Genomic DNA, 141,776 nt, shown 5'->3' with positions numbered 1-141,776 from the left:
TAAAAAATAATAGTTATATTCATAAGGATGTGATCAATTGTTAACTCATTCCTTAATTGTTAACAACAACTAATTTAAGACTTTATGATTTTAGAGATCTAGAGGTTTATAATTTGTCATGCGTGATTTTGTTTTTTATTTTTAATATTAAAAATATAATAACAACTATCAAATTTAAGGTTTATGAGCTCAATGTCAATATAGTGTATGAAATATATCAACACGAAGACATGAGAATTTCATATTGACATTGTACAAGCATTATATTGACATATTATGCAAGCCGTATTGACATAAAATGCTTCTTCAAAAATGCAAAAATTCAAGAATTTTTTTTTTCAAATTTGTCTTCGAAACATGTGCACGTAGGATATCGTTGGAATTCTTATAAAAATATCTTTAATTTGATATATGTCGTGTGAAAAAATAAATTAAATTGAGATAGTTATATGCATTTAAAGTTTTGAGATATTTTTAAAAGTTAATTATAACTACTTTGTCGTTAATTGAAATAAATATCTTAATTGACATTTTTTGTTCATTGTATCGATACTCGAAATTGAATGATCTTAATCTTTGATTTGGAGATATAATGTCTATCATTTAGTTGTCATTAACAATTTATAATTAAGTTAGCAATATAACGCACCCCGATATTCATATTAGGTTTACAAAAAAATTGTGATAAGTCCAAAAAAAAAGTGACAAAACAAAATTCAATCCTTAATTTATAGTACGTAGTACAAAGCTATTATTATTATAATTTGGTTTTAATTACTACTTCATCACTATCCTCCATTAATTGGTACCAATTTTTTTTGGTCCATTTTCAATTAATTGACATCCTTACATTTTACTACTATTGGTAATGGACCTCACATTCCACTAATTCATTCAACTCATATTTTATTATACAAAATAGACATATAAAAGTAGGACCCACATTCCATAAACTTTCCATTCACTTGAGTACATTTCTTAAAATCTGTGTCAAGTCAAGTTTATTGCATTATAAAAGTAGGACTCATATTTTATTATGTTTAGTGAATCGAGAAACTGCCCATGGAACTCTATTTGCAGTTTATTGCATTATTGAATCAGCAAGTTTATGTTTCTAGGAAACAAAACAATAGTGAAACCTAAAAAAAAAGTTTATGTTTCTAGGAGTACATTGGTTTTGAGGAAGAGTAAACTACATAAATGGTACATGATCTTTCACTTTTGCACATAAATGGTACATGTTCTTTATTTTATATCGTTTTTGGTACCCCGTGACAAAAATAGCCCTAGGTACCAAACATTTGATTTTTTTGTTACGGGGGATATTTTTGAAAATTTCAATTAAATAGTGGAGTACCAAACATGTGATTTTTTTTATTCCTCTTATTTCTTTTTTTCTCCTTTGTTTATGTTTCCTCTTTCTTCTTCTTCTTCTTCTTCTTCTTATTCTTCTTCTTCTTCTTCTTCTTCTTCTTCTTCTTCTTCTTCTTCTTTCTTTTTAATGTTTTATACATACATTTAATTGCATTCAGAATATAAATCAAGAACAAAACACCTAATTAAATTAATTATATGATGTAATTAAGCTAATTAAATATTTTTTTATTAAATTATTTTATACTTATTTTAGGGTTGAAACACCTAACTTAAAATATTCAATTCTTTATATCATTATGAATACAATTCACAAATTTAAATTTTTATTAATACTATATTGATTAGTTATTAATTTAATATAAAATAATAATAATAATAATAATAATAATTATTATATAATATTATATGAATTATAACTAAAATAATTATACTATAATTATTTATTAATTACTATTTGTTAGTATTATAAAAATAATATTATTATAATAATTAAATATAATTATAATTATAATTATAGTTATAATTAAGTATATTTATATGATATTTAAAAATAAATAAATTATTAATTTATAATATCAAAATAATTATATTAATATTGATTAGTAATAATAGTATAAAGAGTGAGGAGAATGAGAAAATATATTATAATATCACTTTTGGTACTAATTTTGTATATGCCCAAATTATCCTTTATGACACAAATGGGAAAATGTATTTGTTTAGAGGGTATTTTAGAGTGAAAATTGGACCAGGTATAAAATGTGATTTATAGATACTAAAAACGATATAAATAAAAATCAGGTATAATTTATGTGCGAAAGTGAAAAATCAGGTACTACCATTTATAAAATTGTTAGGTGATATAGCACTGAGAGTTGTCTTTTTTTTCAATAATTCGTGGTCACCGTTTTCCCAAGCTGAACTTTTGAAGAAAAGTACAAGCCCGTAACTGAAGCAAAAGACATAAATTAAAAACAATAATTAAAAATTAATCCTAAGGACCCGTTTTATTGCTTTTTGTGTGAAAAGATGGATTGGATAAATTGCTTGGATAATTTTGGCTTTAACCAAGGTTTAAGCAATCCAACTATGGGAGTTTTATAGCAATTGAAAAAAATGGGTTGGGCTAAATATTTGGTTAACCCGTTTCGGTCGTTTGGGCTCGTTTGTGGACTGAGGATTAAGAAGTTGCATTTACCTTTTTATCCTCAAAATTGTGTGAACTGTCTTCTTCATTTCCCAAATGAAGAAAATCGAATTTAGCCCTAAATGAATCCCGCCACTCCAATTAATCTTCCCGCCTCAGACGTAACTCCATTATATAAGGAGTGGTCTTCACCCTAAATCAGACGACCGCCATCCACACACTTAGTCTCGCCGCAGTCCAAGACGAGTTCGAGCTAATCCTTCCCGTGCATTGAAACCAATGGCGAGCTCTCAACGATCCGTTGGAAGCATCTGGATGTCGTCAGAACCCCCTAATCTGCAGTACTGGTTTGTATCCCCTAATCTGCAACTCGCAGAACCCCCAATTGCGCCGGCTACAATGAATAGTCATACAAAAAGAAAATGCGATCAGTATGCAGCAATTAAATCGCCTCGTATGTCGTCAATTAAATCGCCCCAGTATGCAGCAATTAAATCGGCGGCTAGTATGAATGACCATACAAAATGAAATTGTATGATTATACCGAATGCTTACAAGTTGGTTCGTATGCAGCAATTAAATCGCCTCCTTACTCTCCAAGTTTGGATGTGGAAATTGCAGATTGGAGGGGCACGGTAGCCATTTTGCTCCTTAATCCAGATGGAGGCGGTGACTAGGGTTTATAATCCATAAGAAAGTGACGGACTATTTTTAGCCTTTTTTCCAACCCCAACAGGGAACAAAGCCGGGTCGAAAAGATTAAACCCGGATCATTAGGAAAACAGCACAAATGTATCAAACGCTGGATTGTGGTGGGCCCCTCATACCTTAACCTGGGTTTAGGCAGCAATAAAACGGGTCCTAATAGTTTTCCATCATACAGTAACAGGTGGTCCTTGTTAGAGCATCTCCAATGGAGGCTAGCCGATTCCCGACACTGGCCGGTCTGCTAGCCGAACCATTATAGGTGGCAAGCGGAAAAACGGCGAGAATTTCGTCGAGCGCTGGCCGAAAGGCGAGCGATCGGCCAATACTTTTTTTTTTCGAAACACTATATATACGCGATTTGCACGTCATTTTCATTCGCACTACTTGTTTTATCGAGTTTTCTCTCTCACTTAATTTCTGTACAAGAGCAATACAACAAAATGGAGAACAACAACGAGTCTACTCCAGTGACGAGCGGGTCTCAAACTTCCACGGTATCCATGGGAGGTGGATGGGGTCCGATGGCCGGGTACTACAATATGTACCCTTGGCAGCAGATGATGCCCGGGATGGCAGCCGGGGGTAGTATGCCGGGATGACAGGGGATGCAGGGCGGGCAAGGGGTACTGGTGATTACAGCTGCAGCAGCGGCGGTTCCCACGACGTCCCCGAGGATGTTCAGGAGTTCCCGTCCCCTATATCGTTTACTCGCCGCACTCACTCGGTTGGTCAAAGGCGGGAGCAACGGGTAGCGAGGGGGGTCGCCCAGGGGTCCCAGGAGGTCCAGTCGGCATCCCCCTGTTAGCAAGTCGCCAACCGAGCTCGCCTTCTTCGCGCGTCAACAAACGCGGGCTCAGATGCACAAGATCTTAGCTGAATGGAGGGTGTCAACTGACCCTGTGGAGAAGAGGTTTCTTCACTCAATGCTCGAGAGTATGCAGATCGATTTGGATGCCACCTCGGCACAGTTGGGGGGCTCAGACGCGACGGCCACGATGAGTGAGGCGGAGGCGGGGGCTCGTGTGTGGAAGAGGGTTTTTTTTTTTCAAATTAATGTACTTTTTTTAATTAATGTACTTTTTTTAATTTTACTATTATTATTGAATTTTCCTGTATCTGTGTCGTAAATTTAATTCTGTATTTTGTGTGATTGTTAATTATTTATTTTTTATAATTTTGTTTATTGTGGCTAACTTATTGCTAGTCTATTGCTTGTCCTAATGATGTGATAGGAGAAGTTTTTAGTACTGATAATGTGACAGACAGAAGGAGTTTGTAGCTAGCCTACGAGTCTATTACCATTGGAGATGCTCAGCGATAACCTCTTATTTACGTTAACTTTCAGACTCTAACTGCAGGGACGGTATCAATTGGACTTAATAATCATCAAAAACGAAATAGAGAGGCAGCCATAGCAGTGGAGCATGAAATGAAATCCCACTCTCCTTGGAGCACAGCCAGAAACCCAGTCAAATTCCGGATGTAAGATAGTGGCTCATCCCTCTCTCTCTCTCTATCCCTCTCTCAACATATGTTTTTCTAGATAACTTTAATTATCGATGCTCTCTATGAGCAGACCAACAGCAGATAACCTAGTCCCGATACGCCTGGACATTGAAATTGAAGGACAGAAATTTAGAGATGCTTTCATCTGGAACCCTTCTGGTAATTTTGAATACCTACACTCTAACTACAGTAAAACCCAACTCTAGGTTTACCAATTTTTGAGTTTGTTATTTCTTGGATATATTTTAGTTATAACTGCTCATTCACCATTGTTTGATCCGTTTTAATTTCTTCTTTCCATCCTGTAAAATTCATAGAATTCACAACATTATCTTCTAATTATTTCAATATTTAAAAAAAATTAGAAGCTGCAGATTGTCAGGAACATAAATCAGAAAATAAAATTCAGTCAGCTGTTCCCTTTCATTATTGCTTGTTGGCTGATATACAAGCTAGTAGAACCATTTCTCAGTTCCCTTCAATTTAATACTATACTGCAATTACTTGTTGAAACAATAGTCACTTGTTTAAGCTTTTAAACTTCTGGTAGTGATATACTCTCTATTCAAGGCAGGTTACTCAAATTATCCTAAGTTTATATTGGTTATTCTGACATTATATAATCTGAAAGCTTAGATTGTTTTTCCAATTGTAGATCCTGATTCTGAAGTAGTGGTGTTCGCAAAAAGAACAGTGAAAGACTTAAAGCTTCCTCCTGCTTTTGTCACTCAGATTGCTCAATCCATACAGGTATTGTATCATCTACCAATTCCTCGCACTATCCTGATTAGATACACAAGAGTGGGGATGAATGAGTTCCTTTGTGATACACTCAAACATTACTACGTGTTCACTTTTAAGAAATGGTAATTACAACATTAAATATGAAGACCACGGGCACCACACCACATTGGACTCGAACCTGATACTTTTGGCCTTACGAATACTAACGATGTCCTATTAATTAATCTCAATACACACGCACATCCAAGACCATGTCTTAGTTTCTGGTTTTGAGGATATCTATTCTTTAACCAGAATACGAGGATTCCTGTTCACAAATTAGTATTAAGTCCCTTGTAGATCCAAAGTGCTTTTTAAAAATTCATAGCAAGGACCGTGCATGTGTTTCAGTTTGTTCAAAAACCGTGTAGATTCAAAGTGCTTTTTTAAAATTGGCCTGGTGCTTAAGGTTCTTATACTATATTTTCTGCATGCTATGTCTAACTGTTTATGAAAATGCTTCTTGTTGTAGACACAGCTAGCTGAATTTCGCTCGTATGAAGGGCAAGATATGTATACTGGCGAGAAAGTTGTTCCTATCAAGGTTTGTCATTGCTGAGTTGCAGATTTTAGTTTCTAACCATGCTTCCATTGATTTTGTTTTCCTCTGTCCATGTACTTGCCCCAGCTTGATCTTCGTGTTAACAGTACTCTTATAAAAGATCATTTTTTATGGGTAAGAGCTGCAGATATTTACATTCTTTTCTTCATGTTTCAGCCAGAAAATAATTTTGAATTAATCCAAAACATTTTTTTTACATACGTATGTGCAAACATTTCAGGATTTGAACAACTTCGAGAGCAATCCTGAAGAATTTGCCAAAACTTTTTGCAAAGACATGGGCATTGAAGATCCTGAAGTTGGAGTAAGCACTAGCAATTTGCCTTTATTTATAATTTCAACAAACAATAATGATCCGCATTATCAAAATGAAAATCATGCACTTTGCGATCTAATTTAGTTTTATAGCATTGAGTTTAAAGTCTACAATGGTGCTATAATGGGAATGTTGAGGTAGTAATGTTAGGTGGTAAGGACCGTAAGGTTTGTCACAATTCCATGATCTTGCCCCTCTCTCTCCATTCTAGTACTTTTAAATTTTCAATACTTCCACTTTGGTTAAAAGAGCATTTTGCTGTGCATTATTTCATTGTTTTGTTCAGTTTTATTCACTTGGTTCATGTTTCTTCCTGAAACAACCATGCAAATTGTGTCCCATGAAAGACCAAACACTAGACGCGTAACCAAATTTTTTTTATCATTCATTAAGCATGAGTTCCGGAATAGAATTTAAAGCTGGGCTTTTTTGCATTTTTAGAAATTTCCAACCTCATTGTATTCTTCACATATCCACCTGATTACTTGGGTCAGAGTGCATTTATGAATGCTCTCATATTTTATGGTAAACAAAATGAAAAACGACCTTTGTCGATTAATCAAATATTGGAACATATTATTACTGCGAAGCACCAAGACAGAGAGATGGTAGCCAATATCATGAAGGAATACTGTGCCTTGCAGTATATTAATGTGACAGCATTAGGAAGCATGCATATTGCATACTATTAGGTCTGTGACTTGTGTTGCCTAACCTGCTCCTTTAGTTAACCTATTTTTTTATCAAATAAAAATAGTTCCATTCTGGATGGAATCAAACTGACAACTTGTGTCTATTACATAAAATTTGTGGACTTGCATAGCCCTTCTCCCTCCTTTTAATCAGGAACCTTTTTTTGGCAAAGGATGTCTCTTAATAATGTTACGATTCAACGTTCTGGTTTCGTGTGAACTTATTGGTAGAAATTTAAATTTTTCTTAGTTTTTCACTTATCATTTCTAAGATTTCTTTCATTTGTTTGTTTGTTTCAACATATTGTTAAGATGAGCTTGAAACCATTCATGCCCTTTATATTATGTCGAATGAGGTGCTCTATATGTCTGTGCGTGCTTTAAATGGAGCCTGATGTGCTGACCGTGATCTTGTACTACGTTTGGGATGTTTCTCATTTCCTTCAAATATGTGTAATCTTATGTTTAATTGTTTTTGCTTGCATTTTAATTATGAGCACTTCTATCAAAGCTTACTGTCCTGCATTCACTTTCTTCAGCCCGCAATTGCAATTGCCATACGAGAACAACTTTATGAGGTGAGTCGAATTTGTACATGGTTCTATTTTTGTAAATTATGTTACTTTCATGCTGATTCGTCAATCGCATACTGGTCTTATAATTGTAGCCTATTATTGTTTTAGATTGCTGTACAAAATGTGACTTCAGCCCGTGAAAGCAGAATAAACAAGAAAGGCCGCAGGGGGCTCGAACATAGCCAGGCCAGGTCTCTAGTTAGATTCAGCTTTTGTTATTTGTTTACGTTTTGCTCTATTTTGATACTAAAACCTTTTTTTGTGTTATTTCCCTTTCAGCAAGAACAGTGGGAATGCTGCGGACTTATTTAAGTTATTTGGCAGCAAGTTCAGTGTAGTCAGGTGAGCAATTACAAAATTGATACAGTATCCTTAATTTCATTCCAACAAAACCCCTAATTGAGTAATGATATTCAGAAAGAGGAAGGAGTGGGATGTATATGAACCAATGATCGATCTCTTATCAAACGAGGAGGTAGACGCCCTTAAAGCTAAAGAAGAAAGAAATGCTCGATGACTTGAAACAAACATAGGGTTGTTCGGTTGCTCAAGATTAAATTGTCCTGAGATTGAATTGATACGAGATTGCCCAAGATTAATTGAGTCATGTGTTATATTTTGTGGTTGCAGTAAATTGTGAACAAAGTAACCGGTGTTTAGGATTTGGGGAATACAATAATATTCCAATTTGTACTGATTTTATCAATTCTATCTCAACTTTGAAAATTTGTCATATGTTATTTAACCGTACATGTTCGGTAATCAATGGATTAATTAAATAGTATTAAATTCAATCTTCATTATGTGTGGACCTCTTGAGCTAACATTTATGATTATCCATTTAATTTATCCTTCAACTTTTTAAATCAACTTTGAGGGACTGATATGTGATCGGCGATCCTTGGACTACATCATCATCATGTTTTGGCTTCGTTGTTTGAGTGTTGATTGTTCTATTGAGTGAATTCTTGGTATTCTTCATGGTATTCTTCATACCATGTAAAACTCGTGTGTTTGAGTGATGCAAGGGCACGACTGAAAATCGATCTCACCATACCACCAAATTAGTGGGATATAGTATAGTTATCACTTATCATGAAGAGTCAGTTAGCTATTAAAGGATTGAGTTGGGTCATGCATAAAATACCGGTTCCCGTGCTAAAAATTTTTAATACCAAACAATGAGATAGCCCTAGAAAAAGCCCACTTTACACCAATTTACTTCGAATAAGCACATTCTTGACTTATTTTATTTATCAAAGAAAAATTGTCCTTCTAATTCTCTCAATTTAAGTGAAGCATGAAGTTCTATATAAAAGGAGAAGATCAAATACTTCATCTGTCCCACAAGAATATGCACTCTTTCTTTTCTAGTCTATCCCATAAAAACATGTACTTTCTAATTTTGGTAACTCTTTTCTCTCTAATGAGGTAAGACTCATTCTCCACTAACGCTACTTTTATTACTTAATCTCTCTACCTCTCTCTTACTTTACCAATTTTGCATTAAAACTCACGTCCAACCCAGAGTGCATATTTTTTATGGATGGATGGAGTAATAAAATCCACATTAAATTTTAAAGCTCCTATGATATAGGTCCCGACCATGCAACAATGACACCACCACTCCAAACGCCCATGATGCCCCAAACCACCACTGAGCCACCGCTAGCTACGGCCTAGCCTAGCCCGACCCAAGAGACGATTCCCAAGCCACACAAGGGTGCCCAGTTCACAACCGAATGAAAACTTCAAATAAGTTAGGAATTAATTAATATCTTTTACACTCACTACGTCCCAAAATAGATGTCACACTTTCATTTTTAGTTTGTTCCACAAAGGAAAGTGTATCATCTTAGCTGAGACAAAGAGAGTATTTGGATAAACATGGTTTTAGTTTTGATTATTAACTAAGATACTGAATAAATAATAAAAACAAAAAAAAGAAATAAATAAGTAATGAAAAGATCATATAAACAAGGACATCACATGGTAGTTATCAGGGGCAGTCGCAAAAAATTTGTTAAGTAGGGGCTATACTGGAATGATACTTCCTCTACCCTTCATGGTCTTGAGGGTATTTTTATCCCCAAAAAAATGAAATAGAGAAAAAGTAGCTTAAATGATATTAAGTCAAAGTTTATGGATAAAAAATGATAGTTTAGCAAGTTTGCGAACTAAAGAAAAGTTCCATCTTTAAATTTCAACAAGTAAACATATAGTAATTTATGAGGTATCAATTATCTGAAAAAGTTTTAATCTAAACAACTCAAACTCAAATAAATAAATTTCAATAAATAAAAAAATTCTATAAATTAAACTTTCTTATTATTAATTTCACCTAATAAAGTGAAAATATGAATAATTTTAAAAATACAAACTTTTGTATAGTTAAATTATAAAAAATAGACAGGAAAAAAAACTAAAAATACCCAGCAAAGTCAGCAACAGATAAGCTGAATAATCAATTCTGGAGTATTTGCATAGTTCTAGTCTAGGAAATTTTTAAATTAAAGATGAATTTATTTGGATTATAGTTCTAAGGGGATTGATCAGTTGCTAACTCATCATTTAATTGCTAACTACAACTAATTTCAGACAATATGATTTTAGTTATCTTGTGGTCTAAAATTTGCCACGTATAGTTTTCATTTTTATTAGTTAAATTGAAAAAGATAAAAAAATACCAATTTAGGGTTTTTGATGAGAATGTCAATATAGTGTTTCTCTCATGACTCACATTGTACCTTTTGAATAATGCATTCTCTCATGACTGCCTTGTTCACTGATTGAACGAGTTTTGTCTCCAAGGTGTCTCCTGGTCCGTTCTTGGATTTTCTCTTTGCTGGCTCTTTTGTTGTGAATGGAAAGATGCCTATTTTTCCATCAAATATGACATCTCCATCTTCTGCAAAGTATGGTCTACACTCTACACACAACACACATAAACATCACCTTTGTGATGAACCGCTTTGACTTACATGACCTATATGGTTCTTCCTCATCTGGCAGCAGGTAGTATCTATCCGTACTCTTAATCATGAAAAACCATTTTTCATCAATGTGCACTACATTGTGCATTGTGTGATATTTGACCATACCATTGTGCACCACAGGCAGAACATGAGTGAGACCCCATTTCATTATTGTTAACTTGTTTGAGGCAGTAAGTAGGGGCTTCACAACATTTGTGTGTAGCCTCAGATGATTTGCTTTCACCATCCTGCATACTGTACTCTTACTTAAATCAAGCTTGACAACCATTTTGCGGATGGTAGATCTTTCAAAGAATGAAAGAGCTCTTACCCTGTTTTCATCAAGCTGGATTTCATCCTTGCGCTTAAAGCCTTTAACACGATCTTTTATGCTCACAAGTACTCCACTCTGGATTTGTATTCTGGTCTCTGCCCAGATTCTATGCACTGTCTTCCTGCTCACTCCAAATTCCTTTGTTGCCTTGACAAAACCTCCATATGGTACTTTACCTAAATGGCTCGATTGTAGCAGACTTTGAGCTATCAGATTTTTGGTGTCCACTCCTATGATGCGCGAGTCTGTGTCTCCGGCAGCAAACTCCATAGCCCTATGATGAAAATTTTCTGAGGGCAATACTTCTAAAACTCTCATTTTGTTGTGTAGTAGTTAGCATTTCCCTCCTAAGTTCCCTCCAAAAATTTGCTTTAAGTATTGTGGGATTTGGGATTTCCCTCTAAAAAATTCTCAAATGTAATTTGATTAAACTCTCCTTGAGAATTTGTATTTTGTGGAGTTGTATGAAATAGGCAGTTTGTTTGTATTTTGAGAATTTTTGAGCAGCAGAATTTTGAGCTGGAGAATTGAGCAGCAAATTTAAATTTTGTGCAGATTATAACACTAATTACTATTAAAAAATTGAACAATTTTTTTAATTATACTCAAATTATCACTAATTCAAGATTTCCATAAAAATAGAAAAAAAAAGAAACAAGGTGAGACCCCTTTTCACTACCTACCTTCACTTAAATCAAAGTCAAATAACATTTTTTAAAACTCGTGTCAGATTAAACTGACCCGAATTATCTGGAACGGAGGGAGTAATATTATAGGGAGACCATTCAACCTTCGAATAGATTCTATTGCACAAAAGCCCGTGTATGACAAATGTATTATGTCGTTTAGGAATTGTCATGAAAATTTTGAAAGTCTAAAATGGAGATCTTTATTTTGAGCAGTTGTTTGGTTCGTTATTTTTCATTTCTTAGACAAGCAATTACGCAATAGAAATATGTTGTTTGGTTCGTTCCTTTTCATTTCTTAGACAAACAATTGCGCAATGGAAATATTCAACTATTTGTACTTAGATTTTATGAAAATCATATTGTCCATAATAGCTTATCAATATGTCACTAAAAGAGCGAGTTAGTAGAAACGAAAACTCAACTTCAAAATGTTTAGCTTCACCAAATTGAGCAAACTGCAAAAGAATAAACCAAAACAAATCACATTTTGTGAATTGTAGCTATATAGTACAGAAAAACTTTCAACACGTGATACATTACAATATGACATATCTTGCGAAAATTGGATCAACTCAAGTAAACACTAACAACTAATGCGCTCTTATTTCATTTTTGTTTGAGAAGATAACCCCAAAATGCAAGAGAGTAGACTCGAAGAGTCAATCCAGAAGCAGCAAAATAATTAAATGAGGATTTACTTGATTCCTACTATTTACCATCACGATACATCACGAATTCCTTTTCACGACATACGTATCATTATTAACAACCTCTGCAATTAAAAGAGTAAATTGATTAGATTATATACTATGAAAATTGCAATTAAAAGAGTAAATTTTAATAGTAGTATTAAAAAGAAAATAGTTCGACTTAACATAGCAGAAGCGTCAAGTCAATTGGGCTGAATTGAATTGGGTTAATCTAGCATTACTACACACACGCACGCACAAAATCCTCTTCCCTCACTCCTCTCCCATCTCTCTCCTCTCCTGCATGGCAATTCGGAAATCCAAATTTCACAATTAGGGCTCAGGGGGAGAAACATAATCGATCGCTGCTGCAAACCGCGTTGAGATGTAATTTTAGGGCTTTCAAGGCTTATACTCACGGGAATCGAGTTAATCGCCTACTTTTTTTTTAGGTTAAATCTAGAATCGGTGTTAGGGTTTTGTCGCGCATGAAGGGCCCATTGGATCGAACGAAGGTGGTGCTGCGGCACTTACCGCCGACGATTTCTCAGTCTAACCTTGTCGACCAAATTGATTCTCGCTTCTCCGGCCGCTACCGTTGGCTTGCTTTCCGCCCTGGAAAATCCAGGTAAGGTTTTACTTGCCTATATGCTCATGGGGAACGCGTTAATTCGACTTGCCTTTGCTTGGTTTTGATTAGTAATGTGTTTTGGCCTTGTTAGCTGTGTACGGACATTATGTGTGGAGGGTGGCTGTTAGTTATTCGCTACTTAGTTAAGAAGTAATGAGGTTGGGCATTTGACTGGATGGTGTGACACCTGCAAACTTTCTGGGTCAAGTGTAGGAACTTTAGAAATTGGTGTTTTAGGTATCAATCGTATATTGAGCAAGTGTCTAGTGTCATTCTGCAATGCAAGCTTTGTTTGGTTATTGAGGAAGTGGCCAGTTAAGAAGATCGATTAGCTATTCATGTTTATAGAACCTTAGTATCCTAGAAAAGTTGTAAGGCATTAATATTTTATCAGGTGCTAAATGGATATAACATGCATATATCTGTTTTACTTTTCAGTTTTGGTGGTTAGGGTTGTAAGTGCTAAAATTAGATTCCCATCTGCTCCTTGTTTAATACACTGACTTAGTGTTGATATTAGCATCATGTTGTTTTGGTGGTTAGGGTTGTAAGTGCTAAAATTAGATTCCCATCTGCTCCTTGTTTAATACACTGACTTAGTGTTGATATTAGCATCATGTTGTTTTGTTTTGGTTAAGCATGTTTTCCTCATTGATGATCTATAGGTTATTCCTAAAGAAAAGAATTTTTTTGTGTGTCTTGGTGTACTAAACTATTTTCTGTAAGGTTTATGTTTGTTTTCAAGTTTTAAATGTAAAATAAAATGGTTTTAAAATGACATGGAAACCTTGAAAATATCTAGATTAACTTGTCTGTGTGCTTTATGAATTATGAGGATTAAGTATCTTTTGGTTCTAGGACCATTTAGGATTCTTTGAATCAAGCTTAATCTGTTTTCTGTCTGTTTTGACTCTATTTAACATATGTGTTCTTTAAATGCTCTGAACTAAAGCTATCAGAAGAATTGTTGTTGACTGAGTAAAGTTGTTGGTGATCTAAAATAAAATGTGGAGAGTTCTGGAATAATTTGTTCTGCAGCTGTGTCAAATAACTGTGTTTTTCTTTTTTGGGGTGTTGTGTGTTGATGACAAATTGCTATATAGCTTTTGATGATCATTTAGATTTTTGGAATTTAGTGCTTGTTGGTGCATGCTTCTAGTGCTTCTGGGAAGTTAGTTGTCTGACTTGTTCACTGTTGAATATGGCTGCAACAAACGGTTTCATAGGAGTTAGGACTTAGGGTTCTGTGAGACTGCTGGCAATCTAAAAGTCATCACTTATTAGGTGCTTGTGATTCACATTCTATTTGGAAGTGGAGGGATCAGGGGTCTTAGGCTTGAAAAATCTTTTTCTTGCAATTTATGTTTGTCTCTTTAGTGACCTGACTTGGATTGGTATATAAAGAAAATTGTTAGATATGTAAGCTGGTTTTAGTCCTTGTTTTCATGAGCTAAGATGTCCCTGTAAAGCATTATTTCTGAAGGTTTACATTTCTCTCTGCAGCACAAAGCATCTAAAATACGCTAGAGCTTACATTGACTTTAACGAGTCAGATGATGTGATTGAGTTTGCCGAGGTTTTTAAGGGCCATGTCTTTGTCAATGAGAAAGGTAATGTTTAGAACATTAATTTATAGAAGGTGATCGGTTTTTTATTACCTAGGCTTTTCCTAGGTTCACTTCTATTTCTGTTTTTTGTAATGTTCAAGACCCTATTTATTATGCTCTCTTCACTATGAGAAACTACATAATTTTTTCTTCTGACCGGGTGGCCTTTTATCTTCCCTAGGTACACAGTTTAGAACAATTGTTGAGTATGCTCCTTCACAACGCATACCGAAACAGTGGTCCAAGAAGGATGGCCGTGAAGGGACTATATTGAAAGGTAATATGTCTTCTCATTGCATGTTAATCAATGCTGGCCAACTTTTGTTAAATTGTTGACATTGTGTAGATCCTGAATACTTGGAGTTCCTTGAATTTCTTGCAAAGCCTGTTGAGAATCTTCCCAGTGCAGAGATACAGTTGGAGAGGAAGGAAGCAGAACGAGCTGGTCAGACTTAATTAAATTTTATTTCATGTGGTGAACATAACGAGCTCATATATGATAAAAAAAATGAGCTGGTAATGTTTATATTCTACTGCGTGATTCGTTTAGCATTTTTTTTCTTTCAGGTGCTCCAAAGGATGCTCCTATAGTCACCCCGTTAATGGACTTTGTTCGTCAGAAAAGAGCTGCAAAGGGTGGAGGTCGGGTAGGTCTCATCACTTTTTGCTTGTGATTGACATTTCCTTCTCCATGTGAGACATAGTGAAGTAGATAGATTGGTTCTACGTAAATGAATTCTTCGCCACGTGCTTCAGTAATCTTGTTATCATTTCCTCAATCCTCATACTTCGTTTGCAGTGTGCAAGAAAAACATGTTTTTGGAGTGTGAATAGACCTTTGTCCACTCTTGCTTGTGAAGTTGTTTGGCTATTGTTAATTCCTGCTCTTTCTATCACGTTAATCTGTCTTTAGAGGATGGAAGAAGCATTAGCGAATGTTCTGACCGGCAGAAAATGAAAGTTACCTAGGCAAAGTTATCCTGAAGAATAGTTCCTACCATAATAAGTTGTTCATTTGATTTTGATGTCACAGAAACAGTGACAAGTAGGTTGTTACGATTTGGAGGTCTTATGCATCGGCTTGGACTCATATGTCCTTTTGTCGAAGGGTTTGGTGGTCAAATCAAAATGCTTGAATGTCTAGAGACATAAGTTGGTTAATTTGAATATAAGCATACATGCCTATTTCTGTTTTAAATACCATGTGCTTTCTATTTTATTACTCCCTCCGTTGCATAGTAGTAGAGTTATTTTGCCATTTCAGTACGTTCCATTGTAGTGGAGTCATATCTCTTTTTAGTAAAAGTCAACACGTTTCTTCTCACTTTTCCCTCTCTTACTTTATCCTCTCTACTTTTTCTTCTCTCCTACTTTATTATCTTTTTATTTAATACATTACACCTTTTTCTTAATCTCCGTGCCAAAAAGAAATGCCTCCACTACTATGGAACGGAGGGAGTATCATTCTTTAAATTGCTAGTACATTTTTTGAATAAAATGAGAAGCTAGATTGTGATAGCTTTGTTATATTATAATAGTTCCACTGAATCACTTATATCTCTCACCAGCAGCATTTTACTGAATTAATTTCTCAATTTTATCAGTTACGTTTAAATTTTGTTGTTGGTTGTATGTCCATTAACTTGTTTCTGTCACCACTCCTTGTAGTATTACTTTTCTGGGTATAATTTATATGTATCCCTGATTTGTCTTACAATTTGATAGAGGACTGTGATGAATGGAAAGCCAGCTAGAAGAGGTGGTGGAATGTCATCTAGGAATCCAGTCTCTGGTTCTTCGAAAAGAGGCTCTGAGAAGAGGGCATCTACTACTATGGTAAATTGATTTCTTATTTGTGCTTTAGACTGCTATTGTTTGTAGTGAGATTATGGATGGTTGTCACCCCCCCACACTGATGAATTTTTATAATGGACGTTGATCAGTTTTTTGGACTCTTCTAACTCTCTTGACATGGACTCTTCTAACTCTCTTGACATGTTACTTCTGCTCTCAGTATAGCATCAGATCAGCAACCCTGTTCTTGATGTTTTAGCACTATCGTCTCACTCTTTTATATTGTTAGCAGTATGTATTAAGGGACAGTTCCAAGATTATGGGCAACAAAGATAAATCAGCTTATTCATTGGTCCGTAAACTAGATGACCAACAGTTGAATGACAAATCTATCAGTTCAGCATCTATAGCAGGAAATGAAGCATTAGAAGGGGAAAATGGTATGTTTCTTATTGCTTGCCTTAGAAATTTCATTAATGATAGATAGTCCTCTGCTTTTGTGCTAGATTATCCAATGTCATTTTGGTTTTGAAATTTATGCTGTTTACCCTAGTGAGAGATTTCACTTTATCTATCTGACATGTGAGCTATTCTCTTGTTTTATTACATTTCAATCTAATGAGGGTGTAAGTTGTCTTTTACATTGGGGATTTCTTCATATGCATGTGAGGATGGTATAGATGTCTACAATATATGTAACCTATTTCTGCAGGAGGCTGTAGTTCAAATGGAACTACATTCTTTTTAATGGTACCCCGGCAAGGTTTGATTCCTCTGATTGTAATAATTGAGTCTATCATGATTATTATGGAAAGTCAATTGGCTAGCATTGAGTATTGAACTACAACTGGATACCGATCGTATGTGCAGATAATGAACCAATTCTAAATGTTACAGTATCCAATGCTTTTCTCTGGTATATTTAGAAGTATTGACTAATTCTTCCTCTTTGAGCATCACTAACTTTGATGGATCATGAAGGCTATAGGTTGTCTAGGATCTTGAGTAGGAAACGGTTCCTCTTTGGTATTTTGTGTGCTGTAGTCGATCATGAATGTTAATTTGCTTAAATTCATTTTAACACCTGTTTGATATCATTTTAGTTACTCAAATGTGTCAATAATAGCTGTTTGAATTCTACTTTTTCATTGGCACGTATTTTTAATGTGTTTCTTATTTTTCTAATTGTGTCTCTACTTGGTTGGCGGGTTTGATTGTTTGTAATGTTCTTGTGTGGTGCAATGTTATCAAATAGCGGATATGGCGACGCCATGACGCTATGGCATGGCGTTCAGTGGTGGAAACGCCATAGCACCATGTCGCTGCCATAGCAACGCCATATCCGACTTTTGACAACATTGCATGTGTACTGTATTTAGGAATGGGGCATTATGCAAGAAACATGGAGGTTAAAGTTGTATTTTATACTTTATTAATTGTTTAAAGTGTTTTAAATGTTATATTTTAATTATTTTCTAATTTCTGAATTATATATAAATATATAAGTATTATTTTATTTATTTAATTATTGACCGCCATATCCGCCATACTAATACACCATATCCCTGTGGCGGTTTTTAGGCGAACCGCCATAAGCCGCCATACAAGATTGATAACATTGGTGTGGTGAAAGTTGACCTGCATAGTAGTTCAAGTTACTGAATCTTTCAGACTATAAGAAAGATGATCTCTTTCCACATTTAACTTTATTTCTGTCCTTTTGTGTTTATCACCACCTCTTGCAGTTCCTTTATGTTATGCTATTTGATTTCTTTTAGGAGGTACAGGATCCACTGGTCTCGGGAAGAAAAAAATCCTACTTCTAAAAGGAAAAGAAAAGGAAATTCCTAATGTAAGTCTTCTTTGGTTTTGTATTATGGTTTGTGACTAGAGTACCTAGGAAGAGGAAATAAATATTCCTTGGAATGCATGTGCAGCATAGTAGTTCTTGCATGGGACATATTTGGAAGGTTTGAATGCGAAATGTTTCCCTTTTCAACCATGTGACCATATGAGTACCAACAGTTTTTGATTTCCTCAACCTCACTTTATACCATATGCTTGATACATGGAATTTTAAATACTGTTTGTTTCAAACTGGTCCCAGTGATTAATAATTTAATTTCACTGAGTTCTGATATAACCCCATCACAGGGGAGAAGATGAAACTGCTAGCTAAATTGGATTCATTGCCTTTGGCTTAATTTCTTATGATCTCTGCTGGGTTCTTTACTATACCTTGTTTGTGCCTTATTTTGCTAATGTGACAACATTAATGGATGGACTTATTCTGATCATTCTATAGTTTGTAGGTATTAAATCTAGGATCTAAGGCTCTATTAGTATCCACTTTCGTTAGTACTAGGATAATGGTATCATGTCAAGTGCCTTGCTATTATCTTCTCTCTATCAGTTCATCCAAATTAATCAAAATGAAACTTCTGTGTTCATCATCATGTTGCTGTTTTCATAAAAATTCTGTTATGCATAAAGTAGATGATTTTCTTGTTCTCATGACTCATGATTGGTTGGTTTCTGTTTATAAAGCACACTAATATGAATACACCATCAATCATGTTTACCATTACCACTATAAGAGAATCTGCCAAATGTTACTTTTTTGTCCTCTGGAGGTGAGCGTACATCTTGGATATCATGTTCTGGCCTTAGCATATCTGAGATAATAATGGATGAAAAACAATGATTTCACATGTAATCATGTATGTCTTTTGTAGGTTTCTGGCGGTCCGTTACTGCAACAGAATACAGTCTCTCCTGACAAAGCTGCTGCCCCAAAACATAATCAGCAGCGCGAAGCTAGTGGAAAGATAGCCAGGAGCATTCTTCTCAGCAGGGATACTCGTCAAAATCAACCATCTTTGGGATCACAATCAGAACTGCTTATCCAGTCTCCTAATCAGGAAAGAGGCAAGAAACCTCCTCGACCCCCAAGTCTGCAATCACTTCAGAAGGATACAAATGGGGTTCCTGAGGATAAGTTAGTCTCCAATGATTTGCATGCCAGCCCCACAGAGAAGCAGGAAAGGCGGGCAAGGAACAAGGATAGACCTGATCGTGGTGTTTGGACTCCACTTCGACGTTCGGATGGATTACATTCTAGCGATGACTCATTATCCTTGTCTGCTTCACAGATATCTGAAGCAGGGGGTTCTGCTGAAGGTATATAATAAGTGGAATTATTGGATAGGTTGTACATTTGTTCAAGTGATTATTATCTTTGCTGACATCACATTATCACATCTCTAAGACTTAATAATTTTAGATTTTCTTTAGGCGGCTTAATTTGCTAAGGCACTTTGCTCTCAATTTTATCTAATATAAGGTTTATATTATACAATTGTTTATGCCTTCATGAACTCATGTAGAATCAAAACAAGATATACTGGTCACACGTGGTGGTGGTCGGGGTAGGCGTTACTCATCTGACAATGGTGAGTGTTGAGTTTAAAAATTGGGGCAATGAGTGGATATATAATCTGTTGCATTTAAGTTGTAACTGATGGTTTAGGAAATACTGTAGGGTCTTATAGGCATGGGGTTCGACGTGCCTCAGCTTATAATGTGAAGGAAGCAGATGGCTCTTCTGCTGTAGAGGGGAAATCTTCAAAAAGGGGAGGTTCTTCTGGCTATGCTTCTCAAGAGGTTTGTAAATTGCTACACTTGAACAACTTTCAAACTCATAATTCAGTTGTATTGCTTGCTTATACATGTTCCCATAAAATTACAGAAACAAGTGTGGGTCCAAAAGTCCAGTTCAGCTACCTAGTTTGGTTGCATATGGTGAGTTTTGTTCTTAATTACTGCATTTCCCATTGATTTTGATTCTCGTCTCTTTTAGTACCTGTTCCAGATTACATAATAAGTAAGACCTTAAACTAGCTAGTGTTGGGTAGTGCAGGTTGTATCTAGTTTCATCAGAGAGAATCACCATCCAGTTTATTTCACAACTCATGGTTTTTGAAATTGGTTGTGCAGTGAAATGCTTTTGTGAATTGCCATATTGAAGCATAAATCAGGATGCCTGAGAGAATATCCTGCAAATGCAGTGTATGTGGAGACAGACGTGTTTTGCTTGGAAGACCATAGAGGCCTTCAGTTTTGCCTGAATGCTACAGATGGTGTATTTACTGCTTGGTGGATTAAGAAATTATAATCCTAAGTTGAAGATGGTCAGGGAAAAGAGCAAGAAGTTGCGAAGGTGAATATGTCAAACATATAACACCACAATATTGATCGGTGTCCCCTTTGGTAGGTTTATACTAATTGACAGGCTTTGCATCTCCAATTCTTGCCATTGATTCACTGGCTATCAGGGATGATTACTTCGTTCGCTGAACTGTAAATACAAATCTGAAGTGCAGTGTACTGCTACTGCTATATATATGTTTTGTCCAGCAGTCTTCTACCTGGGCTCAGTAAATTTATGATTATAGACCCTGGTTAGTACCGGGATTTACTGTATCCAGCTTTTGCTTAAACCCAGTTGTAAGTGGTTTTAGTTGTATGATACCCAACTAAACTTTGTGTGTATCTTGAGGAAAAGAGAATTGAGAATGACTGCCAGAGCTTGACAGTGTGATTTTAGCTCAATTGCTTGTTGATTTGAATGAGAAATAGAATGAGCATTTCATGGCATCTCATTTTTCTCAAATATCTTACTACTTCAAGACTTGCAGAGTATAAAGATGATTTTAAAGATGAGATGGTGGAGTTATATGATATAGTCGTCCCTGAAATGAGAATGAAATATTTTGTTACTTTCTCATTATTATCCTAGATATTGAATAAAATGTTTAAACATATGTGATTTCAAGTAAACTGACTGTCTTCTGATATACAATCCCATTAGTGTTATTTCCTATATTTATGAAAGGTTTACAACAATTGCCAAGTAGACTATAATTTTTTAGAGCATCTACAGTAGTCCGCCCGATGCATCGGGCGGGCTATCGTCCGCCACTGCCTTATGCATCGTCCGCGGACGATGTGACCCATTACACGCCTCGTCCGCGGTATCGTCTGCCCCATTGCGGGCGACGCGGACGATGTAACGCGTTTTCGTTTTTTTTATTTAATTTCTTCAAAATTCTATAAATATACCACACTTAACTCTTCTATTCTCTCTTCCTCTATTTTCATCACTTAATCATGAATCTGGGTGATTTCCCAAATCCGAATAGTCCCGACGTATTGTCGATGTTCGGCTGTGGTGAACGGTGGCCAGGTACAGATCCTGACGAATACCGGCCCTTCGACTCCAACATCCAGTACGATCTGGATTTCAGCACGAATTCGTATGGGCTGTCCGACATGGAGCCGTTTCCCACCCGCGCTCCCCCCCGTGCCCGCGCCCGCGCCCGCACCTCCCCCGCCGCCACCGCCTCCGCCTCCGCCCCCAAGGAGAGGAAGAAAAGGAACAGGCACAGAACCCAACACTGGGAGGACGAACTACAGCCCCGAGGAAAGCATTTTTTTGACGAAGTGTTGGGTTGATATTTCAGGGGACCAGTATTTGCCAACAACCAAAAGCAAATCGCGTACTGGGAGCGCATCGCTGAGTGCTACAACGAATCCAAGCCAGCGGCCGCGTACAAGCGCAATAGGGTGCAGCGCCGCAAGCACTGGGATCAGGTGAAGAAGCAGCTCAATTTGTTCTCGGCGGAGTATATGAAGTGCGTGAGGGAGCAGGGCAGCGGCGAGAGTTTCACCTATGTGTGAGATAAAGCGCTTGCGTCGTACATTTCACTGTACGACGAGTTCAAGCACTACGCCTCATGGCTCATTCTGAAGGACAAGCAGAAGTTCCAAGGAGGGATTATGCCCATATCGGCTGCGTCGAAGAGGACGAAGAACACCACTACTAGTGATTATACGAACAGCGACAGCGACAACAACGCACCTCCGATGGACCTCAACCAGTCGATGTACGAGGATGAGAGTTCGGGCACACCGATGTCCTCCCGGCGTCCCATTGGCAACAAGGCTGCCAAAGACAAGGGGAAGGGGAAGACGACGACCTCATAGAACCCGGCCACGACCTTGTCCCCTCCCCCGGCCCCGACTTCGGCTGCGGCACATGCCTACGGGGAATTGGTTAGGGTCTCCACGCAGAGGACGTTGTTGGACACGCACAACGCTCTCAGGCAGACCGACGACCCGGATGAAGCTCAATACCTCAAGAAGATGATCGAGGCTCTCCAGCGCCAATTGGGAATGCTTTAGACCAGCATTTTTATCTGTAGTGCACTTGTTTTTTATTTCCACTTTTGTAATTTGTTTTAATTAAGTAAATGTATGATTTGCCTTTAAATTGTGGTGCTTTTTTATTTATTTTGCTTGACATATTTGCAAACATAAAAATTAAATACAAAATAGAAGTAAAAACTATAGGGCGGACTATAGAGCATCCCACTGCAGGTGGAAGGGTATGAGAATAAAATGATGATGTGGCGGGGGATAGGGCGCCCCATTGTGGATGCTCTTAGAAGATAGTGTTCGGTTTCCTAGATAAAATAGTATTCAATCTCATTAACCAAACACACTACATATTTAATTTCGAAATACATTCTTGCAAACAAAACGACTCGAAGTGTTCAAAAATTAACACACCAAAGTTTTCTCCGGAGGAATGCTTTGTTTTCCTGCCATTGACTCCTTTTATGCTGTGGGGATTCTAATTTTCCGGGCGTCGGTGTGGATTTTAACAATCTTATTCCCACTTCACAAATAATATTCTGACGAAAAGGCCACGAATATATGGTTTGCCTTTCATGCTTGTTCTTCACTCAATTGAATGGAACTTGTTCAATTGGAATAACATTAATTTTTACTACTGTTATTTTAAGATAAATGAAATACAAATTCGAGAAAAGGAGTATCATAGTATGTATGGCGTTTAATTGTTTTGAATATAACTGAATATATAAAATGCGTATAAATAGAGGTGGGCTTCCCTCCTTCCATTCCTTTCCCTCCATAAAACGAGAAGAGAATGAGTTGGATTTGAGATTGAGAGTTGATCGAAAATGAGCTGTTACACCGACGGTGGTGAAGTGTTGGCGAGGCGCACAGCGTCATGCACATCGGCGCCTAGCTCTGCCCCAAGTTCGCCTCGGAGCAGGGTCAAATTCCTATGCAGCCACGGCGGCAAGATTCTCCCCCGTCCCTCCGATGGCCAGCTCAAGTATGCCGGCGGCGAAACCCGCGTCATTTCCGTTCCCAGAGATCTCTCTTTCAAAGGTATCATGCAATTCCTCATGAATGAAATTCATGTAGCGTAATGAATCTCTTTCAATATATAATGCATTATTATATTTGAGAATAACGATACTATTATTTGAATTTTGCATGATTTTACATGAGAAATGACAATGCATCGCACAATAATTTTCTGATCACAAAATTTGATTAAATTCTAATAATTGAACTTATTTATTTACAGAAGCAATGAAGCGATTGACCTACATGATGGAGGGGGAAATGGTGCTGAGGTACCAGCTAGCAATGGAGGATCTCGACGCCTTAGTGACGGTGAAATCAGACGACGATTTGGGGAACATGTTCGACGAAATGGAGAATTACCAAATGATGGGGTTTCCCAGAATGCGAACTTTCCTCTTCCCCGTCCACAACCACAAACCCAACAACAACAACAACAACAACAACAACAACAACAACAACATGGTTATGGACGACCAACTGCCGTTGGATCAGAGCTACATCTTTTCCATCAATGGCATCATCGCTCCCAGGCACCTCTCTAACTCTAGCAAGCGCCCCGGAGTCAGCTCCCTCGCCTCCTCCGGCTGCACTTCCCCCAGGTCTCCTGACAGCTACGCCGCTGAAGCTAATACATTTGGAAATATTCAGATGATCCAAAGCTCACCCAGCATATGCAACCTCCTCAACATCCCCCAACAGAACCATTACTCTTCTCCTCCTCCTACCCATCATCAGCACCAACTTCCTCCTCAATACTACCACACCTCGAGTTTTAGGTCTCCCAGCCCGATGAGGTCCGGAGCTGCTAGGCTCCAACAAGATAACTCCACTCCTCCAACGGCCTATTACAGTCCATCCAGAGATCCCAATCGAGGCGGAGGGAAAGAACATTGCAACAAATGCAAGTTCCAATGATCATTGTGGCCAGGGAACTCTTAACCCTTTCACTTTCATCTTATTTTCGAGCATCATATTCTTCTTGGCGTAGGAATAGTGAGCACTGAGCAGGGAGTGGCGTTGCTAACTTCTGTATTGTATAGACTCTACAACGTTATTTCACTAATATATTCACTTTTATTTATTTATTTTAGTGGAACAACACATTTTATACATTATACCGCTCTAAATGCATGATTCAAACAATAATTTGCAAGCCTTAAAACTTTGGACATCATTCTCTTCATCTGAAATACAGAATCTAGAATATCTTTCAAAAATCAGACACGTTGACAACTAAATATAGTCTACCAACTTATTCAAGCACAAGTCTTGATAGTCTAGGCATACCTTCAAGCAATCGAAGGTCCTATTGTTTTCTCAATTCCCCTTGTCCCAGCTACTTCTCTTGTATGTCCACAAAATTTGGTAAGAATATCTTATGCTCTCATTTGCTGTCTGTGAAATCTGCATCAATGACATCACCACCATCAGGTCGCTTCTCCGATGATTCTGAAGTAGCACCACCACCAGGGGTTGGACCTGCGCCAGGGTCTGCACCAGGTTGGTTGTACAGTGACTGGCCAATCTGCATGACTTCCTGATTTAGTGCAGTCATGGCATCCTTCATTGCTTGGGTTGATCCTCCAGAGATTGCATCCTTCAGTTCTCCAAGTTTGGCCTCGACCTTCTCTTTTACAGGGGGAGGAACTTTGTCACCAAGTTCCTTCAACTGCTTCTCCGTTTGGTAAACTACTGAGTCAGCCTGATTCTTAGTATCTATTGCATCTCTCTTCTCCTTGTCTTCACTTGCAAATTTTTCAGCTTCACTGACCATTCTCTCAACCTGTAGTTCATTCAGAAAAAATTAAATTAATTACCTAAAGGATAAGGGACTGAGAGACAATCCTCCTTGCAGAAATCGTTTAGTAACGACAGTTATCCTACTCCTAAAAAATGATTCGAATCTGTCTGTAAAACCCCATCCATTCAATCTAAAGATATACTGGCTCCAATGCAGTATGCATAAAGCTTCCTAAGCATATTATTTAGTAGAAGACATTATCAATAAAACTCACCTCATCACCAGGCAATGTGCTGGCGCCGGTAATTGTGATGTCTTGCTTCTTCCCAGTTCCCTTATCTATAGCAGTAACTGAGAGGATTCCATTTGCATCAATATCAAACTTGACCTCAATCTGTGGAACACCACGGGGAGCAGGTGGAATTCCATCAAGGCGAAAGCTGCCTAAAGATTTGTTGTCCCGAACAAACTCCCTTTCACCTTGAAGGACATTGATCTCAACACTGGTCTGACCATCAGCAGCAGTTGAGAATACTTCTGATTTAGAAGTGGGCAATGTGGTATTTCTGGGAATAATCTTTGTCATCACACCACCAAGTGTTTCCAGTCCCAAAGATAATGGTGATACATCCAAAAGGACAATATCGCTAACATCTCCCGCCAAAACACCAGCCTAAGCAGATAAAACAAGCAACAAAAGATGTTTAGACAACATTAACTTCAGGACAAGAAGTCACAACAAACCAGATCAGGATATTACCTGAACAGCAGCTCCAAGAGCTACCACTTCATCGGGATTCACAGTAACATTTGGGTCCTTTCCAGTCATCTTCTTAACAAGCTCCTGAACCGCTGGAATACGAGTGGAACCACCCACCAGAATTACCTCATCTATATCACTCAAGGAAAGCTTTGCGTCCCTCAATGAATTTTGAACTGGTGTTTTTAGCCTGGAAAGGGACATCATTACATCAAGAAGCTGCAAATAAAAGTATTAGAGTACAAATTGCACATATGTTCTAATGAACCAATGAAATAAGCTCACCTGTCAAGCAAATCTGAGCACAGTTCCTCAAACTTAGCTCGCGTAAGTGTGGTCTCAATATGTTTAGGGCCATCTGCAGTGGCAGTAATGAAAGGCAAACTGGCAAAAAAAAGGCAAACAAAACATCAGTACGTAGGCATTCAATACGTTGCAATAAGAATTTGGAAAAAATAGAAACTTGCCTAATGTTAGTTTGAGTCAAAGAGGAAAGTTCCATTTTGGCTTTCTCTGCAGTCTCCGTCAAACGCTGAAGGGCTTGTTTGTCCTTCAATAGATCTATCCCTTCATTCCTTTTGAAATCCGCAGCAAGCCAATCAACAACTCTCTGAGAAATAATAAAATGTAAATGACTTAAAAAAAGTCAAATGCCATAAAAAATACAAAAACACCATGCTGAACAACATGGAACAACACATATACAGTATGCATGAATTTATTTTTGTGTGTGAGAAAGAGAGATGGCTAGTTAAATTTAATGAATGATTAGGAGTACCGACCTTATCAAAGTCATCACCACCAAGATGAGTGTCTCCGGAAGTAGAAAGCACTTCAAACACACCATCACCAACCTCAAGGACTGAATCAGCAGGCAAATAAAAATTACTATTAGCCTTCTTGTAGAATGCTTGATTAAGATGTGTGTAAAATGTTGCGGAAAGAGTCTACCGCATCATCAATATAACTCCTCTTGTACTCTATTAGTTTTGTATTCTCGTTCATGTGCTCTTTACTTCTATCAGTAAACTAATATACCTCCAACTTCAGTAACCAAATATAATAGGTGGTAAAAGAATGCATCGAAGATGCCAGAACACTGACAGTTGCAAAAGATAAACCAAATTTACCCCATCATATTTTTACATCGCAGCTTAAGAATTTACCTTACTCATCACAAAGAGTAATCTGTAATCTTATTGCATTTGCCATGCTAATAGTAATTTCAAACATATAACAAGAACTTTTAAAATAGACACCAAAGCATAAGTAAAGAAGAAAGGACAAGAGTTTCAAAAGACGCGTAATTCTACCTGAATCACCAACAAAATCAAGAAAAAAGAAGAGAAAAGTAGTTTTTTAGAAAGAAAAAGCAAATGAATATACCTGAAACATCAAAAGTACCACCTCCTAGGTCAAAAACTAGAATAGTTTCATTGCTTTTCCTCTCGAAACCATAGGCCAATGATGCAGCAGTTGGTTCATTTATAATTCGGAGAACCTCCAATCCAGCAATGCGACCAGCATCCTTGGTTGCTGTCCTTTGAGAATCATTGAAGTAGGCAGGGACTGTAACTACTGCTTTGGTGACCTTGTCATTTAAGAACTTTGATGCATCATCAACAAGCTTCCTCAAAACCTAAAACCAGAAAGAGTGATTAAAGCAAATATAAAACACGAATCGACAAATTGTTATGAAATTATGAATGGTGGAACACAAAACCTGAGCGGATATTTCCTCAGCTGCAAATTGTTTTCCAATGGCAGGGCAGTCAAGCTTGACATTCCCGTTTTCATCCCTGACGACATTATACGAAACCTGCCTGGACTCGTCATCGACCTCGGACATCTTCCTCCCAATAAACCTCTTCACGGAGAAGAATGTATTCTCTGGATTCACCACGGCCTGCCTCTTCGCAATCTGGCCAACCAGCCTATCGCCATTTTTAGTGTAGGCGACGACAGAGGGCGTGGTGCGCTGGCCTTCGGCGTTGGTGACGATGGTAGGTTTTCCTCCCTCCATTGCCGCCACCGCGGAATTGGTGGTGCCGAGGTCAATTCCGACTACTTTCTCCGCCACCACACGGAAAGTAGAGGCGCGCCGATGCTTACTACTCTTGAGCTTCAATCCGGAGCTGGCGTTGAGCTTGGTGCCGAAAAATACGGTTCTATTGGGATGGGCTCTGGAGGATTTGACGGTTGTGAAGTGAGCCACGCCGCCGAGAGCGTTGATTTGAGCAGTTGAGGATGCCATTTTGTGGCAATTGGTGAGAATTCAGAATTGGGAGACTTGAAGATTTTGGAGAATGGAGATCAGATAAGAAGAGGGGAGGGGTTGGGGTTTATGGGGAAGCTGGAGACACGTGTACAATTCTAGAATCTTCGCCTCAATTTTTTCTCTTTTTACATTGGAGTACATTTTAATTTATATGACTTCATCAAGAGAAATCACTTCCATTTTTCCTATTTTGTTTATTCTACAAAAAGCAGTCTTACTCCATAGAGTATTTTGTAAAAAAAAATTCTCTGATTGGACTTTAATTTTAGTAATTTTAACAAAAAGAAATTTCTATATCTCCTATACTTTAATATTATAATATTAATATAAAATTCGTATCATCCATTATTAAGATAACTAATATCGAACGTAATAAAATTCGTATCATCCATTATTAAGATAACTAATATCAAACGGAAAGTGTATTATTCGTTTATTCAAATGAACATCACATTTACACTCATGTTCTCTAACTTGAGCCTTTTGTTTCTCCAATATAGATCTTAATCCAAAAATAATAAAATATAAAAGAGATAATTTAAGGTATTATTTTAATCCATTCAAGTCAAAACCATTTACTTTTTTCGTCCATAAAGCATGTGCATAGTTTTAATATACACGTTTTATCCGTTTATTCTACGTACATAAAGGCATTGTATGTGTCCACTCTTGTAAACTATTGATATAAACATTGATCAATTAATTTTAAAAGAAATGCCACCATTATCAGTCACCTCATAAAAACTTGTAAATCGACAACAATGGGGTGTCTCTAAAACATTTTCGCATTCATATCAGGAACACAACGTAGGAGTAATATGAATATGACATGAAAATGACCACGCTTCAAATCAGTATAACCTGCGTTATTTACTAAAGTAAATTTGTAATAGTCGAGAAAGTTGAGAACAAAACAAACTCCCACTGAAATTCCTTACAAAAACCGTGTCATATTTATCAATGTATCATCAACTACACCTCTTTACTTGTAGTAGTATAAATTCTGCAAAAAAAAGCTAATACCAGAACCGAGTAGAGTTTGGTACAAATCGACACTGCAATAGAACGGCGACACATTCGCAATGATCATACCACTTGATAATTTTCAGCAGAGAGTAGCATTCTCCGAGCAAACCTGGGAGGATTTCCCCCTTTCAGAGGTAAAACGCTAATCACCTGCAACAGATAATATACATACTCCATTCAGAAATAGGCACGTATATTTACTAGGATCATCTTATGATCATTACAGCTATAGCTCTTCTCTTTCATGAAAAATTCTCATCAACAGGTCTAAAAGATGTAGCGTGTGATGCAGAAGAGAACCTTTAGATCACTGAAAGTTCGGGTAGAAGTAAAGCGCACAGAAATTGGGAAAAGATCTGATGTATCGATTGCTGGAATTACGAACTCCATTGATCCACTGCAGGCACAATATTACATTAATAAGCCAAGTCAGAAACACTGCGGAATCAGATTGAAAACTAAGCAGAAAAAATTCACTGCCAATTAACCTGCGATTGGAGTTATCAATGAGTACAATAGACCATTCCAAAACTGACTTCCTGGCGTCGTACCTGCAATTGATACTTCAAACTGTTCACTCCTTACTTCATGTATTGAACAGGAAATTAATCAAATGAGCACCACCAATTAAAAGCCTTAGAATCAATAATCATCTCATTACAATTTCACACTAAACACTAAGAAGGCCACATGTGGACCAATTTGTTCGACTTTCTCTTCTCTATAAAAACGATTGATATAACCAATCGTTAAATCAGTAAGGTTCTTATACTTAACATCACTCAAAACAGCATCTCAAACTAAAAGGATATACCTAGCCACATTAGTAAAATAATTACAGGGACCAAACTCACAAACTCACACGACAAGGATCGATTTTGTTGCATCATGCAAAGCTCAATCATTTGTAATAATAAGCTAATACCAACAAGGATGGCTAGCCTCGGATACTCAAAGGTCTGGTTTTAGCCGGTTGTGCCTTGAGATGATCAAGTTGGCTTAGGTAGCCCTATCAGTCAGTGTGGCTTGCATTGAACATTAGATAAGCTTATCAAAATGAGCTTGTTTCACAAGCAGAACCACACATTGAAGGGGCAATAAATGGTGTTAAATTCCACCAATCATTAGATTTATTACGGATGCGTCTTTGAGAGACTATCTTACTTGCTCAAGCAATAATACCTCATACAACTGTATCTTAACTTCACAGATTAGAAACTCAAGCTTCTGAATTCTGATTTAGTAGTCAACTTTTAGATGTACGAGCCATATATGTTGAAAACAATACCAAACACAATAAAGAGTAGACAGTTTTCAGATGTATCAAGGATTCAAAGGCGTCACTAAGAAAATCCAATCCAAGACTTACAACTATTGCTAGTCAGGGCTCAGAAGAGATAGTAAGTGATAAAAAATAGAGGAAACATAATACTCCTTCCGTCCCCAAAAAATAGACAAACTTGTATATGACACAGGTTGTAATGTTTAAGTGGTAAAGTAAGAGAGAGATTGAAAAAAGTAAGAGAGAGATTGAAAAAGTAAGAGAGAGCGAAGGAAAAATTAGTGGAAGTAGTGTTAGTGGATTTGTGGGGTCTACATTATTAGTGGTGAGTAATTGGTTTAAAACTTTCCATATTTAGACTTTGTCTAATTTTGAGGGTTGGCCCAAAATGGTACAACTAGTCTACTTTTTGGGGACAGAGGGAGTATCTCTTATAACAATTTATCAAATGAAATGTTAATAGTAAACAATAAGATGAAGCCACACCTCCAATCCCCATCAATTTGTTGTACTCTTGGTGCCTCTCTAAGAGCTGGAAGAGGAATGGAGATCTCAACATTTTGTAGATCAAAAGTTGGAGCTTCATACTCCATATTCACATAGGTGTCATTCCCAGAAACAGAAGGCCAGCAGCTAACTGCAATGACAAAATAATTTCAAGCAGTAGACCATTTACAAGATGGTACATCTTTCTAATGTCTTTAATGCTTGGGTGATATACAAGAAAAGCTTACTTGACAATGGCACAAGTGACTCATCTGCACTTTGCATTCTCCATTTCAACAAACAAACACCTTCACTAGCCGGCCCAGAAGGGAATGGGCGGTTTGGGTCCCTAAGACCCAAAATATTTTCACCATTGTACAAATCCCTATTAATGTTGGGGTGGGTCTTAAATTTAACTCCAGGATTATCACCAGTCTCAATCTGAATCAACATCAGAAACAATACTCTCAGTCTCAGAAGCATTCAACATGAACAAAAACACTCTTTTCAGATCTGGATACAAGTGAATGTAGACTGAGGGAAGAAACGAGAACTGAGGTACCTGAACTTGGATGAATCCATCATCTTGAAGTATCTGGAGTGATAGCATACCCTGCAGATCAAAGTTTCCAATGCCACCATCCCGTTTCAATGTTACATTAAGCTTTTCTTCGAAACTTAATGTAACAGGGTCACTTGGCAGAGAAGCAGGTGCTCTGGACTGACCAACACTTGGTCTCACATCTTCAACAATCACTTCACCTTCAGCTTTAAGAGATTCCAAAAATTGGTTGGTTCTTTGTTTTGTCACAAGCTTCATACTAGAACCTTTTGGCGGAGCTGAAGCAGAGGATGATGGACGAACTAATCACAGAGATAAAGAAGCAAACGAATTAATGTAGCCTAAATTCAATAAATTTATCACTTAACCATCAGGTCAACCAGAGGATTCCAATAACTGTATTTACTTTTACAGGAGGCTGCAACTGTATGGTGTCTTCTATAGCTAAAATAACAGCAGAGTAACCATGAATACGAACTCACGAAACACATTACAAAGGATGAAGCAATCTTTAACCATTTGACTGTAAAATTGTCCCTAAAGTTATATCATCTTCATAAAACTTGTAGAGCATCATCATGATCCAGGTCAGTAGTTCCGATATCAAGTAGCTGCAAACATATATAAAGGGCATACCTTTGGACTTAGAGAAGGACTCCCCTTCGGTGCTTAATCCAAAGCTAGAAACACCTCCAAAACCACCACTGCTGCTAGATATGCCGGTGTCACTGCCAAAGCCCGTTCCAGAAGTCACTGATTGCAATGACGTAAATCCTCCCTTGTCACCTCTATTCTTCTCAATCTATATAGAATAGAACACGCAATAACTTAATCCATCCATGCTGACAAATAGATATTTTGAGCATCAATGTTGAATTTAAACCATTTACCTTGCTTTTGTCAATCTCACTGGCCTTCCGTTTCATGACATCCTTGGTTTCATTGATTTTACTTTGTAGGAGCAACTTGTGCTGTTTCTCTTCATGACTTTCCATTTCACAATACTGTTTGACTTGTGCAACTGTGACATGTTCCTTGTGTCCCAGCGAGATGACCTCATCAAACGCGAAAAGAATCTCAAAAGCTGTCTTGCCAATGCCTTCCTCATCTAGGGAATAGGAGTATTCAGGCACCTAAGATGGTTAAAGAAAGAACGGTACACTTTACAAAATACAATAATATCAAGAAGGTCAAAATTTTCTACAAATTTCTGGTGTTAGATATGATAATGACTTCAAGAGGGGAAGAAGAAAAACTATTGTTCTACAGAACTAAGACATATAGAAGATCAAGTAGAATACAGAGTATGCACAAACAAGCAAACTCAGAATTTAAGAACGTTAAATTCAAGCCAATAATAAAAAAAGGATACAAGTTTAGAAAGCAGCCTCAGTGTCTCCAAATCCTCGAGGATGTTGCTCTGCTTGTTTGTAACAAGAAGCAAATATAGGGTCTCTATTGGCTGATAAACATAACGGACATTCTCAGTCTCAACATAAGTATGTTGTTTCCCTGTTCCCACCAATTTGGGGAAAGCAGCAAGGTAGCCCTCGATTCGTATACGAGACATGTCAACAAACTCCCTCGAGACAAGTGCTGTAAAAGATACAAAATCACATCATTGAAACTTGCTCAGAGCACTTGCCAAAACTAATCAAAGGAATGGACATAAAAATCGACATCATAGAAAAATTGTTCAGAGCACTTGCCAAAACTAATCAGATGTAGACTAAATAAATTGAATAGATAGAAAGGCTGATCAGCAATAACTAAGATCAAATGTGAAAATATAAGCATTAGAAAAGGCATGTAACGAAAGTTGAACAGAAGGCACATGCACCATAAAGAAGACTTTTTAAACAAATGTGTAATTAAAGAAGGCAATGAATGGAAAATGTACATAGATTTAAAACAAAATGGGCAAAACCAAATGAAGCTAAGGCCAATACTGACATAGAAGAAGGAAATCTAGTATATCTAAATTAATCAGTACAGCCGTCAAGATAGTCAATCTCAATTAAAAATATATGACAAACTGCCCCAACTCCAAACGTAACAAAGGGCATAAAATAGCTCTGTAACCATGGGTACACAAACACAGTAGTTTAGATCCCAGAAATGGCAGCACTTTAGATTTTTTTAGAATTTACAGCTCATATAACAACTATATGCTCTTGACGTAGTCCGATAAAAATAATTCAAAATTAATGAAGCACTTATTCTACTTCCAAATTCTACGGGATCAAGAGCCTTATGTCAACTTTGACACAGCTAAAATTAACATTTTTATAATTCCTATGTCCTCATCGGCATGCTCCACAAAATTATTAAGTGAAGGGAATACATGAATGTGTTTGTAATCATGATTTAGTTGGCGTCTCAGGCTATGGTCATAGGCAAATTTATTTACTGAATTTATTTAGATATACAACATAGTATAAGTCAATATCTTCTACATGCTTCTTTTGCAGCTCAGATCATCTCATCCTCACCAACACTTAGGTCTAATTTGCTTATTAGGATAGTAAGAGAATGAGGTTAGTAGAATGTGAAAACAAGGGCATAATCAAAATATCATACATGCCTAACAGATTCTGCAACCAGAAAAATTAAATACTACTCCAGTGACTCCACCATACATGCCTAATCATATTCACAGTCACTTAATCATTCTTGAATATAATGTTCTAAAAGAGAACTTAGGAGACAGGCTGAGGTCATTTTAATGCTCACTTTGCAAAAACATTTTTCGTATATTCAACACACGGACATGAAATATCCATAACAACTAAAAGCATTTACCAAATATAACATCTTCTCAAATCAAAATTACAATTTCAAAATTAGGATAAGTAGTATAAGAAAATCAGGAGCCTACCTTTGCCAGATTTACTTATGATGGAAGCCGCAAGTACAACCTGCACCATAGAGATAAAAACGTCACAAAATAAGGGAAGCAGTTCAATAGGAGAATCAAAAAGAAAAAAATGTCATACAAAACGCACCATCTTGTTTTCTCAGTTCCCCACCGGACACAAACTAAATAAACGTCAAAGTAGCAACAGAAAGAACACCTACAAAGCAACAATAGAGCCTTTAAATTCGCAGAAGTAACGAAATCAATTGAATCTCACGAGTGAAAATAAATCACAGCACCCTAGCTACACAATCACAGGATGAATAAGGAGATCCAGATCCGGTCCAATGTAACCATCTAGGTTTCAATTTCGTAAAACGTACGGATACATGAAACCTAAGATTTATACAAAAGGAAATGTGACTTCCCTACAGATACCACGGGATCAGAATGCAGCAAAATAAATTAACAGAAACTAGCGCTAGTTTCGAGCAGATCAATCGAGTAACACTCTCCAGATCAAAAGTTGCGTTACCTGCAAATTCATCAATATCCAGAACAAGCGAGTAGCTGCAGAGTGCGATGAAGAAGTGAATTGATCGCGCGTATCTAGTTAGAGCATCTCCAGTAACGGCGTCAAAATCGCGACGCCGATTTTTCGCCTACGCCGGTTCTGACGCCGAACCATTGGAACCGGCGTCGGCGAAATCGGCGTCAAAATCGGCGCCGATTCGCGCGATGACGCCGGTTCCGACGCCGATCCTCACGGCGCCATTGTGGGTCCCGGATCGGCGTCAAACCGGCGTCAGATTTTATTTTTTATTTTTTTTTCTTTTGAAAACACTATATATACGCGCTTTGAACGTCATTTTCATTCGCACCACTTGTTTTAACGAGTACTCTATCTACCTTACTTTCTGTTCAAGATCAATAACGAGCAATGGAGAACAACTACGAAGGTACTCCAGTGACTCCCGGGGGATGGTCTCAGACTCCCCCGCCTCCCGGTGTAGGGTCTTAGACGGCCTAGACTCCCGGGGTAGGGTCCCATACTTCCCCGGCTCCGGGGGGAGGTGGTTGGCCTCCGATGACCGGGTACTACAACATGTACCCGTGGCAGCAGATGATGCCGGGGTGGGCACCCGGGATGCAGCCACCGGCGCAGCAGATGATTCCACCGGCGCAGCAGATGATTCCCCCGGCGCAGGGGACGCACGGGGGGGACAACGCCTATCGGCCGACTTTTGATTTTTCCACCGGTTCTTCGCACACATCGACCCCAACGGATGCACAGTATACGGAGACCTTCTCCTTAGCGGACTTGGGTTTTGATATGAACGAGGTTCCGGAAACTCTCATTCAAAGCCAGGGAGTAGGGCGGGGTAAGAAGAAGGGCAAGGCCAAGAAGGTCGGCGAGTCGTCGCAGCCGGAGGCGGAAATCCGGGGCCGGAGGAAGTGGACGGACGCGGAGAACGTTGCGGTTGCCAAGGCGTGGGTGAGTGTCTGCGACGATCCTCTCGTTTCGAACAACCAAAGGATCGTCAACTTGTGGGCCAAGGTAGCCGCAGCCTACAGGGCATTTTGCCCTGAAGGGAGACCGTGCACCGGGGAGGAGGTCCGGAAGTGCTGGGACCGAATCAGGTCTGGCGTCTCTCGATTTTCGGGTTTGTACGCCAACGCCCTCCGCATGCAGACCAGTGGCCAAACAGAGGAAGACTGCAGGAGGATTGCGGAGAGAGCCTACCCCGATCCGCAGAAGAAGTACTATGAGTTCACCTACTGGAACTGCTACGTTGTGCTCAACGAGTCGGAGAAATTCCGGGCAGGCGTCGACGCTGGCTGGCCGAAGAGGCAGAAACTGAACTATACCGGAGATTATAGCGGCAGCAGCGGTGGTTCGACAGACCTCCCCGAGACGGTCCAGGAGGTCCCGACTCCTCGTTCGTTCGGTCGCCGACCTCGCCCGGTTGGCCAAAGGCGGGCGCAACAGGTTGCGAGGGGGGCACCCCGAGTTCCCAGGGGGTCCATTCGACATCGCCCCTCGGCAGGTCTACCGAGGAGCTCAAATTCTTCGCGCGCCAACAAACGCGCGCTCAAATGGTGAAGACCTTAGCCGACTTCCAAGCGGCGGTGGACCCCGAGGTGAAGGATTTTCTTCGTGTATTGCTCCAGAGCCAGCGTGAAGAATTGGAGGCGATGAGGAAGGACACCGGCGGGAATAGCCGCGGCGTAGGTGGCGACGGAGGCGGCGGCGACGACGGTGAAGAAGCGCTGGGCGACGACGGAGACGAGGACGGCGGCGAGGAGTGATTTTGTTTTACTTTTTAAAATTAATGTACTTTTTAATTTTTGTACTTTTTTTAAATTATTGTACTTTTTTTTAAAATTAATGTACTTTTTAAGTTTTAATATTATTATTCGAATTTTCCGTATTTGTCTCGTAAATTAAATTCCGTATGTTGATACGAGTGTAAATTAAATTATATAATTATTATTAGTGATGTGGATAGGTAGTGTGAAGGCTATGTGAGGGCTATTTGATGTCCAGTTGATGTGGCAAGCTGATGTGGCAGGAGAATTGTAGTGCTGATGATGTGGCAGTGTGAAGGCTATGTGAGGGCTATTTGACGTCCAGTCTTACTGGAGATGCTCTTAGGCAATCCGCAGCCTTATCTCTCCTTTGACCGCATCATCTTAACTATTCATGGGTACTTTTCACTCTATATCTTGACTAAAAAACAACACTAACCCTTCATTTCTTAACCATCTCATCCCTTAACTATTCATTCAATTTATTTTTTATTTTATTTCCAATAAATTCAATTAATAAAAAACACACTACATTAAATAAAATAAAAATACAACTTAAAATTCAAAAATATAAAAAAACACAAAATTAAAATCCTAAAAAAATAAAAATTACATAATTTAAAATACAATTTTATAGAAATTAAAAAAACTACTCCGCCGGCGAATCATCCCCGAAGGCGGTGGCGGTGCACTCAAGCTACCTGGAGGCGGAATACCAATTTATCTTGCCATATACTCAATTCCAGCAAGATGGGCTTGATATTGTGGAGGCGTCATACGGGAAGTGTCCGCCATCGTGGCGGTCAAGTACATGGACAATAGGGTGTTCGAGCCCGAGACCGAGCCCGAGCCTGCCTGGCTTGATTCGCCTCTGCCCCTCCTCCCTCTAGCCGCCTTCGCCGCCTTGGTCACTTGCGGCCGATGGCGCCCACGGGAGTACCCCATGCATCGGTGGTCATGCCCTCAACCTCCTGTGAGGCAAACTATTGTGCGGCGCTGCCTGAACCGCCCTCACTATACGAGTATTGACCACCCGTCGTGTGCTTCGTACGTTTCGAGGTCGAGCCTGTGCTGGACTGGACACCGCCAGCCCACCTTTCCTCGTCTCTGACCACCTCCCAAACATCGACATGTTTGAATTCTTTGCCGTTGTCGTCAAAAAATACTCGCAAAGCCACTCTCAGAATGTCGGCTCCACTGGCTCCGTTTTGGTAATTCGTCGCTTCATTCTTGTTGATCCTGCAAAATTTTTTGACTTCTCCGCCGATGATGCGAAGCATATTTCCTATACTTTTCCCCCTAAACTACACACTTTTATGTTAATTATAACTCATCAAGTTGTATTTGTATTGAAGTTTAGGAGGGTTGGAAGCTGGAAGTTCGCCGGGTGAAATTGGCAAAGCATGCAGAGATCAGAAACTACGCCCGGTCGGGCGATTATGAGCTTCAAAACGCCCGGTCGGGCGAAACGCGTAAAAGCATGAGGAGAGTCCAGAAAGTTCGCCCGGTCGGGCGATTCTTCAAGACACAAAACGCCCGGTCGGGCGTTTCCCGCGAGCCATCCAGAAGCCTTCGCCCGGTCGGGCGATTATCCCTTCTAATTTCGCCCGGTCGGGCGTTTGGTGGTTCAACTGCATTTCAGCAGTTTTCTCGGCAGTTTTGCTGGGAAATAAAAAGAAAAAGGAAACGGATGGTGAGGGGGGACGGATACATAGAAAAAGACAGAGGGAGAGAAATGAGGAGAGGAAGAAGAGAAGGAAGGCATTCCGACCATTATTCCAACCATCAATTCCCGAATCCCGACTCCACTCGAAGAGAGCCACACACCTATGGTTTTGTTTCTACATTCTACTATGTGTATAGGCTAGACTCTCTTTGTTGCTCCAAGTTGTAATCTAGGCTTGTGCATTTGTTTTAACACCTTGAATCGTATGTTCGATACCAACAATGTGTTTGATAATTAAAATGCTACGTTTTTGGCTAATGATGTAGTGTTGTTAAATCTTAACTATCGTCTCTTTAACATAGCTTAGGATTGATCGTTTGTTGGTATGCTATCGATTTAGAACTGTTCAGGGGATAAATTGATAGTGGATTAAGTAAGTAATTATAGTAGACGACGTTTGTTCCCGCGCGTCTGCAGGAATTAAATGTCGTTGAAAGCTGGTTCATGGAACAAGTGTTCAACTGACTGTGAACTATACGTCGTAGACATGTTCAGTGCACGCGATTAGGTTGATAATTCTAATCCCGTCATATGGTTCGTTGTAATGGTGTGTAACAACGCAAGCTTAGAGAACAACTTGGAGTGACTTGTCTTCACGTGTTAAAAACCTCACTTTAGTAGCTTAAGTTAGTTAACCTTCTCAAAATCAAAACAAAATCTTTACATGCTTTGTGTAGTCCTATTAAGTGTAAGCAATCTCGCCTCCCTGTGGATCGACACTTGAAATACTACTACGATACTGTATTCTTGCAGTAGTGTAGTATTATTAGAGTTTAAATAATTGAACTTGATAATCTTTATACATTGTTTGAGAACTCTAAAATATCGCATCAGCCGACTCGGTCAAAATGACTGCGGAGCATCTTCAATGTGCGGCGGCGGGACCCCTTTGGCTTAATCTCGTTGTAGGCGTCGGTGACCTTTTCCCAAAAACACTTCCGGGTTTGTTGATTCCCGACGATGGGATCGTACGAGACGCTGACCCAGGCGTTGTACAGACCCATCGTGTCCTTGCGACTGTATGGATGACGGCCTACACCCTCCTCCTCCTCGGCCGCCTCCTCCTCTTCCTCCACGACGTCGAATGCGCGAGCCCTGGAGCTTCCACCGCCTCTTCCTCCTTCCGGATTGGGTTCATCCGGATAATCCTCCCTAATTTGGGATAATCCCTGCGAATACCTCGGAGGGGAGGGACGAGCGTATGCATCCACATCAAAATGGGGTGGTTGGTACGCCGTCGGCGTCGACAAGCGTTGGGTGTCCGGCGTCGACGAACTGGAACCGGAACCACCCAAGACATTGTACATGCCCCCAGTCGCCAAACGCATTTATGTCAAAGCCACCGGAGCCGCCAGAGTTTCCGTCGCTGGACATTTTGTGATGAAAATTGGAGATGTGAGATGAAAATTGGAGAGGAAATGGAGATGATTTGAGAAGAATAGATGTGTGTTTGTGTGTATAATGAGGATGAAAGATGAGTATTTATAGAATAAAAAAATAAAAAATAACCGTTGAACGGTCGTACGACCGTTTTTTAATTTGTAATTTTATTTTATTTTTTCTTATTAAAATCGATTTTTTTTTAAAAAATGATTTATTGCGTCAGCGTGACGACGCCCACTCGCGGGCCGGCGAGTGGGCGTCACGCCTAGCGCCAGCGCGCCACGTGGCGCTAACGAGACGCGTTGCGGATGGCCTTAGGCTGATTTGCGCTATTGACCACCCTTGAGAAATGCAATGCCTTCGCCAAAAGCACCCTTTAATTCAATATTGTAAATATCGGGCACATAAAGCTATCGGTTGATACTTTAATCAGTCGTACCGATCGGGCTACTTATTGAAACGAAAGTACTATTGCTGTTAACAACACGAAAAATACGCGAACTTGATTTACACGATTAAAAATGATATTACACGATTAAGATATGATATTACACAATTAAGATTTGAAATTACATAATCTGAGTTGGCACGACAGGATAACAACACGATAAATATACGAACTAGATTTACACGATTAAAAATGATATTACACTATTAAGATCTAATATTACACTGTTAAGATTTGATATTACACTATTAAACCTAATTTACAAAAGCCTATGATAAAACTAAGGTATAAAAAAATACTAGTATTATTTTTTTAACGGGTTACTCGAATCCTACTCAATACAACTCGAAATTATTAGATTCCTAATGGATTAATTCGATAAGGATACCAACCCAATACAACTTAACTCAAATCCATTAATTTTATGTGTATTCCTCTCGTGTTGAAAGTTGTCAACCCTATTACAAATAATTGATAAATTCATTTTTGGTATGCCACTTGATACAAATAGGGTCATACTCGATTGAAAAATAAGTGTATCTAAGAATTTCATATTGAAAATAATTGTTTACTTTTGTGTGCAATTTGACAGCGGTCAACTATCAGTTGTTTGGTTTATAGCATACATATTATTATTTAAATGAATACAAATTTAAAGGTTGTGATATGGTGGATTTACACCCGAAATCTCTGACCTTGTACACAAATTTTTATAAACTTTAACACATCATGAATGAGGTGTTTTGATGCAGTTTTAGAAGACGAGACTTGAAGGCTAAGCAAGTTATATTTTTTATTTTATTTATTTCCTAGTTAATAGAATTAGTAGATGGAAAAATATTAGGAGTAATTATTTTTCCTCCTAACAAATTAGGTTTTCCTTTTTCGCTTATTTTCCTTTTAGTTTTATTTTTCATAAATCATAAGTTTAGGATTTTCCTTTGCCTATATAAAGACCTTATTGTTGATATTAAATGACAGACTTTTGAATATATAATTTTACATTGAGTTTTTATACTCCGAAGTTCTCAATTGATTCGAGTCATTTATGTATAGGCAAAGGAAAATCCTAAACTGATGGAAAATAAAACTAAAGGGAAAATAACTAAAAGGAAAATAACAAAAAAGAAAAACCTAATTTGGTAGAAGGAAGTTTTTTTGCATCTACTAATTCTATTAACTAGGAAATAAATATAACTTGCTTAGCTTCCAAGTCTTGTCTTCTAGAACTGCATCATGTTTGAACCCTAAAGCGGACAATATCAAACTAATAATGTATTCGACAGTTCTAACACACAATTGTTTGGAATCCTAGGGTGTAGTGGTGTCATCTTTAATCTAAACAGAGACTACAATGTAAAGCGCGGCGACGATTAAGGGTCGCAGGTCCGCTTGAATTTCACATGATTTTAGAGATTAGACTTGTGTGATTTTGATCATATTTTGCGAAGAAATGACATGTTTATGTCTTTATCTTGAATTCTTGATGAGGTTGGCGTTTTGACTAATTTGGGAACAATGGGAAGGATGCGTAGAAAAAGAGTTTAAAACGGTAAAAATTGACGAAAAGCGGAGCTCGAGTTCAAGTAAGGAGAAACTGCACATACCAGTTGCTCGTTGGGTTCAATGCACTTGCGAACCCTACCGACTCATTGGTGAGCTTTTGTACTACAGAACATGTCCAAAGACTCGTTGGATTCAACGCACTAGCGAACCCAACTACTCCCTGGAAAGACACTTTAATCCAAAATACATCTAGCGACTCGCTGGAAAGACATAATTACATAACACATCTAGCGGCTTGTTGGGTTCAACACACTTGCGAACCCAACGACTCGATGAGAATCATAACTGATCATGCAATCCAGCCAACCCCCATACACATTCTTGCTGAACAGAGATAGCCAAAAAATTAACGCGTCTATATTGGGCGACGAGGAAGAGAAGTAGCTTTTAAAGGATATTGTATTAGATAAACTAAGTGCTAGATTGTTGGTAGATATTGAGTGTAAAATTAGGTTTAGAAAATAGTAAGAAATGAGTAATGTTCTAAAACTGAAAATTGATAAGTGGCAGGTCAAAAAGATAAAAGACCACATTTATCATGAATGTGTGGAAATAGGTATAGTTTTCTTTACTTGATCATGACAAGAACTTAAAGTTATTAATTCAATAGTATGTACGGAGTAATATTTTTTCAATAAAATTATTAATTTTTTTTAAATTGTCTCCAAACTTGACCGGGGGGTCCATTTACTGAAGATTGAAATGGTATGGGGGTTGAAATTGCAGAGTAAAAAATGAAAAAAAATGACTGATTAAAAATAGTAGTAGCTGCATAAATAGTTTAAGAGAAGACTTGTACGTAGTATATACCGACTACCATAAATTAGTGGGACCTCTGCCAATAGTTTTAGCATGATTAAAAGATGAAATCTTATTTGTGAAATGAAAATGAAGATAAAGAAATGAAAGTGAGCTGTTTGTGCTGGATTTTGTCTGGCATAATTGTGGGTAAGATCAGCTGTTTGTCTAGTAATTTTAAGACTAATAAAGTGCTAATATTTAATTACTTGCTGGAGAAATAGGAGGAAACTTCCGATACTACAGTTGCTGACTAATTGGATAACAGTTACGGTTAAGAAACTTTCTATACTTCATTCCATATCTATTCACATCTTCATTTTGATTTTTTATTCATAAACACGATTTCTTTTTTTTTTTTTCAGTAAGAATTACTTGTCACAGTAGTATGTCTATATTAAATAGAGCAAAATGCAAGGCTACACCAACTAGTTGTAGCACAGTTGGCAGCGTGGAGTTGTGGTGACCTTAAGGTCACACCCGCTGGGAGACTTTCGACCTTAATCTCCAAATCCGGTCGAGTATGATTAATCTGATTTTGCCAAAGACGGCCTCAGAAACCTATGTCAAATAAAAAAAAAGAAAGAAAATGAAAAACGAGCTGGAAAGGCTTTAATTTTAATTTATTCCATATTTTCTTAAGGTAATAAATCAGTACCCCTTCAATTTTCAAAATAAGTAAATCATTAACTACAATGTCTTGTTTAATCATGTTTTGGTATGATTTTAAGATCGATGGACTAGAATTTTTTAATAGTGGTACAAAATTTGAATAGTTATATAAGTACTACAATTTATATGTAATAGTAGTATTTTAAAATTTTAAATTAACTTATTTCTCTTATAACTATTATTAATTTTAAATTAAAATTCATATTCTCTACTATCAAAATTATTGATGGTAAGACGAAGTTTATCGGTTGGGGGAGGCCGACCTCCATGTCATTACCCAATTAAAAAAAATTGAAATTGAAGGTCTCTCCCTCTCTCTTCAACCTTGGTCTATCTCTCTCTTCAAACAGACCCAAAGGTCTCTCCTTCCCTTTCACCACTCAGCCAATGAGATTGTACCAAATGGCACAATTTCATTGGCTGATATTATTATTTTTAATAATTTATATATCCTTAATATATTATATTAAAAATTTATACCAAAATTCATAATTATTCTTCCTCTATAAATAGAGACCACATTTGCTATAGTTCTGCACACAAAAATATCATCTTTTCTTCTCCTATAATCCTTAGGCCATCCGCAATGGGGCGGACGATGGCACGCCCGATGACGCGCATCGTCCGCCCCATTGCGGGTGCGTGACATAGGCCGCGGACGATCGTCGCTCCCTATACTAAGGGCGCGGAGTATAGGATGGACGATGCCCATCGTCCGCGCCATCGTCCGCCCCATTGCGGCCTACGCGGACGATGGCCGCGGACGATAGGCCATCGTCCGCACCATCGTCCGGCCCACTGTGGGCTACGCGGACGATAGGCCATCGTCCGCACCATCGTCCGGCCCACTGTGGGCTACGCGGACGATCGACGCGGACGATGGCACGCGGTTTCGTTTTTTTATAAGTAGAGTTCATTTGTAATTTCATTTCACGATTTCAGTTTCGAAACTTATTATTACATTTACATAATTACTGCGAAATGGATTCAAGTCCCAATAGTCCTATGTTTAGCGGAGAGGCGCGTTGGCCGGGTACAGAACCCGATGAATATCGTTCGTTTGATGCCGACACCCAGTACGATCCCGATCCCGAACCCGCCGCGACCGCTTCCGCCCCAGCCAAAAAGAAGCGGAACCGGTAGCGGGCGCAGAAGTTGCCGCCTCCCGGAAATTGCGATGAGTACGCCCCCGGCCGTACGAACTACACCGACGACGAAACCCTCATTTTGGCCCGGTGTTGGGTAGAAATATCGGAAGACCCGATTTTCGCGAATAACCAGAGGCATGGCGCGTACTGGGAGCGCATCGTCGGCCTCTACAATGAGGCCAAGCCGCCGACCGAGTACAAGCGCAAACGGGAGCAACTCCGCAAGCACTGGGATCAAGTGAAGAAGCAAGTGAACTTGTACGCGGCGAGTTCGAGAAGTCCACGCGAGCACAGGGGAGCGGCGAGAGCTTGAGCGACGTGCGCGCTAAAGCGCTGTTGTCATACCGGTCGATGTACGGCGGCAGCGGCAATTACCCGGTTGACCTCAACCGGACGTACGTGGATGAAGGGAGTTCCGGCACACCGGTGTCCTTCCGGCGTCAAACCTGCGAAGGCCAAGGGGAAGGCGGCCGCGACCTCATTCTCGACCGCTGCAAACCCATCTCCGTTCCCGAAAACGCTCCCGACCCAGACGACCACCACTTTTGAGTAGTTGGCAACAGCGTCGATGGCGAGGACGTTATTGCAGACGCACAAGGCCCTCAAGAAGTGTACCGACCCCGACGAAGCCGAATATCTCCGGGCGTTAATTGATGAGCTGCGTCGGAAGTTGGGAATTGCACCGACTTAGTTGTTTTTTTTTGTAAGTTGAATGGTGTAACTTTTTTATTAATGCGTCGCCATTTGTTATTTAGACGTTTTTTATTTACTCGTTACTTGTTATTTGAAAACATTTAAATTAATTAAACAAAACAATAAAATGATGATGTGGCGCGCATTAGGGCGCCCCACTGCAGGTGGGGGGGAAGGAGGATAAAACTGATGACGTGGCGCGCCATAGGGCGCCCCACTGCTGATGCCCTTATTGTTTAATAGAATTTCATATTTTTTAGTTTTCCTTGTTGCTAGCTATGGAGGATGATGAGAATAATATATTATCCGATTCGCCAAATTTCTACCATTCCCAATAATAAGTATTCATGTAATAATAATAGTATTAAAAAATAATATAAAAATAAATATATAAGAGCACCCACAATGGGGCGCCCGATGGCGTCCATCGTCCTCGGGCGCGGACGATGGCACCATTGTGGGTGCCTGCCATCGGGAGCGCCCGAAGCCCATGCCCGATACATCGTCCGCGGCGTACAGCGCGGACGATGGCCATCGTCCGCGCCATTGTGGGCGCGGCGGACGATAGGCGCGGACGATGACATGCATTTTACTTAAAAAAATGCATTTGCCGGGGTTCGAACCCGGGTTATTGCTTGGAAGGCAATAATCATAACCATTGGGCTACACACACTAGTTGAGATATCTTGAAAACTAAATTGTTTTATACATTTATTAAGATGAAAATGTGATAAAAATTAATTTTTATAAAATGTATTAATTTTTATAAAATGTATGTAATTTTTATAACATGAATTTTTCTAATTTTAAATCCAATTACATTACTAATAATGTGACTCTACTCTTGACTAACTCATAAGCATATGAACATTAATTTTTATAAATGTATGAACATTAATTTCTATAAATGTATTAATTTTTATAAATGAAATGGAGTTTTTTCTCAATTTTTGTAGTTATTTAAATATTTAAATAAAAGAAAATGCATAGGGCGCGCTTTAGGGCGTCCCACTGCGGGTGGGGGGTAGGAGGATAAAACTGATGACGTGGCATGTCATAGGGCGCGCCTTAGGGCGCCCCACTGCTAATGGTCTAATAGTGTGGTTGGGTGGTCATTGATAAACCATGAAAATATGTGTGGTTGGATTGGATGAATATTAATGATGTGAAAGATGATATGGAAGAGATAGAAATGAATTAAATATTGAAAAAGTGAATGGTTGGGTTGGGTTGAGGTTGTTGATAAACATGGTCTAATATAAATGTAGATTACAAAATTTAAGAATGCGTGATTAGTGAGGTTGGTTTCAAAAGACAAATTTCATTTCCAATGAAAATAAGCCCGAGATTCTCCCAGGCTGGTCGTGGGTTCCATCGTCTCTGAATTATCCACAAATGGCTATCTTTGTCCCCTTTTTCAATGCTTGGTTTTATAATACTGCCGCAATTGTTGAAAAACCTCAATTAATATTCCCTATGTTTTGGTTAGGTTAGGTTAGGTTAGATTAGATTAAATTCAGCATCAATGAATCTAGTATTTAATATATAGATGTAATTTGATATTTAAGCTTTAGATAGTAATAAAAGATTAGTTTTAATTTTCTGAAACTAATATTGAAATAATTCGATATTACGTAATTTCAGTAAGTTAAACACACTCTCCCTCGCCCTTTTCGCCATTCATTTGAATATTATTTCCTACCATAATTTTAAAATTACTTTTACATGTTATGATGCAGATATTTTATTAATTAGAGATTCATTGAATGACAAATCTACGATAATAATAAATAACTTAACTTTGATTAAAATTTAATTTGCACACATACTTAAAAGTCTATTCAATAATTATGATCTGATTTTGCTAACGAAATTATCCTATCTATTGATTCTATTTAGAGGTGGCTAGATTGACCGACATTATTTACCAAAACGTCATTGTTATCCATATAAATTGTACATATAATTAATTGTATTCAACTTAAATATGACAACAACATCCTGCTGAAATACAGTCAACTTAGCAAAACTGCATTAAACTACAATATTAAACAAAATTTTAAGTTGATAAAAAAATGTAGTAAAATTTGATTAAAAATTCAATAATTTCGAGTTCTGCTCACTCCCATTTATAAAAAAACGTGATATTCTTTATGCAGAAAGGACAAAGAAGAGAACTATATATACTAGTAGTACTAATAATTTAAAGTGGAATTGTGCAAGTAAAATTGAAGTCATGTGTGAATATTAACAGAATCCGTAATCAACCGAACCTTACATATTTAGCTCATTCAATTTCATGTTTTGGTGATAATTCATTCCTAATTAAATAATGATAGCTGGATGTCGAAGGAACATTGCTCATTGTTGTACGGACATAGGACAACATCTGAAATAGACAAATAATTAAACTTTGAATTTAGACTAACAGACAAGACTATACTGATCAGCTTAATTAATTTGTTTCCCATGCCCCATTCAATGAATCTTGTCCCACAAATCAGTGTTACTCAAATTATGCTGCCAATTTCCAAAAGCTTCATTCTGTCAAACGACCAAAATACAATAGTTATATATAATTAGGGGTTCAATTCAATCTCTTCAATTTCAGTTTTAAGATTATTGATTCATGTTTATAATTATATTTGATTATTTACATTTAATTTATATTTTAAGTTAATAAATGATTGATCTGTGTTTATTATTCCAACACCCTTAACATAAATTCTCCGATTGGATTATGTCTTGCAACTACTCTTTCAATTGGATAATTTGAGATTAATGGGTTTTCGCTCTTTGTGGGGTTCTTCAATGATTTATTTTATAAAATTAAACATTTGTCACATATCCACCGTCAAAACTGGGTGATGTTCGGCCAGACCCACTTTTACTCCATGCTCTTAAGCAAGAGCACAACACCAACATCCGTGCTCTTCTATAAGGACGAGCTTAAGGGTCCCACCATTCTATTATTTAATTTAAATAAAAATATTTCCACAATATTAAAATGCATTAAAAATAACCAGAATAATATTATAAATTATAAAAAAAATTAAAATTACATAATTAAAATCCTAAAAATTAAAAAAACCCACTACTCGTGGTCGAATTTCACTCAAATGTGTTTGATTAGGTCTTCTTGTAGCTCAATAAAAAATGGATGATGAATGTGTGTATTTATAGATGATTTTGAGAATAAAAAAATAAAAAAATCAAAAAATTCTAAAAAACGGTAAAACGGCCATATTTTTGGGAATCAGAAAATATTTTTTTAAATTTTTTTGTATTATTTTCGATTTTTTTTAAAAAAATTGAATTTCCAACGTATAAATCCATTGGCCAATCAGAACGCGCTACGTCTCGGTGGCACGGACGTGCTCGATGCATCGAGCACCGCCGTGCCAGCGGCGGACAGCGGGTGCCGTGCCGCTGGCACGGACGGACGTCAATTCCTCACCGCTGCGGATGCTCTAATTCTTATGATTCGTTCATTACGACCCTAATAAAAAAAATATCCCCAAATAATCGTAATATTTTATATAATCATACGGAATTTTCAGACTAAAACACTCTCAGATCCTATAAGGATATTTTTTTATCATTCCGTTATATTGCTTATAATTGAATTTCTCTTAGAGCATCCACAGCGGAGAGCACACCGTCCGTCCGTCCGTGCCAGCGGCACGGCATCGCTGTCCGCCGCTGCGCACTTGCCGCTGGCATGGCGCTGCTCTTAGCTAAGAGCACGTCTGTGCCAGCGAGCAGGGCGACGTGTCGCGTTTCTATTGGCCGTTGGCATTTTTTTATTTCTTAAAAAATTGAAAATAATACCAAAAATTAAAAAAATATATTTTTGGATTCCCAAAAATATGCAGATTTTATTACCATTTTTTGAATTTTGTTTTTAAAAGTTTAATCTCAAAATCATCTATAAATACACACATTCATCATCCATTTGGGCGAAATTCAGCCACGAGTAGTGAGTTTTTTTTATGAATTTAATTATGTAATTTTTAATTTTTATTACTCTAATGAAGAAAATTTTAATTTTTAAGATTTTAATTATTTTGTAATTTGTAATATTATTTCGGTTATTTTAAATGTATTTTAATATTGTGGAAATGTTTTTATTTAAATTGAATAATAGAATGGTGAGACCCTTGAGCATGTCCTTGTGGAAGAGCACGGATATGAGTGTTGTGCTATTGTTTAAGAGCAGTGAGTAAAAGTGGGTCCGGGCTTATATTTGTGTTCGTTGGCAAGAGCACGGATGTGGATGCTCTGAGTTTGGTAGGAGTAATAAATAATTGAGCATTTGGCCGTTTAACTTAGTAGTACAAATTACAAACCACCAACTTTACACACTGCAGTTTCGTAGAACCAACCACTCTCCTAAAATTCATGCACCACCCCTTTCTCTCTCTACAATCTACAAATATATTGGTGAATAAACAGTCGAACACTCCCCATTTTATCTACACTCCAAAAGTACTCTGTGTTTCTCCCCAAAACAACTAGCCTAGGAGCTCTCACCTAAATTGAAAGCACTAATCAAAGCATGGAGTTATTAAACCGATGCTCCTCAGTTAGCTCTTCTTCCTCAGACTCCTCCTCGGATTCTCGAATCAAAGGCCCATGGAGCGCGGAGGAGGACAAGATCCTGACCCGCCTCGTGGACCGCTACGGCCCCAGAAACTGGTCCGTCATAAGCAGCTACATCAAGGGGCGCTCGCCCAAGTCCTGCCGCCTGCGCTGGTGCAACCAGCTCAGCCCCGCCGTCGAGCACCGCCCCTTCTCCGCCGCCGAGGACGACGCCATCCTCGCCGCCCAGCTCCACTACGGAAACCGATGGGCCACCATCGCGCGCATGCTCCCCGGCCGCACCGACAATGCCGTCAAGAACCACTGGAACTCCACCTTGAAGCGCCGCTTCCAAATGCAGCGGCGGCGGCGATGCCAGGAGGATCGGTCGCTGCTGGAGAGCGCGGGTGCTTCGGATGAGTGCGATCCGATGACGGAATTGTCTTTGGCGCCGCCTGGGACCGGGGGCGCGGTGGCGGCGGCGGATTTTCCTCCGGGGTTTTGGGGCGAGGTGAGGAATGTGATAGCGAGGGACTGCGTTACGACGTCGTTTCAGGATACTTCCTCTGGCTTTCGTTTGTGATAATTAATTAAATCATGTTTGTCGTCTAGCGCAGTTTAATTAAAGTTTATTAGCAAGTAAGTCCATATAGTTTTGTTATTAACAATTGATCACTCGAGTTTGGGAATGCTTAAGTGGGAAGACTGCAGTGCAAGCTCTTTTGATATCCTTTTCACGTGTAATCAGTGTTTTAAAAGTTGAATTGGTGAAATTATCGGTTTAATTGATTGGACGGATCTAATTATTAGTAGTTGAGTTATTATTAGTAAAAATTAGTGAATGACAAATAAAAAGCATATATAGTCTTGATATGAATAGTATTAAATACCTACAAAATTACAAATTAATGTAACAATAAATAACACACCAAAACTTTTATCATATATTTTAAATATAAATAAAAAATATTATATTCAATAATCATTATTTCCAACTTAGATATTAATTATAATGTATTTTATTAATATCATCATTATTATTACAATCATCATTTATTTATTTTTTGAAAATTGGAATCATGATAATGGCCTCTCTCTGTTTTCGAATTTAGCATATTAATATACTCCATTTATTATAAATTCGTGTGAACACAAGGTGGTTCAATTAGGTTTATTTCAATTCAATTTCCAAGATATCCTAAATATAAACCACGATTCGTTTTATTGATCAGGCAAAGTTTACACATGTTTATAGCATTTTTGTCAGAAAATAATGAAAATATAATTAAATGCAGGTATTTGTCACAATCACAAACTATTATGATATATAGTACTTTAGATATTTCTTAATTAATGTGACTATATATAACGATCTAAATTCATTAGAATCCTGTATAATTGAGCCCTCAGATTGTCTAGATCCAACGAATGAATCGAAATTTAGACGTATATCAAGAATGGAACCACAATTTATTTCTATTTAGAATCCAAGATTTATTTTGCTGCAGAGTTTATAAAATATAATTACTAATTAAAATTTCTATTAGGGTCCCCGAAAAAGGTCTACTGTAGTAAACTGAAACTGGAAGACTGAAATTTATACTCAAAATTGGAATAACTCCAAAACATTAAATTCGATTCTGGAAATTACTAGTCTTTATTACATAGCACTATATACCCATACCAAAGATATAGGGCACTCTTTTATTCTTACTATCACACAAATATATGCATATGCATATGCAAGTACAAATTATTGATTTCTTCTACGAATCACTATAGTTCATAGAAGTCAATTGCAAAATACGTGTATCTAATTGAACCAACGAGGAAGAGGTACAGCGACGAACTTCATCAACCCTTTGTTGCAATCGGCACTGCCGTCACCCTCTCCGCTTGCAAAATACTGAGGCCGCCACTGTGTTAGCTGGTACGAGAAGCCGGCGCTTTCTTCGACTTGGCTCGGGTTCGACAGAAGCTGAGCTCGGCTGAAATCGCACTGCACGTAGCTGTATAGATTCGGGAGCAAGTATACGCTATGTGACTCGCTCTCGTTGCTCGTATTCATCGCCACATGTTTGAACACTGATAAATTATCGTTACACATATTTCATTACGAAAAAAATTAATGATAAGTGCATAATTGAGTTATTGTGAAAACTATCTTTTCATACAAACTTATAAAACTATACTAAACGTGTGATTTCACATTTTTCATGAGAACATAAATTGAACGTATAAATTCATTGTATTCACGTAGAATATAATAAAAAAATCGTTGTCATGGAATTCGAACTATGATGTTGTATTCGTCAAACAAGAGGGTGCATCTATTATAAATATTCTTGGATGACAAAAAATAGTTAGAGAAAAAAAGTTTTTTATTTGAATATCTATATTGGAGGAAATAAGTGACGGGAACGTGAGTCTACTTTTATATAATGATTAATGTTGGATTACCTATAGTATCGTTGATGTAGAAGGTGCCGTGTTTGAGAGCCCAATCGGTGTAGTTGTAGCCGTAGCGCCACCCCTCAGAGCCTCCGACGACGACAGTGGCAGCTGAGCCACAACCAAACATGAATGAAGTTAGAAAGAGAACTGCAGCTAATGCAGAGTTTGAGGCCATCCCTTTTATTGTTCTTAGAATTATTTATGTATCAAAATTGTATCTGTTGTTGAATGAAATGGATGTGGCTAACAAAAGGGTTTATATAGGCGATTTATAAGTTGAAAAAACTGCATATCACTCCATGTTTGAATTTCGACATGACCAAAAATTCTATGGTATCCACATTCTACATACGAAGAAAATATTAGTACCAATTTATTTTGAAGTCAACTTCCAGAATGATTTGACTTAGCCTGTTTAATTTTGTTATGTTTTCTCAATTGTCTTGTTTTCTCAATAGAATCTTTATTTATATTTTCATGAAAAAACTTCATTGTAAATAATAAGAAATTATTTTATATATTTTTACTATTAAGATAGCTTCCACTATTTATAATGAAAATATAAATGGCATTGTATCATTATTTTTCAAAGCCTCTAAATAATGAAAATGAACATAGCATCTGAAACAACATCGTATAAGATTACAAACGATAAAAACACACAATAATATTATATTATGTTGGAAAGAGGAAGATGGCCGCCCAAATTAATCATAGGAGAGTTCCTAGAGCATTGAATAAGTGTAGAGTCCCTAGTGTTGTATGTTTTCAATTATCATATATTGGTGTAATTTACAAGACACTAATTTCCCTATAAATACTAGGGAAATTAGCAAGATCATACACAAGAAACATTCACAACAAGAAATACAATTTTCTCTACATTCTACCTCAATATGTCTATCCAATCTTTCTATATATATCTCGATTACCATATCTTTAAGAGATTCTATCTATCTCCTATAGCAAATGTGTCGATGTCGCAATATATGACATATCCAAACAACTAAGAAAAATGAAACCAAGACAACAAACAATACTAAATCATAATCCTAAATTGCGATAGTCGACTATTTTTGAGCATTCAAATACGACTTAGGTTACGCCAACTAGAAAATTTAAAGCGTTGTAACAACGTGTTGCATATCAGCTAGTGGAAGGAAAACTAACTGGGGATGAATATATGTAATGATGCTCTTTTAGTTGAAGAAAATTTACAATGATTATAATTTATTGGTGGACTTGTAATAATGCTCCATAAGTATCATTAAATCATGCTTTGCAGCCTCCTAGTCAGTAATAACAGCTGAAAATTAGCAATTTGGTATACTGCGGTCTACTAATGGCAATGTATTTTTCCATTTTGCTTTCCACCAAATTAATTTAGAGGAAAACTCAACATCGTTAAAGAGTCACGGTACATTCGCTATAATTAAAATTTATTATTCACAACTAATAAATTTTAATTAATGTGTATAGAGAACGGATAATTGAAAACGTTAATATGTTTGGGTGTACATGAAATTGGTGTTTGAAATCCCACATCGACTATGAGTAGAAACTAGATTCTTAAAGCATGTACTATAAAATAGGAGGTACGCAGATGTTAAAGCTCATACCTTTCTCGGTCTTTTGGCTAAGATCAAGTGTAGTATCTGTTCTTATCAGTTTAATATCTGATATATGGGTCATTGGCTCATACAATATTAAATTTATTTTTTGAGGGGGAAGGTTTGTTAAGTTAGCTTGCTACTTGAGCCTTCATGTGTCGCCTATGTGTTGCACTATTGCACGGGCCTGGTCACTCCACCAATAATAGTTCCAACTATTATATTCAGTGGGTATTTGTTTCGAATAATTTTTTTTAATGTTCTGGCTTGTATGAATGGTAGCATTTGGTTTGAATGTTTAGATAAAATTGAATTTTATGAATTCAAGCTGCCACTAAATCCTGATTTATTTGCCTTCGTCTTTCTAAAAATATTGGGTATGTTGTCAATTTCTGATTAACATGCAAGAATCTAGATGGAGTTTTGCAGCTGCTGATGCTGTAATAAAACATACTAGTAAGTACTACTAGTTTCTAACGATGATCGCTCAACTCCAGTGACAACAATCTCAGTTTGTTGGGTTTATCATTACTCCATATGATATTAGGCAGGTTTGCTGGATGAATCTCACTGCCATCACTCAATCGGATCGATATCTCTCGTTCGTTCATGCAGTTTCCTTGTTTCATGAAACACATAGAAATCAAAACTAACATGATCAGTGGCTCCTGTATCCACTATTCACGAATGAGTAGAAATTGCTGCTAAACATGATTCAACTACAAAGTCTTGTGCTTTGCCTTGTCTCTTGTCCTTCAAGAGACAACAATTAGACTTCCAGTGGCCTTTCTCACCACATCTACCTCTTTACCTTTAAATGATAATCACAATGGCTGGCTCTACCTCTTATTTTCTAGGCTATATTTAAATCCCACATCGAGTATGAATAGAAAACTAGATTCTAAAAGCATGTATAAAAAAGGAGGTAAGTAGAAATAGAAGCTCATACCTTTCTCGGCCTTTTGGCTAAGATCAAGTGTAGTATCTGTTCTTATCAGTTTAATATCTGATATGTGAGTCATTGACTCACACGATATTAAATTTATTTTTTAAGGGGGAAGGTTTGTTACAGTAGCTTGCTACTTGAGCCTTCTAGTGTCGCTCATGTGTTGCACTATTGCAAGGGCCTGGCACACCCCACCAATAATAGTTCAATTTTTATTCATGTGGTTTATGATTTGAAGATCAGTTCATTCTTTTTTATTTAAATGCTGTTTAGTTTCATGTTTCGATAAAATTGAGTTATATGTTAAAATCTCAATAGTGGGTATGTTGTCAATTCATAATAAAAATCTGTTTGGACAGGAGCAACTTAATTTCTGAATAACATATATATTTGGAACATATCAGCTGCTGATGCTGTAATAAAACATGTACTAGTTTCTAACCACACATGATAATGATCACTCAACTCCAGTGACAACAATCTCAGTTTCTTGGCTTTATCATTGCTTGCAAGGGATGAAGTCTGTGTGTCGTGAGACCCAGCGTATCGACGTTTTCTTCTTCACCATCCTTGAGACCCCATTCATACTTCTGCACCAATCTCCCTATGGCTGTGCAAGAAATCAGCATGGCTTGGAGAGCACCTGCACACTGCCTTTTCCCACCTCCAAATGCCATGGTCTTGAATAGATCGTTTGTGTCGTATTTCTCATCAAGAATTCTCTCCGGCTTCCACTCTTCAGGACTCTCCCAAGAATCTTTGTTCATGTTACATCCGTACAAATTTATAGCAATCTGCAGAAGAAGCCACCAAGTTCTTAAATCAAGATTGCAAAGAGTATAGATATATATACGAGACCAATTACCTCAGTTCCTGCTGGAATGTCGTAGCCTCCTATTTGAGTGTCTTCATGAACATACCTCAGAGGAACTATAGGAGCAGGGCTATGCTTTCGCAATGTTTCTTGGAAAACAGCAGACAGATAAGGAAGTTGGCTCAAGTTCGTCTCCATTACTTCCTCAGTTCCACAAACAGTTTGGATTTCCGCATAGAGACGAGCCTGTTGAATCAACAAGGATGCAATTGTAGGTAGCAAATAGAGACATTCACAGCAGTAGCAATGAGTAGCTATGTTAGATTACATAAAATGTGTTGTACCTGTCGTTGAGGATCTTTGGCGAGTTCATACAAGGCCCATTCAATCGCCACCAAAGTAGTGTCGGATGATTCAATTATGACTTCCCACAACAACATTAGAATTTGTTGTTCACTTAACGAGTTTCCTTCTACCAACAAGTAGTCCAGGTAACAGTTTTTTTCCTGACAATACATAAGATCGAGTATTCGATATTAGTAGAAATTTGTTCTTAAATAGAGCAAGCTCTATCTATGTATGTACCTTTCCACTAGAAATTCGTTTCTTCTGTTGGTTAATTAGAGCAGTCATCACAGCTTGCCTACGCATATGCATTTGCTGAATTTTCCTCTCGAAGCTTTTATTAGGAATCCATTGTAGATACGGGAAGAAGTCTCTCCAATCAACCTCAATGGCGCCTTTCATGGGGTCGACCACCAAGATTTCGTACATCTCTTTCTTTGAAAAAGTGGTCCCTAGCTCCTCCACATATACAGACTCCACATCATCACCAAGAGCCTGTAGACATCACAAAGGTTCCACCATTTTTAGTCTTAGTCGGATTTTAGATACAACAAGAGAGTGAATGTGAGTACCTCTTTCAGCGACAATCCAAAAAGCTCAGTGTGGAACACTTCCCTGAAATCTATGGCTTCAAGAGGCTTCTCTTTCTCATGAGCCTGGAACTTCTCTAAAACGTTCCCTAACAAGGTATCCCGGTGAATTTGGTGCCGCCTCTGAAATGATAGACGAAATTACACATTTAAGAATGTACTGTATATAGTGATTGAGCATCTTCAAGTTTAGTAAAGCAGCATGTATATATGTACCTGAGCATTGGTTCCCAAAGTGCTAGTGAGGACATGCCGTTTAACTGTTCTATGAAATTCACCGTAATCAGTCAACGCAACTATGCTTTTATCACAACCAAGGATCTTTATGGCATTAGACATCTTTCTTGTTGAGATCGATGAGTATCTTGTCACCATTGCCTATAGAAACCAAAACATAACTGAAAAATCCCACACAATATCTTATACAAAAAAAACAGCTCAGTCTAACTAACAAGTGGAATCTGTCTTGACATATCTGGCTTATTACAGAGATGCAAAAAGCAAACGCGACTCACCTCCTTGGCGACGTCACTGGAGTTGAGGACGACAAGTTTGGTGGAACCTGTTCTGATTGAATAAACAGGGCCATATTTCTCAGCCCATTTCGCGAAAGTCTTGTGTGGTTTCTTCTCCTTCATTTGTAGCAGGTTTCCTAACACAGGCAGCCCTGGTATCTCTGCATTATTTCCATCATACACATCAACATTTCTGTGTCTTGCCATGACCAATCTTGGCCTAATCCAACTTATTACAAAAGGATTTAATCAAACCATAGACTTTGCTAAACTTTAAGCCACTTGTTCATCACACACAATCAAGAAACAGCCAGAAGATTTCTGCATTTCTCACCCTAATCTTTCCACCAATTTTTATCAAGTTTAAATAAATCTTTGCATCTGATCAGCATTTCTATCAAAGTTGGAAATTTTTTCATAAATGTATCACCAAACAGTCCTATTCAATCAAATTTTAGTCAATCAATTCTACAAACATGTGAAATGCACATCCAGACACCTTCAATGGAAAAGAAACAAAGTTAGGAGAAGTAGAAGAATACCAGGTGGAGAAGGGAGGCCAGAAGTTGTCTTCTTGGAAGCATATGCATATCTACTGATGATAAAAATGAGAGTGGATAGCCCAACACCAACAATGGCAGCTGCTGTTTGAAACCACATTCCTTCAAAACTCAAAATCTCATCCATCTTCATCACTACTCTAGAAACCCAAGTTTTATCCAAAATGATTGCTTTTCATGGTCATGTCATATCACATAGTTTTATAGTGTTTTTGTGACATTCTCCATATATAAAAATGAACAAACAACATTATTACTACATCCCAATAAATATACATCAGATTAAATTGCCAAAATAATCAAGCCAAATTCTAGTCCGATCCACACACAATTTTAAAAAAAAGGATTAATTATATCAGAATTTTAACATTTTTCTCAATTCTACCGTGATAAAAAATTTCGGCATGATATTTGTCTGAATTTAGTCAAATTGACGCTTGCAAAGTGTTTGGTGATCGAGTGTATATATTCAAGTGAATAATGTGCGGCAATTCATTTAATACTCTTGTCATGTGAAATAGAGATGATAATTAATTATTAGGATTTTGGGGAAATATATATAATGGTCTCTTCAAAAGACTAAATGCATTGAGTGTACGTCTGAAAATGGAGAAACACATTCACATTCATGTTTGAATTCCACCAAAGTCCCAAATTTCGAATTATCGATAAAAAATAGTGGTTCGGGATTTTCGAAAAAAGCATAGAAAACAAGAAAAACTTTTGCGATAAAAAAAACATGATTGCAAAGTAGTTGTTTTCACTTTTGTCTTTAATGGATAACAGAAGATCCCTTTTTTTCATGGTCAAATATGCCGATTTCGATAGGCATGTGAGTTAAATTGGTCAACTGCTGAGCCAACTAGCTATTTATGCATTCAAATGAACAAATAAATTTTTAGCTAACTGGAGGAGCAAGACTTAGGACAATTAAATGCGGAGCTTAGACATTATTGCATTAGCGAGTCAGTAGATAGAGTTATGATTTTAGCATTGGGCTCAAAAAGAAATTGTTTGTTCCACCACCATTGTAAATTTGTTAAATAATTTTCCATGTTGGCATCACGCGGAAACAACTGTGGTATGACGATAAAGAGGCATGAATAGAGAGAGAGAAGCGAGAGAAACTATAGATACACACGACGGATGCTAGTAGAAGAATGATTAACATTGTAAGAGCAGAGACCATAAGTGAAGTGGCAATGACACCGTCAATAATATGTTACTAGAGAGACAACAAGATCAGATGTATATAAATAATTAAAGTGAAATAGAGTGATGCAAGAAAGACGATTACTACGAGGTGTCAAGAGATAGTGGAGGAATTCGAATTAGTTCACTCTTTGCAAAAAGGGAGACAATAGTAATACTCGAGATTAGAAAATCACAATAGCAAAAAACTAATATTAATAAATTACTATCAAACATAAAAAAATATTCATCAAAAATACCCTTATAGCTCGACCATTGGATGGCAGACACGCTCTACTTATTTATCATGGTGGCTGATTATAGTACATCTTGTCTTTTTGCTTCTATTTATGAAAGGAATCTATCTTTGCACTGATTCTATGCTAAATAATGAGTCTCAAAAAGGCCAAATATAATAATATGATATTCATAGTTTATCTTCATTGGAAAGAACTGACTTCAAGATTGTCGTTTATAATGGCAAATACTTCACCAAAAGATAACTGATAAATTAATCAATCCCTGATTTCGAAGTATCCAACTATTCATGTTTTACGTTTATATTTTCCTCTTCAAACTTTTAAATCACTTCTTCGTCTTCTTGATTTAAAAAATCCAATATTATATTGAATTTTTAACAACTTTCATTTTCAGCGAATTTTGATTTTGACTTGCAATCGCAAAATTATCTTCTTGTACATGGTAATTGGTAGGTTTAATTGGTTACAAATTCGCAACCTAGTAGCTAATTTTGGTTTTACATAAAATTTAAAATTGGTGTATAAATACAATGCATTTTGGAATTTCCCTCGATTTTATAAAATATAAGTTAAAGTTTGGGCCCACTCGATAAAAAAAATGCTAAAATTAATGTCAGAAACTACAATCAATCATTTTATTTATGTATGACTCATCTACCAACAATCTCAATCTCAATCTCGATCTCAATCTCATATTGTCAATTAAACTTTTCTTACCATCATAGACTTGTGAATTGCACATGTGGTCGGTCCAATTTGGGTTGACACAGAAACAAAGATTCCAGAGATTCTGGACTCTACAAAAATGCAAATTAACCAATGAGTAAGAATAGTTCAGCTATCCTCACCATTCAAAATTCAGCTACCATAATGTCTATATATAGGGGAGAGAGATTCTCAAACAGGCCGAGTTTTACCAAAAATTCTACAGCAGCAGCAGCAGCCTCAAATTGATGAAGTGAAACAACAAGACATGTATCATGACCCTCAATTAGACAGACGGTTTCTGGCAGGCAGCAAACAACTGCCAGCTAACGAAAGCCATCGCTAGTGAAGTGAACAGCTCGAAACCTACCACCTTCGGGAAGTGCCACCACAAGCCCAGTTTCAGATAACTGCAACACAGCATTTGATTCCCACTCAAAACTTCAAAACATGTCAACGCTGGATCGTCTAACAAGTGACATGTTTCCTAGAACAGCCAAAACGATAACGTATTCTAAGTGCAGTAATATACCTTGTAATAGATGGCATTGTCGCCATATATGATAGGAATCAAAGTCTTGGGCTTGTTTTTCCTGAGCCACATGAGAGAGCCTAATGCAGCTAGTGATATGCTCAACACCTGAAACGCAATTATCGAAATACATTCAAAGCATAACTCTTTTAGATTACACAAATGAGAATGAACATAGTTAATGCCATGATAAACTTGTATTACCAAATTAGCATTTGCTTCAAGACCCTGCAACATGTAATCCCACGTGAATTCTAATCCTCTGGCACCCACCCAAAGAGGTGCCAGCCTATGAAGGACAGAGTCAGCAAAAGCCCACCCTGGCAACAAAATAAACTGAGCGTTAAATGCCAAAGGGAAGCAAGCAAAGTAAAAAAAGCATTTTGCTGTAATCGACGACTGTTCTTTTCATTTCATCAACAAAATCCTTATTGAAAGGGCAAGCTAATAAAACAGCTGCTGAAATGCACTAACTTCAAATACGGAAAACAATTCTTCAGATAATGTGCATGACCAGCTTGTTCTGTGTATTATTAAAGTTCCCACAAACCAAGCTCAGGGTGTATGAGGTAGACAGTTAATTTTCATATAAGAAGAATGCGGAGAGAGGGAAGCAAAGTGGGTAAAGAGGTCTTGGCTGGAAGATATCAGCCAAACTATGTTCATTTATATCTATCAAATGCAAGGATTAGCAGCAGAAATGAATACTTTTTATAGCTTGAAAGCTCTTAAGGCCTACTATGGAGTTAAGACTCTTTGTAAGAATTCAATAATTATAGAAAGGAAATATCTCAAAACTATTCTTTCTTGCATTGCCTGGACCAAAGCAAGTTGAAGGACCGGAGTAGCCAAAATGTATGTTACCCTTCCAAACGATATTAATAAACGGGTGAGATCCAGTTTAATATACTATTAATTTATGATCTCTGATCAATGCTCCATTTGGCAAGCTGAGATGAAGAGATTCAATAGCACGGGCCAAAGGACAGTTTCCTTTCCCTATAAACTATTTAAATACCAGAAAATCGAGATGACTGATACATCATACATGATACTATCTTGTAAGAACTACAGCAAGCCTCCAGCAATCCAGGAGGCAGTGCGGGGGATCATAATAATGGTTAAGAGAGGAAATTAGCACTGCACTAACCAAGTCCAACAGCTTGGAATTTATGGTTTTGAGAAATATTCCTATGGGTTAACTGTGTCAAGGCATAGTAAAGCCCAGCAACATCTATGAATCCAATCAAAGCTTTAACCGTTTCCTGAAAGACAATGAACAACATAACTTAAAAATTGGAACAAATTAGAGTTCCTTAAACTTTTAAAGAAATGAATCATCTGCTGTCAAGATCAGTAATGTTCTTTTAACAGTTAAAGAGAATCAAACCGAGGCACTAAATCCTAAACCCTCGGTTATATATAAGCCATTCCCCAAAAAAGAAAATGAAGGCTACTAGATCAGTTTATCGCGCAAAGCGAGTGTTAATTGTGCAGGAATGCCGCTTGACCAAGGGCAACAAGGCCAAGCTGATCAAGCTCACAGGAGGCGAAAAAGGCCAAAACTGGGTGGGTTGATCAAGGTGGTGATCAAGCAGTTAGTCGGGGGACCCTTGCATTCTAGAAGGAGGACACGTGAGACTGATGCACTGGAAAGCGATCCTAAATTAGTTTTCAAGAACTACAGCTGTGAAACAGAAAGAGGACACGTATCGATGGATAAAACGCGCAAGGACGAAGCCGAATCCTCATTCGGTTATTGAAGAACCATTGCATTCTAGAAGGAGGGCACGTATCAATTGATGAGGCGCGCAATCCCAGCAAGGACGAATATTCGCTACCGAAGTCGTTATCCTAGCTGGAGGTTGTTGCGACGAGCCTATAAATAGAAGACGCAACACCATAATGAGAATCTTCTTCCGGTCCCTTAGTTTAGTTCTCGCCCAGCCCTTGACGAGGTTGAGTTTGCGTTGCTATCTTCGCAAAATCTTTGATAAACCGCCTTTAAAAGCCCGCATGACCCAAGAAGGCCCTGATCTCCTTTTGATTTGTTGGGTACCGGAGTTTTGCAATAACGGCCATATTAGCTTGATCAACCTCTATCCCTCTGCTTGACACCACGTGGCCCAGGACAATGCCTTCGGTGACCATGAAATGACACTTCTCAAAGTTCAAAACCAGGTCTTTTTGCCAGCACCTCTCCAACACTCTGTTTAGGCTATGTAGCCCTTGATCAAATGTGTCCCCATAGACGGTAAAATCGTCCATGAAGATCTCTATACAATCCTCCCACAAATCAGAGAAGATGCTCATCATGCATCTTTGAAAGGTGTCTGAGGCATTGCAGAGGCCAAATGATATTCTTCTGTAGGCGTAGGTGCTAAAGGGGCATGTGAAAGTAGTCTTTTCTTAATCCTCTGGATTCACTGCAATCTGAAAATAGCCACTGTATCCATCGAGGAAACTGAAGTATTGTTTCCCGGCTAACTTCTCAATCATCTGGTCAATGAATGGCAACTGGAAATGATCTTTCTTTGTGGCCGCGTTCAGCTTCCTGTAATCAATACACATCCTCCACCCAGTGACGGGTCGTGTTGGGATCAACTCATTCTTCTCGTTCTTTACCACCTAGATTTCGTCCTTCTTCGGCACCATATGAACTGGACTGACACTGACCCACCCAGTTGCTATCAGGAATGGAGTAGATAATTCGTATGGAGACCGGCTTGACTATCTCCTTGAGTACCTCTTCCCTCATGTTGGGGTTGAGTTTGCGTTGCTGGTCACGGTGTGGTTTAGCTCCTTCTTCCAACCCGATATGGTGCATGCATAAATCTGGGCTGATGCCCACAAGATCTGTCAACTTCCACCCGATGGCCTTCTGATTTCGCCTCAGTACTTCCAGCAATTTGTCTTCCTGCCCCTGGGTCAACTGACTGTTGATGATAACTGGCTTTGTTTCATCTTCCCCCAGATAGGCGTACTTCAAATGTGCTGGAAGGGGCTTCAATTCCTTTGCGGGGCATCGGCATTTCAGTAGGCAGAGGATTTTCTTCCGTTTCTCTTCTCAGTGGCTTGCCTTGATTAGGCAGCTTCTCGAGGCTACACACTTGAGCGATCCCGCTTGACCCAGCTGGTTGCGGTCGTTCGCAGAAATCCATCACCGCTTTCGCGATGGCTTGATCATCCATTTCACCGACGTCCATGGCTTCATACCTGTCGACGACTTCTCTCTCAACCTCTTCGTCCGCAGTGGATTCTGTGAACTGCCTTTGTAGGAACTCCTCCTCCAGATACTCCTGCACCAGCGGCTCGGTCACATCCACCGAATACACGTTTTCACTGTCTGCTGGCCTCTTCATTGCTTCGTCAATATTGAATGTAAACTGTTCTCCATTGAAATCCAAACTGATCGTCCCATTACGGACGTCGATTATAGTGCTGGCCGTAGACGGGAACGGTCTTCCCAATAGAACTCCGCTGGACTCCTTCGCTGCTGGCTCTGTCATCTTGATGACGAAGAAGTCGGCTGGGTACAGAAAATTGTTCACCTTCACTATTACATCTTCAAGAATTCCTTCAGGGTGAATGCAAGATCTGTCGGCTAGCTGTATCATGATGTCGGTGTCGACCAGCTTAGCCTCTCCCAGCTTTTTGTAGATAGCATACGGTAGAACATTGATGGATGCCCCTAAATCGCACATTGCGTGTTCCACTTGAATATCCCCAATTGAAATCGGGAGCGTGAACATCCCTGAGTCGGTTTTCTTTGATGGAAGATCGCTTCGCTGGATTACTGCAGAGACATTCTCTTCTGCGATCATTCTTCCTTCTTCATTAACCTTCCCCTCCAGGTAGTCCTTTATAAACTTGCTGATTGGGGGCATCTTTAATGCCGCAAAGAGTGGCACCTTGACTTCCACATCCTTGAACAGACTGGCCACATTGATCGTGGCGTCTCTCTTCCCGGTGACCATTCCACGATATGGGTAGGGCTTGACCTTCTCAGCTTCTTCTCCTTGACTTTCTCCTGAGGTCTCGTCGCCCATTTTCGCTTTCCCTTTGTCTCTTCCTTTGGCTTGATCATGGGGACTGGACTCTCCTTCTTCTTCTTGGCTTGGTCCAGGCATAGATACTGGGGGTACCACAGGTGAGCTGGGGTTCTGGTATACCTTCCCTGATCTCAGGGAGACTTCGCTTATATTCTCCCGCCAAGGCGATTGCACCGTGACAGGGATCTTCCCTTCGTTTCCTCTCAGCTCTCCCAGCAACATGGCGACTTGAGATAATTGCTTTGTAAGCATGTCCAGCGCTGCCCTCTGCTCCTTCTGAGCCTCCTGAATCTCACGCATCGCATCATTAGGATGGTGTGGAACCATCATTTCTCCCGGACCTTCATTGGGTTGCCGGTTATATCTTTGATTCGAAGGCCCTCCACCGTGGTTAGGCTGAGGGTAGTCGGATGTCCCATAGTGCTCTGGCTGATACTGTGGCTGATAATGCTGTTGATTTCCTTGGGAGTATTGTTGGTTCCACTGGTGCTGTTTGTTGCCTCTTTGATGCGGCGGGACATAGCTCACCACCTGATTATTGGGTTGCCTTGCGGTGTTGCTCGACTGGGGGCTTTGATGTTTGTAACCCCAGTTTCCTTCCTGTTGTCTGCCTGACCAGTTAGGCTGTCCTCCACTGGACCAGTTGCCCCGGTGACCGCTTGACCAATTGTCTTGTGGTCCGCCTGACCAGTTCGCTTGACCACCTTGCATCCTGTTTCCTCCATTATGTGGTCTCTCTTGATTTCGAGCGGGCCAATTGGACTGCCCCTCGGAGGGTTGTATTTGTTGTGTGGATGGTTGATGCGGTTGGCCTTGGCTCTGGTCACTCCACCTGAAATTGGGATGGTCTCTCCACGGAGCATCCCTTTGCTTTCCCTGGATCCAGTTGCCATTTAGGTTCAAATGGCCGACGGCATTCACCTGAGTTTGCGGCTCCACTTCAGGAGGAACTCGCAGTAATAGTAATGGTGCTCCTCCGGCGGTGGTGGCACATATGGTTTCTCCTTGGGAGCAGGAGGTGGAGGCGCTCTGGATTTCTCCATTGCCTCTAGCAGCTTCTTTTCCATCTGCTCGAATCGAGCCTCCAGCTTCTCGTCACTACGTGCCTCTGCTGCGTGCGCTGCTCCTCGTCTGTATTGGCCGCGAGAGGTCTCATACGATCTCTTTGCTTCGATTAGCCGTTTCAGAATACTCTTCGTTTGATTGAATGGAGTTTTTGAGAAATCCCCTTGGACTGCTAGGTTGAGATCGTTTTTGCTGTCCACCGTAAGTCCGCCATAGAAGGTTAAATTACACGAGTAAAAGTAGGTCTCAGCCTGATTAATAACATCCAATCCAGCTACCACAACCTAACTTTATAGAACATTAAAGGGGAAAGCAATAAATTGGGCAATATTATTGGCAATCCAGCAATCACTCCTACAATTCGAAGTCCTAGAGCGCTGATTGCATAATCTCCTACTATATTTACATTCTGAATGCAATTATGCAACCATTTACCGAATCCTAATCTCTCCACTTAAATAAAAAATGTCAAAACTATATCTTTATAGACTAGTAGAAGAACCAATAAACAAAATGAGGATAATAACGGCACGAGCTGAAGTTCCATGGTTAAAAAAGTCAGCAAATTTAGTAAAAGGGCAGCATTGATTGAAAGAGATCTGATGAAGAGAGTGAGAAGTAGTAAAAACAAGAATTGAGCTTACAAGGGAGTGGCGGAGTAGTAAACGGCGTGAGGGCCAAAAGTGAGAATCGCACAGTTGAAGAAGTGAAATACTGTCATGCTTTTCTCTGAAATTCCGCCAGAAAGATTGAAAGATCTTCAAAAAATACAGTCTCTTCGATGATCGATAATTAAGAAACGCCGGTGCACGTGCACCGAGAGAGAGAAGAGAGCTATAGTTTACACCGGATTATTTTGGACCAAATGATTCAATGGGCTTTCTAGAATAATAGGCCCAATTATATTCATAAAACCTTTTAATGGTCCATTACTGTTTAGATGGACCATATAGCCCAATTAAACATTGTTCGGTAATGGTCATTTGTTTTTCATGCACTTGCGTTTGCTTGATAATTTTGCTATTTTACTAAGTACTGATGCTCAGTAAATAAACAACAAATGAAATATCGAACATTTTTTTGTAGTGAGACACATCATGGAGTGAGTAACATTTTATCTTATTTAACGAGCAATTTGGTGATCGCTAATTCCCATGTACGCACGCAAATATTTTATGTAAATATTTAATAATTTCTTTGAAACCATAAATAGTCAATAAGTAGTTGCTAACCAAGTGATAGACTTGAACTAATTCAATTAATGAAACACTCTCACATCCACACGCAGCAGAGTTCGTATCTTTTCTAAAAAATTTCAACCGAAACTTCTTAAATATCTCTCATCGATCATAGCACGTATCCCTTATATACGCATATAATTAATTAATTATTTACTTCATATCACAATTACGAATTTATGTATTTGCCTTGCATTAATACGTGTAAGGTGCATACGGACGTATTCATACTTACAATTTCATAACTCTACTATTAAACATTAAAAGTTTGTAGAGTTGACTAGAGTAGCTTACCTAAATCGGTCAATAACTTATCACCCTTTTTTCAATTTCATTAAATTCTATTTTTGAAAGATATTCGATGATGAACTATACGACGAGATATTTATTCTCATGAATCGAAATTTATATACCAATTAGTATTATAATATAAATCACGCCACGTGACAATATGTCTGAACTACCGAATTCAATGGTCCAGAGTGATTCGAACTACACAAGTGTTTGGAAATGTTATTACCAATTCAAATCACAGACCATGAAATCGATGTTTTCCATATGTACAGATTAGAAAATAAGATCATGATCGTTCACAATCTAATTCACTTTGCCATTAAGATGAAACATTCACCAAATTATCACAAATTTGGAAAAGTGAGTGGGAGCTCATGTTACACTATACACCAGTGTAACCGGCCGAACCGGTAGGTAGTCCGGTCCGGTTTACCTATTTAGATCAGTGTGAGGTTGAGCCACCGAAAACCGTTTGAACCGGCCAGTTGGACCGGTCTGGCCGGAAACCGATTTTTGTGCTCAAAATTTTAAAAACTTGTTTTTGTAAAGGGCTTGAACTCATGACCCCCACTCCAATTAATAAGAGCTTAACCACTCCACCACAAGCCCCACATGGAAAAATAAGAACATTAAACAATGTTATACATATAATATTAATATTTTTATTTAAACCAACTAATAAATCATTTATTTTATATTTTTTAATGTAATTATTTATTATGATACATATAATTATCATCCTCTAAATTTTATCTATACTTTCCTAGTTACTATATTATTACTATAACGCTTAGTACTATCGTTATATTATACTCCATCGGTCTCATGTTACTTGCACTGTTGCTTTTCGGTTCGTCACAAACCCCTTACACTATTTATAGTTTAAGTTATATTTAATGCATTCAATTAATATGTTAGTTTAAGTTAAGAGCTCCTTTATTAAGTGATGTCTCAATACACTTAAAATTCTAATTTAATCACACTAAAAAATCAATCTCAAATTTACGGCCTAAAATGAAAAGTGCGAATAACATGGGACGGAGGGAGTAAGATTCGATTTTTTCAATATATTTATTTATTATAGTTTGTTATTTACTAAATATATATTTTTATAGCATATATTTAATTTATGTAGCCTAACTATTGATATTAAAGTATACTTTTGTTTAAACTAACTAATAATTTATATTCGATTATTCCACCACATACATTTTTTGTGAATTAATATAAATTTGATATATTTTTATATGTAAAATATTTATTTTTTATTCACACTAACTAACAATTTGTATATTTTATTATATTCACTAAATTTTAATGTTTTATATTTGTATATATACTAATTATTTGTAAGATTGAATGTTTTTGTGATACATTATTGATAATATTTTATTATTTATTATATTAGACACTATATTTTACATTATAAATTGAATTATACATATTTGTAACAGTAAAACGGTTCGACCAGTGATTAAACCGGTCCGACCGATTGAACCATGAACCAGTAGCTTCACCGGTTCACTTAACGCTCCGATTTTTAAAACATTGCTATACACTCCACACCTTCACCGAATTATCAAGACTACCACTATAAACCCTCCATTTTCCATCGCCGCCGCCGTCCGCCTCCACAGCCAGGCACTTCACCGGGCCCACGTGCCCCTCCAACACCGTCAGGTGCGTGTGCTCCACCCCCCTCTCCCTCCTCCACACGCATATCGTCTTATCGGCCGAGCCACTCAACACGAGGTCCCCGGCCGCCGCCAGGCACAGCACCGCCAGCTCGTGGCCCCTCAGAACCCCGCCGTGGGACAGATCCTCCTTCTCCACCTCCCAGAAGTTCACCACCCCGTCCGACGACCCGCAGTACACCACCGCTCCCCCTCCGCCTACGGCCAGCGCCGTCACGGCGCTGTCCTGCCGCAGCAGCGTCCGCCGCAGCCGGTGCCGCCCCGCCGCCTCCCTCCTCCACACCTTCACGGCGCCGTCCGCCGAGCCCGTGTACACCATCCCCCCGCCCCCCGCCGCCACGGCGTTGACGGCGTCGCCGTGCGCCGCCACGGACTCCACGCATTTCGAGTCTTGGATTCGCCACACTTTAATTGTCCCGTCCCACGAGGCCGAGTAGAGGAGGCCGCTCTCCTCGCACATGCTCAGCGAAGACACCGCGTCGGCGTGCTTGATCCACAGCGCCGCGCGGTTGCGCCTCGCCGCCACGGGGACGTAGTTCTTCGGCCGCATGGAGGCCTTAACCACGGCGAAGAACGAAGGCAGTGTCCCGATCTTCCTGTGGGTCCCGTTGCCCGCGTCGGTAATCGTCCAGACGCGGATCCTGCCGTCTTGGTGGCCGGTGAAGATTTTGTCGCCAGAGATGACGATGGCCTTGATGAAGCCGCTGCTGGACTTGAAGGAGCTGGATTCCTTCATGTCTCTCCACGTGTGGATGTTCTTGCTGTCGGAGCCGGTGTAGAGGAGGCCGTCGTTGGCCGCGAGGGAGCATATGTGGCCCTCCTTGCGGCGGAGGGTTCCGACGAGGGCGGCTGGCGGCGGCGGCGTGGAAATATTGGAGGAGGGCCATGGGAGTTTTGGGAGGGGCGAGGCGTGGTTCCATGGTGACATCATGAGTGGGGAGCTGTCGGCGCTGAGGCGGTCGAGGGCGTAGTCATCGCCGTCGCCGTCGCCGTCGCTGGAGGTGGAGGAGGAGGAGGACTTGTAATTGTCCATGTTTGCTAATAAGAGTGCTTGCCTTCCCATTGATTAAATCTCAAATTTTCACTCTTGAATTAGTCACTACTTGGAAAAATCAAACTAGTGTATAGAGAGGGAGGGGAGTGTGTTTGGAAAGAGTGGAGGGAGAATGGAGTATTTGTAGGGATTAAAAGCGGGAGAAGTAAGCAGTGGGGATATATGAGGCCAATAGCCTTTGGACGCATGTAAGGATTGGGGTCTGTTTGGTTAGATGTACCATGTATTAGAGGTGGGAGATTGATTAATTGTGATAAAAACTAGTGTTTGATATACTGTGTTTATAAGAGCACCCACAACCGTGCTCTTGCCAACGAGCACGGTTGTGACCCTTGATATACTGTGTTTAATTTTTAGGATTTTAATTATGTAATTTTTATTTTTTAGGATTTTAATTATGTCTTTTTTATTTTTTTGTAATGTGTAATATTATTTCGGTTTTTTAATGAATTTTAAAATTATGGAAATGTTTTTATTTAAATTGAATAATAGAATGGTGGGACCTTTGTGCTCGTCCTTGTGAAAGAGCACAGTTGTGGGTATTGTGCTCTTGCCTAAGAGCAGGCAGAAATAGTGGCGCCGGGCCCACAATCGTGCTCTTGCAACCGAAATAATATTACAAATTAAAAAAAAATAAAAAAGACATAATTAAAATCCTAAAAATTAAAAATTACATAATTAAAGCTAAAAATATCCTCGTGGAATACTATTCATCCGGCGGCACTACCCCCAATTGTTTTTGGAGGCCCAATATCATGGTCTCGTGCGATCGAAGTTGTGAGGGGGTCATAGTTGACCTATCGGCCATATTGAGTTGGGCCAAAACCGCCCACAACGAGTTGGTGGGGGTGGAGGTGGCATCGCCGGATAAAGTCGCGGCGCGACGGCGGTTGGCCGCCGCCTTCTTCCTTCCTTGCGGTCGGCGTTGGGAACCGCTCGGGCCGGCGTTGGGGCTACCCAAGTTAGCTCCCCCGAGTTGGTTAACCACGTTTTTGGAGCCGGCGTCAGATAGTGATACCGACCTTGACCGTTTGGAGGAGCCGCTAGAGGAGGATGTTACGCCTCCCCTATACTTCGGATGCGACCGCGTCTCCGGCCAAATGTTGAGGTACTTGCACGCCTTGTAGTTCATGGATTGGTAGGTCGACATGGCGGAACTGATGATGTCGACCTCGCTCTGGCCGCTCCCCGCCGACCGCTCTTCCTGGAGGTAATACCCCTGGAACTTTTGGAGATGAGAGAATGTAGATGAGAATGGAAATGCGAGAATGTAGATGAGAATTGTGTAGTGTGATGTGAATTTTTTGGTGTGAAAGTGGAGGTATTTATAGATTAAAATGTGTATTTTTGGGGGAAAAATATTTAAAAAAAAAATAAAAGTGGGTAGAAAACGGTAGAAAACGGATATATTTTTTTTGGGAAGTGGGAATTTTTTTTAATCAGTTTTTTTTAATTAAAAATCGATTTTTTTTAAAAAAAATTCAAATGCAACGGCTATGCCGTTGCCCAATCACGTCCGGCCACGTCAGCTGCTCGCTGGCACGGAAGTGCTCGATGCATCGAGCAGCGCCGCGCCAGCGGCAAGAGCGCAGAGGCGGACAGCGGTGCCGTGCCGCTGGCACGGACGGATGGACAACGTCCTGCTCACCGCTGCGGATGCTCTAAAGCTCGTGATTATTTTGTGGCTTGCGTTTATTTTATCTCGTTCCGATATTGGTTTTCACCATTTTATTCTCTTTTCACCATGCGCCACTGACATATCGATTTTTTTATTTATTCGGTTTACTATTTTTAATCATCTTTTAATCTTGTTTTTAGTCTTACACGCCAAATAACAACATAAAACCAATACTACTAATTTTAACTATATGTGGTTTTTATGGTATCCACAATGTTGAGATGAGCACAAAGAAGTTGAACACATACTCTATTCACGGTGTTTTCCAGCATTGTCCACAATCATTAAACACATATTCACGTACTTTGAGCACTACCCACAATTCTTGAATACTATAGTAATAAGTTAAAATAATTTCATATAGCGGACTCTAATTGAGCAACACAGTGTGGTGTGCTCTTGCACACGCCACATCGTACCAGCACGACTTGCCCAATGGTCCACAATGCTGGTATAACACACCGATACTTGGTCAAGAAGTGAATCTTACATGATAGTATAACATATGCTCTTGTGAGTACATAAATTTGCAACAAAATTAATAGCGAATCTTACTCGCCGGCACTTGGTCAAGAAAGGAATTGTGGGAATTGATTATTATCGGATCGTATATATTTTGGGTTGCAAATATTGGATTTTCGTGGGTTTGGTATAGTTGTAAGGTGTAGAAATCTTGCCAAGGCATAAGGGAATCGTGGCTGCGACATTTAAATATAACTGTATCTAATAGCTCTTTTGCAGGCGGACTAAATATTTGTCATCATTTATATTTTTTTGTCTCTAACAATAATGTTTATAAATAAGTCTCTTTCTTGGTTGTTCTGAATTCCATATTTTAACTTGCTACCACTACCTTTGACATCCCCACAATGCAATTGGTCTCAACCACACTCTAGTTAAATTATTAATTAGTTTTCCATATTCTGTTACAAGAAATTAAGTGTAAGTATGTTTGTGTATGCCAAGTGGTTATGTGACTTAATTAATTGTTTTTAAATAAAGCCAATATGTGAGTTATTAGTGGTCATCATTTTATTGATTTCACAAACAAATTTAAGATAGACTACTCGCCTCCTCCAGTAGTTAATAGTACTATTTATTTATGGAAAAAAAATCAAATTAAGATAAAAGTTTATTATATTATCAGCAAATAATAAATTAAGCTACCGATGACTATGTCTCATTTGAATCATTTCTCCCTATATCTAACCTATAATGTGATACAATAGTTGTGTTAAAAAAAAACATATACACTGCAACAAAAAAAATCGTTCAGAATATTTTTAATGCAAGTAAGGAAGTTAATTTATGTTTCTAAATATACCATCAACAATTTAAAAAGTCTCTTTATTGTTAGTGTCTAACTAAAATTAGATGACGCAAATAGAATCGTCCTAAAAAGCAAAAGATTAAGTTAATTTTCACACAACATAGCGCAAGAACTTTAACATGCTTTTGATTTTGAAGATTTCCTTTATAACATGGCTTTTGAAAATTCGGGCAATCTACAAAGTTTGTCACAGAATTAGAAAAAAAAACAACTAAGTTTGTCACAGAATTAGAAAAAAAACAACTGCAAAAAGAAAATCATGTTGCTTCCCATGCATATACCAATTCCTGTTTACAGTATTTGTAGAATATAATATAATTTTTAATTTTACCACAATGCATGTTATTTTGTACATCCCATGAGCTCCAACATGTGAATGTGATTAGATATTTCAAGATTTTATAAAATAGTAGTAGTAGAATATTTGAAAGTTTATAAATTATCAAAATGGATATTTGAACTCACATGCTAGACTGAGAATAAAATATTATTTTTACAAATCGATTAAAGAGGGATGAAATGTGAAGGATATATTTTTGAAATTACAAAATATAATTATTTTTAATTAAAAATCGATTGTTGCTCATAATATCATGAAAAAAATCAATAAATAGTGTATGATGAACTTTTTTTATTTTGAGAACTTAACGCTTTATCTTATTAATTATTTAGAAGCTTAGTTTGACAAACATATTCAGAAATCTAAAATATCTTGCAAGTTGTTTTGAGAAGTGTATAAGTTCAACTAATTAGAGGTTAGTTTGACAAAAGTTGTTGATGCCAATGGATGGTGAATAAAGAATGGAATTAAAACCTAATTATGAAGGGGTTGGATAAAGCTACATCACCGTGCGATCAATGGCAACTCAAAAGACTAAAATTTGGATCTGAGGTGGGATCAATCGATCCCGACCGTACTCAGATCCGTCACTGATCCAATGAACTAAATTTAATTTTTAAAATTTAGTTTTAGACGAATCACAAAATCTTGCCACTTTTTATGCATAGAGTAAGCGATAAGACATTGACGGCCCAAAACATTTCATTGTATAAATATATTTCCACAAAAATAGCATTTCTCCCACGCACGATGCCATAACAAGAAGCACATTATGCACCCTTTATATTAATCTTTTGTCAACTCCCTACCAAAATACCCCCTTCGTCCCGGACTACTCGCACATTTCCTTTTCGGCACGGAGATTAAGGAATGAGTGTATAGCAAAGTCAACAATTGCAGCTGTATGTGATAATTTTTACTAAAAATAGAAAGAGTGCAAATAACTTGGGACGCATAGAAAGGAAATACGTGCAAGTAGTCCGGGACGGAGGGAGTAGTAAATGCACAAAAATAAATACTAATATCTTGATCAACGGTTTCCTTAACCACCCATCACAACTCGACACGAATGGACAAAGGCAGGTAGGCACACATCTCTAGACATTCTCATAGGTTGCCACGCTGCCAAAATCCACAACTTCTCCATCCATTTAGGAAACTATGACTTCGTCTACTACAATGGGAATTCTCCACCCAATTTACATAACTTCATATTTCAGCATTTTAAGTAAGGATAAACATTTGGAATAATGCAATGCTTTACATGTGTTTTCCAAAGATTCGTTGAACATGTTATTGTTGAATGTGATTTCATTTATTGCATCTTTTGGAAGATGATTTAGTGATGAAGTGAATATTCATACGACATGTCATATCTTTAAAATCGCCAATATTGTATCAAGGGCATCTTTATAGTATCCCGAATCAGTATAGCTAGAACAAAAGGATCGAACACCCATATTCCAAGACCGTAACCATACTTATTTTTAAGACGGAAGTGTATTATATGTACACCAAAATAGCAATTAGCAAGTATGGGTTTTATAGTCAAACAAACAAAATGATTAAAAATGTGTTTATAGTGAAAGTAGTCACATATGAAAAAAAAAAAGCTTAAATTAATATGTAGGAACATTTGTGGATAATATTCTGTTGCCTAAAGATACATTTACTTCTACTATTACTACTATGTTGATAAAAAAAAAGGAATTATTGAGATTGGTTGTCGATATTTTATTAATACTATAAACCAATCAGTATTACAAAAATGGGCCCCACAGTATCTAAAGTTGCGTCTAGAATTATGTAGTATCAAATTTGGCTAGGATTTGTGATCCAATCGTTCAATATTGACACCTGGAGATGTTATTGATGAATACTTATATAATAATATTAATAATAATTAATAAATGAGACGATATCATCTTTATGCGTTATGGAAGCATGCATCTGTCTCATTACTAGTTACAATGCTACTAATAATACTGATGATTATGTTGATAGAATTATATTTACATCAACAGATCGATCATGAAATACAATAAATTATATATACTTTAACTTTTGTTGTTCTAGAACAAATAAACTTTTGCTAATTATGATAAAAGTACAAACAAGAATATAATTTTCGTTAATAGTACATTTTTTTTATTCTTCCAACCCTATATATAGAAATAATGCGTCAACGGTGGAGAGCCAATTTGTGGCGTCTGCTTTCGTAACTAAATTAGTACTACTATCATATCAGTAATTTGACATTAATATTGGTTTTTCTCTTTGCACATTTTTTTGGATTTGGAATATGCTTAGATGTTAGACGATGTGAAATTGTGAATGCAAAGTTTACAACTCTTTCGTTGATAATTTCTAAAAATCCATCTATGATATTAAAATTAAAGTCTTACATGAACATGTTTCAAATTTTATGTATTTTTACTATTATTGTTATCATTTTTATACAATCTATATTATTTGTTAAATAATTCATACCAACAATCTGGAAAAGGAGAAGGCTGAAATACTTGAGACTAATTGTATTGGATTCGAATTCACTATCACATACTCCCTCCGTCCCTCCTTAGAGGCGTTTCATTTTCAGCACTCGTTTTGAAAAAATGATAATAAATAATTAAAATAGAGAAAATGTAAAATAAGAAAAAGAATAATATAGTGAAGACTCTTAACTATATTATTCTCTTTTTTACTTTACTTTCTTTCCACTTTAACTATTTATTATAATTTTTCCAAAACGAGTGTTCAAAATGAAACGCCTCTACTACAGAGGGACGGAGGGAGTACTAATTTCTAAAATTATTATTGACAAAAAATATTTACTCATAAGCTCTAAATTGATTGAAAAAGGCCGACTAGGTAATGCCGTAATGGGCTTCATTTATACAGTTGCACTCTATATTAAAAATATATTTTGAACCCAGGACTTACTACAAAACCTTTTTAGCGACAAATTAGCGTTTTAGGAATTTTTCATAATATATTAATCTCTAATTGAAATATTATGTAAAAAATAATTTGATAACACTGGGTGACATATTATTAAGTAAGGGAAAAACTAATAGAAATTGAACCTAGTTATAAACATCTCCGATTTCATGTACTATTAATCAAGAAATACTCAATAAATTATGACTAAACTTGGAATTGCTTGATTTAAATTTTATTAATTCTAATCTAATTAATTTATTTAAAATCTATTGTTCTGGGCCATTTGGCCCGTTTTCAACTAATGGAGCCTTTATTGGGCCTAGTAGGTAACCGAACCTCTAATTCACTGTCTTCTTCCTTATATATCTGGCCGGCTTCATTATTTATTTCAAACAAATGTGTACTATAAATAATTCTAGAAGATCAGAGCTACGCTTCACTTCTAAAAAAATGAAACAAGCTTTCGCATCTCTGAAAGAAAAAGGAAAAGGAAAAGGAAAAGGAAAAGGAAAAGAAAGTAAAGTTAAAAAAAAAAAACAGAGAAAGAAATCAAAGATATATTTTTTTAGATTAAAATCAAAAGAAAATTAAAGTTCCCTAGTCCAGGGCATACTAAATTGGAAATATGAATTTATGTGTATAACTAATAATTTTTAAACAAGAGTAATTATATTATGAAAACTAAATTAGGGGTGAGGAATTATACCGAAATATTGTAATACCGGACTTACCGTACCGAAAAAATAATGAAAATACCGTTTTTTTGGTACACCGTAGTTTTCGGTACGGTATGATACGGTAACGAAAGATTTGGTACGGTAACGGTATTATATTTCCTATACCGCGGTATACCGAATCTTCGGTATACCTGTGTATACCGGCATATCGAATCGTCGATATATACTCCATATATACACATATATATATATATATATATATATTTTATGTTATATTTATACTAAAATTTTAAAATATAATTCTCTATTATACAAAAATAAAAATAGAATTGTTTTTTTAAATATTTGAGTATAATAGATTTTTTTCCGGTATAATAGGTATAACGGTATGCCGTATCGCAGTTCGGTATAACGCAAAAGTACGGTATACCGAAATGCGGTACGGTATACTGAAAACACAGTATGGTAATGGTATAAAAAACTACCTTACCGAGTTTTCGGTATACCGAAAAATTCGGTACGGTATCGGTATGGTGTTTTGTCATACTGATACGAGCATATTTCTAAGGATTATCCACATATCTATATTATTTAGTTAGTTATTGATTTACCATATCTTTTCATATTTATTAGGATTATTTTCTTGTTCGTTAAGTTAGAGTATCCACTATTATAAATAGTGGACATTGTTATTCATATGAATCATTGGAGAAATATCAAATCAATTTATCTTTTATCGTTCTTTTATCTTTTCGTACTTTATTTTTCTGCAAGTTCATCTCGTCAAACCTTAATTGACCGAGAACCCTAGGCTGCTCGACGGGAGGATCCCGCGAACGAACCTAACCCTTCTTCGGGACCGATACGAGTACCCTCGTATCATCTGGTGCTTTCATTGAGAGAGCACCAATTGTTAAGGGAATTCTCCCTCAACAAGATATCGACGTCGCCAATTGTTAACGGTTTTCCCCCCTTAACACGATAGAGACGTCGACGAGTGATCGACGATGAGGAATAAAGATGGACGTCTCGAGCTCGCCCCGAGATCAGCTCCAAGAACTAAGGTTTTGCAAAATGGAAAATTAAAGGAGACGAAAAAGATAGGAAAAAATATGTATTTCATTGATTGATTGAGAAGGATACAAATACTCCTATTTATAAGACTATCCTAATTTAATGAGCAAGAAAATAATGATATATGGGAAAATATGGGAAATAATATAGATATGTGGATAATCCTTAGAAATATGCTCGTATCACATACCGTAACTTTCGGTACGGTACGGTACGGTATACCGTACCGAACCTCCCCTAGCAGCCATGGCCGGAATTTCAATCGCCCCGAATATCGACCGCCTTAAAAAATATTCAAGAAACCAGGTAATATCTGATCGGGTATCGGGCAATCAAATACTCAAAAATCTTAAAAATCCAATACATGTACTTGATACCCGAAAATCTAGTATTGTGTGTTCAATTACCCGATTTTTTAGATTTTGGATATCAGATATCTATTTTGACAACCCTTTCAGTTGGGGATCTCTCCTCCCTTAACCCCCTTATTATAGTGTGTATATAAAAATTGGCTATGTTAAATATTTATTTTTTATTTTTTATTTTCTATGGGAGCATATTGTCCCTATACAATTTAAGTATTACCACGTTGTATTGTGTTAGTATTAAAATTATTAAATGAGTTGTCATAGAATGATACCCCTAGTACAATTGAAAGAGTTGTACCGAAAATCAATAGATCCACACAACTCAGCACTACATTATATTAGGATTTATGGGCATAGATCTTGAGATACATGGGATTACATAAAAGGTTAAAAGTTATATTCAAATAAATGTACTCAAAATTGTACGACCTACCATCTACGTTTATAATCATCAAATCATGTCATGTTTTACCCATAATAAGATACTTTTTTCCTTTTCAATACGTTCTATATTTTGAAAAAAAAAATTCTCTCTATTAAGTCAGATCTATTCTCCACTAATAATACTTTAATTATTTTTTTATTTTATCTCTTTCTTAGCACTCAAGATATACACTTTCTACATTTGAAAACAAATTATTCTCTCCTTATTAAAGTATTCATCTATCTTTTTCTCTCAACGATATCTTAAGTGGTAGGAGTGAGTATTAAAACTTGTGTCCAATTCAAAGTATATATACTCCTATTGGAGAGAGTTACTTAGTAATTAAAAATTTGAAAATAGACACAGCTCCGCTTTCACTCTGTAATCTGTATATCAATTATCATCTAAAAAAAATAATTACGATTGTGTCGTTAACTTAAAATACCATCACTCGTGAGATTACTAAGATAATTAAGATACGAGTCACAATATTGTTTTCCTTACGAACAGATAACAATTAATAAAGCTTAATTCATCGGTAGTGATGTTCGTTTATGATTTTCTGGGTGCTATTGCAAGCAAGTCCTTCCATCCAGACCTAGTAATATGTGTCCGTTATTTTTATTTCGCTCCGCTCATCACAATATATCTCATTTACTTTCCACTATACTGACTAAATGAGTCATATATTCTACTAACACATGCTACTATTCCTTCCGTTCAATTTTACCTGAGGTGTTTCTTCATGGACACGTGATTTAAGAAAATTGTGTTTAATATATACAAGTGGGACCCTTATTCCACTAACTTTTTTCCATTCACTTTTCTTAACATTTCTTAAAACTCATGCCGCCCATAAATGAGACTCCTAATGGCGGACGGAGGGAGTATTCCTAAAGGAATGGAATCAAATATCGTGGTCTTTCCTTCACCCAGCTTCTGAGTACTTCTGCATCTTCTTCCAATCATCCAATTGCTCCAGGTATACCGTATACCCTCAGATGAGGGAACCAGTTTCGGCGCATTCCCTGTTTTTCCTCCATCTTGTAGTACTCGGCCTTGTCCTTGGCGTGCAACCTTTTCAGAACTCCATCGAAATCATCTTTGGAAATCCCACATTCCACTGGGCAAGGATCAAACGTCATGCACCCAACAACATCCCGTTGAGTGCAATATCCGCAGAACTTACATATATATTTGCATAGCTCCTTGTTTTACTTCTTACGGCAATCATCCACTGGCAATCAAACCTGTGTTCTTTGAACCAATGCTCTGTCACCTTCTTGGGAGATTTCAAGTTAGTTTTGCCACAGAGTTTATTACAACGATATGTTGAGATTTAGGTTTTTTCGTGGGGAAGCAAATCCTCTTAGGGATGAAGAGAACGGGGAAGACTGGGTTAATATTTTGAGATGAAAATTCAGCAAGGCCGCCGTATGGAAGGAGAAGGAGAAAAACAAGGAAGCCAAAAGCATATGAGAAACCCTATCAATCATCATCTTAAACCAAAATAGTTTTTGAATCAAGAAGACTTGCTATTTGAATAATCTGAACATATGTTTCACAAAAATGGTAATGGCCGCTTAGCAGAAGCCTTACAGAGTCCTGTAAAAGACTGAGGGAAGGGAACGACGGAGACTATAAATGAGAGTGATTTGGATAATGCTCTTTGACGATTCTATGTTTAATAATTATATTATGTTATATTATGTTGGATATATTTGTATTTAAGGAGTACTAAATTTGTTTGAAGATATATACTAACCGAATCAAGTTAAAAGGTATAGGGCACAATTCAAATTTTTTCCAAAATATGAATAAATGATATGCCTTTCTCTATACTATATGTAATAAATGCCATTTAAGAGATTGCCACTAGGGGTGGAGAATTATATCGAAATACTAGACTTACCGTACCAAAAATACCGATTTTTCGATATATCATAGTTTTTGGTACGGTATGATACCGTACCGAAAGATTCGGTACGGTAACAGTATTAGATTTCCTATACCGCGGTATCCCGGTATATACCGGCATACCGACGCTTCGGTATATCGATTGATTATTATATATATTTATGTTATATTTATACTAATATTTTAAAAGAATGACTGTATGAACAAGATTTGATTGTGATGAAGTTTAATTAATTGAACACTAGAATTATTTTTTTGAATATTTTGGGTATAATAGATTTTTTTCCAGTAAAACAGGTATAACGGTATGCCGTACCGCAGTTCGGTATACCGCAAAAGTACGATATACCGGAATGAGGTCCGGTATACCGAAAACACGGTAAGGTAACGGTATAAAAAACTACCTTACCGAATTTTCGGTATATCGAACTTTGGTATACCGAAAAATTCTGTACGGTATCGGTATGGTGTTTTGTCATACCGTAACTTTCGATACGGTATACGGTATGTCGTTCACAGTACAGTATACCGTACCGAACCACCCCTAAACTAAATACACTTAAAATATGAAAACCTTCCTCAATTTTTTTGGCCTTTATTTCTTTGATTAAATTTCGATGCATATAAAATTTAATTTTGGATGCATATAAATTAAAATTTTCTTCCATTAATTAATTAATATGCTAACAAAATTTAAATTATGGCCATACATTATTATTTGTGTAGGTTTTTCGTGAAATCAAAGATAAAGTATCATTTTAGTATATTAATTAATTATGACCACAATTGAAATTATCTAAGCATATTGATTAGTTAATATGTACTGAAAAACAAGTTTTCTTCCACCTTTAATATTTTTATATGTTATCAAAACTTTTGATGCATATAAAGTTTTTTTTTTCGTTGCATATTAAATGAAAGTGTTCTTCCACGTTTAATATTTTATATTCTTGCTTCGAAATTTTCTTTAATTATTTTCTATATGTTAGTGAAAAATTGTGTGTAATTAATTAATATGCTAACAAAGTTTTAATTATTTCCAGAAATATTAGGGAAAGTTTCCATATTTTAGATGGATTTAGTTTTCATATTACATACTCCCCCTGTTACAATTTTGGCATTGAGTATCTCCCTTAAATTAGTAGGAAATTATGTCTCCAAAATCACATAATTTCTTGGAAGAAAAAAGAGAAAGAAATGTAGTGCAACAAAAAAGCATGGTGAGTCACTAGAGCTATAGAAAGAATCCTTGAACCGACATGTGAGTGTGCATGAAATAATAAAGTAGCAAAAATGGAAAGAATCTCCCACCGACAACATCAATTATTTTAATCCTCACTTAGGCATATAAAAGGAGAAGAAATCCGAACCTTATCAGATATCAAAGTCCCTTTTAATTGCCACTTGCAATAAAGCAAACAAATATGAACTCCCAATTAGGTGAGAAGAAGAAAGAGGTGGAAGATGAACAAGAGGAAGACAGCGGCGCTATCAGCAGCCACTTGTATCTGAAGCCGGCCGGCACACTCGATAAAGCGGTGGTGCTCCGCCGTATCCGCCACCGTAAGCGCATGAACAAGCTCAAGTCCACTTTGCAAAGTCTTGTTGCTCCTCCTCCTGGTGGAAACCAGAGTTCAGTTCCTCGGATTAGATGGGTTGATGATGCTTTTGCTGCACCTTAATTACAGATTAATTAGCTAATTACACTATTGTTATTTTTCTAAGTGTGATGATGATGATGGTGATTTTCGTGTAAATCTGATGATAATGGAAGTGTAATAGTTTCATCAGTGTGTTTGTCTTTGTCCTTTCTTTTATGGATTTATTGCTTATTTGTTTTTAATCTGATTAGGCGATACAATTAAAATTTCTTAATTTGTTGGCCCCATCTTCCAATCATTATCTACAACCAACTCTGTTCTCGTCTGATACATATTATCAATATTTATGTTCGTTGTAACCAATTGATGCATAAGATTTTACTTATTGAGTTATTTCAACATTTTTTTTACCTAGAGTATATAAATGGAGGCTATCCTTGCCATTTCGAATAAGAACGTTCTCCATCCAGAAAATGACAGAATCCAGAGCTGAATTCCCCAATCATTCCACGGTGGTTTCATCATCGTAGATAAGTTTTCGATGTTTCAATTTAGTACATTGTATTGCTTTTTATTTGATTACGAGTAGCTAGATCTCTATGACATAACATACTTATTTCCTATATGCTGGGCTAATGTGGATGATTTAATGGTTCTTGCTTCACTTTCTAATTAAGTGATTGGTCATTCGTTAAATACTATTGACTTTTCTACTAGATTGTCGAGATAAATAGTCATGCAACTTGCTCTAACATTGCTACGAAATGTAAATTCCATTTTGCGTCGTCCAAATTCCATTTCCCCTACGACTAACTCAACGGCCAAAACCATTATAGACCAATAAAATTCTCCATAGAGATACAAAAATGGCTGTGTTACTGTGTCCGGCTCTAAATCCTTCTGGTCCCACACGTAAACCAAATTGGTCATCAAAAAACACATTTCTCCATGAGAAAAAGTGTGTTGCGAAAGGCAAAAAGGTCATCTTAGCTACCACATAGTGACAATTCCAGCTAATATGCAATGAACCTTCCTTCAATTCATGCTCCATCTATTTATACAACGTGAAAAATATCACAACCATAATTAAACATCAACAAACAACATTTTCCAAATGGCCTCAACTAGGCTGCTTAGATTGTCTAAGCCTTTAGGCTTTACTCATCATGAAACCCTTGTCTCAAATAGTGGAGATGTTTCGTCAAGGCGGCCCAAGACATTTATGTGTCTGAACATTTCTCCGGCCAGTGCCGGTGAGAGGAAGGCGGCTCCGGTGAAGGCGGCAGGCTGTAGCTCAATCTACGCCGTCGTTTCGGAGCTGAGGACGGAGAAAAGGATGGATTTGGAGCTCCTGTTTAGATATGTTGCTGATGCTTTCTCCTATTGGAGGAAGTTTGTTCTACAACAAAGGTCATGGGGATTGCATATACAGATGTTCCTTGAAAAGGTAGGATTTTTTATTTTAATTTGGTGGATTATTGATAGCAGAATTAATTGTGACTGCAGGCTATAGTCGACTGCCGATTCTTTGCATTGTTGGCGATTGGTGGATCTTTGATTTGTTCCCTACTATGTTTTTTGGAGGTAATGATGAATTTAAAATTATGAAATTCAGGATAATCATGATTGAATATAAATAAAATCTGATTGATTAATTGCAGGGGTGTTTTCTAGTAATAGGATCATATTTTCATGCACTTTTACGAATGTCGGAGCAAGCGCAAGTGGTCCACCAATTAATCGAAGCTATTGGTATGACTATGGCTTCTTTCCTCCAATTTTAATCTCTCAAGTGAAATCCTTTCTCAAAAATTATAGAAAAAAAGTTAAACAAACTCATTTAAATGACTCGTAACTATTCAGAGTTCTAAGTTGAACTCTTAACATTAGTTTAATGAAGTATTATTAGATTGCAAAAGTTTGATTCTTGTTGCAAATCTCCATGGCAGATATGTTCATCATGGGAACAGCAATGCTTGTTTTCGCAATGGCATTATACATTATGTTCGTTGGATCACCAGATTCTGCATTGTCCAAGAATTTCGAGCTCAAGGTAAAACCCATTCTTGACGAAAGCACAATCAATAAGCTTCATAACTGTTTTGAATGGCTTTCCATTGTTATGCCACATACCGTGTGTCATGAGTATCATCCTAAACATTACTCTCATTTGTGTGGTTTCAGAAGTGGATGGGGAGGGGATCTGCGATGGAAGCAAAGTCGAAAATCGGGCATGCTGTAATGCTGATTCTGCAAGTGCAAGTGCTGGATAAATTCAGGACCATAGGAGTGAGTAGTGGTATGGATCTTGCGTGCTTTGCTGGGGCAATATTTCTATCCTCGGCTGCAATATTCATCCTCTCTAGAATCTCTGACCCTGCCCACCTCCACAAACACTAAACACTAGTTCGAAACAGGCAAATTAGATTCTATATTCTTTGATTTGTAATGATTCATTAACGGGAAAATATCATTTTTATGAATATATATTCCGCCATTTCATTGATTACAACAGGAAATACACAAATTAGCTACTTGAAGAAATAGATTTACACTAAGCATGACGATCATGAATCAAGCGTGCAATCTCTAATACAACAGACAGATCGCGAGCATCCACCAAAATACAAGGAAGAGAGAAAAGGAAAATGAATATGACCAACAACTTTTTACAATCATAACACAAAAACTGAAATTCACTGGCCGCTCATCTACATAGATGCCAGTAGATCTCTCATTTCTGGAACGGGAGGGATGGACTCAGTTGGATAAATTTTAACGACGAGTTGGGCAAAGCTGTCGTACTTGTCAAGAAACTCTTTCTGCCATTAGTTTTAGATACATTAGTAAGATAGTAGAGATTACTAGTATATAACTAAAGAATATGACAAGGAGGAAAACCATGGAGCGCATAATTGGCCACTATCATTGCAACGGCAGTTTCAAGTTTTTAGGAGATTACTATATAACTAAAGAATACCTTGCACTTGTCCCATAGTGAAGGCAACAACTCCTCTGAGGTCAAATTCTTCTGTAATCGTTTATACATTGCACCAATGGATTTGTCAACCTACGTGTTATAAGTTATAACAATTTTTGTTATAGGAGATTGTTCTAGTCAGATGCCAAATCTCAAAGTCGGTAATCAGTCATACCCCAGATAGACTTGATTTCACAACTTTGCGCAAATCCATTTTTGACAATCCAAGCTGGAATGGTATCTGAAATTTTGTACCATCTCATGTTTAATCTCAGAATATATAGTACGAAAAGCTCTGGAGACTAAATGACTTAGAATGCTGAAGTTGACATGGCATCAATTAGAAACTGAAGCTAGTATGCATCATTCATGACTCATAAACAGCAAAATGATAAGATAGAGTTTGGAGGGAAAATTATAATCATTATCCCTACATAAGATTACAAGAAATGATGAAATATAGAGTGAAAAATGTCATGAATATGCTACTAACTAGGAGAAGACTTAAAAACTGGAGGTGGTGGAGAATATGAAGAAGATGATCAAGAAAAAAAGAATAATAAACTAAATTCTAGAATCAGTGAGCAGGGTTACCTCTTCTGGTGTAATTGTATACATTAAGTCCTCTATTCTGCGAGAAAACTGGAAAAGTCGTTCAAATTGCTGCATTGGAAACATTAAATAAATTATTTAATATGTAAAATATAGAGTGCTGGTAAAGAAAACTGGAAAAGCTCTTCAAATTCCATAAACTGACGAAAGCATCTTGTAAAGATCAGTCATATAGTTTTCTTATTCTTCTCTCTTTCATAGATATTTTCATTCAATATAGCACATCACACACATAATATCAGAGATAGGGACTTCCAATTAGTGTTTGAAAGCTGAAGTCTTATTGGCTAACTAAGCAAGAAAAGAAAAAAAAGAGTGGATAAGATGGAAAAAGGAGAGAACTGCAAGGCATCTTATAGGATGCTAATAGTATTATTATTTGTAAGAGCGAGGAACAGAGATAAGACCTTTTCACATGAAAGAGAATAACTTACATATAAGATAATTGTGTTTATAAAGCGTGTGCAGGCTTGTTCATATGCTTCACTTGCTTGGTGATAAAACTTTGCTAAAGTGGGCACTACATTGGCCAGGTCATACAAACTGCACAGTGTAAATAGCTTGTGAATAGCACAGTTCTTGATAGCATCCACAAAAAAAAACAAATATTAGGCATAAAACAATAGCAAATAGCATAATGTAGTTCAGAGAATGACTACAATCTGATATCAATACCTGTTCTGAAATGCTGCATAATTTTCTAAAAGCAAAATATCTGCATACTTTGGGTCTGATTGAGCAATTTTGTCCAATGTAACAAACATTACAGTTACCTGCAAAAATATGTTATACACAAATCAGAAATTTTCATTTCAGGAAATGTAATATTGATTTATTGAATATAGTAAAAGTATTAATGATCAAATCAGCTTACAACCACAAAATTGATTAAAAATTGAAAATTCATGATATCAATAATAATAACTAAAACAGATTAAGATGAGCTACTTCATGAAGCCTGAAACATGAATCTAGAAGAATTTGGCTCCAAAATCACTGACAGCTTCTACGTGTACACAATAATTCAAATAGAACTGTCACATCAGGCACATTCCAAAGATAAAAAAAGAAATCAGATGGTTTGTCAATTGCCATACTCTTCGATGATTCCCTTCTCAAAAGTATATACTCAAGGATGAATAAAGAGGTAACTGAATACTACAACTCCAGCAAAAATACTAACAATAAAATCAAATCATATATTTAAAGAAATTGATCTTAAGAGAAGCACTTACAAACTTTGTGTAAGCCCGATCAACCAAATCCCTTGATTGTCCTTGTATATATTGCTCCATACGTGTTGCAAGAGTAGCAAATCTATTACAAAACTAACAGTAAATTCATGGTTGATAATTGTCGACTGCCTAAGAAAGCCACAATAATACAAATGTAGGGACCTAAGTTCTCAAAAGGCACAAAAATACTTTTGTTGAAAATAAAATAAGAAAGTCAATTAAGACATTCAAGTTACATTTTTCTGAGCAAATTATACATCCAACCTTGAGTTGGTTGCAGTTATTCGTGAACATCGGTACATAATCTCATTTGAAGCCAGCCAACTTCACTTCTGCTGCCCATGCCTTTTAACTATGGAGACTATCAGTCAACCCCTAGCATCCATCCAATATTCTCGAAGTTGCTAAACTGGACTACTCTCAACATTGTGATATAAGCACATAGTGCTTAGTAGCTTAACTGAGTATGACAAAGGCATAATGCTGACCAGAAACCGCATCTTAAATAGCATCTAGTTAGATGCAGCTTGATACCTATAGAACTAGTCTAGTGGTTAAGCTATCTCTATTGCTTGATGTGGCTAAATAGTCCATATGATCTATTACTATGAAAGAAGCAATCTAAAGCAGATACTATGAGGACAAGAATGAGAGTGTCTTCTTACAATTAAAATGTCTTAGCTAGCAATTGCAAAGTTTTCAATTTTGTCCTCAGAAAGTATTATGGTCTTGGCCATCTTGGTCAAACAATCACTCACACGATAGAGGATGCAAAACAGGCACTACAGCTAACACAATACAAAATCCCATTATCAAGATAACAAATGGATTTTGTACCATTACCAAAACTTCAAAGACCTTCAGGTTGAGTTTACCTTGGTATATATGACAAAACTCCCACTTGTCGAACATTTCGCTCATTCCTCTCAATCTGGTGGCAAGCTTCATCCACAAACTGGAATACAGCGTACATGTTTAAGTGGATGAGAATAGCCAGTCAAAATTGTACCATTTCTATATTATAACAGTTCTATTATATAACTGTAGTTGACTTTATATATAACTAAGTTGAGGCCAGATTTTATAGCCAAAACCAATTATTGATACTCGTATTTCATATGCATATATCACAGTGCTGCTTTTAAAATACGATCTAAAAATCGTCATGAGACCTTCAAGATATGTCGGGATTTGACAATTTAAGCATATAGCCCAGAAAGCATAACCATGGAGTTTGATTACACTTCAAGTTGGATAGCATATATTCAACCATTTTTTCCCATCACCTGGGAAAACTCTCTCCCCCAAGATAGAATTCAGTGACCCTAAGCAGCTAATTTATTATTTTACGTTGCTATAGTACTTCAAGCTCATCGAGATATTGATAGAAATTAGAAGACCCTTTAACATATTTTTGAAAACTATACAGACCACACTCTGTACGTACCCCTTTGTTCTAATTCAGGAATTTGCTTCTCCTACTAAAACATAATGACTTACACGACTGAACTGTGTAGAAATTCTGTTTTCGAGGTCATCCAGCAAAATACGCACGAATCCTGCCGCATCAGCTTTTTGACCAGAAATATAGCGTTCTGTTGTACCATGCATAGATATACAACGAAGGGGGTCGATCTTGTATGCCCAGTCCACAACAGCATAGAAATCTTCCTAAAATTTAACAGGAAGAAAGAAAAGGTGAAGAAGAATATCCATAAGAAATCGGAACTTAAGCTATATATCAGAGAACTAAACTTGCAGATACAAATATAAAACACCTGTATCCCATCAAGCAAATCATGAAGTGATTCATTTAAAGCCTGCAGATCTGCAGACTTTTTACCTGCAAAAGTGTGAGTGGGTAATGTGTTGAACGTATCCCAATTGGCAGAAGAAAATATGAAGAGAAAATGAGAGAAGGAGATTACCTTCATTGTCATTATCATCAATGTCCATGATGCCCAAATCATCATCGTTTTCATCATCAGTGAGTACACTTTTGTTGCCATTGACAATGCCTCCAGGTGGAACAAGAGCTGGCACTTCAAAGCACATGAAGTGCGCGAAGAAAGAGCTCTAGAGTTCAACAGCAATAGAATATATAAGAAGTAATAATCATTCTAGAAAGAGAAAGCAGCAAAGGCAACACGAGACTGAAGTTTGAAGGAAGCTCATTATAACCTCATCCACTAGAAGAGGAATAAAAATGGTCAGCATTTTTGCATATGCCTCCGAAACTGTAGATGTGTCTGCACTACTAGCACTTTGATTAGATCCTGTGGAACCATCAAGCCACACCGTCGGATTCCGTGATGCCTTAGTACTAGCACGAAGTTCATTTGCAAACTCACGGGCCTGGAGTGGCAATCATAACTGATGTCTAAGGTAAAATGTATAAAAGCACATAAACGAAAAGCCTGATCATAATGTTAATTACAAATCATATTAAAACATAATGGAAAGATCAATAATATGCAACACAATGAAATTTGCTTGAGTCCTACAAGATAACACATCAGTTTCAACAGATTATAGAAACATATGATACAAATATGCATAGAATCACTCAGAACAATATCAAGCTAAATTTCATCAATATTATAATTCATCCAAAAAGAATCGCTCTGTTGACTTAACTGGAGAAGGTAACTTGGAAAATTATTTTCACTAGGAAACTTCCCTTTCTATTTGGACATCCATAAGAGAAGTATAATTTGGGACTAAGGAATTATTTACGTAAAGCATATTCTGATAATGAGATAATATCCAGTAAGACTGAAAGCAATTCATACATAAGACAATCATAATTCTATTGTAGAAAGCATAACAGTGGGGTCAAAGACCAAAACAACTGACAAAACCTTTCTAAACGACATGCAGCTGTAGATGCAAACACGATGATAAATTAGACAAGAAAATGAAGAACCGCTTAGCTGTATCCTGACCTCTCGACGTAGAAGCAAATTCAGAGAGCTGCAATAAGCTTTCCTTAGTGGACCCAAGCAATTCTTATCTAGAGTCTGCAAATGGAAAGGGGAGGAAGCAAGCAACAGAAGCCCCAAATTAAAGCATGGTATGAAGACATGGTGTAGCTCAATACTGTAAGCAACAACACCAACCATATGTTTCACTGTACCTTCAAGTGTTGCAAGAGGCGTGCATATGTTCTGCACTTGTATCTCAAATCAGCATGATCTGGCCTCTTCAGTTGTCCGCGCTGTTAATGACCAAGACAGCAGCAAAATTACAATCATTATTGCAGACCAATAATTATAATCAGCAGTAACATTACACGGAATACCTGAGAGAAGTAACTCTTATCACTTATCATGAAATCCACCAAACTAGTAAAATAGTTCCTCAGGAATTCAGATGCTCTTTTGACAAAATTATTTCTCAACTTGTCAAGTTCTGCCCGCTTCTCCCTAACCTGTTCACCACCATATCAAGTAAGAGAATTATCACAAAATTTTTAAACAAGACTAAGCTGTATCAGGTAACTATCCTTTTGCAGTTTCAATTCAGAAACTAATTGTTTCTCTTCAAGTACAGTACCAAGAAGAGAAACTTCATAAAGATCAGAATAACTCAAACTCCTTCTGAGTTTAATATATAATGTTATATTGTATGAATAACTACAGTCTGCAAACTTGACAAGAGAAGTCAGATTTTTCCAAAAACTATGGCCAGAAGAGAAACTTCATAAATCTGAGAACAATTCAAAACTCCTTCTAATTCTAATATATAGTATTTATAATGTTATATGATATGAATAACTACAGTGCAATTAACCTTGACCAGAAAAGTAAAAGATTCAAGGCATAAAGCTTACATACAGATCTCATGTTTGCATAGGTACGATCCAAGTGGGGACCTTCAAGGTTTCTTAATGCATTTGCTAGCCACTCACAAGCTTCTATGTTCTGAAGCATGCGAGCCTCATCGAAAGAGCCTCCTGTAAGGCATGTCGCATACTGCAATTGAAAGGAAAAACAATAAATTAAAAGCTTAAATCTCACATGTACGGACTTGAATGGGGGGAGCTATAGTAAACACGGTACACTTAATTCTAAAACAAAAGTTACATATCACAAACTAAGAAAAAAAATGAGTAATGACCTCAGATGGGATACGCAGTCTTTCAAGAAGCTTATCAAGTTCTTCAATCAGAGATTTATTATTTACTGACTGCATTTCCAGCTTATTATTTCGCGTTTCAATCTGCAGGCCACCAAGCATAAATATGTTAGCAAACTAGCGATAATGCACTTGTTTCCTACAAGAATTAGGAAAATGACTTAAATATAACACAGTTAATAAACCTATCAAAATACATGGATAGACTAGTTTTTTTTTTAAATTAACTCCTATATAAGGGAGGAAATTACAAATAAACTCCTATACTATAGATAGGAGGAAATTACAACTGATGTCAAGAGGGCTCGAACTCGGCACCTCATGCAATAATGTCTAAGCTCCTTGCCGCTAGGACAAAGGCTCTGGACACATGGATAGACTAGTTTAGATAAATGGTATGTGCTTGGAATCAAGTATAAGTGGCAAAATCTAACAGTGGCAATATATATAGTCAACATATATTTTTGTTCTAACCACATCTCTCTTTTCACAATTAGGAGCAAACATCAGCAGAAAAATAGGAGTCTGTGGTATACATAAGTAGGTTGATTAACAAACTTTTCATTATCTACGGCGTGTAGAGATCTTTACCGACTCTATGTCCTCCCTCATGTGGCGAAGTTTCAAATTGAAAATACCTAGCCATTCATCCATGTCTTCCACACAGCTATTAGCTGACTCAAGTCCCTGTAATACCTGCAGGAAACGAAAATATGACTTTATACATATTGCTACTGCAAAAAAGCATAACCAAATCTAACCAGGCACAGGACGAAAAGGGGCACCGCTGTGCAGACTTGCAGTGTTCCAGAAGTTTGAGTATATGGAAATTCCACAAAAACAGAATAGATGCCTCACATAACTGATAGGATCTCATAACTAACCTCATTTATTAAAGGTTCATTTTCTAAAATTGAATGCACATTTGCTGCTTCTAACGCTTGAAGCTCTCGTTTCAACCGCTCAGAAAATGCCTCGGCTTCACCAATCCCCATAACATAACTGCAGGTAAATGGTTTCCAAAACCCTTAGTTCTCGGTCAAACAACACAAAAACACAGAGAGAAAGCATACCAATAACCTTAGCTCTAAGACAGTGGAGAAAAAGGCATATGGGGACTGCTAGAATAACAGAAATAGTAAGACATATACTGAATCAACCCACATAACGTGTCTGAAAGCATGCAACAGGAGAATCGATGTTAATAGTATGCTAGCCCAATCCTTGAATATAAAAACACATATCATATGGTAGCTTTATTCAATAATGACAACATTCTTATGGCTTGGATTAGTGTACATGGTAGACCATATACTAAAAAGTTAACCATGTCAACAATGGCAAGTAGCAACAAATATTCCTATTTTCGTTGGTTACAAGCACACTGTAGTCCAGGACAAAGTACAAGGTGTCCTCTCAGTGAAAATATAGAGAGGAATCTATATATATTGATAGCAGAACGCTTGTACCTGAACAATCTCAGTTTAACCGCCGTCAATTAGCCCCACCAATTTTCATATGCATCTAAAGCTATTTTATAATTAGGTAAAACATATACCGTAAATGAGGAATTCAAGTAAAATAAAACATATAACCTCACCAGGAAAGATGAAGATTAGAGGAACCATATAAGAAGTAGAGTTAATGCCCCAACTAGAAAAGAACTTGTTCCTTCCTTCAATAATACCATCTTGGGTGGGAACTTGGGTTTCATGCAATTGCGATCATCTTAGGTGGGAAGAATACTCAAGGTTGTATATCTAAAGGAACTAGAAGAGCATTATCAATGGCCTCCTACCATGCCCTAGATCTATCTTAAGTTAGCCAAACCAACTTTCTGCAATTCAACTCACATTTGCATTCCCTAAAATCATTTATGTTTAAGGGGCTCTTTTCCTTAGAAATTGCAATCAGATGCGTCTAGTTCTTGCATCTTTTTGCATGACAAATACACGTTCACAAATCATATCTGGTAAAAAATGGATTTTCTCCTAAGACTGATTGTGATACCAAACACTGCATTGCAATAGTAGTTGTAACCAGTTTGAAGAGATCAGTGCTAGCCTGCTAGGAAGTATGCTTAGTTTCAAATAAAGTACATACCTTCCTAAAAGAGCCTCCATATCCTCTTCCTCCACTTGTGATACAAGTTCTCTTTCAACAGTCACTTTTGTGTCTCTTTCTACAACTGCAGCCACAATAGGCCCATCTTGAAGGATATCTGGTTGCTTAGAAATGGCAGGTGTATTTTCCTGTAAGAGATACAAAATAAACTCCAATTAAAAAAATTATAACTATTAGAATCCATAGTCTTTGTACAATATACACATCATATCAACAAGGCAGAAAATTAATGAATTGATGTATATACGAGTCTCTGTTATAATAGAAAGTAGCTATCTGTACAATATTACTTTAAGTACATCAGCCGAGTATTTATAAAGAGGTTCGTCCAGGCATGCATAGGTATCATGATATTCATAAAGCAACTTGGAAAGAAAATAGAACAATAAGCAATTCCAAAATGAAAAATCAGTTCACTTAATGGACTGTGAAAGGAAGAGAAGTATACATAATAGTAGTAATAATAAATAAATAAATAAATAAATAAATAAATAAATAAATAAATAAATAAATAATAATAAGGGATTGAAACAATAACGTTAAATAAATTTTGTGACTGTAATTGACAAAGTGATGGAAACATTAATAACCAAATTAAATCACCCTGCACCTTAGCCCAAAGAGCCATCTCCACAACGTCTATACCAACAACTTTAGGAAGACGACCCAACACATCCTTGCAGATATTTAAGATGCAAAGCAGTATACGGTTCCTACAACACCGATAGAATTGAAGTGGGGATCATCAGCAGAGGACGGAAAAGTAAGGCAGATTCATAACCAATAACCGGTTGAAGGGGTATACCTGTCATCAACATTGCGCATTGTCCACTGAGGTGGGGCAACACTCTGGCTTCTGAGGTTATCAAATCCCTTGAAAAACAATCTCAGCATTAATCACTTCCACAACATTTTGTTTCAGCATGGAATCATGGATCATGAATTTATGGAAGAAAATATGTTTGGCAAGGATGTATACAGAGACTAGGAAAAAAATACCAGCATAAAAGTACATCCAGTAGGATCATTTGTAACAACTTCCACTTTCGATAGATGCTTCAGCTTGTACAGTTTCGCAGGCTATACATCAATGGAAATAGAAATGTAAGCCAAAACATACTTCAAACTTTCAAAACAGTGATATCCCTGACATAATCGGAAAGCCATCAAATATGGTTAAATATGAAAATTTCGAAGTCAGTTTTCTACCCCAGTTGTTAATCTACACTTTGCTCATACTATTATAAGCTCGAGTTGTTAAAATTAAATCTCGGTATTCAAGAAGAAACCAACAGTTAATATAAACAAAGATAATTTACATCATAAAAAATTTAAAATAAAATTTGATACTTACTTCAAGAATATCTGCGGTGGAATACTTTAACACATGAAGAAAAACTGACGCTCTCTGGCCTTTTGCCTTTGCTGCAAGCAACATACGAAACAATTAGCAAAACATCACTAGACGAACATAAAGTGATCAATATTTAGCAAAGTTCGCATTCATATATGTCCATATACAAGTTCTGATGCTGACTAAAACTGACTATGAACTAAAATAAGCTGAACACAACTTATGCCAAACCTGGAAACCTAACAGGATGATCACGACATGAGACACGCTCAAACTCGGGTTTAGAAGAGTAAAGTGTCTTCAAGTAGCAACTATTTACCCTAAGAGCCTCGTTACCGATGCTCATAGCCAAATGTAGTCCGAGCCTTAGATTACTAACACACATGCACACCGAACAGGTAAATCGAGTATCTGTTCCAGTAAATCGTTCCCAGCAGTCCACCAATTCTCAAGTTGATTAGAATCATTGATTCAAGCAGCCGACATCTAGGTCCAAAATCATACTAAACCAAGTCCTCTAATTTTCTTAATAGTACAACGCTAATCATCTCAGCAAAAGCGAGTAAAATTAAGCGATAGAAGAATATGTGGAATTGAATCGAATAACCATACTCGAAATGGCGAGAACTCGAGGCTTGGCCATGTGATTGCGTCCTAATTTTCCGGATTTGGCCCAGATCCCTCTGCTCTTGGCCACCCTGATCGACATGATGATTTCCTGCTTGGTGTCCTCGATTGCCGCGGCGCAGGCTCTCCGCAGCTCCTCGTCGTCGGCGCTCGACTTCGCCATTGTTGCTCAGCTCCGGAGAGAGAATGATTTGGAAGCTGGGGCTTACGGTTATTGAGGAAAAGGTGAAAAGCAGATTATTGAGGAAACCAACAGCAATCAAAGTCAAATGAAGTCAAATAAATTACGGCACGGTAAGAAAGGTAAATAAAAAAATGGATTTAGTATATTGTTACGGTTTCATTTTGTAAATTAAATATTATGTGATTATTACATTATCTTTTTTTTTTTTGAGTGATCTTTAAATTAGGTTGTTGGGAAATGATATTTGCATATTTTAGGTCTCTAAACTTGAAAGATAGTTTTCTACTACACAATGGATGATAATAGTTTTTGATGAATCACCATACCCACTTCCAATTTCCTTACATAATATAAATTATTTATTACTATAAAACTTATTTGTTTTAATTTTTCACTAATTACCCCCATAAAACTCATAAATTTTGTTTATGTATATTTTTGTCTCTCCCTATATAAATTTCTGTCTCCGTTCCTGTTGCCATATTTTGAAATCATCAAAGAATAGTCTCATTAAAAAAAAATCAAATTTTGATAAATTTTCTCCTAATATATACGACTAAGATATCATTCACCCATCAATGGCGAATCTAGATGATAATATTTGAATTTTTTTCATAATTGTAGATTTGTAGCATTATAGAGACACATAGTACAAAATTACATGTTTATGCCCTAATGATGATAATATTTGAATTTTTTTCATAATTGTAGATTTGTAGCATTATAGAGACACATAGTACAAAATTACATGTTTATGCCCTAATGATGATAGTAACAGTGATAATAATTTTTAGATAGTTTCTGGTAACCAAATTCAATGTTTTGTTTGCAATGCGGTGTAGAAATATGCAATTTCATGGTGCTAAATAGGGGTGGTTCGGTACGGCATACCGTATTGTGAATGTCAAACTGTATATCGTACCGAAAGTTACGGTATGACAAAACATCATACCGATACTGTACAGAATTTTTCAGTATACCGGAGTTCGGTATACCGGAAAATTCGGTAAGGTAGTTTTTTATACCGTTACCATACCGCATTCCGGTATACCGTACTTTTACGGTATACCGAACTGCGGTACGGCATACCGTTATACCTGTTTTACCGAAAAAAATTTATTATACCCAAAATATTCAAAAAAACAATTCTAGTGTTCAACTACTTCAAAAAGTCTAAAACAATTAAACTTCATCACAATCAAATCTTGTTCATACAATCATTCTTTTTAAATATTACTATAAATATAACATAAATATATAATAATCAATCGGTATACCGAAGCGTCGGTATGCCGGTATATATCGGGATACCGCGGTATAGGAAATCTAATACCATTACCGTACCGAATCTTTTGGTACAGTATCATACCGTACCAAAAACTACGATATATCGAAAAATCGGCATTTTCGGTATTTTTTGGGACTGTAAGTTCGTTATTCCGTTATTTCGGTATATTTCCCCACCCTTAGTGACAATCTCTTAAATGACATTTATTACATGTAGTATAGAGAAAGACATGTCATTTATTCATATTTTGGAAAAATCTTGAATTGTGCCTATACCTTATAACTTGATTCGGTTAGTATATATCCTCAAATAAATTTAACACTCCTTAAATACAAATATATTCAACATAACATAGCATAATATAATTATTAAACAGAGAATCGTCAAAGAGCATTATCCAAATCACTCTCATTTGTAGTCTCCGTCGTTCACCTCCCTCGGTCTTTTACAGGACTCTGTAAAGCTTCTGCTAAGCGGACATTACCATTTTTGTGAAACATATGTTCAGATTATTCAAATAGCAAGTCTTCCTGATTCAGAAACTATTTTGGTTTAAGATGATGATTGATAGGGTTTCTTAGATGCTTTTGGCTTCCTTTGTTTTTCTTCTTCTCCTTCCATATGGCAGCCTTGCTGAAATTTCATCTCAAAATGTTAACCCAGTCTTCCCCGTTCTCTTCATCCCTGAGAGGATTTGCTTCCCCACGAAAAAACCTAAATCTTAACATATTGTTGTAATAAACTCTATGGAAAAACTAACTTGAAATCTCCCAAAAAGGTGACAGAGCATTGGTTCAAAGAACACAGGTTTGATTGCCCAGTGGATGATTGCCGTAAGAAGTAAAACAAGGAGCTATGCAAATATACATGTAAGTTATGCGGATATTGCACTCGACGGGATGTTGTTGGGTGCATGACGTTTGATCCTTGCCCAGTGGAATTTGGGATTTTCAAAGATGATTTCGATGAGGTTCTGAAAAGGTTGTACGCCAAGGACAAGGACGAGTACTACAAGATGAAGGAAAAACAGGGAATGCGCCGGAACTTGATCCCTCATCCGAGGGTATACCTGGAGCAATTGGGTGATTGGAAGAAGATGTAGAAATACTCAAAAGCTGGGTGAAGGAAAGGCCACGATATTGGATTCCATTCCTAAGGAATACTCCCTCCGTCCACCATTAGGAGTCTCATTTATGGGCGACACGGGTTTTAAGAAATGTTAAGAAAAGTGGATGGAAAAAACTTAGTGGAATAGGGGTCCCACTTGTATATATTAAACACAATTTTCTTAAATCACGTGTCCATGAAAAAACGTCTCAAGTAAAATTGAACGGAAGGAATAGTAGCATGTGTTAGTAGAATATATGACCAATTTAGTCAATATAGTGGAAAGTAAATGAGATATATTGTGATGAGCGAAGCGAAATAAAAATAACGGACACATATTACTAGGTCTGGATGGAAGGACTTGATTGCAATAGCACCCAGAAAATCATAAACGGACATCACTACCGATGAATTAAGCTTTATTAATTGTTATATGTTCGTAAGGAAAACAATATTGTGACCCGTATCTAAATTATCTTAGTAATCTCACGAGTGATGGTATTTTAAGTTAACGACACAATCGTAATTATCTTTTTTTAGATGATAATTGATATACAGATTACAGAGTGAAAGCGGAGCTCCTGCAAATTTGTCGGTTAAAGTAATGGTGACAAAAAAAATTGTTCACCAATACTTGCATCTTTGTTTTTTTTTGCTATGTTATTAACTTTTAGTACAACAATAGAAAATTTGATTTTGCATAACAGTCTCATCAGTGATCTTTATTTATGTCTATTTTCAAATTTTTAATTACTAAGTACTTCTCTCCAATAGGAGTATATATACTTTGAATTGGACACAAGTTTTAATACTCACTCCTACCAATTAAGATATCGTTGAGAGAAAAAGATAGATGAATATTTTAATAAGGAGAGAAGAATTTATTTCTAAATTTAGAAAGTGTATATCTTGAGTGCTAAGAAAGAGATAAAATAAAAAGTAATTAAAGTATTATTAGTGGAGAATAGATTCGCCTTAATAGAGAGAATTTTTTTTCCAAAATATGGAACGTATTGAAGAGGAAAAAGTATCTTATTATGGGTAAAACATGACATGATTTGATGATTATAAACGTAGATGGTAGGTCGTACAATTTTGAGTACATTTATTTGAATATAACAAATATCTCAAGATCTATGCCCATAAATCCTAATATAATGTAGTGCTGAGTAGGGTGGATCTATTGATTTTCGGTACAATTCTTTCAATTGTAGTAGGGGTATCATTCTATGACAACCCATTTAATGATTTTAATACAACACAATACAATGTGGTAATACTTAAATTGTATAGGGACAATATGCTCCTACAGAAAATAAAAAATAAAAAATAAAAAAAATAAATATTTAACATAGCCAATTTTTATATACACACTATAATAAGGGGGTTAAGGGAGGAGAGATCCCCAACCGAAAGGGTTGTCAAAATAGATATCCGATATCCAAAATCTAAAAAATCGGGTAATTGGACACACAATACTAGATTTTCGGGTATCAAGTACAGGTATTGGATTTTTAGGATTTTTGAGTATTTGGTTGCCCGATACCCGATCAGATATTACACGGTTTCCTGATTTTTTTTTCAAGGCGGTCGATATTCGGGGCGATTTGAATTTCGGCCATGGCTGCTAGGGGTGGTTTGGTACGGTATACCGTACCGTGAGTGTCATATCGTATACCGTACCGAAAATTACGGTATGACAAAACATCATACCGATACCGTACCGAATTTTTGGTGTAGTTTTTGATACCGTTACCATACCGTGTTTTCGGTATACCGTACCACATTTCGGTATACCGTACCGCATTTCGGTATACCGAACTGCGGTACGACATACCGTTATACCTGTTATAATGGAAAAAAAATCTATTATACTCAAATATTTAAAAAAACAATTCTATTTTTTATTTTTGTATAATAGAGAATTATATTTTTAAATTTTAGTATAAATATAACATAAAATATATATGTATATAGGGGAGCACTAGGGTGCCACCATAGTTAGAGAGACAATGTACCACCAATTACATCCTTTGGATCTCTATATAGACGCGTCAGATTGATTTGTTGAAATAGAGTTCGAATTGCATGTTAGCGTATTAAATATTGGTGGCTAAGGATATATTTGTCAATCCATATTAATTTGATTTGAATCAGTTATGGACATCCACTAATTCAGGGAACGTATTTTTTGTAAATCAAATTCTAAGAGCATCCGCAATGGCGGACTTCGCCGCAGAATTTCCACGGATATGCCGGAATTCCGTGGCGGACGTCCGTCATTAGGCACGAATGGCATGGATACGGAATTGAGCTGAGGATGTCGCAGGTCCGCCGCCTTCCGCGGAATTCCGAGCGGAATTCCGCAGGGACGTCCGCCATTGCGTCGACTCCCGCGGAATTCCGATTTATTTTTATTTTTTTATATCTATATATACGGCCCACGTTCGACTCCAAAACGATATTATTGAAGAAGTGTGACAGCATAGGGGTCGTCGTTGATGTAGTTTGTAATTATTGAAATGTATATTTTTATTTGGTGAAATGTACTTTTCTTTTTTTAATGGATTTTTCCCTATTCGTGTCGAAATTTTAATTCCTTAAATTCTTTACTTCCGGAAAGTGGTTAATTTATGAATTTGTGAATTTTTTTAATGTGGGAATTCCGTCGGGAATTCCACAGGGGAATTCCGTCATTGTGCAGTGGGAAGTCCTTATGACATGGCAGAGCAGTGAGAAGTCCTTATGACGTGGCAGTGGGAATTCTACGGGGAATTCCGCCAGGACATCCGCACCACGGCGACAGTGGTGCAGATGTCGGGCTTTCGCAGTGGTGCGGATGTCCCGGAGGAATTCCTCGCGGAATTCCCACTGCCACGTCATAAATGAGAAGAGACTCTCTCTCTCTCTCCACTCATCCATTACACTCCATTCCACCCATGAAGCCGATTTCGATACCAAAGGAAGACGCCAAGGTTGAAGATTAAAAGCAATTCTCCCACCGGATTCTCTGCAATTTCTCTTGAGGTTTGTAGGGTTTATAGGATTTTCACAATCACGCCTCCACTACTCTCATAAATCCTTATGTTCTTTCTGTTCCGATATATTTTCGTTCGATATCTGCGGTTTTTGGTGGAACGACCCCAATTTTCACTTCGTTGTTGAGGGTTTTATTGACATGGGTGGAGCATAGTTGCAAGTGTTTCCGATCTAGTTTTGCCAGGGAAAGAGCCGGCATATTTCTAATACAATTTTGTCATTCAGTTGTCACGATTTTTAGGACGATTTCGCCGTCACTGGGGCCTGGTTGTGCATCTCCATTCTGATTTTGGTGTTTTCATCCTTATTTTTTTGTTGTGGCTTTTTAGTGTATGTTATAATTGCTTGCTTTTTCCTTGGTAATTGCTTGATAATACTAGAAGTATTGCTTCTCTGTTTTTGTTGTCGAAAGATTGGGTGGCTATTTATTTTAACTACGTCGTTGAGTTGGTGCTATTTTTAGGTCGATTTTTGCCATTGCTGGGACTTGGTTCTGCATCCCCATCCTGATTTTGATATTTTGGTCCCAATGTTTTCGGTTGTGGAATTTTGCATGTCTGAAAAATTGTTCAATTAATGTGAGTTGCTTGTATTTCGTAATTGCTTGATAATCATGGAAGTGTTGTTGCTTTGATTTTTGGGTCGATTTTGTTAGGTAGCTTGTTTTATGTTTGAGCATTACTGATTTGCATATTACAATTAAAAAAATTGCTTGTTTCTTTATACTGATTTTGGATCCTATGCTTGATAATCATAGGATCCACATCTCACCCAAAATCTAACGGCTCAGATTGGTGGCACAATGTCACCCAAAATAGCGTTGTCATTTTAACATCTCCCTATGTATATATGGAGTATATATCGACGATTTGATATGCCGGTATACACCGGTATACCGCGGTATATGAAATCTAATACCGTTAACGTACCAAATCTTTCGGTACGGTATTATACAGTACCGAAAACTACGGTATACCGAAAAAAGGTATTTTCGGTATTTTTTCGGTACGGTAAGTACGATATTACGGTATTTCGGTATAATTTTCCACCGTAGTGGTAAACGTCTGTCTAAACGGACACGGCACCCAATTTGAATTTTGAAATCGTTAACAAATCAAGGTTGCCGGAGTAATTTGACTCTGTTCATCTTCTCTCACTCCCTTACCTTGAAAAAAAGAAACAAAAATCATCTTACACTAACTTCAAGTATGAGTTCAACAATCCACAAGTATAGCTTCATTGTCATGATCTATACATGGCTGTTTCTGTCGTCGAACAATTCCAACAACTTCTTCCGTCTTTCCCAAAAGCAGAAACGCTTCCCGCACTGTCTTGTCTCGCTTCTCAATGCAACTCTGGTGACACATTTTGATTATAGCATGTGGCAGATTGGTGAGACACGCTGCCAAAACATCTGCAATCATCACACATAATCTCTCCCACATTTCCTCACAGCTTTCCTCTTTACCAGATGACACCAAAATGGTTTCACAAATTCTGTACATTGAGTTTGCAGCCACAGCTCTTGCTTGGCAATTTAGAGTGTTTCCCATGTTGGAATCTTGCACTTCTTCACTCTTCAACTCCATCAAAATCTCTTCGGCTTTATGGGAGAGCTCTTGCAACACTAGCTCCCAGTTTCGGCACCGTTGAAATCCGCTTCTGAGATCGATCTTTGCCCACCTGGAGTAAACTAACAGCTCCACCCATGTAGCACTTGCAGCATTCCTAATGCTCGCATTCGTGTCTAATGCCTTTTCGACTATTTTTGCAAGAGAAAGGCCTTCACTCACACTGCTCAACAACTGCTTGCGTTGATGCTGGGAGATGTTGGGAAGGGCGAGTGCAATGCTTGTGAGAGTGACTACTTGTAGAGTCCAACAATCATGAGCTAAAACTAAGGTTGTAATTTGGCTAGTATTAGAGCTATCAGATGTGTGTAAAAGATTTATAAGGTTGGAGGGCTTCTTCTCTCTACCTATCTGAATCATGCCATCAGCCTCGCGGCACATGCTTCTCACGAACCTTGTCGGAAGCTCCACCTCGCCATCTAGTAACAGAACATAACTGCTTACGTAGTTCAGATCCATGTCATCACCACCCGGTGATGTATCATGATGGCGTCTTGCAAACTTGTTGATGTGAGAGAAGCAAAACACAAATGGACACACCATGAATCTAGAAATGAAGATGAGGGTTTTGCTTGCAAGTACAATAAAGCTCTGAACTCCAATGCACAGAGTTAGCACACACCATTTTGCATCAAGAAGGCATTTGCCCCATCTGTTTGGCCAAATTTTGATGCACGCGGAGCTGTTTCTGCAGTCATTAAGCGTCTGAATCCAGTAGCTTTCAACCATCCAAGTGTCGGAGTCGGAGTATGAGCAGCTAAACACAACAGTGAACCATCTCAACGTAGCCAGAATCACAGCCATCCCCAGCCCGATGGACTGAATATCTAGAATCCGCTTGGTGTAAACTCCATAGGGCGCGACTTACCCGGCTCATTCGTGCTTGTCCCATTAAGAACATGAACCAGAGTATCAATGATGTAAAAAAACGAGGTGATCACAGATGAAGCCACGCAAACACAAGAACGTGCTACCACAAACTGAGGGCAGCTGCTCTCTGCCATCACCCAATATTTCATCATCTCTCTTCTCTGATCCTCCATCTCGAAACCCTGCAGCACCAACTCCCCGTGATAGAGCCGTTTCAGCCTCCTCTTCATCTCCGACACGCTAACCGCCAGGGAGACTAGCATCGCAAGAGAAACTAACATCACAGCACAAAGGATCGTTACATGTACTAGGGAACGTTGCAGCTCGATGACTTGAATGGCCATATTAACCGTGACGGTGATCACGAGAATAGATAGGCCAGCCGCATTGGCCAGAAGCTCCTTGTCATTCATGGAGCCCAAAGAAGGCATGAGATTATTGAGAGCTGATGACATCAAGGACAAGCTGGTGAACTTTGCACTTGAATCTGTCTCGGAGTTGATCATGACGGTGTTGAGATCCATGGGCAGCTTCATCGCCACGGCTAATACAGTCAGAGAAGCGGCGTTGAGGGCTGTGTATTTGCAGGGGAACCACAGCTTCTTGCGCCGGAAGCCATTGAAAGCGTCGGCCGCCATTGCAAGAATGTACACTGCAGAAGCTGCGGCGATGTATAAGCCCACCCATGGCATCGCTGCATCTAGCTGCTGCTGCACTTTGCTATCGGGATCAGGATCAGGATCCATCAAGAAAATAATGTGCTCTTGTATAGTTGAATAATAGTAGTAATATGTAAACAAGTGTGTTGTGACAAGTGGTTTTCATGAGTTAATGAAAGGCGGACTTTGAACATAACCAAGTGGTTGGTTTTATCAAAGACTAGAAAGACAGTCCATACCATGTGTTAGCCAACATATTTGACTATCAAAACAGTCCTTATGTAATTGCTTACACTCCTTATCAAGGTGAGATGTTTTCCTAGTTTAGAGGTTACCAATAGAAGCTCTTTAATGTAGAAAGAGAATCTGTAATGTAAAAGTATCAACAACAATCATAACATAAGTCTTTGTGTTTACTCTATAGTTCATGTGTTTCTTTAACCTGGACATTGGTATCAGAGCAGGAAAGCCAAATCAAAACTGAACAAGCTCCAGCAATGGAGAACAAACAAATTGACCAGCCTGAAATTTTGATTGAGATTATGTCAAACTTAATACTGCAGTTAAAAAACAAATCGAATTAGAAATATTTTTTTAATATAGTTGAGGCATTAAAAAAGAAGTATAATGATCGAACTTGGTTGGTTGGATGGAGTATTTTATTCTCAAAGTTTCATAATAAAGTAAATATAAATAATTATAAAATAATATTTTTATTTACAAAATTGAATTAACAAGTAAATCAAGAAGAAAAGTTGAACTTACAAATTTAAATTGTCCGATGATAATTTTTCATGGATTTGGGAATAAGTTGAAGCTACTAAAAATCCTACTAACCTTTTGATCGACCTCAATTGTTTTCTTCTTTTTAGTTAATTAAGTATTTCTTCCGTCTCAATTCATTTTTTCTTTTTGGTTTGTCCCAAACAAAATAATTCATTACTAAAATCAGAAACACTTTTATTTCTATTTTGTTCTTTCTCTTTTACTTTACTCTCTACATTTAACACACAAAATAAAATTGCATAAAATCTCATACCGCCCCAAGGAAGGGATTATCTTCCTTGGGACGAATGGAATACTTATTACTCTCCATGTCCCATAAGAGTATGCACTATTTCCTTTTTAGTGCGTTCCACAAGAGCATGCACTTTATAATTCTAAAACGTTTCTCTCTATTGAGATGAAACTCATTCTACACCATTACCTTTTCCTTCTATCGATCTCTTACTTTACCAATTTTTCATTAAAATCTGTGTCCAACCAAAAATGCATACTCTTGTTGGACAGAGGAGTATGATTTATCATTTTATATCAATTAATGGATTTTTAGTAACTTGATTACCTTTTGGTCGTCGACCTCAATTGTTTTCTTCTTTTTTTGTAATTAATATTATGATTTATCATTTTATATCAATTTATGAATTTTTTTCTTGAATTAATTGTTTATAGGATAGATATATTTTAAAAAGAGATAAATTATTATGGAAAATTCAGTAGAATCAATGGGTACAACAATAAAAAAAACTATACATAACTTTTTAAAAACAACTTTTTATGGAATAATATTATAATCATCTTCTTTCTTCAGACGTCAGTCGGACTCTTTTTCTTCATTTTCTTCTGTAAAATTTTTATCCAGATTCAGTTCAGCTTTTTCTACTAATAAAGTTTAGTATTTGCAACTTCTCTTAACGGTATGCAAATATTTAAATGTATTTGGTTGGCTAACGGTCCCTTTAAGTTGCTCTAAAATCAAATGTGTACACATTTATGCGCAAAATATTTCTCTGTCAATAAATTAAATAGTTTTAATTGGCTAGTTATATTGAAGACACGAGGCTTTAGTCATATTTCAATAACAATATCATTTTTAGATATTGGCAATGAGATGGCTTAGTTTTATTATTTGTCACAATTAGGATCATCGCCAACTTTAATCAATTTAGCAAACTCCTGGTTGCAGATAAATTCTTGTTAGGTCGAGCATAATTTGAAAACCCAAATGTCAGACTTTGACACGCTAAGGAGAGGAACATTTTATGTACTCTTTCCAACCCAAATTAGCTGACTAGTTTCTTCGGACACGGTATTTATGAAATTGATGTTTAAGGGTTAAAGTAGAGAAGAATAATGTAGGAAATAATATTAAATTTTGTCAAAAAAAATAAGAAGAAACAATTCAATTAGCTTATGACGAATATGACTAACTAGACACTAGCTTACAATGAAGGAAGTACAATACTTCTAGTGGTCATCCTACATTTAAATTTTGGTGCACAAAAGATGTCAAAGTTAGTTATCTGAGTCTGTGATTGAAGACTTTCTGCAGTTTAATTTCCAAAAAATCAAATACGCTGTTGTTCTTTGAACAAAAGACTTGTGACAAGATTGTATAACGTCTGAAACAAATTACGAAACACAACTTTTTTCATTCAACTATATTAGTTTCTTGATGGATTCTGATTCCGACAACACAGTGCAGAAGCAGCTCGATGCAGCGATGCCATGGGTGGGCTTATATATCGCCGCAGCTTCTACAATATGCATCCTTGCAATGGTGGCGCAAGAAGCTATGGTTTCCCTGCAAATACACCTCTCTCAACGCCGCTTCTTTGACTCTATTAGCCGTGACAATAAAGCTGCCCATGGATCTCAACACCGTCATGATCAACTCCATCACAGATGCATATGCAAAGTACACCAGCTTGCTCTTCATGTCAGCAGCTCTCAACACTCTGATGCCTTCTCTGTTAGGGAGTTTAAACAAAACGTGAACAAATCGGATGTCCTGAAAGGCGTGAAACACTTTCAGATCAAATCAATTTGGCGGTTCTACCAATATTTGATCGGATACCATTCAAGTTTCGAAGATATTCGTATGTAGATTCTGTACAACTTTGAACCCAGAAATTGATCATAAGAAGAGGCTGAAAACGAAGAGTCGCGTCTCTTCGTTTTATAACTGTTTTTAACAGTTTTTGGCGGGAATAGGAAATTGCAAAATAGTCCTTCAACTTTCGAAAATTACGTTTCCGGATGAATTTTCTGTACAACAACTTTAATGGAAATAAAGGATTGTAGATATTCAGTCCATCGGGTTGTGCATGGCTGTGATTCTGGCTACGTTGAGATGGTTAGTCGCCATCGTGTTTCGTTGCTCATCAACCAACACGTGGATGATTGAAAGTTACTGGATTCAGACGCTCAACGACTGCAGAAACAGCTCCGCTGGCATCAAAATTGGGCCAAACAGATGGGGCAAATGTCTTCTTGATGCAAAATGGTGTGTGCTAGCTTTCTGCATTGGAGTTCAGTGTTTTATTGTTCTTGCAAGTAAAACCCTCATCTTCTTTGCTGGCTTCATGGTGGCTCCATTAGTATTGTGCTTCACTCACATCAACAAGTTTGCGAGAAGGCATCATGATACATCATCGGGTGGTGACGACATGGATCTGAACTACCTAAGCAGTTATGTTCTGTTACTAGACGGCGAGGTGAAACTGCCGACAAGCTTGGTGAGAAGCATGTGCCGCGAGGCTGATGGCATGATTAAGATAGGTAGAGAGAAGAAGCCCTCCAACCTTATAAATCTTCTAACAAAATCAGATAGCTCTAATACTAGCCAAATTACAACCTTAGTTTTAGCTCATGATTGTTGGACGCCGCAAGTGGTCACTCTCACAAGCATTGCACTCGCACTTCCCAACATCTCCCAGCATCAACGCAAGGAGTTGTTGAGCAGTGTGAGCGAAGGCCTTCCTCTTGCAAAAATAGTCGAAAAACTTTGGATACAAATGCAAAACTTAAGAGCATTAGGAAATCTGCAAGTGCTACTTGGGTGGACCTGCTAGTTTACTCCAAGTGGGTACAGATCGATCTCACAAGTGGTTTTTTATGGTGTAGAAACAGCAAGCAAATCTTGCAAGAGCTCTCCAATAAAGCCGAAGAGATCGTCATGGAGTTGAAGAGTGAATCACAAGATTCCAATATTTGAAATCTTCTAAACTTCACAGCAAGAGTTGTGGCTGCAAACTCCATGTACAGAATTTGTCAAACCATTTTGTTGTCCTATGGTAAAGAGGAAATCTGGGAGAGATTATGTGTTATGATCGCAGATGCTTTTTCTGCGTGTCTCGCCAATTTGCCACATGTTATAACCAAAATGTGTCACCAGAGTTGCATTGAAAAGAGAGACGACAACGTGCGCGAAGCGTTTCTGCTTTTGGGGAAGACGGAAGAAGTTGTTGGAATTGTTTGACAACAGAGACGGCTATGTATAGATCATGACAAGAAGCTTTGACGCTGTCAAGCATGAATGACTTGGCTGTAACTGTAGATTGTTGTGCATGCCACATACTCGAGCCGACAGTGCCATCGAAAATGAAATGGCATATTGAGGTATTCACATGTGAATTGTCCACATAATAAATGTGAGGTAAAAAGAGATCAACTTAAATGCCTAGTGAGTGATCACTAGTTAGTTTTAGGATATAATCTAACTACGGTTTTATTGATCTCCACTTTACGTATTAGGTACGCTTCAATAAATGAAACTTTTCATTAACATTTGTAAAATTTAACACTTTGTTGGTCCCCTAGCTTGCTTTGGGGAGGGGAGGGGAGGGGAGGGGAGGGGGGTGGTTCTCCCTAGAGAAAATGCCTCGAGTATATTGTAATTCTCTATTTATTTACCCACCAAAGCAAAACAATAAAATATTGTACTCCGTAGCCTTTTGTGTGCACAAAAGCATCACTTACACGTCCATTCTTGTCAAACCAGATGCACTTTCAATAAGTTGATTAAAAAATACCAACAAATGTTGGCAAGAATTGCTTATGAATTGAATTCTAAATTCCTAATCATATCCTATTTATAACATCAGAAAGTAGACTATCTTAGATATTGCAGTATCTTTGAGCTATACCATGAAAACAAAAATTAATGTTGTTCAACAGAAATAACATGCATTTCATACAGTTGAAGATACACATCAAGAGCAACAAGAAAAGATGATCAAGAACTCAAATCGAGCATAATGAAACAAAACAACATAAACAGAAACTTGGTCCAGAGCCTTTGTCCTAGCGGCAAGGAGCTTAGACATTATTGCATGAGGGGTCGAGTTCGAGCCCTTTTAATATCAGTTGTAATTTCCTCATATCTATAGTATAGGAGTTTATTTGTAATTTTCTCCCTTATATAGGAGTTAATTTTTTTTAAAAAAAAAACATAAACAGAAACTTGTGTAGGAAAGAACAAAGCTGATATAAACCAAGAGGCGTTTTTTCATGGACACGTGATTTAAGAAAATTGTGTTTAATATATACAAGTGGGACCTCTATTTCACTAACTTTTTTCCATTCACTTTTCTTAACATTTCTTAAAACTCGTGCCGCCCAAAAATGAGATTCCTAATGACGGACGGAGGGAGTATTGCTTAAGGAATGGAATCCAATATTGTGGCCTTTCCTTCACCCAGCTTCTGAGTACTTCTGCATCTTCTTCCAATCACCCAATTGCTCCAGGTATACTCTCAGATGAGGGATCCAGTTCCGGCGTGTTCCCTGTTTTTCCTCCATCTTGTAGTACTCGTCCTTGTCCTTGGCGTGCAACCTTTTCAGAACCTCATCGAAATCATCTTTGGAAACCTCAAGTTGCATTGGGCAAGGATCAAACGTCATGCACCCAACAACATCCTGTCGAGTGCAATATCCGCAGAACTTACATGTATATTTGCATAGCTCCTTGTTTTACTTCTTACGACAATCATCCACTGGGAAATCAAACCTATGTTCTTTGAACCAATGCTCTGTCACCTTCTTGGGAGATTTCAAGTTAGTTTTGCCACATAGTTTATTAGGTTTTTTCACGGGGAAGCAAATCCTCTCAGGGTTGAAGAGAACGGGGAAGACTAGGTTAAAATTTTGAGATGAAAATTCAGCAAGGCCGCCAATTGGAAGGAGAATGAGAAAAACAAAGGAAGCCAAAAGCATCTAAGAAACCCTATCAATCATCATCTTAAACCGAAATAGTTTCTGAATCAGGAAGACTTGCTATTTGAATAATCTGAACATATGTTTCACAAAAACGGTAATGGCCGCTTAGCAGAAGCTTTACAGAGTCCTGTAAAAGACCGAGGGAGGTGAACGACGGAGACTACAAATGAGAGTGATTTGGATAATGCTCTTTGACGGTTCTCTGTTTAATAATTATATTATGCTCTATTATGTTGGATATATTTGTATTTAAGGATTTGGATAATGCTCTTTGACGATTCTCTGTTTAATAATTATATTATGCTCTATTATGTTGGATATATTTGTATTTAAGGAGTACTAAATTTATTTGAGGATATATACTAACCGAATCAAGTTATAAGGTATAGGGCACAATTCAAAATTTTTCCAAAATATGAATAAATGACATGCCTTTCTCTATACTACATGTAATAAATGCCATTTAAGAGATTGTCACTAGGGGTGGGGAATTATACCAAAATACCGGACTTACCGTACCCGAAAAGTACCAAAAATACCGATTTTTCGATATATCATGGTTTTTGGTATGGTAACGGTATTAAATTTCCTATACCGCGGTATCCCGATATAAACCGGCATACCGACGCTTCGGTATACCGATTGATTATTATATATATTTATGTTATATTTATACTAATATTTAAAAAGAATGATTGTATGAACAAGATATGATTGTGATGAAGTTTAATTGTTTTGGACTTTTTGAAGTAGTTGAACACTAGAATTGTTTTTTTTAATATTTTGGATATAATAGATTTTTTTCCGGTAAAACAGGTATAACGGTATGTCATACCGCAGTTCGGTATACCGCAAAAGTACGGTATACTGAAAACACGGTATGGTAACGGTATCAAAAACTAGCTTACCGAATTTCCGGTATACCGAACTCCGGTATACCTAAAAATTCTGTACGGTATCGGTATGGTGTTTTGTCATACCGTAACTTTTGGTACGGTATACGGTATGGCATTCCCAGTACGGTATATCGTACCGAACCACCCCTAAGTACTATAAAATTCATGGGATTAGATATAATGGAAAAATAACTATAATGAAAATATTTAAATATTTTTAAAAATAAATTATAATTTAATTTCACTATCTTCTATTGTAGCCGATAATTAAATTGGAATAACATATTAAAACAATAGTAACACTTATGTAACTTAAATAAGATAGGAGTACAAGAATTACCGTGTATACTCTTATTCTGAGATGGATATATAGAAATAAAATAAAGTTGGATAAGCATGAAACAAAACTTGAGACCTTTGTTGAACGAATTAAAATAAAATAAATAAAGTTGGAAACTCAACTCATGCAAAAACAAAAAGTGAGACCTTAGTTGAACGAATCAAAAGTATAATAACCTAATTTAGTCAATAATCTGGTGATCTTTTTACATATAAACAAGACTAGCTACCCATTGCCATCTTTAACGTCCTCTAATTTTTATATATTTGTCTCCTCAAACCAATTAACACCATCTCTTCAATAGTTTCCCTCACAAATAATTAAATGGGGATTCATTGAAATGCGCGAATTTTTCAGTCCAACACTTGACCACCGATTATCTATTTGAGTATTAAAATGCAATGTTCAAACTTCAATATGATGACGTACTTCTTTGAAAGAAAACCGTTAGCCAAAAGTCAGCTGTACAAATATTTAAGCCTTTCCAAATAGCAAAATATGTTCTCTATACATAGATATATAACGCTTGAAAAGAAATTGTCTAACACAAATATTTCATTCAACTCATTAGTTTCTTGATGGATTACGATTCCGACAACACAGTGCAGAAGCAGCTAGATGCAGCGATGCCATGGGTGGGCTTATACATCGCCGCGGCTTCTGCACTGTGCATCCTTGCAATGGCGGTCGACGCTTTCAACAGCTTCCGGCGCAAGAAGCTATGGTTTCCCTGCAAATACACCTCTCTCAACGCCGCTTCTTTGACTCTACTAGCCGTGGCAATGAAGCTGCCCATGGATATCAACACCGTCATGACCAACTCCGAGACAGATACATCTGCAAAGTTCACAAGCTTGCTCTTCATGTTCACAGCTCTCAACACTGTGATGCCTTCTTTGGGATCCATGAACGACAAAGATCTGCTCACAAGTTGCGTCGGCCTAGCCCTTCTCGTGATCACCATCACGGCTAATATCGCCATTCATACCATCGAGGTACAACGTTTCCTATCATGAGCAATGATCCCTTCTGTTGCTATGTTAGTTTCTCTTGCAATGCTAGTTTGCCTGGCGCTTAGCGTGTCAGCGATGAAGAGGAGTCTGAAACAAAAGTACGAAGAGAAGCACAGAGAAGCTTTGGAGAAAGAAGAAGAATTGGTGGAGAGCTTCAAGATAGATGATCAGAGAAGGCAGATGATGAAATACTGGGTGATGGCAGAGAGCAGCTGCCCTCAGTTTGTGATAGCGCGTTCTTGTGTTTGCGCAGCTTCATCTATGATCACCTCATTTTTTGGCAGCATATATACTGTGGTTCATGTTCTTGACGGGACAAGCGCGAATGCGCCCGGTAAGACGTCCTATGGAGTTTACACCAAAAGGATTGTAGCAGTTCAGTCCCACGGAGTGGGGATAGCAGTGATTCTGGCTATGTTGAGATTGTTAGTCGCCCTCGTGTTTCGTTGCTCATCAACCAACACTTGGATGATTGAAAGTTACTGGATTCAGACGCTCAACGACTGCAGAAACAGCTCCGCAGGCATAAAAATTGAGCCAAACAGATGGGGCAAATGTCTTTTCAATGCAAAATGGTGTGTGCTAACTTTCTGCATTGGAGTTCAGAGATTTATTGTTCTTGCAAGCAAAACCCTCATCTTCTTTTCTGGCTTCATAGTGGCTCCATTAGTAATGTGCTTCACTCACATCAACAATTTTGCGAGGAGGCATCATGATACATCATCGGGTGGTGACGACATGGATCTGAACTACCTAAGCAGTTATGTTCTGTTACTAGACGGCGAGGTGGAGCTGCCGACAAGCTTGGTGAGAAGCATGTGCCGCGAGGCTGATGGCATGATTAAGATAGGTAGAGAGAAGAAGCCCTCCAACCTTATAAATCTTTTACAAAAATCTGATAGCTCTTATACTAGCCAAATCACAACCTTAGTTTTAGCTTATGATTGTTGGACTCTACAAGTAGTCACTCTCACAAGCATTGCACTCGCCCTTCCCAACATCTCCCAGCATCAACGCAAGCAGTTGTTGAGCAGTGTGAGCGAAGGCCTTTCTCTCACAACAACAGTCGAAAAAACTTTGGACACAAATGGAAAATTTAAGAGCATTAGGAATGCTGCAAGTTCTACTTGGGTGGAACTGCTAGTTTACTCCAAGTGGGCTGAGATCGATCTCAGAACTGGATTTCTATGGTGCAGAAACAGCAAGCAAGTCTTGCAAGAGCTCTCCGATAAAGCCGAAGAGATCGTTACGGAGTTGAAGAGTGAATCACAAGATTCCAATATGGGAAATCCTCTAAACTTCCCAGCAAGAGTTGTGGCTGCAAACTCCATGTACAGTATATGTCAAACCATTTTGTTGTCCTATGGTGAAGAGGAGAGTTGTGAGGAAATGTGGAAGAGATTATGTGTTATGATTGCAGATGTTTTGGTAGCGTGTCTCACCAATTTGCCACATGCTATAACCAAAATGTGTCACCAGAGTTGCATTGAAAAGAGAGACGAGACTGAGCGCGAAGCATTTCTGCTTTTGGGAAAGACAGAAGAAGTTGTTGGAATTGTTCGACGACAAAGACATTTATGTATTGATCATGACGAAGATGCTTTGACGATGCCAAGCATGAGTGAGTTGGCTGTAACAGTGGATTGTTGAGCATGCCCCATGCTCGAGCCGAATGTCTGGTGAGTGCTCACTAGTTAGTTTTTACTTTTTAGGATAGAATCTCACTAGGGTTTGGTTGATCTCCACTTTACATATCAGTACGCTTCAATGAACGAAACTTTACTTGCTTTCTTATTTTATTTTATTTTATTTTATTTGGGGGGGGGGGCGGTGTTCTCCTTAGTATATTGTGATTCTCTATTTACTTACCCACCACAATAGTTAAACATTTGGTGTAGCCTTTTGTGTGCACAAAAGCATCACTAACACATCCATTCTTATCAAACCAGATACACTTTCAATAAGTTCGATCAAAAAACTAACAAATCTTGGCAATAATTGCTTATGAATTGGATTCCCGAAAATATCCTCTTTATAACATCAGAAAGTAGACTATCTTAGAAATTGCAGCATCTTTGAGCTATACCATGGCAATAAAAATTAATGTTATTCAACCGAAATAACTTGCATTTCATACATCTGCAGATACACATCAAGAGCAACAAGAAATGATGATCAAGAACTCGAATCGAGTATACTGAAACAAAACAACCTAAACAAAAGCTGATATACACCAAGATTTCTGGCTTCCAGCCCTCAAATATTCTTCAAACAATATTACGCAGGGGAAAATATCTCCACACATATAGTGCAATAACATCACAAACAGAGTGGATATTGAGTGTGCAAGATGTTCCTGACCTTAACGCTTTGAGAACTGTGGGCGCTTTCTAGCTTTCCTTAGCCCAGGTTTCTTCCTCTCAACTACTCTGGAGTCCCGGGTGAGGAGGCCTTCCTGCTTCAGAGGCGATCTATGGCTGTTGCTGACCTTGAGCAAGGCCCGAGCAACGCCAAGACATATGGCTTGGGCCTGCCCAGATAGGCCGCCACCATGTGCTTTTACAAAGACATCGTAGCTACTCTCATATCCTAATGTCACCAGAGGAGTCTTGACATACTGCAGCCACAAAGGGTTGCCTTGAAGGTATTCCTGCACATATCATTATTCAATTTGTTTCAGCCAGCGCTATGCAAGAGATATTAATTATCAACATTGCCATTTAAAGCATACTGACTGCAGATGTGAAAGTTGCCTGCTCTGCTTTCAGCAATCTACACACCAATCTCATGTTTTTTCTATGAACATTGTGAATTGTGTATGCTAATAGGTATATATAACACCTTTGTGACCACTGATGCAGTTCTTCCATTGTTAAGAGTAAGAAATATACTGATACACCACCAACAGAACTTGTTATAAACTTATAATAGAAGTTGACATCCCCTAAATCATCAATTGTAGAAAATATTAACCTAATCTTTGGACGATAGTTATTTTCTTTCTCTGGAGCACAATTGGTAACCACAATTCGGAACTCATTGCATTAACTATATGGCTAAACGAAAAAAAAATGAAATTCATCAAAATTGATACGATTAAGGTTAAAAATTGGTGTTTTAATCACCTGAGCGTCGCGATAATTGATGATGATTTTGCCGGTGCCTTCCTGCAGAACAACCCTAGCAATAGCGCTCTTCCTGCGACCGGTGCCGATGATAGTCTGAGCGGCGAATCCACCAGGAAGCCTAGATTTCACCAGTTTCTCCAAATCCTGCTTCTCCACACCGGGTTCAGCGACGGCAGCGGAGGAGGCGACGATGAGGGTGGGGAATTTGGGGGCGGAAAATTTCAAGGAGATAGACTTTGGCGGAAGAGAAGTGGAAAGACCGGGCTTCTGAGATATTTGGGAGGAAAAGGATAGCGAAGACAAGGATGAGGTGATAGCGGAGATAGAGGTCGCCATTGCCATGGCCGTTACTGATTCAGAGCTGAAAGGATTGCTTTTGCTGATATGAGGGTGGAGTTGTGTGTTACGGATAACGGGGATGAATTGACCAACATGCCCTCCACTCTAGACATTACTCTATAGATTTTCAGATTCTAACTCGGGGCATCATCGACTAGTCCGGGATTTACTATGATCAAATATACCCGTGAGATGAATTCTAGTACTCCCTCGTTCCCTCGTAATTTGTCACCATTTGATCCGAGTTTTAAGAAATGTAATAGAAAGTGAGTTGAAAAAATTAATAGCATGTGGATCATACTTTTATATATTAGTTTTATAATAAATGTGAGTAAGAATGAGTTAGTAGAATATTGGGTCCACTAACAAAAATGATAAAAGTGAAAGGTGATAAATTTTTAGGGACGGACGGAAATAGAAATAAGTGACAAATTTTCAAGGACGGTGGGAGTACTATTTTATTAGTGAATGCCAAAATATGTGAATTATACTTCCTCCCTCAACTAATAGAGTCATTTTACTCTTTCTCCATATTATTTCTAATTATTTTTTCAAAATAAGTGTAGAAAATGAAAGAGTGAACTACATAAATGAATAGTACCTGATTTTTATTTTATATTGTTTTTAGTACCCCATGACAAAAATAACCGTAGGTACCAAACATGTGAATTTTTTGCTATGGAGGATATTTTTGGAATTTCAATTAAATACCAAACATGTGATTTTTTTTTCTTCCTTTCTTATTTCTTTTTTTCTTCTTTAGTTTCTTCTTCTTTCTTTTTTCTTCATTTTCTTCTTTCTTTTTAGTATTTTATCTTCCTTTCTTCTTTCTTTTTCTCCTTAGTTTATGTTTCCTCTTTTTTCTTTTCTCTTATTTTTCTTCTTTCTTTTTAGTGTTTTATACATACATCTAATTGCATATGTAAAATAAATCAAGAACAAAACACTTAATTAAATTAATTATTTAAAATAATTAAATTAATTGAATATATTTATTAAATTATTTTATACTCATTTTAGGGTTGCAACACCTAACTAAAAATACTCAACTCTTTATATTATTATGAATACAATTCACAATTTTAAACTTTAATTAAGACTACATTGTTTAATTATTAATTTAATATAAAATAACAATAATAATAATAATTATTATTATTATTATAATATTATATAATTCATAATTTAAATAATTATACTATAATTATTTATTAATTACTACTAGCTTTTAGTATTATAACAATAATAATATTATAAAAATTAAATATAATTATAAATATAATTATAATTGAGTATATTTGAATGGTATTAAAAAAATAAATTAACTATTAGTAATTTATAACATCAAAATAATAATGTTAATATTGACTAATAATAATAGTATAAAGAGTGAGGAGAATGGGAGAAGATATTATAATATCACATTTGGTACTTGTATTGTGTATGCCTAAAAGATTCTTTATGACACAAATGGAAAAATGTATTTGTTTAGATGACATTTTGAGGTAAAAATTGCATCAGGTACCAAAAATGTGATTTATAGATACCAAAAACGATATAAAATAAAGATCATGTATCATTTATGTGCGAAAGTGAAAGATCATGTACCATTTATATAGTCACTCAAAATGAAATGATTCTACTACTGTGAAATAGAAAGAGTAATAAATAAAATCAAAAATAAGAAATTGATAATAAAAATGTTTGTTTGTCCATGTGGTGAAGAGAATATGTTTAAAATTTAATTTTCTTTTGTGGCTCAAATTCGAATCATACTATCATCAAATGGTAGTTTATGATCTGATCTTAAGTATTGGCAACGTCATCGAATTGTGTTGTCTATTTCGCATGTAAAACAAGATACGTTTAAATCAAAAAATGAAATTTGAAAGAAATAAATATGCCACTGGATTTTTCTGTTTTTTTTTTAATTTATAAAAATAATTAAAAAAAAATTGTTGTAGTTTTCTCTAGAGGTGCCTGCCCACGGTTCAAAAATAAACTAGCAAACCAACAGTTACTAAACCACACTATAGAAAAAGTTATATAGATATCCATACCATAAGTGCAAAATCATTTCATCTCACCAGTCACCTCTATCTATACAATTTCTCCTTATTACACTCACTTTATACCTTTATAGAAACAGTAAGTAACGTGACATACAGTTAAATTTCGACGCTTTTCAAAAACTCAATAATTGGCAGTTATTCATAAGCCCCGAAATCCCTAACTGAGAGATGGCTCATAATTGGCACATTTTCGGAACGCCGGAGTCCCAAAGTAAGCGAAACTTCTCCGGCAGCCGCATTTCCACCGGCGGATGAGGTGGTTTCTGAAGGGTCCCTTTTTGGTGCAATGGTTTCTGCATCATTGGCTGCAGCAGCTTCTTTGAATTCTTGTTGGTACATTTCTTCCACCATTGGCTTCCACAGTCGAACCCTAGCATTTATAAACCAATTTGATACCTGCAAGAGAGAGAGAGAGAGAGAGGACACAATTAATTTTCTGCAACACTGAATTCAGGTTGCTCGTAATTTAATGCATAAAAACAAACTGGCTCATGCAAATGATCACTGGGATAAATATCTGACAATGTCTTTTTTCTTTTCTCTATATATGGAATTGACATTTTAACAGCCCCAAAATACAGTAAATAACACGTACATAAAATTTAATCAGCACTATTAATAATTACATTGGTCACATCGTCGTAATATAAACATTCAAGTGTTGGATAATTTAATCAGCACTAATAATAATACACGGCCAGAAAAATAATGGTTAAGGATGCCTTTTTATTTCGTATATTAGAGACTATTTTTTTTGTTGTTAATTCATCAGCACTTTAAAAAACGTCCTTATTGGTGATGTGCCAGACAAAAATAAAAACACATAGAAGTTAATAATACCAAAGACAACTTAATTCCGCCTTTTATTTATGCCACAAATTTAATTTAGTTTCTCATTATCCAAAATTTTGCGCATCAAAAGTTCTGGTGTCACTCAACCATAATGCATGTAAAAAAAATAAATACAAAGACAATTATGATCATGGCATGCAGATAGATAGATCAATTACTAAGTTTTTGCACTTATTAAATCCTAAAAAAAATTGTCATGAATAATTGATTATGCAATTTGAACTTGGCATGTGATATAGTAGTAGATGACATTCACACAAAACGAAGTAATTATGAGATATCCCTTTCAGCATATATGACCCATCGATTTTGATAAACACAAGTTTTGCAATGAGTACCTGATTTTTCGATAAACCTGTCTGTCTAGACAGCAAATGTTTGTCTGCTTCAGTTGGATACCTGTAAAAACATTCAAACCATCTTAGCCTTCACAAATCAAACTAAATTCACCAGAGAGAGAAGTGCGTTAGAGACATACGGATGGAGGAAATGCTCGAAGAGCCACGCCCTCAAAATGGTGACGGACCGGTCCGGCAGTCCCCGCTGCGGTCGCTGTCAAATGAAGAGGCAAAACGGCTAGTAGCCACATTCCAAGTACCAACTAATTGGTAATTGTTGTTGCATTTAATAGGTAGTATTTACCTAGACAAACAATAAATTAGTGGGAGTTTCTAAGAGTTGTAATATCCCTATAAAAGGGAATGTGCTACATCAAACAATTCATAACAGAAAATTACAAAACACTTGTCTTCTCTCTAGCCACCATGAATCTTCTTCTACTTATCGCCTCTCTCGATTACCATCTTTAAGATGGTATCAGAGCAGGTTAAAGTGGTGTGGGACTCAGAAAATTCTCATCACCGTCCCGGATATACCTTTCCCGGCCTTTTTTAAAACCTGCAAAAACCAGAAAATAGCCATGTCAGAATCTGACCCAGAAACTACAAACATCAACCAACCTTTGGTGAGTTTTCCAGGGGAATTTGCTGCCCAATTGGCTGAGTTCCTCAAACAGATCAATAAACCACCACCTCCTCCCTCAAACCAACCAGAATCATTGGGAGAGGTTCATGTCCAAAGTAAGCTCAATGGGGATAATTATCCCCTATGGAAAAACCTGATGGAACGAGCCATAGGAGGCAAGGGTCTGTTGTCTCACATAAATGGAGTAACCGACCCCCCTCCAGCCAATCATCCCAGTTACCCCAAATGGCAACAGAGAGATTACTGCTGCTATAACTGGATTATCAACAACGTCGAAGCAAGTCTCATCAATGAAGTTTCACAATACGCGACGGCCCGAGACCTATGGGAGGGTCTGGCTATCACGTACGCAAGCGGAGCCGATCCATTTCAAGTTTCAGACCTACACAGACAGGCATACAACATGAAGCAAGGAAACATGAGTCTCGAATGCCTGTGGAACAAGTTTCAAAGCCTCTGGATCTCTATCGATGAAAGGGATCCGAATCCTATGGATACCCCATCAACAATAGAGAAATATAACAAAATCATACAGAGACATAGGCTATATCAATTTCTATGGGCCCTAGACGACAGATACGATACCATAAAGAGGGAGATCTTAAACAAAGAGCCGGTACCCACAGTAAGAAACGCATATGCAATGGTTAGGCGTGAATCAGCCAATGAACGGGTTCTCAAACCCACAGGCGACTCACAAGAAACAGGAATCGGTGCCGGATTAGCAGCAATCGACCGGAGCAGACCACCGCCGCCCAAATTCCACCAAAACGCAGACAAGAGCAGATTAACATGCAACCACTGTGGAGGGAAGAAACATACCGCTGAAACATGCTTCCATCTCCACGGATTTCCCGATTGGTGGGAAGACATGAAGAAATCGAAACAGAATCGGAACCGAAATGGAGGAGGCAGGGCGACGGCGGCATCAGCAATCGGCGACCGAGCTACCAACGCCGTCAACATAGCGGGCAGCTCCAACAAGCCGAAACCGACGGGGATTAACCGTCCGACGAACAGCAACGGAAATAACGAAGAAACAGCAACGGCGTCAGCCGCGGTCGCTCGGGCTTGGACAGAAGGTAACCATACCACCGGCGGCCCCACCTTATCACCGATTGGAGACAAATCGGAGAAGGAACCAGGAAATCATAGAGATGGAAGAGAGAAATCGATAGTGTCGAGAGAGGGAGTGGAGACGGCGGGTTGTAGGGATTTAGAGAATTTTAGGGATTTAGGGTTCTCCAAATTCAAAATCGACCCCCAACCCTCTTATAAATCCTATTTTAAACCCCATTCCCATAAATCTACCCAAAACTACCCCAAAACTTCCAATATCTCCAGAAAATACCCCAAAACTTCAGTAAAACACCAAAATCACCCCGATTTTCCTAAACAATTGCAAAATACCCCGACACTTTTCCAGATTCCGAAATTACCCCGACCAAAACAAATGATCTTCTTTTTCAGCCTACTATTCCGTGCCACAACTCTTTTAAAGCCTTAGCCTTTACCTCATCCACCACTGTTGCAAAGAAATATAGTCAGTGGATTTTTGATTGTGGTGCTACCGATACAATCTCTTTTGATCCAACAGATTTCCTCCACATATCTAAGCCTACCAAAGCCTATGTTCAAACTGCCGGAGGGGATTTAGCTCGAGTAGAGGGGGCGGGTACCATTGATATTTCTCCAACTCTCCGGCTCTCTAACTGCCTCCTCGTTCCAACTTTCTCAAATAAGCTTTTATCCGTCAGTCATGTGACAAAGGAGCTAAATTGCAAGTTACTGATGCAACCTCGTTTTTGTATATTACAGGATACCAAGACGGGGACGATAGTTGGGCGTGGCACTGAACGAAGTGGACTGTACTATGTGGATGAGATAGCTCAACAAAGTACGGCATTACTGACTCATGGATCAACTACAAGGAAGACTTGGCTTTTACATCGTCGGTTAGGACATCCTTCTATAGGATATATGAAAATGTTGTTTCCTAAAATTGCTTCTAGCATGCACTCTCTTGATTGTGAAACTTGTCATCTAGCCAAAAGCCACCGTCACTCTTTTAAGCTTAATAATACTCGTGTGTCTACCCCGTTTTCCTTAATTCACTCGGATGTGTGGGGTCCTGCCCCAATCCATGGGGGTCAGGGCTTCCGATATTTTCTCCTGTTTATTGATGATTTTTCCCGTATGACTTGGGTATATTTCTTAAAACATAAATCTGAGGTTTTCGACAAATTCACCCAGTTTTACAGTATGGTCCAAACTCAGTATAAACAAAATATCCAGGTCCTACGGTCTGACAATGGGGGGGAATACATAAATGCCAACATGAAAGCTTTCTTTGTTGAAAAAGGCCTCATTCACCAAACTTCTTGTGCTTATACGCCTGAACAAAATGGGGTAGCAGAGCGAAAAAATAGGTACATTCTAGAAATCACCAGAGCTCTCCTCATCGAATCTAAAATACCCACACATTTTTGGCCAGAAGCTATAGCAACATCGGTGTATCTTATGAACCGTCTCCCCACAGGTATCCTCAATTTTAAAACTCCCGTCGATACATTTATCAACCATGAAGTCATACAAAAACCAACCCATCTCACTCTTGAACCAAAAGTCTTTGGTTGTACGGTTTTCGTCCACATTCCCAAACATGACCGTACCAAATTCTCTCCTTGTGCCGTTAAATGTGTTTTCCTTGGATATGGGGTTAATCAGAAAGGGTACCGCTGCTATGACCCTGTGACTAAACACATGTACACAACTATGAACTGTGACTTTGTGGAAACCGAATACTACTACAGCCAACCTAGCGGTCAGGGGGAGAATGAAACACATAGTCGAAATAGTGACCCACTAAATTGGCTGTATATCCCAACAGAATCAACCACCCATCAACCCAAATCTGTCCAAGGGGGAGATGAGTCAAGGGAAGGACCCAAACCTATCACAGAAGAAATTGTTGAAGAAAGTCATACCAACGAGCTATCACAGTCCACTAGTCAGTTCATGGAAGTCGAGGAGACCACCCAACCATCAACCTCGTCTGAAAATCCTGAGGTAAACAATTCTGAAACCAACACAGTTCCATTGGAAATCACTAACATTGACAGGATAAGCCGGGAAGGAGACACCGGGAGTGGAAACGACAATAACAAGCAGTATGATCTACCATACAGAAGTACAAGGGGAATTCCTCCCAAGAGATACTCTCCGGACTGGAAAGGGAGAAAAACAAGATATTCAGTGGCAAACATCGCTCAAGGACACCTCACTGAAATGGCCCGAGCATTCGAGGTAGCCCTATATGAAGAAGAAGAAATTCCCCAGTCTTTCCAAGAAGCAGTCAAGCACAAACATTGGAGGGAAGCCATGAAGAAGGAGGTTGATGCTCTGATCAAGAATGGAACATGGGAAAAGTGTACTCTTCCAGAGGGAAAAAAACCAGTCGGATGTAGGTGGGTTTTCACCATCAAAAGACGTGCAGATGGATCAATCGAGAGATACAAGGCGCGATTGGTGGCTAAAGGATACACTCAAGTTTATGGGATTGACTACGATGAAACTTTCTCCCCAGTTGCCAAGCTTGATACTATCCGAGCATTGTTGTCAGTTGCAGCTTGCAAGGATTGGTCACTACATCAGTTGGATGTGACTAATGCCTTTCTTCATGGAGAATTGGAAAAGGACAAGGAAGTCTATATGACAGTTCCGCCAGGATTTGATGGCGAGTTTGGTCCTGGACAGGTGTGCAGACTGAAGAAAACCTTGTACGGTTTGAAACAATCCCCGAGAATATGGTTTGGAAGGTTTTGCCAAGCAATGATCAAACATGGATTCAAACAGAGCCTTTCTGATCATACACTCTTCACGAAAAGGCGAGGGGATAAGGTTACCTGCCTTATCATCTATGTCGACGATATGATTATCACAGGAGATGATACAGAAGAAATCAATAACCTCAAGACCAATCTGTTCAAAGAGTTTGATATGAAAGATCTTGGCCCCCTGAAATACTTCTTGGGAATAGAAGTTTTGAGATCAGGGCATGGAATATTTCTAAGACAGAGAAAATATGTTCTCAATCTACTGGCAGAAACAAGCCTTTTAGACTGCAAACCGGCCGACACACCAATGGTGCCAAACCATGGGCTTAAAATTGTTGAAGGAGCTGAGTCTGCAGATCGAGAGAAATATCAAAGGCTAGTTGGAAAATTACTTTATCTCTCACATACCAGACCAGACATTGCTTATGCAGTTGGAGTTGTTAGTCAATTCATGCACCAACCCCAAGAAGAACATATGAATGCTGCCTTACGAATTGTGAGGTACCTCAAGGGAACATCAAACTTTGGAATATTCTTAAAAAGAGGGAAGGATCTTGAAGTGGATGGCTATACAGATGCTGATTGGGCAAGTAATCCTGTCGATAGAAAATCAACCGGCGGATACTTCACATTTATTGGAGGCAACCTGGTCACTTGGAGAAGTAAGAAGCAAAAAGTCGTTGCCCTATCAAGTGCTGAAGCAGAGTTCCGAGGAATTAAAAGTGGGCTCATGGAGATTATGTGGCTAAGAAGATTGCTTACGGAGATCGGTTTTTCCCCAAACCGTAAGAGTAGGCTATTCTGCGACAATAAAGCAGCAATCAGTATATCAGAAAATCCAGTACAACATGACAGAACCAAACATGTCGAGGTCGACCGCCACTTCATTAAAGAAAAACTGGAAGGAGGAATTATAGAGTTCCCGTTTGTTCCATCAGAAGAACAGTTGGCTGATATTCTAACTAAGGCAGTGAATCCAAAGAGTTTTAGAGAAGTATTGTCCAAGTTGAACATCGGAGATACCGTCGCTCAACTTGAGGGGGAGTGTCAAATGAAGAGGCAAAACGGCTAGTAGCCACATTCCAAGTACCAACTAATTGGTAATTGTTGTTGCATTTAATAGGTAGTATTTACCTAGACAAACAATAAATTAGTGGGAGTTTCTAAGAGTTGTAATATCCCTATAAAAGGGAATGTGCTACATCAAACAATTCATAACAGAAAATTACAAAACACTTGTCTTCTCTCTAGCCACCATGAATCTTCTTCTACTTATCGCCTCTCTCGATTACCATCTTTAAGAGTCGCCACGAGTCGTGATCCATCGTCCCCATCCCCATATGCTGCAGCTGAAGGGCTTTCTGGCGCCGATACTTCTGCTCCACTGCCTTCAGCCGCGGTGTCTCCCCCTTTGTGATCCCCACCTCCTTCTCACCCAGCGCCGTCAAGCATTCCTTCACCTCGCACTCCACCGCGTCCTTCATGCTCCGGAAGTGCTGCGACATCGCCCGCCGCGCTAGCCCCGTGTACGCCGCGGCTGCGCCTTCCCCCGCCACGGCGTCGAATGAGTTCACCATCGCCTGCATCTGCTCGCTGTATTTCATGTATCTCTCATCCACCTAACCCCAAAGTCATGTTTAATTTAGACAGGAGGAATGTCTGCTAAATAAAGCTGTTATTATGGCATTCATTGCATCTTATCACAAATGGGATTCAGTGTCAAATAATTAAGACAACGTAAAACAAATTAGATCACACGTGACCTTCTTCTTCCAATAATTCAAGGTTAATAAATAGAGGAGAGATGAAATGGTCCAATTTTTCAAGATAGATTAATTTTAATAATTTTGCCATAAAATTTTTTGTATGTGAATGTAAATAGTATAATCTGGTATGGAGGCATGTCCTTACTTCATTAGCAGGCCCGGATGAATTATGAGTAGGTTTTAAGAAATATAAAAGAAAGTTGGAGAAAAAAGATAGTGTAATGTGAGTTTCATTTTTATATATTAATTTTATAATCAAATGTGAGTGAGATTGAGTGAGTGAGATTAAGTGAGTGGAATGTGAGACCTATTACCTTTTATGGAAAATTCTAACTAAGACTCTTAATATGGGAAAAGATGAAAATAAAAAAAAAAACTGGAACAACTAAAGTGGGAAGGAGAGAGTAAAAATAAGGGAAAGTTGTTGAAAAATGTATGAAGTTTATACGAACCTTGGCTCGTCTCGTTATTTTAAAATTAGTCGAATGAATTTGTTCCTAATTATTTAATGATGAAATTTTTCAAGGAAACTATATTTGATATGACAGCGGTAAAATCATACGTGGACGTTATCATCAGTAAGTTCAATGATGTCGTTTATTCATAAATAAAAAGACATTGTTTCAAAAATATCAAAACATAAGTGATCGGACTTTTTCACCGTAGGATGATTCCAAACAAATACAAATAATTTTCAACTAATCTTTCTAACTACGGGACATAACCAAATTTTATGATTATATGCCAGTTATTATAAAAATAAATTAATCAAAACTCATACTACCTGCTAGAAATATGTAATCTTATTCAAATTACTAAAGTAAATTTCATGTACTTAACAGTTGCATAATTGTTGAGAGAGAGAGAGACAGACCTCATCGAGCATGGAGAGAAGCTTAATTTTTCTTCTTTGGTACTCAGTTCTCTCAGAAGGGGATAAGGAGTGGTGATTTGAAGAAGACACATCACCGCCGTTATCATCGGATGCCAAATTAGGGTTTCTGCCTTGTTTCTTCACAATCCGATTCTCTCTCCCATTCCCCACACTGCAGAATTCCATCAGCAATTCTTGCGCAGCCTTCGAATACAAAGAATTCCTGAGCAACGTCGTGCTTCTTGAAGATTCCACATACCCCAAATGAATCTGATTTTCGTGAGCCCCAAACATCATCGGATCTCCCAATGGATAAGAATTGCTTCCATGGAAGTATAATTCCCCGTTTCCCACATTCATTTTTTCGAATTTGTTGGCTTCCAAATTCCGCAAAGAGGAGAGAGACAAAGAGAGGCCTTGTCCCTCCGCCTCGTGGCCCCCACCGCCGATCCAACTCATCTGAGACGGCGGCGGCTGCATGTCGGAAACTGGATTAATAGGGCTGATTAAGTGAAACCCTTCTAGATTAGAGGGTTTAACTTGTGGATTCGTGAATGATAGCTGCATCAAATTTGATCAATTAAGAATTCAAGATATATATATGTATATGTATATGTATAGATATTTTTTATGATTAATTACATGAAATATATTGCAAATTCTCAACACTCACTTCATTATCAGCTAGAGCTGAGAGGTGGTGTTTGTGGCTGGGCTGGATCTGATCTTCCGTGGCTCCGCCGCCGCCGGGTTTCTGCCACGGACGGTTCATAATCTCTGTCAGCATCCCTCCGGCATCGAACACCGGCGGCGGCGGTGCCTCAAAGCCGCCGCCTTGCTCTCTCATCACCCACTCGTTCGCAGCCGCGGATCGTTCGTATGCATTTGGAAAGCTGTAGATACTTTGCTGGAAGCTTTGGGACATGAAGTTGTAGGAGAAAACCAAACCCTTTTTGTTTGAATTTTCAAGACTGATGTTTCTTAGTATTTCCCAATATCTTTCTAGCAAGAAAACAAGAGAAAGAGAAGACTAATCAGCACAAATTGAACACATGATCTTAATTTCTTTCTTAGTTTATCAAGAATCACTTATATGGAGTATTATTTTATTTTATTTTTTGGTACTAGAAATTAATCAAGTACCTTTGAAGGTTGGGACATGATTGAATCGAAGCGTGGAAACATCCCTTTCTGGTGAATTGATTTTGGTGCTGGGAATTGGAATCTTTGAGCAAGGGACAGTGTTATTGATGAGACAAGGGTAGAGAGAGAGAGAGAGTGAGAGGATAGAAAGAAAAAGGGTCACCCTCTTCTTCCTCACACACATGCCCACGGTTCGTAAACTGGCGGTTCCGATTCCGATTTCGAGAAATGTGGAACCGGAACCGAACCGTGAGGCTATTTCAAGGTTCTGGTTTCGGTTCGAAAACCGGCGGTTCCGGTTCTGGTTTCGGTTCAAAAACCGACGGTTCCGGTTCGAACCGCCGGTTTTCCGGTGGTTTTTTACGATTTTTCGCAGTTCCGAACCGCCGGTTTCCGGCGGTTTTTCGCGGTTACGGCTAAATTTCACGATTTTCCGACGGTTTTTCACGGTTCCGGTTTGGAACCGTCCAGAACCGGCGGTTCCAGCACGGTTTCAGTTCGTAAAATTTGAAACCGGAAGCGGCCCGCGGTTCAAAATATGGCGATTCCGGTTTAAGAAAAAAGTCACGGTTCTGGTTCGGAACCGGAACCGGCGGTTACGATTCCGCGGTTAACCGCCGAAACCGAAAACTTTGAGCATCTCTACTCACACTACTCTTCTACCTCGCTTTGCTTTCTATAAGTTTAATATACCTACAAAACACTTACTACCTCCGTCCACAAAAATAAACAAAGTTGTAAATTACGAATTTTAGTGCATAATTGGTAAAGTAAGAGGAAGAGATAGGGAAAAAGTGGTTGAAGCACTATTAGTGGATTATGGATCCATATAATTAGTAGAGTTAGTATTCCCTCCGTCTCATTCAAGATATCCACATTCTTGAATGGCACAAGATTTTAGGTTGAGTAATTGAGTGTGACAAAGTAGAGTGAAAATTTTAATTGAATATTTTAATGAAAAGGAAGAAGAGAGATTTATTTCCAAATATAAAAAGTGAACTTCTTGAACAGGATGGAGGGAGTAGTATTTAATACTTTCCATTTTTAGAATTGGTCTAGTCTGGAGGATAGTCTAAAATGGTAAAACTAAGTATATATTTTTATGAACGTAACTAGTAGTATCATGTGTACTTTTCTTTTCTTTTTTTCCTGCAAATTTTTATTAACTTAAAGTTGAGGTAGTGAAAGTTAAGCACATCACATGCATGAAAAAAGTGCTTTCGTAAACTTGCTTGCTAAACATAGTAGTATTATATTGTAGCACCCTAGCAACTAGTTGCTTTAACCGGTGACCTTATATAGTGGCTTTGAAAGATTTAACGTTTACAAATTGACAAAACTAAGGGTATGCAGCAACAAGGTAAGAGTACTTCACTGCTTGTCTAATTAGAGTTTTAAGTTTTGGTGTTCAATTTGTTAGTGCTCAATGGTCATGCATAATGCTTAATCACATAATTTTACCAAAAAAATTAGATTTTACCTGCAATTGTGCAGCGATCTCTCGAGAAAACTCATCTATAATATCTTCGCATCTTGACCTTGTAGTTTTGACGACGAATATCACTTTGATTTTGGACAATTTATTTACCCTGGTCACCACTATTAAAACAAGAAGAAGACATATTGATTTGGTAGTAGTAAATTAATTAAATAAGTATTCAGTAACTAGAATGTAATTCGCAAGAATAACATTTAAGCAAGTAGTGGAGAAAAACTAGATGTAGAGCATTTGAGACATTTTGAAGAGAATTTCTTGTCAGCACAAGCATGTGGTGGATAGAAATAAACAATGGAATTATTGAACCTCAAAAAAATAATGGAATTATTTGTAATATTGGATATATTAGTACAAATAGCAATTTGCAAAAAGCACAATTGACGTACCATAATGAATTGATGATAAAGATGTTACTCAACTATGACCTAAATTATTACCTTAAAAAGGGACTGAAATTATGACAAATTAAAAATTGCACTGAGTGTCATAGACTCATAGTAAGGGACACAAGGGCGATTTAAATTTTATTAAAACTAATTTTGCATTTGAGAATATTCAGGGATCCCGTGAGTTTTCAATAAAGGGATTCATTGTTAATTAATGCATTAACTTTTACTAATTTTACAACTGTATATGACTTAGATCTTTATAATGTTGTACTTTCTCTGTCCTATTATAAATAGTTGATACAATCTAAATAGGAGAACTCATCCCAAAATACAAGTATGTTAAAGAGAGAGAGTTTTTAAAAAGAAGGATATCTATTCATAATCATGCATAATTCGATAATAGTGCGACATACTTATAGAGTGATTATGGACCGTATGGGGTTCGAACCAACAAACAAAACTCGAAAATGGGCTTATATAACTATGCTTGACTCAGCAAATTTAATAAATTGCATATTGCAAAACTAAAAATATTAAGTCTCAAATTAAATGTAGTCTATCAGATGCTTGGGAGCGTTAACTTTGCAGTGCGACCGAGCGGAGGTTGCGTCGCGGTCAGAGCTGGTGGCGGTGATGTGGTGTGTGGGCTTGGGCTTGGGCTTGGGCATGCGGATGGCTGATCCGTGTCATAGATACTGACGACATTAATAGGAGCACAGCCTTATACCTAAATCAGAATGACAATAATCTACTCTACAAGAGTATACAGTTGTCCTTTTAGCAATAAGTACAGATTGACAATTGTTTCGCAGACAAAATATACACATTTTGTGGAATATGAAGTTTGTCCAAAATGAACTAATGGATGAATGAAGTTCTGCCATTTCCACAAAAGGGTGGAGACAGAGATATATATGTGCATTAAAAGCCATAAAGAGTTAAATCAAATTCTTCATGTAAAAAAAAAGAGAATTATTCCCTTCACAAATATATGAAACCATGTGCTATAATTTGCTACCTTATAGTTTCCTCTGTGCACTGTGGTACATGTAAATTTTGGACAGAGAGGAAATATTTTGTCTTTTTTTATGATTACAAGTTCATAATGGGACAGTACAATGTAGTAAAACATGAGTGGTGATTATTATATAGGTACCTTTCAAAGCCCAACATGGTTGAAACTTTAAGATGTGTTGATTGGTCGTGAAAAGATTGCTTTAAAAATACTTGCCCCTCTTATCCTCATTAAATGTTTCATATTTCCTTATTCGAACGTACCTCAATAAATATAGACTAAAGTCTCAAAATGATCCTTAACATATTGCATTTTTTTTTATTTTGGTCCAAAACATTATCTTTTGAATTATTCGGTCCCTCACATTTGAAATCGGATCACATTTGGTCCATTTTGGCCGGTTCCGTCAAATTTTTTACGGTTTTAATTATCGGGTCACAAATCCGTCACTAATCCGCCACTAATCGGGAGAAACTGATCCGTCACAAAATCCGTCACTAATCCGTCAATAATCCGTCACTAATTCTTTTAAATTGTTTTATCTCCTTATAAAATATTGTCTTTTGACAATATTTCATATGTAATTCTCATCATACTATATTCGTCTTAATTAGCCATTCCAATTGTTTATTTAAAATATCGTCTTTTACGTTTTAACTTATATGATTTCACTAAAGTAAATATTTATTTTGATGAAATAATATTGTTTTGAATATTGTCAAAAGATAATATTTTATAAGGAGATAAAACAATTTAAAAGAATTAGTGACGGATTAGTGAAGGATTTTGTGATAGATTAGTGAAGGATCAGTTTCTCCCAATTAGTGACGGATTTGTGACCCGGTAATTAAAACCGTCAAATATTTGACGGAACCGTCCAAAATGGACCAAATGTGATCCGATTTCAAATGTGAGGGACTGAATAATTCAAAAGATAATGTTTTGGACCAAAATAAAAAAATGCAATATGTTAAGGACCATTTTGGGACTTTGGTCATAAATGTATCATTTCACTTTTACCTTTTTTTGTAAGAGTGACCTCACATCCTATTAACTCATTTCTGGAAGAAATAGTCTGTAGATTTTTATTTACACCCAATATAACAAATGTTGAATAAATTTTGTGGGTAGAGATAGCAGAATTTATCATAAATTAAAATACATTGTTGGATAAAAATTGTAATCACAAATACATTGTTTTTGTACATTAAACAAATTTTGCCTATAATAATAATGTTTGTATGTCGATTCATGGACACTATTTGTAAATATTGATCATCAAGTCGTCTAGATAAATAAAAAAACAACGCTAGCATATTGCTAAATTAAGAAACAGATGATTATGATAATGATTTCCGAAGTATAAGGGGGATAAATAAAATAAAATAGAAAATACTAATGCGAGTACACGTCAATAGTGCTCATAATTGATGCATTAAAATACAGTCATGGAATAACCTACATAAATCTCATTTTAGTAAGAGTGGAAACCCTCCATTTTCATACTACAAGATTACATAAATTTCGAAGTACTCGAAAATGAATTGGCAAAAAAAGTGTTGGGATGGAATCAATTATTTTATCCGATGGAGTGAGTACTCCATTTTCTTTAATTTATTCTAAGGACTAGTTAACAAGTAAGAAAATTCAATATCACGATAAAATTAGGTGAATTTGTGTTTACACAAAAAATGAGAGCATCTAATAATTAATATGTGGGACAAGTTGCGAAGCAAGATGATGGATAGTAATAAGACGATGATGATAGGAAAAGGGGACCACGAAAAATGTGTTTATTTGGTATTTATTTGGAGGCATGAAATATGGGAAAATGGTCTTTGGTAGCTCTTAAAAGTGGGGGACTACCAAAACTAATAAGAGCAGCTGTTTGTGTGCCTACAGATATTGACAGCCACCAATATCTCCTTACCCTAATTATAATACTTGTATCAAATAATCAAATATTGAAATATATATTATATATAGGGTCATTTTAGGTTAAGATATTTTAGGTTAATTGAGAATTGAGATTTATTTTTAGCCATTCATCTACAAAATTTTTGAAATGTCAACTGCAAGTAGATTATGTCAACTAGGGGTATTATCATCATTTCATTTCTAAAATGGCGGAAAAATAAAAACGTCAATAGCTTTATATCAAATGTCAACAACTTATAGGAAAATGTCAACCGCATGTCAATAGACTGTATATAAAATGTCAACAGCTTGTCAACGACTTGTATAAAGTGTCAACAACTCAAAAACAATTATTATAATTAAAAAACAACTATTTTTTCTTATATTTTTTATTTGACACGAGTTCTGGAATCATGATTATACAATACATGTCAATAGTCTGCACATCAAATGTCAACAATTTATAGAAAAATGTCTAACATCTTGTCAAATCTCTTCCAGCACCTTCTCCGTCGCGTGAAAGCTCGCCACCAACATCAATATCTTCACCCCAATTTTGGCCGCCCCACCGCTCGACACATTCAACATCTTCTTCGCCACCGCCGCGATCCCCAATCCGTGCTCCGTGAAAGCCAGCCTTCCCTCCGCCAATTCGCACAGCAGCTTGATCAATTGCATGATCCTCTCGCATTTAGATATAACAAAACAGACTACATTCCCATCGCTTCTAGAAGACGAATTAAAGATATAGAAAAGGAAACAAATTCACTCACATCTCGAAGTCTCCGAACTTGTTTTCGAAGACCGGTCACCTCATCGTCGAAATCTGAATGCATCGGATCAATTCGCAACTGAATCTGATCGAAATTTCCGCCATACCCCACCGGCCGCGCGCTCAATCCATCTCTGTTGCAGTCCGCGATTAACCGATCAGACACAGATCGAAAATTGTGCAAGTTTAGCTTCAAATTACTATTGCATAGCTGTTAATCATTGAATGTAATGAGTGGATTACCTTGATCTGTATGGATCAGCCATCGGAGAAGACGATTGAGAAAAGAAAAGAATTTCCCAAATTTTCAGTTTATTCTGAATTACGCCGCAGCCACCTCCAACACAAGCTGAAGAACCCTAATTAAAACATGAATTATCATTCTGCCCTTTCATAATTAATTAATCTAAAATTAATTAATCTAAAAATATTTTTCATGGGGCAAATTCTGAACCACTCATTTAATAAAAATGAGTGGCTAATAATGCATCTCAATTCTCAATTAGGCTAAAAAATCTCAATTGATCACTACCATATATATATGAGTTCTGATTAATGTCGAACCCTTCCTGAAGACCGAACTAGAGACTAAATCTCATCTATCCATTAATCACATCTAATGGTTATTAATAATTTCTTTTTTTTTATTCAATTAAATTGGTAAAGGGTAGTTTAGGAATGTGCAGCGCTCATCCTTCCATCCCAAATCCAACCAACTTCTCTCTCATCGTCCCTGCCCCCAATGCCCCATTCTCTAAACCTACAGATGAGGCGCCACCACTTCATCTTCTCTATCTCTCTTTCTCTCCCTCATCGGTGCTTCTACGACCACCACTCCCTCCGCCTCGCTACTTCGCGCCGCAAGCCTGGCCGCCCTTGTTGTGGCGTGCGCCGACGCTCCTTCCGCCATGTCTCATCGGCTTTCCTTCCGTACAGCCTTGTCGCCCATGCCGCCGGCCTGTGCTGGCATTCCAAGGGCGAAAACCAGCGCGGCGGTCCGCCATCCGATCTACTAATCAACTCTCTGCTCTGCTCTAAGTAATCTCTCAAAGTCGAGCGGCGCTCCTCCCGTGCTCCGCTACTCGGCGGCGCCCGCTGCTTCTTCCCCACGGCTCAGTTGTCGGAAACGGAGGGAGCTGCCTGCTTCTCCATCCGAACGGCTGATGCGGAAACAGAGAGCTTGGATTTGATGATTGGACTGATTCTCGGGGTGGCATCGCGGCGGGTGGTCAACAAACAGATACCGGCGGCGAATGCTGCAGTTCCGGTAGTTTGATTTTGTCATCTCGGGGTAGAGAAACAGCTTTGAGAAAAATTTATCGTCATCCGGTTTGATTTTGAAGGATTTCTGGTAAAAATCGTCACTGTAGATTGAAGGAATTTCGGGGAGTGGAGAAGAACAGTTGGAGAACTGTGTTGTATGTATAGTTTGCGAAGAATTAATATTGTAATGAACTAAATAATGCATTTAATGAAGTTATAACCTCAAATAATGAAGTGATATGAGCATAATTGTATTATATGCATAGTTTGTGAAGAATTATAATTTTAATGAACTAAATAACGCACTTGATGAAGTAATAACATCAAGTAATGAAGTAATATGAATTGAACCGTGTTGTATGCATAGTTTGCGAAAAATTATATTTGTGATGAACTAAATAACGTACTTGATGAAGTTATAACCACATGTAATGAAGTAGTTAACCACTGAAATGAAGTATCAAAACTACTGGAATGAAGTAACAAATTACAAACAAATAAATGTATCATTATATTGTCAGAAAATAAATAAATGAAGTAATAAATTACAAACTAATAGATGAAGTGATGGAACTATCTGAATTAAGTAATAGCTTGGTTAAATGAATTAATATATAATGAATGAATAATATTAGAAATGAAAAGAACCAAATGACTATTAATATTGACGTATAACATATTGTACTAATAAATTGAAAAATACCAGTGCAGAATTTATTTCCAGTAAGTATTACTTCATTTTAGTAGGTGTTTACTTCATTCCAATAGGTTTATTACTTCAATCCAGTACATAATAAGTTGAAAATGAATATATTTTTACTTCATTCTAGTACGTTTATACTTCATTCAAGTAAGTGTATTACTTCATTCCATCTCTTACGTAATAAATTGGAAATTAACATATTTTTACTTTATTCCATTAGGTTTATTACTTCATTCAAATGTGTCATTACTTAATTCAAATAGGATTTTAGTTCATTCCAATAGGTTTTCACATGATTCAACACATGTTTCTTTCATTGAACAAGGTTTTTTACTTTATTCAAATAGTATTTTAGTTCATTCATGTAGTTATTTACTTCATTCCAGTTGTTTATTACTTCACTACACTTTGAATTTGAATTTATTTAAATTTTTGGCACACATTAAATCAAATAGACTATATGAAGTGTTTTATTAATGAAGTATTTATTCTTTATTATGATGTATTCGTATGCTAAGACTGAACCTGCCTATTAATCATTCTTTTTTTTTTCTTCAAAAATTAACTTCATATATTTATATCATATATATGAAGGAGGAAATTACAAATCAACTCCTATAACAAGGAGGAAAGACAAATTACGCCACCCAGGGTTCGAACTCGAGACCTCTAGGATGGACGCAGTATCCAGCACCCTTTACCGCTAGGCCAAGGGGCTTGGATCTATTAATCATTCTTGTATGTTCAATACTTCATTGCCGTAGTTTATTACTTCGTTCCACTAGTTTATTACTTCATTCCAGTAATTTATTAGTGTGCGTGAACTAAATTCGTTTGAATTTTCTCCAAAATAGCCAACTATTTCCATAGTAGGAGAAAGTTGGTAAATCGTCATCTGGTTTGATTTTGAAGGATTTCTGGTGGAAATCATCGCGGTAGATTGAAGGAATTTTTCAGAGTGGGGAAGAACGGATGGAGAACTGTGTTGTATATATAATTTGCGAAGAATTAATATTGTAGTGAACCAAATAACGCACTTGATGAAGTTATAACCTTAAGTAATGAAGTAATACGAACTGAACTGTGTTGTATGCGTAGTTTGCAAAGAATTAATATTGTAATGAACCAAGTAACGCACTTCAATAAAGTTATAACCACATGAAATGAAGTAATATGAACTGAATTATGTTTATGTATAAGTGCGCAGTTGGACTTGTACCTGTATTGACTAAATAACCTAATTGATGAAATTATAATCTCATTTAATAAGGTAGTGAACTGAAGTAATAACCCACCTGAAGTTCGATGAAGTAAAAAGCTATTGTGATGAAGTGATATACTTGTTAAATGAAGTAAATGCACGTACAAATGAAGTAGTGATTACTCTTCCTGATCTTCACTTGAATCCTTTATAGCATTGGTTTATAAACTTCATTTCGTAAATGATTTAGTTCATTTCGTCCGTTCATTACTTTGAGTCAACATAAAACAAGACAAGAACTATGGATAAATGATTGTCCAACATAACATTTATCACGATAATATTAACCATATACTATATATTTTGTTTGGAAAGAGATTGGAAGGTTAACAAATAATGAAACAAAATCCAAAAAAAGTACTTCGTTCGTAAAATTATTATGTGCTTTTGAAATGATATTTTATTTTACCTCCAAAAATTTAAACGATCACAAACTATACGAATACATCATAATAAATACCGAGGATGTGGAAATACCTTAATAATGCAGGCACATATAGTTATCTTTAAATGAATAGGTTCAGTATTAACATATGAATAAAACACTTCATACAGTCTATTCACTTTAAAGTTTGCAAAAAGTTTAAAAAAATTCAAATTCAAAGTGGAATGAAGTAATAAAGTGCCAAAATGAAGTAGTTAACTATTGGAATGAAGTATCAAACCTATTGGAATGAAGTAATACATTACAAACAAATAAATGTATCGCATCATTTTTAGAAAATCAATATGCTAACAAACGAATATCAATAAAGCAACTCATCACTTATATTTGCTTCTTCTTCTCATCTGTTTTGTCACAATTCCTTGAATCATGCCGACCAACCACGTGGCATTTGCCACATCTACGACCAAGCTTGGACAAATCCTTTATTTCTTCATTTGGCACATCTACGACCAGGCTTGGGCATATACTTTATTTGGCAAATAAAACAAGACACTGGTATAAAATTTAAAAACTAACTGTTGTTAGTAAAAAATCATAACAAACACAAATCATTCTGGTACGTAATAAATTGAAAATGAATAGATATTTACTTCATTCTAGTAGGATTTTACTTCATTCTAAAACATTATTACTTCATTGGACTACGGTTTTACTTCATTCCAGTATTTGATCAAATAAATGCTATATACATTCTAAAAACCAAGTTTCCCTGCGTTTTCACTGTCTATGAATTAATTAATAATGATCAGCTGATGTAGTTTTGTTTGAGCAAGCATATTCAAATCCACTAGTCGAGTCGACATGATCATCAAGCATAATAGATTCATTTTTACAAGAGCAAGCTTTCAAAAACAGTAGTCATGTTAGAAACCAAAAGCAAAGCTCACAAAGTGATGAAGCAAAAAACATGAATGATAAGCTATATCATCATCTTCACTCTCTGTGTCCACTTCATCTTCATTGAAATCATAAACATTAGAATTAATATTCAGCCATTTTTTTTATCGTACTGGAGGGCAAGAACAGCTGACATAAATAACAAAAAAACACACAACTTAATCATCAAACCTCTACATTCTTTGAAACATTTCTACGAACACATCAAAGGCACAATTCCAAGCAACCATCTCTTTCCTCAGATTGCCTTCCTCTTCTACTATGTCTCTTCATGCTCGGATCACAATTGAATGCCTATGAACTAATTGAATAGAATCGGAAAACAAATTAATCGGCGTGCCTTCATTCGATGAGTTGCTTGTTTCAGTTATTTTTGAATCTGTCAGATTTGAATTCGCTGCTGCAGTTGTTGAACTCGACGGCTGTAGTTGTCGAACTAAGGAAACTCGATTTGGAGTTTTGGAGATGGAGATGAATTCGCTGTTGTAGTTGTTGAACTCGGCGACTGTAGTTGTCGAACTCGCCGACTCAATTTGGAGATTTGAAGATGGAGATGAATCCATCCAAGCCCCTAGCTCAAGTGGTTGAGAAGGGTGGCAAGGATATGGCACTATCCTGGAGGTCTTGAGTTCGACTCCTGGATGGCGCGACTTTGGGATTAATTTCCATGTGGGCCTGTTCAAGGTTGTTTCCTTGGGGCATGGCAAGCTTTCGAGCTTGGACGCGTATGAGGGTGGCGGGTAGTCTACCAAGGCTGAACTCGTCGGAGGGAGTGCAGTCTACGAGCCAACATTGGCTAGTTCACGCCCGAACCCGTCGGAGGGAAGCTAAAGTATTCGAGCCACGAGGGGCTGTGGCTGGCTAGTTCGCTTGCCGAATGTATCTCGAACTCCTATGTATGAAAAAAAAAGATGGAGATGAATTCGCTGCTGTAGTTGTTGAACTCAGCAACTGTTGTTATCAAATTCGACAACTTGATTTGGAGATTTGAAGATGAGATGAATCAGCTCTCGATTTGGAGATTCTGGGGAGAAGAATAGACGTGAATGTGAATTAGAGTAAATTGTTTGGATGTGTTTAACCCTAAAATTTTTACCCCCAATGCAAAATGACGTAAATACCCCCGTGTTGAAGTAATTTGTGTACATAATGAACTGCGAAAATTAACACTACATTATTTCATCTAATCCATCAAATTTAAGATCTAAGGGCCCAAATTTGGTCTCTAGTTCAATCTTTAAAACTTGATTTGTGAATAATGGGACTATATATATATATATATATATATATATATATATATATATATATAGGGATGTATTCATTTCCTTTTCCTATATTTCCTCCTTTTTCCTTCTTAATATCAGTCATTAGATTAGAGAAATGGACGGTCAAGATCAACATTGGGTAATTAATCCCGTGTTGCATTATTTGTCCTATTTTGTGCATTATGAGGGTACAATAGTAATCTAATAATGTCTGGAAACCGCTACGAATAATGCACCACATGGTCACGAGTAATGCATATAATTGCCTATATAATGCACTATGTGAAATGCAATGCATACGAACAAGATGTGTTGTGTTATGATGTTTGACACACGTTTCTTGTTTCCCCTAAGGGTTTAATAAGCTTAGGGGCTAGGGTATAGTACGTAGACATGTATGTAATCTTCACATGGTAACGAGTAATGGATATATTTGACTATATAATGCACAATTTGTGAACTGCAATGCATACGAACAAGATGTGCTGTGTTATGATGTTTGACACACGTTTCTTGTTTCCCCTAAGGGTTTAATAAGCTTAGGGGCTAGGGTATAATACGTACGCATTAATAACAAATTATAAAACGATACGAATAATTCACCAAATTGTCACGAGTAATGGATGTTATTAACTATATAATGCACAATATGTGAACTGCAATGCATACGAATAAGATGTACCATGTTATGATGTTTGACACACGTTTCTTGTTTCCCCTAAGGGTTTAATAAGCTTAGGGGCTAGGGTATAGTACGTAGACATTACTAAATGCACGTATGTAATCTTCAATCCGTTGATTAACCCATATACACAATACCTCTAATAATGCATAATATACTGAGATAATGACAATTAACAGCTACATAATGCACTACCTAAACCAAATAATGCACATACGTATATTCCAATAACAACAATTTGTTAGTAATGTCTACGTACTATACCCTAGCCCCTAAGCTTATTAAACCCTTAGGGGAAACAAGAAACGTGTGTCAAACATCATAACATGGTACATCTTATTCGTATGCATTGCAGTTCACATATTGTGCATTATATAGTTAATAACATCCATTACTCGTGACAATTTGGTGAATTATTCATATCGTTTTATAATTTGTTATTAATGCTTACGTACTATACCCTAGCCCCTAAGCTTATTAAACCCTTAGGGGAAACAAGAAACGTGTGTCAAACATCATAACACAGCACATCTTGTTCGTATGCATTGCAGTTCACAAATTGTGCATTATATAGTCAATTATATCCATTACTCGTTACCATGTGAAGATTACATACGTGTCTACGTACTATACCCTAGCCCCTAAGCTTATTAAACCCTTAGGGGAAACAAGAAACGTGTGTCCAAACATCATAACATGGTACATCTTATTCGTATGCATTGCAGTTCACATATTGTGCATTATATAGTCAATTATATGCATTACTCGTGACCATGTGGTGCATTATTCGCAGATACCAAAATGTGGCAGTTACTTTTCCGTCAAATGTCAATAATAACCCTGTAATGCATACAACCACCTTCTATAATGCAACACGGAACCAGTTTTATAGAATCAATCTGATCCGTTGATGCCTTAGATCTAACGCGTAATATTAAGAAGGAAAAAGGATCTAAGATGTGAAAAGGAGAATAACGCTCCCCTATATATATATATATATATATATATATATTTCCATTATTCATAAATCTAGTCTTAAAGACCGAACTAGAGACCAAATGTCACACCTCAACCCCTCTGACGTATACTCTTTTAATAAATAAATCTCTTATCATAAAAGCAATCAATACACGTGTCTAATTCATAGAACACCCATATAATCAAATCACTCATTTTGTTTAACACCTAGCAAGGAAGCAAATAAAACATGTAAAATTAAAAGTGTGATTTATACACACCTTATCACGATAGGTAAATTTATTGAGCTCCTGATTCCAACTCTTGATTTATAACCCTCGATCCGAAACTTTTCGCTTTACTTTTATTTTTCCTCTGAACTTTTTCAAACCCTTTCTCTTTTTTTTTCAAAAGATAAACTATATAATATATATTTGTACATAAAAAAAGTACGTCGGCTACTTTGCCGACTCAAACAAATAAATGGAATGTAATTAATCCAAGGGGCATGTCCTAAGTACACATGGTGGTACGTGTCACCTACATCTCTAATTGTGAAGTGAAGATAAGTACAAAAATAAATTAAAAATTATGCAATAGATAAAGTATAAATATATAAATATTTATAAAGTACGTATATAAGTATTAGTACTATATGGTACACAAACACAAGCACACATATTTAAATAATTATGACATATATACACTAATTTAATTATACAGTATATACACATCCCTTTTAACAATTCTCGTAAATCAAAACTATCCATATATTCGACTATATTGAGTCGTCATAATAATAAATATATTCTCTATGACACACTTAATATCTATGTAGTAAAAATGACAATTTAATATGCAATGACAATATAATATGATAATATGCAAAATAATGCATGTTTCAGGTTAGGGATGTCACACCAAATTAGGGCCCTTAGATCTAGATTTTAATGGATGAGATGACATGATGTAGTGAAAATTTTCGCATTCATTAGGTAGCCAAATTACTTCAACCGAGGGTCATTTTTGTCAAATAATATTCATAGTTTATTACTTCATTCTAATAGGTTTATTATTTCATTCCATTACTTAATTACTTCATTATAGTAGTTAATTACTTCATTCCACTTTGAATATGAAATCATTTAAACTTTTTGCAAACTTTAAAGCAAATTGACTGTATGGAGTGTTTTAAAAATGAAGTATTTTTTTTCTTTATTATGATTTATTCGTATGTCAATGTTGATGAAGTTATAACCCCACTGATAAAGTTATAACCTCACTTAATAAGAGGGTGAACTGAAGTAATAACGCGCTTGAAGTTCAATGAAGTAAAAATCTATTTTGATGAAGTGATATACTTGTTGAATGATGTAAATGCACGTATGAATGAAGTAGTGATCA

General features: G+C 37.4%; 18 protein-coding genes and 2 non-coding genes across 25 annotated transcripts; 8 read left to right on the top strand and 12 right to left on the bottom strand.

The window, feature by feature from the left end:
• The first annotated feature begins 4,558 nt into the window (after positions 1-4,558).
• Positions 4,559-8,428, top strand: LOC121805109 (chromatin structure-remodeling complex protein BSH-like). Its single transcript, XM_042204896.1, has 10 exons — positions 4,559-4,714; positions 4,809-4,897; positions 5,394-5,488; positions 5,994-6,065; positions 6,150-6,197; positions 6,304-6,387; positions 7,631-7,669; positions 7,775-7,857; positions 7,946-8,008; positions 8,084-8,428. Exons 1-10 carry the CDS (start codon positions 4,662-4,664, stop codon positions 8,181-8,183), a joined length of 726 nt encoding a protein of 241 aa, XP_042060830.1. The 5' UTR covers positions 4,559-4,661; the 3' UTR covers positions 8,184-8,428.
• Positions 8,429-10,588: 2,160 nt separating this feature from the next.
• On the bottom strand, positions 10,589-11,245 carry LOC121804255. Its single transcript, XM_042203764.1, has one exon. The coding sequence runs from the start codon at positions 11,243-11,245 to the stop codon at positions 10,589-10,591; it is 657 nt and encodes a 218-aa protein (XP_042059698.1).
• A 1,331-nt stretch (positions 11,246-12,576) lies between these two features.
• Positions 12,577-21,041, top strand: LOC121805826 (regulator of nonsense transcripts UPF3-like). 5 transcript variants are annotated; one of them, XM_042205838.1, is made up of 14 exons: positions 12,577-12,740; positions 12,806-12,981; positions 14,488-14,594; positions 14,773-14,868; positions 14,938-15,036; positions 15,159-15,238; positions 16,317-16,427; positions 16,675-16,825; positions 18,164-18,237; positions 19,121-19,565; positions 19,772-19,837; positions 19,915-20,048; positions 20,134-20,186; positions 20,382-21,041. In XM_042205838.1, exons 2-13 carry the CDS (start codon positions 12,842-12,844, stop codon positions 20,170-20,172), a joined length of 1,542 nt encoding a protein of 513 aa, XP_042061772.1. In that variant the 5' UTR covers positions 12,577-12,740; positions 12,806-12,841; the 3' UTR covers positions 20,173-20,186; positions 20,382-21,041. The 5 variants fall into 5 exon arrangements, with proteins under 5 accessions (XP_042061772.1, XP_042061774.1, XP_042061771.1 ...); XM_042205840.1 differs by having other exon boundaries at positions 12,578-12,981; positions 19,927-20,048; XM_042205837.1 differs by having other exon boundaries at positions 12,578-12,981.
• A 2,328-nt stretch (positions 21,042-23,369) lies between these two features.
• Positions 23,370-24,907, top strand: LOC121805825 (myb-like protein Z). The gene is made up of 2 exons (XM_042205835.1): positions 23,370-23,645; positions 23,848-24,907. Exons 1-2 carry the CDS (start codon positions 23,432-23,434, stop codon positions 24,540-24,542), a joined length of 909 nt encoding a protein of 302 aa, XP_042061769.1. The 5' UTR covers positions 23,370-23,431; the 3' UTR covers positions 24,543-24,907.
• On the bottom strand, positions 24,682-28,449 carry LOC121805824 (stromal 70 kDa heat shock-related protein, chloroplastic). Its single transcript, XM_042205834.1, has 8 exons — positions 27,852-28,449; positions 27,515-27,767; positions 26,911-26,990; positions 26,596-26,738; positions 26,414-26,512; positions 26,129-26,318; positions 25,643-26,041; positions 24,682-25,410 (listed from the first exon to the last, which is right to left on the bottom strand). The coding sequence occupies exons 1-8, from the start codon at positions 28,380-28,382 to the stop codon at positions 25,012-25,014; spliced, it is 2,094 nt and encodes a 697-aa protein (XP_042061768.1). The 5' UTR covers positions 28,383-28,449; the 3' UTR covers positions 24,682-25,011.
• Positions 28,450-29,257: 808 nt separating this feature from the next.
• Positions 29,258-35,291, bottom strand: LOC121802270 (coatomer subunit delta-2-like). The gene is made up of 12 exons (XM_042201897.1): positions 35,155-35,291; positions 34,768-34,836; positions 34,641-34,680; positions 33,135-33,358; positions 32,653-32,895; positions 32,399-32,564; positions 31,763-32,064; positions 31,449-31,641; positions 31,201-31,351; positions 29,921-29,983; positions 29,733-29,829; positions 29,258-29,582 (listed from the first exon to the last, which is right to left on the bottom strand). Exons 2-12 carry the CDS (start codon positions 34,768-34,770, stop codon positions 29,493-29,495), a joined length of 1,572 nt encoding a protein of 523 aa, XP_042057831.1. The 5' UTR covers positions 34,771-34,836; positions 35,155-35,291; the 3' UTR covers positions 29,258-29,492.
• A 14,438-nt stretch (positions 35,292-49,729) lies between these two features.
• LOC121802879 (transcription factor MYB77-like) lies at positions 49,730-50,738 on the top strand. Its single transcript, XM_042202567.1, has one exon. It carries the CDS (start codon positions 49,922-49,924, stop codon positions 50,525-50,527), a length of 606 nt encoding a protein of 201 aa, XP_042058501.1. The 5' UTR covers positions 49,730-49,921; the 3' UTR covers positions 50,528-50,738.
• A 914-nt stretch (positions 50,739-51,652) lies between these two features.
• Positions 51,653-52,604, bottom strand: LOC121803625. The gene is made up of 2 exons (XM_042203256.1): positions 52,405-52,604; positions 51,653-52,029 (listed from the first exon to the last, which is right to left on the bottom strand). Exons 1-2 carry the CDS (start codon positions 52,571-52,573, stop codon positions 51,758-51,760), a joined length of 441 nt encoding a protein of 146 aa, XP_042059190.1. The 5' UTR covers positions 52,574-52,604; the 3' UTR covers positions 51,653-51,757.
• Positions 52,605-54,013: 1,409 nt separating this feature from the next.
• On the top strand, positions 54,014-54,208 carry LOC121806073. Its single transcript, XR_006051610.1, has one exon. It is a non-coding gene; the product is annotated as a U2 spliceosomal RNA (small nuclear RNA).
• Positions 54,209-54,953: 745 nt separating this feature from the next.
• LOC121806072 lies at positions 54,954-55,149 on the top strand. The gene has a single exon (XR_006051609.1). It is a non-coding gene; the product is annotated as a U2 spliceosomal RNA (small nuclear RNA).
• Positions 55,150-55,291: 142 nt separating this feature from the next.
• LOC121802241 (ent-kaurene oxidase-like) lies at positions 55,292-58,124 on the bottom strand. Its single transcript, XM_042201863.1, has 8 exons — positions 57,761-58,124; positions 57,219-57,379; positions 56,920-57,081; positions 56,686-56,826; positions 56,354-56,608; positions 56,113-56,274; positions 55,820-56,014; positions 55,292-55,748 (listed from the first exon to the last, which is right to left on the bottom strand). Exons 1-8 carry the CDS (start codon positions 57,909-57,911, stop codon positions 55,437-55,439), a joined length of 1,539 nt encoding a protein of 512 aa, XP_042057797.1. The 5' UTR covers positions 57,912-58,124; the 3' UTR covers positions 55,292-55,436.
• Positions 58,125-60,202: 2,078 nt separating this feature from the next.
• LOC121805820 (transmembrane protein 147-like) lies at positions 60,203-63,396 on the bottom strand. Its single transcript, XM_042205831.1, has 4 exons — positions 61,617-63,396; positions 60,671-60,786; positions 60,467-60,574; positions 60,203-60,344 (listed from the first exon to the last, which is right to left on the bottom strand). The coding sequence occupies exons 1-4, from the start codon at positions 61,750-61,752 to the stop codon at positions 60,261-60,263; spliced, it is 444 nt and encodes a 147-aa protein (XP_042061765.1). The 5' UTR covers positions 61,753-63,396; the 3' UTR covers positions 60,203-60,260.
• Positions 62,503-66,383, bottom strand: LOC121805819. Its single transcript, XM_042205830.1, has 2 exons — positions 66,228-66,383; positions 62,503-65,775 (listed from the first exon to the last, which is right to left on the bottom strand). Exon 2 carries the CDS (start codon positions 65,227-65,229, stop codon positions 63,427-63,429), a length of 1,803 nt encoding a protein of 600 aa, XP_042061764.1. The 5' UTR covers positions 65,230-65,775; positions 66,228-66,383; the 3' UTR covers positions 62,503-63,426.
• A 2,107-nt stretch (positions 66,384-68,490) lies between these two features.
• LOC121802704 (protein JINGUBANG-like) lies at positions 68,491-69,995 on the bottom strand. Its single transcript, XM_042202378.1, has one exon. It carries the CDS (start codon positions 69,870-69,872, stop codon positions 68,667-68,669), a length of 1,206 nt encoding a protein of 401 aa, XP_042058312.1. The 5' UTR covers positions 69,873-69,995; the 3' UTR covers positions 68,491-68,666.
• An 11,934-nt stretch (positions 69,996-81,929) lies between these two features.
• Positions 81,930-84,724, top strand: LOC121805818. Of its 2 annotated transcripts, XM_042205829.1 has the most exons (5): positions 81,930-83,625; positions 83,722-83,799; positions 83,877-83,967; positions 84,165-84,268; positions 84,400-84,724. In XM_042205829.1, the coding sequence occupies exons 3-5, from the start codon at positions 83,922-83,924 to the stop codon at positions 84,613-84,615; spliced, it is 366 nt and encodes a 121-aa protein (XP_042061763.1). In that variant the 5' UTR covers positions 81,930-83,625; positions 83,722-83,799; positions 83,877-83,921; the 3' UTR covers positions 84,616-84,724. The 2 variants fall into 2 exon arrangements, with proteins under 2 accessions (XP_042061763.1, XP_042061762.1); XM_042205828.1 differs by having other exon boundaries at positions 81,930-83,799.
• Positions 84,725-84,742: 18 nt separating this feature from the next.
• Positions 84,743-95,578, bottom strand: LOC121805817 (exocyst complex component SEC3A-like). Its single transcript, XM_042205827.1, has 25 exons — positions 95,270-95,578; positions 94,658-94,728; positions 94,303-94,383; positions 94,109-94,176; positions 93,914-94,016; positions 93,283-93,431; positions 92,064-92,181; positions 91,771-91,875; positions 91,162-91,263; positions 90,879-91,016; positions 90,344-90,472; positions 90,179-90,259; positions 89,988-90,062; positions 89,224-89,397; positions 88,971-89,118; positions 88,821-88,885; positions 88,543-88,713; positions 87,918-87,997; positions 87,043-87,124; positions 86,483-86,580; positions 86,242-86,350; positions 85,790-85,858; positions 85,371-85,436; positions 85,196-85,285; positions 84,743-85,037 (listed from the first exon to the last, which is right to left on the bottom strand). Exons 1-25 carry the CDS (start codon positions 95,445-95,447, stop codon positions 84,927-84,929), a joined length of 2,661 nt encoding a protein of 886 aa, XP_042061761.1. The 5' UTR covers positions 95,448-95,578; the 3' UTR covers positions 84,743-84,926.
• A 6,538-nt stretch (positions 95,579-102,116) lies between these two features.
• Positions 102,117-103,337, bottom strand: LOC121804254. Its single transcript, XM_042203763.1, has one exon. The coding sequence runs from the start codon at positions 103,335-103,337 to the stop codon at positions 102,117-102,119; it is 1,221 nt and encodes a 406-aa protein (XP_042059697.1).
• Positions 103,338-112,317: 8,980 nt separating this feature from the next.
• LOC121804252 lies at positions 112,318-113,961 on the top strand. The gene has a single exon (XM_042203762.1). It carries the CDS (start codon positions 112,318-112,320, stop codon positions 113,959-113,961), a length of 1,644 nt encoding a protein of 547 aa, XP_042059696.1.
• Positions 113,962-114,399: 438 nt separating this feature from the next.
• LOC121805920 (30S ribosomal protein S9, chloroplastic-like) lies at positions 114,400-115,816 on the bottom strand. The gene is made up of 2 exons (XM_042205961.1): positions 115,437-115,816; positions 114,400-114,961 (listed from the first exon to the last, which is right to left on the bottom strand). The coding sequence occupies exons 1-2, from the start codon at positions 115,779-115,781 to the stop codon at positions 114,674-114,676; spliced, it is 633 nt and encodes a 210-aa protein (XP_042061895.1). The 5' UTR covers positions 115,782-115,816; the 3' UTR covers positions 114,400-114,673.
• A 1,995-nt stretch (positions 115,817-117,811) lies between these two features.
• LOC121804251 (BEL1-like homeodomain protein 4) lies at positions 117,812-127,448 on the bottom strand. The gene is made up of 10 exons (XM_042203761.1): positions 127,306-127,448; positions 126,836-127,164; positions 126,163-126,723; positions 124,794-125,141; positions 120,267-120,793; positions 120,087-120,174; positions 119,564-119,599; positions 119,181-119,254; positions 119,041-119,101; positions 117,812-118,246 (listed from the first exon to the last, which is right to left on the bottom strand). Exons 2-10 carry the CDS (start codon positions 127,085-127,087, stop codon positions 117,986-117,988), a joined length of 2,208 nt encoding a protein of 735 aa, XP_042059695.1. The 5' UTR covers positions 127,088-127,164; positions 127,306-127,448; the 3' UTR covers positions 117,812-117,985.
• Positions 127,449-141,776: the final 14,328 nt, after the last annotated feature.

This window comes from Salvia splendens, chromosome 5, assembly GCF_004379255.2.
Source record: "Salvia splendens isolate huo1 chromosome 5, SspV2, whole genome shotgun sequence".
Taxonomy (NCBI): Eukaryota; Viridiplantae; Streptophyta; class Magnoliopsida; order Lamiales; family Lamiaceae; genus Salvia; species Salvia splendens.
Note: the sequence above shows the minus strand (reverse complement) of the source record. Positions and strands in the feature narration are given on the sequence as shown.

Bases quoted from the DNA above. Each gene is read 5' to 3' on its own strand.
- LOC121804252 (XM_042203762.1), top strand. From the start codon at position 112,318: ATGATCCCTTCTGTTGCTATGTTAGTTTCTCTTGCAATGCTAGTTTGC.
- LOC121805109 (XM_042204896.1), top strand. From the start codon at position 4,662: ATGAAATCCCACTCTCCTTGGAGCACAGCCAGAAACCCAGTCAAATTC. The intron at 5,489-5,993 runs GTATTGTATCAT...TTCTTGTTGTAG, and splicing joins AGATTGCTCAATCCATACAG to ACACAGCTAGCTGAATTTCG. The intron at 8,009-8,083 runs GTGAGCAATTAC...AATGATATTCAG, and splicing joins AGCAAGTTCAGTGTAGTCAG to AAAGAGGAAGGAGTGGGATG.
- LOC121804255 (XM_042203764.1), bottom strand. From the start codon at position 11,245: ATGGAGTTTGCTGCCGGAGACACAGACTCGCGCATCATAGGAGTGGAC.
- LOC121805825 (XM_042205835.1), top strand. From the start codon at position 23,432: ATGAGCTGTTACACCGACGGTGGTGAAGTGTTGGCGAGGCGCACAGCG. The intron at 23,646-23,847 runs GTATCATGCAAT...ATTTATTTACAG, and splicing joins CAGAGATCTCTCTTTCAAAG to AAGCAATGAAGCGATTGACC.
- LOC121804254 (XM_042203763.1), bottom strand. From the start codon at position 103,337: ATGGCTGTGATTCTGGCTACGTTGAGATGGTTCACTGTTGTGTTTAGC.
- LOC121803625 (XM_042203256.1), bottom strand. From the start codon at position 52,573: ATGGCCTCAAACTCTGCATTAGCTGCAGTTCTCTTTCTAACTTCATTC. The intron at 52,030-52,404 runs GTAATCCAACAT...ATAATTTATCAG, and splicing joins CTACATCAACGATACTATAG to TGTTCAAACATGTGGCGATG.
- LOC121805820 (XM_042205831.1), bottom strand. From the start codon at position 61,752: ATGTTGTTCATTGTCTTTCAGGAAACGGTTAAAGCTTTGATTGGATTC. The intron at 60,787-61,616 runs GTTAGTGCAGTG...TTTTGTTGCCAG, and splicing joins ATTCCAAGCTGTTGGACTTG to GGTGGGCTTTTGCTGACTCT. The intron at 60,345-60,466 runs GTATATTACTGC...GCTGTGTTGCAG, and splicing joins ACAATGCCATCTATTACAAG to TTATCTGAAACTGGGCTTGT.
- LOC121802270 (XM_042201897.1), bottom strand. The intron at 32,065-32,398 runs GTATGCCCTTTA...CTCTGTGATTAG, and splicing joins GTCCTTCTCTAAGTCCAAAG to TTCGTCCATCATCCTCTGCT. The intron at 29,583-29,732 runs GTTCTCTTCTGC...TATCTGTTGCAG, and splicing joins GAACTTTCAGTGATCTAAAG to GTGATTAGCGTTTTACCTCT.
- LOC121802241 (XM_042201863.1), bottom strand. From the start codon at position 57,911: ATGAAGATGGATGAGATTTTGAGTTTTGAAGGAATGTGGTTTCAAACA. The intron at 57,082-57,218 runs GTGAGTCGCGTT...TGGTTTCTATAG, and splicing joins CCAGTGACGTCGCCAAGGAG to GCAATGGTGACAAGATACTC. The intron at 56,275-56,353 runs GTACATACATAG...ATGTATTGTCAG, and splicing joins AACGAATTTCTAGTGGAAAG to GAAAAAAACTGTTACCTGGA.
- LOC121805826 (XM_042205838.1), top strand. From the start codon at position 12,842: ATGAAGGGCCCATTGGATCGAACGAAGGTGGTGCTGCGGCACTTACCG. The intron at 14,869-14,937 runs GTAATATGTCTT...GACATTGTGTAG, and splicing joins TGAAGGGACTATATTGAAAG to ATCCTGAATACTTGGAGTTC. The intron at 19,566-19,771 runs GTATATAATAAG...GAACTCATGTAG, and splicing joins AGCAGGGGGTTCTGCTGAAG to AATCAAAACAAGATATACTG.
- LOC121805824 (XM_042205834.1), bottom strand. From the start codon at position 28,382: ATGGCATCCTCAACTGCTCAAATCAACGCTCTCGGCGGCGTGGCTCAC. The intron at 26,991-27,514 runs GTATATTCATTT...CTGCTGATTCAG, and splicing joins TGGTACTTTTGATGTTTCAG to TCCTTGAGGTTGGTGATGGT. The intron at 26,739-26,910 runs GTCGGTACTCCT...ATTATTTCTCAG, and splicing joins GTGGTGATGACTTTGATAAG to AGAGTTGTTGATTGGCTTGC.
- LOC121805819 (XM_042205830.1), bottom strand. From the start codon at position 65,229: ATGCAAGGTGGTCAAGCGAACTGGTCAGGCGGACCACAAGACAATTGG.
- LOC121804251 (XM_042203761.1), bottom strand. From the start codon at position 127,087: ATGTCCCAAAGCTTCCAGCAAAGTATCTACAGCTTTCCAAATGCATAC. The intron at 125,142-126,162 runs GTCTGTCTCTCT...CTTTGGGGTTAG, and splicing joins TTCTCTCCATGCTCGATGAG to GTGGATGAGAGATACATGAA. The intron at 120,175-120,266 runs GTATCTGTCGTC...GGGTATCCATAG, and splicing joins ATCTCCCTCTTTATGGTATC to GATTCGGATCCCTTTCATCG.
- LOC121805920 (XM_042205961.1), bottom strand. From the start codon at position 115,781: ATGGCAATGGCGACCTCTATCTCCGCTATCACCTCATCCTTGTCTTCG. The intron at 114,962-115,436 runs GTGATTAAAACA...TGATATGTGCAG, and splicing joins TCAATTATCGCGACGCTCAG to GAATACCTTCAAGGCAACCC.
- LOC121805818 (XM_042205829.1), top strand. From the start codon at position 83,922: ATGTCGGAGCAAGCGCAAGTGGTCCACCAATTAATCGAAGCTATTG. The intron at 83,968-84,164 runs GTATGACTATGG...TCTCCATGGCAG, and splicing joins CCAATTAATCGAAGCTATTG to ATATGTTCATCATGGGAACA. The intron at 84,269-84,399 runs GTAAAACCCATT...GTGTGGTTTCAG, and splicing joins CCAAGAATTTCGAGCTCAAG to AAGTGGATGGGGAGGGGATC.
- LOC121802879 (XM_042202567.1), top strand. From the start codon at position 49,922: ATGGAGTTATTAAACCGATGCTCCTCAGTTAGCTCTTCTTCCTCAGAC.
- LOC121802704 (XM_042202378.1), bottom strand. From the start codon at position 69,872: ATGGGAAGGCAAGCACTCTTATTAGCAAACATGGACAATTACAAGTCC.
- LOC121805817 (XM_042205827.1), bottom strand. From the start codon at position 95,447: ATGGCGAAGTCGAGCGCCGACGACGAGGAGCTGCGGAGAGCCTGCGCC. The intron at 92,182-93,282 runs GTATGTACTTTA...ATTTACCTGCAG, and splicing joins ATGGAGGCTCTTTTAGGAAG to TTATGTTATGGGGATTGGTG. The intron at 91,017-91,161 runs GTCATTACTCAT...TTTCAATTGCAG, and splicing joins GACTGCGTATCCCATCTGAG to TATGCGACATGCCTTACAGG.